Source organism: Pseudopipra pipra, chromosome 5 (genome assembly GCF_036250125.1).
Source record: "Pseudopipra pipra isolate bDixPip1 chromosome 5, bDixPip1.hap1, whole genome shotgun sequence".
In the NCBI taxonomy this organism is placed as follows: Eukaryota; Metazoa; Chordata; class Aves; order Passeriformes; family Pipridae; genus Pseudopipra; species Pseudopipra pipra.
Window position 1 is genome coordinate 45,662,602 of NC_087553.1, and position 144,179 is coordinate 45,806,780.

The window sequence follows — 144,179 nt, forward strand, 5'->3', positions numbered from 1 at the left end:
ATTTGAGAGCTTCCATTTTCTGTGTAGTCAAGAAGACAATTTGGTATTCCCAAGACTCAATATTCTCAAGATTATGCTGGATACCAATATACATTGGAACAATTCAGATATCCCTTCTACAGTCCTGGACTCTGACAGGGGATGTATGACTTTAGTAGTGGAGGTTCTTCCAGTACTACATAGCTTCACTCAGTGATCAGCCCATTCCCTCACTTCAGGAGAAAAGTATGGCCTCCTAACAACCTGGTTTCAGTAAGGCAGATAATCCACAAGCTCCATGCAAAGGATGCCGGGCTACCTGAATGCTGGAACAAGCAGCTTTATGAAGACTTTGCCCAGAGAGAACAACCGAAATGGGGGACCCGGAGTTAAAACAAGTCCCATCTGTCGACACCATGGTGTCAGGCTCTGCCTTGAGATGCCCTTCCTTCGTAGCTGCGTGGGGAAACATCTTCACCCCAGAGCTGAGGGGCAAGGAACGGTGATGGGCGGTGGGTGCGCGTGGGTGACACTGATCCTGTGGGACACTGACACCCCTGGATTTCACCGCGCGGCCTCTGCCGCTCCTGGAGGGAGTTCGGCGTTGCCAGGCTTCTCAAAAGACCACACTTTTGCTGAAGCGACAGCTCTCCGAGCTAGCAGCGCCGGCTGCCCCGCCGGGCGGAGCCGGCTGGATTGGGCCGAGCCCCCCGGGCCGCCCTGCCCACCCCGGGGCGGGCGGGGAGGGGGCGCTACCCCGCCATTGGGCGGCTCGTGCCCCGGGGGCGGGCCGGGCCCGGCCCGCGGTGGAGTGCGGGGATGGCCCCGCCTGAGGGTAGCGGGCACCTCCGCGCCGCCCCGCCGGCCGCGGGGGCAGCGGCACGGGAGGCGGAGGCAGGGACGGGAAGAGAAGGGCCGCCCTCGCCCACCTCGGCGGTGGAGAGGGAGTTGGGGGAGCGGAGGCGAGGGGCGGGAGGAGAGAGAGCGGGAGCGCGGGCGCGGTGCAACTTTCCGCGGGCGTGTGCGGGGACCGCGGGGGCGGCGGGACACGAGGCGGGGCGCGGGCGCATGGAGGAGCGGCGCGGTGCGGGGCCGGCCCGGGCGGGCGGCAGGCACTGAGGCAGCGGCGGCCCGGGGGCTCTGCGGGCACGGCAGCCGCGGAGCGAGCCATGCGGGGTGCGAGGCGGATGGCGGGTCTGCTGTGCCCCCTCTCCCTGCTCCTCACCGCGTCATGGGGAGTCCGCTTCCACCCGGGACAAGGTAAGCGAGCGGCAACAAAGGCGGCGACAGCCCCGGGGGTCTTGGCCTTGCGGCGTGCGCCGTGCCCCGCGGGGCAGCCGCCGTTCCCCGGTCCCCGGCGGGCGGGAGGAGGCAGAGCTGCCTCCCGGTGGCAGCGGGGCGGCCCTGGGGCCGTGGGGCCGGGCGGCCGCCGCGGGGTCTCGCCGGGCGTGCTGGCGGCACCCCCCGCCCCCCGCCTGTCACCGGAGCCCGGGCTGGCGCCACGAGTGCCCTGCCAGGAGCCGTGCGGGTGCCAGCGAGGGGTTGCTGTGCTGCGGCGGCAGGCTGAGCCTCCTGCGCTCTGTTGCAGAGACCTTAGTGAAGCAGCTCTCCTCCTATGAGATCATCACACCTGTCCGAGTGAATGAGTTTGGAGAGGTTTTCCCGCACACGCATCACTTCAGAAGGAGGAAAAGGAGTTTGGAGGCACCGCTGGAGCCTGCTGCTTTCCGAACCCATTACCAGCTCAGTGCATACGGGCAGGTCTTCCAGCTCAACCTGAGTGCTGATGCGGGCTTCGTTTCTGCTGAGTACACGGTGGTGCACGTCGGCGCCCCGCAGAAGCAGTCCTCCCCTGATTTGCGCCACTGTTTCTACCGCGGTCATGTCAATGCCCAGGAGACGCACGTGGCTGTCTTCAGCATCTGCGGTGGCTTGGTAAGCATGTTGGTCACTGCTTCCTGTCTCCATTCATATTCTTCTCCCTGAAAGAAATGTAGTGGGATGCCTTTGCCGGAGAGCTAAGCTGGAAATTCTTGGGCATTGTTCCAAATAGTTGGTCATGAAATGTCTTGGCATCAGCAGTGTGCAGTCACGATGATACTTTTTTGGTGGGATATACAAATGCTGCTTTCAAAAGATCTGTTGCTGGCCAGTAATATAGTTGGTTGATGTAACTCCTAACACCAAGAGCATTATAACAGAGGAAAAAGCATAACTTAGTAACACAGTAAGCTATTGATTTGATAAAATGATGCTGTCAGTCGGCATCAGTTATGTGTTCATAGCTTCACAGATACTGTGATTGTGAGTGAGGAATAATGGTACTTGAGATGATGGGAGGGGAGCTAGCGTTGATCTTTTTTCTTCCTCTGCCTTCAGCAACACTGTAGAGGTATGTGATATTCTAGAAAGTGGGAGCAGTGCTTTCTAGATATGTTTCTGATAAAAGGGAGTGGGAAGCTTCCTGCTAACTTCAGTGGGAGTATGTCTAAGAAAAATGCTTCTTAAGAACTGAATTGAGCAAACAAAACTACAATGATATACATTCTTTACTTATCCCTTCATAAAATTTGTTATGTCTTCCAAACTGATAATGGAGAAATAGTATCACATAACTGTCTATCAAAACAGTTGTATTGTGTTGCTGAATTTTATAATTTTTTGCCTGGAAGTCGTGAAGACTCACATCTAGTGCTCTGCCACATCGCTATTTATTGAAATGCTGAGGGCAAGTCTGTGTGACGCGCACACTGTAAAAATAGGATGTTGTAAATATTACTGAGAATTTAAGTTGAAGTTGTTCCATTTTTTTACAGTCACTCAGGAAAGTAAAGGTGTATTTTTGGAACCTGAAAACATCCAACTTTGTATTCTAGTCACTTTCTACTAGCCTACAGAAAATAGAATGGAGTTCATTGGATGTGTGCAGGAGCATTTAATATGTATTAAAAGAAGATGATACACATGATGAAAGAGAGAATCAGACATAACTTGTACTTGAGAGACACCTCTGTCTTGCGCTTATTCTTGGATATTTGGGTATATACAACCTTGTCTTTGGGTTGAGGTGTGTAGACTTTGTCTAGTCCTTGGAAATTACTGGAGAAGTGAGCATTTGAGAACAGTAAGTTTGTATTCCTCTGAGTTTTGCCTATATATCGTGCTTTACAAACAACTGTCATTAGTTATTGACTGCGTTATCCAAAACCCAGTTCAAACCTATGCTGAACACCCACTGTTGTACTAACAGAGAGAGTAGGAAAGATGAGGGATCACAAATATGGTTGGTTTTGTTTTATTTTTTCCATGTTTCATGTTTTAATAGTTGCTCAAATACCATTGGATTGAGAATAGTATCATACTTTATATGGAATAAATGAGAAGTTTCAAACCTTTCTTTTTTCTTAACCGTTTTTGCCTGTTTGAATTCTATTCCTGTAAACCATTACTCTTCATTACTTGAAGGGACCATGTGCACTGAAAACAATTTTTCTTGAAAACATGTACCTACTGCATCTAAAAGTTGTCTCAACTGCCTATTATTTAGCAATTCTCAAACTCTTCAGCACAAGACCCTCTTCTTCTCTGTACCAATTTGAATGTCTCACTTCTTGTTTTTCTCTCTCTTCCCTCTGTGGTCCCTCACTGGTACATTACAGCCTGCATCATGTATGTGACCACTCAGAAATCCCTGAATGCTTTTAAACTGAGCCTTTGCCTCTTCTAGATGAGCCTTGTGAACTTTCACTGGAGCTTCCAGTTGGACTTTGTGTCCTCAGTCATTGCCTGACAACAAAGTGCCCGGCCTAAGCCACCAGCAAAGGCCTTTCTGTCCTGATGCTCCCAGGACCTTCTCTTACCTCTCGTTTCACCTTTTGCCCAGGCAAGCACAGCCTTTGAGGGCATGCAGCATACCCAGCATTAGGCTCCTTTCTCCTCACATAGAAGCTGGTGAGGTGTTCAGAAGAACCCTGCATGGGTGCTGGTGCACTTTTGTGGGACATGCCTATAGTTTCCCAGGGAGGGGTTGTGTGGGGACAAAGAGGTGGTCATAGCCAGCTGGTTGCCTATAACTACACAGAGTGTCCTCCAACCTGACTCAGAACCTTCAAGCTTATGTTCTTCCTCATCCTCATGGATTCAAAGCAAATGTGACACTCATTGTGTGATTGCCAAGGGAGAAAACTTTTTTGGAGTTTAGAGAAGAATGGATGTGAAAAGAGGGAAATAGAGACCAAGTGGAATTGTCCTGTGAGATCTTGTCATTGTCCCTGAATGCATTCCCCACTCCCAGATGGAGCTACCCTCAAAAATTAGCAAAAGGGTGTTTTTATTCTCAAGGTTTTTAAAATTTCATAGGTGCATTCAACAAATGTACCTGCAAAAATACACCAGTCAGTTACTGCTCTTTTACTGAACAGTGCCATGCTTCATGAATACATCCAAACATTGAAGTCGGATTGCTGCTGAGGTAAGATACTATTTATTGTGAGCGAGACAGTAGAAAACCAGTGACTTGATAGTCTAGCATTATATTTATTTTAAGTAAATCCCTTCTTTTTGTAGATCTGTTTTCCTTGATGCTGAACTTGAGCTTAGTGTAATGGAAGTTAAAAAAATATTGCTTTGAACTATTAGGTGTAATTTTGTCTTCCAACTTTGCATATATAAGGCAATTGCTTATATTTGACCAATGCTGTAAAAGCTAGGGAGGAAAAAATGACCTGAACATAAATATAAAGATATACAAGCAATGTAAGAATGGAATTTTAAAAATTGTTCTGGAGATGCACCTTAATCATCTGAAGTGAAATCAGGTACTTGTGTTCATTTTATCCTGTAGGCATCTATCCCCAAGTTCTGCACTACTTCATTCACAGCTTCACTCCTGCTTCTCAAGTTCCATATTTTCTGTTTTTGCATTCTTATGTTGAGTGTGTTCTCCCCCTCCACTCTGCTTTGCCTTTTCACCCTCAGTTAAGCCTTTTTCTGGTGCGCTACAAGCATGGACAAACCAGAGTACCCATGGAGCATTGCTTAATGGCTCTTGACACCCTGTGTGCAGTTTTGTTGTGTTACGTTTCAGAGCATGCCCTGGGTTCAGGGGTGCAAATGGCACAGGGACGTTAGAAGGTCAGCAGGGAGTCTATAGTAATTGCAAGGAGGGAGTGTGTAATTAAGGAACTTTGGGATCCATCAAAGGCAGAAGGTCATTTGGAGTGATGGCCTGGGTGCCTAGTTGAACATCTGATCATATACAGACATATTTCTTGCATCTGTAGAGTAATTTTTGAGATTTCATGCTTTATTTCACTTTATTTTCTTAAGTTCTGTATATTTTTTACTTTTACTGCATTAGTCAGTTATAGCTTTGTACGAACACAGGAAACAAGATCTGTTGAGGATGTCCCTGGATGCATGTAGAGAGCTTAAGAGAGCTCTCAAATGTTAGCCAGACAGCAAAATCAAAGAGATAAAAACCCAAAAGCTTAAAAATCATTTAACTTTTGAGAACATTATGACTTGCAAGTTTGTTGACAAATACAAGCAAATACCAGTGAATAAAATGTCTTAAAATAAAGGAACTGTCACCATTTATTGCTAGAGTGCACCTTCAATTCCTAGCAGGACCCCATCTACAGAAAGGAGCTTTTTTCTTTTTTTTTTTTTAAATCCTGAATGAATGCTACAAAAACAGTTTATTTAGTCCTTTGAGAAACTTGGTATTCTTTCTTGGGGGTTAGGAATATGTTGACTGATGCTGAGGATAGTTAAAATCAGTTATTGTGAGCTGGAAGGATGTGTCAAAGATGACTACTGTGAGAGGGAAAGGTAAGAAAGAGGGGAAAAATGCATTGTTTTGGGTGTATCATCTGTGGTATGTAGAGCAACTTCACATGTGCACTGACTGGTGGAAGTTAAGAATAGAAAAGTACACATGAATCTCTTCTTGCATGGATTGCTAGCTGTCAGCTTTCTGCAGTCAGGGAGGGCAGGACTGCTTTGTTCTAATGTAGCTTTGAAGTGTAACAAGGTCTGTGTGACAAGTTCCTTAGCAGCTCAAGGAAGCCCCTTGGTAACACTCCTTTACTGCCCATCAGACTTACTTTTGTCTGGAAAATGGCAGGAGTATGAACGTACGTGAGGATCTTCAGAATCCTCAGTAAGAGGTTGTGTTTATTTTTTTGTTAATATGGGTCAGTGAATCACCTTTCTGAGAGGTTTTGAAAACAATTCTGCCTGGTACTATGGATGGATACAGTGGTTCCTTTTAAGGAAAAGTAGGGAGTCCTGGAATTTCTTTTAATGAAATGTGATTTTTTTTAAGTGTTTGGTAAATAAAACCCCAAAAAACAGAGCCCAAGAAGCTAGTGTTAGCATAGCCAGCATCTATTTTCTTGTGAAGAGCTAGTAGAGGTCACAAACTCCAGGTACTTGCTCCCCGGTTTTGTGCTTCTTAGTACTAATAACTTCAATGAGTGGAACAAACTACATTGTTTTTTCCAAGACAGCTTTAACACTTGTAACTGAAAGATATTATTACCTTGATGTAACTTAATGCTTTAACTTAAAAGCTGTCAGTTCAAGAAAGTTACCTTCTAAATCTGAAAGGAATTTTATCATTCAGATCACGTTTATAAATCTATGAGCATACATAAAGCACATGCTAGGTTTTTAGGGTTTTTGTCCTAAAGTACTGATTCCAGCATAAACTAGGAAAAATGTCCTATGAAAACGTCAACTCAAGAAAATCAATTCTTGTTTTAACAAACCAAGTCTTAATGCTAATGACTGGCTGATGTGAGGACTTTCACTTAGTGGCTCTAGTTTCTCTTGTCATATAGGTATACAAGATGAGACTCCAGCCCTGAATCTCTGCAAAACAGGAAAAATTTCCGTGCTTCCATTATAATCCTGTGCATTGTCTCTGATCAGCATGGAGTGGTTTCAAGTAAAAGGCTTTACTTTGCAGGTTAAAAATACAACATTCTTTCTTTTTGGCTGTTGTTTTTATATCTAAACAGAACAAAAAGTGACCAGGAAGTAGATTGAACTCTGTCTTTCTTACTTGGAAAAGGTCTAGATTAAGAATTTTGTCCTTGATTGTTTCATTTGATTTTCCTTTTTCCTGCTTTCTTCTGTTTGTTTATTCTTTTGCTCTTGACTTAATTTCTTCGGCAATTTTCATCTCATTTACTTTGGTTTGTGTTCCTGTTATTTTTTCCCTAGTATGTATTCTCAAAATTAGGACCAGTTTTTAAACATTTCCACTTCTGTGACACTTGATCTAGCATTTTTCGACAAAAGTCCATTTTAATGACTGCAGTTGTCTCCCGTCTTCCCAGTGTTGCCCTGATGGTCACAGAATGAATGAAATACATCTTATAATATTATCTCATCCTTTTTTAGCTTTGTTTTCCCACATATAGTCACTATACATATTTTGCATACATCTGAGAATGGATCATAACACTTGAATTTACTTGAATGATTTCCTGTATCCCAGAGTCAATTTCTGCCTGCCTGCCTGCTTGCCTTGGCAAAATCACTATTAATCACACAGCTTGTTATAAAATAGTGAGACAGCTTAGATCCCCCCCTTCAGCTGTTATAAAAAACCTGAAACCTCTCCAGTGTGTTTTCCCCAGGCTCTACTTTTCCAGAAAGTACTTCCACAGATGCTGTACCTTCTCACATGGGCCAGCACAGATCAGCAAATACAGTTGGTAATTGCAATTGTAAATGGAGGAAATATATGGAGTTGCTGATTGTGCAGCTGAAGATCTGTCACAGAAAACATCATTATTGAAAGCAGTAGGACCTGAGTATGTGTCTTGCTGTTCACCAGCGGTTCTGCATAAATTGTCCTTTAAACAGACTGGGACCTGCTTATGTAATATTTTATGTCAAGGGTGCTCAGCCATCACTGGCCCGACTTTTACCCACATCCTGTGTCTGGTGGCCTTCCTTCCCTATGGCTACTTGGGCACATTCTGTTTGCCAAATAAATGGTTCTGATGGCTGCAACCTGTTCTTAACTACTGCCTTTATAGTTTGGATGTATGTGACACAGGGGAGTTGCTGGAAAGCTGTGGACAGCCACAGGAAGTTTGATTTACTTTTATACATATGTTTACATATACACATGTTCATTAAACTTCCAGGAAGTACACAGAAGGTTATGTGCATGAGTGTGAGTCATAGGAGTGTCAGGGGAGGGCAGAGGGACAACACGTATGGCCCTTTGCTTTCACTAGGTGAGCTAAATTACTGAAATGGTGTGCAAACACTTTTTGGTTGGTTGGGGTTTCTTTGGGTTTTTTTGTTTGTTTGTCTGAAATTAATGCTTCCGTCCCCAGGTGGCAGTCAACAAGTCAATAGTTAGCCATCATGTATCTTGGGAAACTTTGTACTCTTGGAATAGATAGGTTTTCCACATAAGGTAACGTATCTGTGATAGTCTCGGTTCTCATTCTGTTTCAGACGTAGCCTCATGTAGAAAATGGCAAGGTTATGGTAGCAAAGCCAGACCCTGCGAGAACAGGTTATACCTTCTGGGAATGTACATATTGACAGAAGTACTCAAGGTAGCTTGAGCTTGTGTGGCTGACTAAGGTGAAAATCTAACCAGACTTTGTGTGTACTTGAGCAATAACTGCCTGATGGTGCTTGTGAGGTTGAAAGGATTATATAGAACTATTCATCTCCCAGTGAGAGGAAAAGGTGGTTCTGCATGTACTTGAAAACATCAAAACTAGGAAGTACTCTTTAAATGGAGATAAGTTGCAATTGTAAATTTGCTTGACATTATCTGAGATGGTCAAGGCAAGATGATATGATGGAGTTTTCTCCGGATTAAGAGTACGGATTTCCTAGATCTGTGGTCTATTGGAATACTTAGCTTCATGATAGTTTGTGTTAAAACCAACCCCTCTAAAAACCGAAAATCAAAGCCAACAAGCCTCCCACAGAAAACCGCAAACAAACAAAAATATCCTTTTATGTATATGTACGTTTTGTTTTGCCAGTTTCAATAGGTATTGCAGAATAGCTGCCTTTCTATAATGGAATCTCCATGCATATAACTATGAAAAAAACTGTTATGCATATTTTTAGTTGACTTGTCTAGCTTGTCCACTGTGAATTGTATATAAAAGTAAAAATAAATAAGTGGCCTCTTTCTCTTCCTTCCACTCCAATGAATCTTGTTAATTGCTGTGAACCTCTGATCTTTCCAGCTGGCTTTGAGATTGTTATTGTAACATTCTCTCAAGTTCTCTGCTATTTAGCCAGTCCCTTTTTGTTACAAATTGTATTTAGAAACTCCTGAAATACCGTTTTCATTAGGTTTCAGCCAGACTCTCTTGCCTAGAGTAGCTTTACAAAGTGGTGTTCAGGGTACCTGTTGCCAGGTTTTATACTTCCTGCAAGAGTAATCTTTTCTCCTATGCGTTATTTGTTCCTGAGTGAAAGTAACTCAGTAAGGACAGTAAGGACACTGGATCCAATGCTATGGTTATATAACATGTGATGTAAACATAAAAATAGGTAAGATCTCTTTAGGCATTTACATGGAACTTAAATTTCAGTCTGTAAATAGGTAATTTTATTTAAGCAGTGATTAGATGCCTTTGTAGACCTGAATGCTTCCAAGCTTAGGTGAATGCCCCATTAATTCTTTTCGAGGTGTGATTAAGCATGCTAAAGGTGTGATTACTGTCAGCTTATGAAATCTTAACATCACAGAATTTGTAAAGAGATGTAGTTAGATCATAGTTAAACTTACGAGGAAAGGTGTTTTTGCCTATAACAAACTTCTAGCATTTTATTCTCTTTCTAAGAACTTCAAACATAATGTTGTTTTCAATCACTTCTGAAAAGGTGTTAGATATTTCTTCCTGCTACTTAGCTGGTGTATTATTTATGATTGTATTGCTGTTTTCTTATTTCTCTTATGTTAGCTCTGGTCTTAAGAAATTACCTTGCAGCCACTAGCTCTTGTTGTATTTCTAGCTGAATTATCTTCTAGTAGAAATACTTTTTCCGGATGTTGGCAGTGTACCATGATCAGATAGCCTCTAATACTTCTTTCTTTAGTGAACTAATTAAGCTATGCTGCTTAAGTCTTTAATTAGAAAACATAACGGTGAAGCAGGAAGAAAAAGGTGAAGGGCTTCTCACATCATTCAAGAGCTTTGAGTAAACACGAGGGGGAGGGATGGAAGAGAGGAAGAGAATAATATAAAAAGAAGGGATTTTGTAATTTACTTTGACCATTAAAGTGCTCTTGCTGTAAAATACTTGCAGGTTTTTGAGTTGAGTTGAGAAGCCATACCTTGAGTATGTGAAAAATACTTGAGCATGGGAATAGAGCTTACCTGGAGGGGAGTCTGCTGGTTTAGAGTCATGTTTTCCTGAACTTCAGTTGTTCTTTTAGAGTTTTTATGAAACCTTTTCAATTGTGCTGTTGGACATATTAATTCCTCGTTTCTGAAACTTGCTATATATCCCTTATGTTTTCCATGCATTCTATGAAGTTGCTATTATACACAAAGATATAATTTGTATACGGGCATCGTGCATTCTTTAACCGTAACTTCTGCAATATTTATTTCTATTGCTCTTGGAATAGAGCAAATACATTGATTAAGACTATACAGTTTTAAGCCACTTTAAACCACTAAGTCATACCATTTATAGTGAGTAGCTGTGTTGATCCGCTGAACCTTGATTTAATATAAAGTGTTTAACTCATCCATAGTATTTTAAATCCAAAAAATAAATTATCATTCTCGTGTAAGTTTTGTCATAAATTTCCTCAAATCTATGCATATTCATAGTCCTGGGTAGCACTCCTTTTTGGACCACTTATTTATGATGTGCAAGAGACTGTTTTCAATTTTGTACTCCACTTCTGCTGAAGAGGTCTTTTAATTTACTTTTATTTCTTTATCTGAGAACAGAAATAGAATGTTACGGACAGATTTCTTGTTAGATAATTTGAGAGGCTGTAGTGGGTTGACCATGACTAGATACTAGGTACCCACTTAAGCCACTCTCTCACTCCCCTCTGCAACTGGACAGAGGAGAGAAAATATAACAAAGGGTTCATGAGTTGAGATAAGGGCTGGGAGAGATCACTTGCTGATCACTGTCATGGGCAAAACAGACTCAAAGTGGGGTTATTAATTAAATTTATTACTAACAGAACCAGAGCAGGAGAATGAGAAGTAAAATAAATCTTAAAACACCTTCCTCCCACACCTCTCTTCTTCCAACTTCTATCTCCTCCCCCCTAGTGGCTCAAGGAGATGGGGAATGTGGGTTACAGTCTTTTCATCACAGATTGTTCCTGCTGCTGCTCAGGGAGAGGAGTCCTTCCCCTGCTCCATTGTGGGGTCCCTCCCACAGGAGGCAGTCCTCCATGAACTTCTTCAGCGTGAGTCCATCCCATGGGCAACAGTTCTTCACAAACTGCTGCACTGTGGGTCACTTTTCCACGGGATGCAATCCTTCAGAAACAGGCTGCTCCAGCATGGTTCCCCTACAGGACCACAAATCCTAGCAGGAAAACCTGCTCCCGCATGGGCTCCTCTCCCCCCAGGTCAGCGGGTCCCTGCCAGGACCCTTCTCCATCATGGGTCTCCCATGGGGTCACAGCCTCCTTCAGGCATCCACCAGCTCCAGCATGGGCTCCTCCACAGGCTGCAGATGAGTCTCTGCACCCTGGTTATCCTCCATGGACTGCAGGGGCACAGCTGCCTCACCATGGTCTGCACCACGGGCTGCAGGGGAACCTCAGCTCTAGTGGCTGGAGCACCTCCTCCCCCTCCTTCTCCACTGACCTTGGTGTCTGCATTGTTGTTCACGTTCTCTCACTCTGCTCTTCTCAGCCTGCTATTTGCATCTGCCCAACAACTTTTATTTCTCGTTCTTAATTATGTTATCACAGAGGCATTACTGTCATTCCTGATTGGCTTGGCCTTGACCGGCGGTGGGTCTGTCCTGGAGCCGGCTGGCATTGGATATACCAGACATGGGGGAAACTTCTGGCAGCTTCTCACAGAAGCCACCCTTGTAGCCACCCCACTACCAAAACCTGGCCATGCAAACCCAGTACAGAGGCATCTGTAGACGATAAGTAAATCCAGTTAATTTCTGATTTAATTTCCTAAAAATGCTTTGGCTCCTGTTTCAGCACTCTGCCTCTGTTGCTGAGTTACATGTAAATGACTTTTCTTTATTTTGTTTTACTAGAAGTATTTTTCATTTGGATCTCATAGGCCTTTTCCTTGTGCCCCCAAGATGTAATAGCTCTATTGGTGTAATTAGCACCACGTGAAGTATCACTTTCATGAATGGAAGATTATAAACAGACAGTGTAGCTGGTGACTGAATTTTTGTAGACCCATGTGTTAGGAAAATGAGGAGCCAACCATGTATAGCTAATCAAAATCCACTTTTAGTTTTCATAGAGAAGTTAAAGGATTAGAATTGGTGACTTGAAGTTCAATGTCTTCTTGGATTTTTAATGACAAATATCAAATACCTTTCTTAAGATAGAGCACTGCTTATGTTTAACCTTATGTTTAACCTTTGCTCTTTCTCACATACAACGTAATGAGTTCTTCTCAACTTGGATAGTGTTGTGGTCTACTGGTGAGAGGCCTTCCTAACTGCTCAGTAGTAGTAATTACTTCTTTACCTGTACGTTGTTGAAGAGGAGAGAATTCATTGAGGAAAGAATGAAAGCTTGTTGCCTTATATATTTTTCTCAGCTATTTCTTCCATACTTAAACAGGCAGTTGACCCTGGGATACTGTGTGAGAATCAGTGGGCCTGACTGAACAAGTGAGGGGAAGCTTGACTCCATTTTTCTAAAATAGTTATCCCAAGTATTTGTGAGGGTGGACTCTCCAGTCTTGAAGACGTTCTTTTATTGTCTTGTATTAATCTTTTGATTTAAAACAAAAAACTAAGAACAATTGTGAGGTCATGAAGCATAATAAAGGATTCTTCCCTTCCAGCTATCTGTCCTAACTTTTTGATCTGTAAATTTATGGTGTGTTATTGTGAATTTTCAAAGTGAGGAGCCTCAGTCAAAAACATGTGTCCTAGTGTTTGGGGTTTTTACCTCCTTTTTTTTTCTTTTTTTCCAGAGTGAAAGTGTAGAAAAATAATATAACCATGTTCTTGCAGTTCATCTTTTCCAGTGGAAATCTGATATTTTATTCTGGAAGTTGAGTTTAGTTTAAAATGTAGTACAAACTCTTTCCTTTTTAGTTCTGGGCTACTATTCTCATAATCTTTGTGTTTGTTGTAGCTGAAACCCTTTCTTTGTAAAATCCAAAAGTCTGTTTATTGGAAAAGCCATTGAAGAAACAAATTCAGAATATCTGCTCAACCTGTTTGAAAGAATAGGATGGAAGTAAAATGTACGTGTGAAATAAAGCAGTAGCAATAAAGTTCTTACTTAAATCTGAAAGAACGTGCTTTAAATGTGTGTTGTCTAGAAACAGGGTTTATGGTATGTCAGGAGAAAAGAATTAATAACTTGTTAGTGTTGACCAATAATATGGGGTCAAATTTATGATGTTTTGTTTAATGGGACTTTAATAGTATATGTAATAAACACTAGCATGAATCTTAGCAGCAAGAATTGATGCTTTGTCCCTGAGTGGCATGCTCTTGTCTGTCTCTGTCATTTTTCCCCAAGGGTTGCACCTTAGGACTAACTGACAAGCTGTGTCATGTCTGTTTTCCCGATGCCCTTTCCAAGGAGACACATGGTGTTCTCAGTACACTCGGTCTGCTGTCCTCTACAAATTGCATGTCCTGGGAACACTGGATGTGAGAAGGCTAAACTGAATGTAAAAAGGATCTGGCATGAAGACTACTTGCAAAGAATTTAAATGAAGCTGAATGAAAAAAGTGCTTCTATGAGTTAGATTTAAACAGTCTTGAAGGACTGTTAGATTTAGATGTTAGTTATAACTCTATGAGTTAGATTTAAAAAGTCTTGAAAGGAAAATACTATTTAGCTGTGTAGTGCAGAGGATCCATCTGTGCTGCGTTTACAGTATCTTTAATAATGTTATGTATCAGGCAAGATTACAGATATTCTGACACATGCCTGAAGCCTAATAGACTCTTAAACAAAGAAAACTGATAACTTCTTAGAAGGATCCCAGATTCAAGGGATATTACAATTCCAGTATCCTGGACACTAAGGTAGTCTGCAGCAGTTTTTAAAAGACTTAGTAGCTTGTTTTAAAAAAAACCCTTCTCATTTATCCTGCTCTGCCACTCTCTGGAGTTTCAAGGTTAACATGAACACCTCATCTCTTAAAGCATACTACATAGATTATTGCTATTATCTTATTGGTCAACATGCCTAACTGGCAAAACATCTGCCAGGATGCAATACAACTACTCTCTTGAGATGCTTAATTGACTAAAGTGAGAAAGTTGCTAAAACATCTGAAAATAATTTGATGACATTCTTACATGTGTTTTCCTCCTCATGGTCTCCTGAAATGAAGTTCTTAAACCATAGGAAACTATAAATTTGGTTAGAAGTGCAGTGAGAAAGAAGTAATTCTGTTTTAGGATTTCATAATTAAAAGGATTATGGGGCAGGGGGTTGGGGAAAAGGAGCTTAATTTTTGTTCTTTTTCTTTGTGTATGTGTTTTTGTTAGTAATCAAGTTCTTTTGGTTCCCATTACATAGTTAATGTGTGTCTGAGATGGGTGGGGTGTGTGTCTGTGTGTTGGGGGAATCAAGGAGAAAAACCCTTTAATGTCACTGTCATCTTTGCATTCCTGGTACTCGTTTCAAAGTCTTTAAAAAGAATATCAGGTTAACATTGTTTCTAATTTATGAGGAAAATTCAATTTTAGAAGAAAAATATTATATAAATTATGTTAAAGACAGAAGGCAACAAATCAGTCCAGAATTTGGACAGCACTCAAATTCTGAAGTTCTTGATGACCTCTGCTCTCCTTTGCAGCGTTCTCAACTGGTCCTGCTTGGTTATACCTAGTTTTACTTTATTATTGTTATCCCCTTTGTTTCATTAACTCTGTATAGTGATTACCTGTGATCCTTTGTTAATATGCAAGATAGTCTGAGTTACCCTGGTGGGACAAGTCTCTGAAAGCAAAATTCTCTTCCAGCTTCCATCTCCAGTGCCCACTGAGGTTTCCTCTGTCTCACATGTAAATGTATTATCATTAACTTCAAAATATTATCATAAATAATTTTTATTTCAATGAAATTTATTTTTATATCAGTATTTTTAGTGGAAAATAAATCAATTACTTCTCTTACTTTCAGATGGGCATCTTTAAGGCACATGATGGTGAATACATTTTAGAACCTCTGATGAAAGCAGATGGAGGTGAACATGAAGATGAACATAACAAGCCACATCTAATATACAGACATGAAGAACTTAAAAAAAAGTACCAGAAATCTCATAAACCCTGTGAAGTTTCAGGTATAGTCATACTTTAAATTTTGTTGTGACTTTTTCAAATGTAAGATTTTTTTTTAAAAAAGCGGCAAGATTTAATGTTGTAAGTAATATTTCTCCAGATTGTTCCATTTGAACCTGCATATTTTTTTCACATGGGCTTGGCAGGTCTCCCTTTTGTTTTGTGTCAGTGGCTAATTCAAAAGTAGGACAGAATGTGCATATAAAAAAAGGAATCATGATATTGCAAGAACTTCTCTGTGGGTTTGATTTTTCAGTGTTTACATATGGGACAATGTAGGTGTAAGAGTAGATCCATGGAAGTTGTTGCTTATATTCACAAAAGATAATGAACTTATTGTAAGTCTAACAGATAGTACAGGACATCTGTCTTCCTTAATAATGGAAGTATCTAATATTACCCATTAGTGTAGAGTTTTGTCTTTATGAGTATTTTAATAATTTATTCATGCTACATTTTAATAGTATTTAGTTGTATTTAAAATAGAGTGGAGTAATTTACAAGTGAATGGTTGTACTGTCACAGATTCACAGTATATAGGTTAATCATAATCATGGCCCTCTGATTATTACCCGCTTCTGGTTTCCAGGTTGGTAGTGATGAGGTTGAGAAGTCCTAGGGCAATCAAAAATGACTTCAGGGCACTGGGACAACTAGTTGAAGGGACAGGATCCCAGGTGGTGTTTTTCCCCCTCCCTTCGGTGGCAGGGAAGAACTTTGAAAGGAACAGGAGTACCCACCTGATGAACAAGTGGCTCAAAGACTGGTGCCATCCTTGGAATTTTGGCTTTTTCGATCATGGGGTGATTTGCCTGGCACCAGGCTGGAGACAGATAAGGTTCACCTGTCTAAAAGGGGAGAAGGATTCTAGCCCGTGAGTTGGCAGGCCTGACTGAGAGGGATTTAAACTAGGTTTAAAGGGGGAGGGCGGTAAGACCAGGCTCACTAGAGATGAGTCTGGGGATGTCATGCAAGTGCTGGGGGTGGAATCAATAGCCCAGCTGAAGTGCATCTACACCAGTGCACAAAGTATGGGAAACCAATAGGAGGACCTTTGTGCAGCAGGAAAGCTATGTAGTCGCCATCACGGAAACATGGTGAGATGACTTACATAACTGGAGTGTTGCCATGGATGACTACAAGCTCCTCAGAAAAGACAGGTGAGGAAGGAGAAGCAGTGGCCTTGCTCTGTACATTAGGGAGTGTTTTGACTATATAGAGCTCAAGGATAATAATGATAAGGTTGAGTGCCTGAGTAAGAATCAGGGGGAAGACTAACAGGGCAGAAATCCTGGCGAAAGTCTGTTGTAGACCACCCAACCAGGATGAAGAGGCAGATAAAGTACTCTATAAGCTGCTGGCTGACATTTCATGAAACAGAAACTCAACACAGTGGAGAGGAGGCAGTCTAGGATGTTCCTGGAGTGTGTGGAAGATAACTTTCTGACACAGCAGGTAAGTGAGCCCACCAGGGGTGATGTCCTCCTAGACCTGTTGTTTATGAACAGAGAAGGGCTGATGAGAGATGTGGTGGTCAGAGGCTGTCTTGGGCATAGCGACCACGAGATTGAGTTTTTTGATTCTTGGTGAAGTAAGGAATGGAGTCAACAAAACTTCTGCCTTAGATTTCTAGAGGGAGGACTTCAACCTATTCAGGACACTGAGACGTTCTTTGGCAGCTACTTTTTAAGAAGGAAATCTAGCTTCCAGAAAGACAGTGGAGATTTGTTTGGAGGGGGCTAAAGTGTCTAGTTAGCTGTGTGGTTTCTGAAGAGTAGTGAGAATTCAGGTATGCTTCTCAGTTAACTATTTTTATGTGAGCTGTTGCTAAGGTGATTCTGAAAAATGCATGGATTTTGTGTCAGGCATCAGAAGCCTCTGGTGGCTGGACTCTACAGTGTTATTGGAAGTATTACAGTACTTAGTGTGGAGATATCTGGGATTGTATATTTTCTTTAGAACCTGATCCTACATGATGAATATTTACAAAGTTGTCAAGGAAGTCACTGAAGGTTTTTGATGGGTACTTGCTTATGAAGTAAACTCCATATTTTTTTAAATATGTTACATAAATTTAAAAGTCAGTAGGGACTTGAATTCAGGAGTTGGGCCTAGTTTGTTTTGATTTGTTCCATTGGTGCCCCAAGTTTGTGTGTAAAAATATGTTTTGTTTAATTAACTTGCTGCCTTTGTTGTACTGCTTAAGTTGTAGTGCTTTTCTCCTTCCAACCTGCCTGTTTGGATTATACTGCATTCTAGGAACTTCAGAATACTCCTGCCTTATAACTAATTTTTAACAAAGAATCCATTTATTAAAGAGCTGTATGAAAATGTACAAGACATCTAATTTGATGTTCCTGTTAGAGTCTTCTGTGTTTCATATATTTGTTTTTTTTTTTTAGTTCTTGCACTGTTTCTCTTGGAAATAAGATCATAAATATAAGTTTACTTTGTCTATTTTGGGAAGCTCTTTAGGTTTAGAAACTGCATTTAACAACAAATCTTTTTTACTTTGCAGATAAAGAGTTGAAGAAGAGCGCTTTATTGCGTTCAACCTTCAGCAGTTTAAATGAAGAGAGCAGTGTTTTACAGAAGTCTCTCGGTTTAAAGTATGCTTTAAATAACCTCTCTCTAGAGGATGGTGGCAATCCACATTCCAGGAAAAAACGTTTTCTCTCCTATCCAAGATATGTAGAAGTGATGGTTACAGCTGATGTCAAAATGGTTCGTCACCACGGGCAGAATTTACAGCACTACGTACTAACACTGATGTCAATAGTAAGTAAACTCTAGTTCTTAAGTATTAACAATTTCAATTATTTCTGTTCCATTGTTTTCTTTTCTGCAGCTGTCCTGTCTTCCGGTTTGACCAAATTTTGTATCAAAAGAAAGACATTCCATAAACATAAATAAAAAAGTAGGGCCAAAATTTCAGACTGAATCTTTTCGGTCTAATGCAGTGTCTAGGTGAAATGATGTGACTGATTTCCTGATTTTCTGTTGCTTTAGAAGAATTCTTAAGCTTCAGTGAGTTAAATGTATGGATTAATTACAGCAGACAGATGTTAAAAGGCATTGTGAAAAAAATGCTTGTTTATAGTAATCCTAGTTTTTCAAGTTTTCAAGTAATTTCAGATTAATATGGGTCAGACTTTGAGTTGGCATAATTTGTTTGTGATCTTTCTGTAGTAAATTCTTTTTTGAACCAAAAGTCATTACTTGTATTGATTCAGAATATGGTACAATAAGCTCTGTATAATCAAAAAGTTTACCATAACATCTGTTGAACCATGGCAAAAGCCATGCTAACATATTCTGCATTATAATTGTTTCTAGATTTCTGTCTTTACATCTATTCAAGAAGCTTAATTTATATGAAACTGCATCTACCTTGGGGCTTGCAAATTAAAGCACCTGCCATATGGGTGTCTATACAGACATCTGCTTTATAGACAGCTATTCACTTGACCAGTTATAGACATCTACTTTTCAATGGACACAATAGCTCTCTAGTTTTCACTGTGATCAATGAAATTGCTTCATAGAAGTGTCCAGTGCCATTTAAGAAGCCATAGGGCATCTGACTTGGCCTCAGCTGCTTCACAAAGCTCAGAATCACAGAATCATAGAATATACTGAGTTGGAAGGGACCCAAAAGGATCATCTAGTCCAACCCTTAGCCCTGCACAGGACCATCCCCAAGAGTCACATCATGTGCTTGAGAGTATGATCCAATCTTTGTTGCCCTCCTTTGGACACTGTAATAGCTTAATATTTTTCTTATGTTGTGGTGCCAAAACTGAACACAATATCCAAGGTGAGGCCACATCAGTGCAGAGCGAAGTGGAACAATCCCCTCCCTCGACCAGCTGGTGATGCTTTGTCTGATGCCAGCTTCAACTCCAGTTGAGCTTTGGCTGCACAAATGTTCTCCCTACAGCAGCAAGCAGCGTCTCTGAATTCTTACCATGTCACTTGACCTTACTTCCACTGGGCTTACACCTTCCTTTTTGCTGTATTTCCAAAAGAAGATCCCTGCTCAGCCAAGCTGGCCCTCTGTCTTGCCTGCTTGACTTCTGACATTTTGGAATTGCCTGCTCCTGTGTCCTTAGGAGGTGATGTTTGAAAAGTGACCAGCACTGATGGACCCCAGCACCTGGAAAAACGTTTTCCTGGGCGACCTTACTTACTAATTCCCTGAGCAGCCTGAGGTCTGCTCTCCTCATGTCAGAGTTTAGATTTTGCTGACACTTTTCCTCTTGTCAGCAGAGATTTTAAACTCAATGCTTTCATGGTGGCTGTGACCGAGATGGCCACCAATCTCCACTTTGCTCACAAGATCCACTCTGTTGGCAAGCAGCAGATCAAGGAGGGCATGTTTCCAAGTTGGCTCTCTTAGGACCTGTTCCATAAAGTTGTCATTCAGGTTTTTTAGGAATCTTCTGGCCTGGGTTGTACCAGCTGTGTGATGCTCCCAGTTAATTTCTGGCAAGTTGAAGTCCCCCATAAGGACAAGGACAGTTGACTTGGAAGTGTCTCTTCGTTCCTCAAAGAATAATTTGTTGGTGTCATTGTCCTGGCTAGGAGGTCTGTAGCAGACTCCCACAATGACATGTTGCATTATTTGTTTGCCCCTTGATTCTTACCCAGAGGCTCTCAACAGTGCCATTGCCAGCTGTGAGCTCCATACATTCTAACCCTTCTATTACATACAGTGCCACCCTTCTGCCTCTTCTGCCCTGCCTATCCCTCCTGAAGAGCCTGTAACTGTCCATCAGGGCACTCCAGTCACAAATCTCATCCCACCGTGTTCCACTTATGCCAGTGATGTCAAATCTCTGCAAGTGTCCTGTAAATGACGAGTCATAACTGCCAGTTGTGTGTAGGTGTCTGATAACCTATATCACGTGAAGGGATGCTAGATAATATGCAGTTAGACAACTCAGCTGAATTCTGCTCGCTCTAATATCTGCATATCCAGCTGATGGCAGTAGAGGTGCTGTCATCTATTACACAGATGATGTAGGCACCTAAATGTAGAAGATGGAGTTTCATTTTATTGGTTTATAAGAAAAATAATTATACTTTAAGGGAGATTAGCATACTTTAATTTTATTAAGTCTTCTGAATTTTTCTACTTCCAGTGGTGTGAAAGTCTGAAAGTTCATGTATTACCAAAAAAAATCAGTACTGAAAGTGGTTTTTTCTCTTTAACTTATAGTGCAGATCCAATTTGGAGTTCTTTTAGAAACAAGTGATCCCAAAGATGCCATTTTTTATAGGGACTTTTTTAATAAAGAGCTGTTCCAAGAAACAAAGCAAAGTGGTCAAAACATTATTTTAAAGTGGAAGTTGTTTTTTACAATAAGATGAAATAGAACATTTATGATATCATTTTCATAAGGTGTTATTGTGGTTATAGGTAATGTAATTCCTGGATGTGTTTTTTTAAGAACAAAACATTGTTCCTGCATCTGTAGCTGTTGTACATTCCACTACAATTCCTTACAGTGCAATGTTTCTAAAGTCTCTTTACTTACGTAATTGGACTTCTAGGTAAATAAGAGAAGCATTGTATAATTGCTGCTATAGAGAATCAATATATGAACTGTTTTTAATATCTAGTATTTAACATATATTGTATGACTGAAAGAATACCAGCTCTTTGCTAAAAAACTTACAATTTAATTCTTATGGTTACCTATCCGTACTGTAAAACTAGGGTTTTACACTTGCTGCTGACTTTGAGGTAATAGCAAATGATAAAACACTACCTCTTTAGCATGAATGTAATATCTTTGACTACCACTCCAGGTGGTAAGATGTATAGCTTGCATCTTCTGACAGCTCTTATTAACATGTATATCTGCTACTTCTGAGTGTAATCTTCAAACAAAAATTTCTTAAGATGTTTTTTATAGCAATGTTGAGCTCCTACAAACGCAGATTTAAAAAAAATATAAAATCAGATCTTAATTCTCAAAGATTTTCTTTACAGTTCAGTGAATTCTACCCCCCTCCCTCTGCCCCAAAGAATACGTATCCCAGCTGATCTCCCTTCTCCTTGAAGCATTTCAGCAATGTCTTGGAATCAGAATAATTGGAAGTCATTGGGTCCAGCCCTCACCTCACATATATATTGTTTTTTCAAACAAATCAAATAATGCATATACAAATCAAATAATGAATATACAGTCTTCAGTCTCTTCTCATCCTTCTCCTTTCCATAATAATTATTTTTCAGTAAACTAGTAAAAAAATGTGAAGGATAGGAAAACAAATGACTACCATTCTTTACTATGGAATCTGTATTAGAATTTATCAGTATGCAGGTGGGTCATTTCTTAACCCACAGCCTCTTAGTGTTTGAAATAAAAGCATTATTAGTCTTATTCAATAACCCCTAAAGGAAAGAAATGAAACTATTAAATTTTATCATTTCTACCATTATACAGATAGCTTTGATTATTGAATTTAACTGGTATTTGTGTCTGGTCAAGCAACTTCTCGTGTTATGGGAAATTGTCAGGTTGCTGGCATTTTAAGTGAAACAAGCATTATACTCTAGTCTTGTAATAATTCTGAAACTTTTAAGGTTATTCAGTTTTGGCTTGGATTTTAAAGAAACCTAAAAACTTTAAGCATATAAATCCCATTAAATTTTAATGAAACTTAGACATCTAGCTCTCAGAAGAACCTTTGAAATCCTGGCCCATTTTTCTTTTATTTTCTTTGAGGTTTTTTTTTATCAGTAACAAAGCCACCAAAGTAAACTTGCTGCTCTTTTGTGAGTGGAAAATAAGAACTGAAATATACTGCTAAATATTTTTAGGGTTTTAAGTGTCTTGTCACTCATCCAATTCAACCTGAAAAGGCTTAACTCTCAGCATTCGAGTAATCCCATTGAACTGGAACTGGAATGCATTTTCTAATTTCTTTAAAGCTGCATAAATGTTGGCAATATGAGTATTCACATTATTTACATTATGTCTTGGAAATACTTACTGGTTCTGATTGAAATATTCCATGTATTTTGAATTACATACCTTTGCTGTAGGAATTTATAAAAAATTTTGTATTGAAATACAATAGAGTGGCATTATTTAATGTCAAATTATAAATAAAATAATAAAGAATTCCGTGATTGCTTAACTTGCATTTTTTTTTTTATTGTTCCTCCAAGTGTTGTATCAGCAGAACAGGCAGTAGGCACTGCCCTCATAGATTTAGTATCTGGAAGACTTTATCTTAGACACACTGTGTTCTGGAAGTTCAAGGCCCCTAACATGAAGCCTTGATCTTAGCAACTGAAGTAATTAATTAAGACACTGGAGTTTACTATAAAAGCACCAAAACCACCTCCAGCCTGGTTTCATGAGACATTCAGAGGTACTATCCTCTTTTTCTGTATCAAGTACCTGATTATTTAAGTATTGTACTGCTTATATAGTTAGTTTGGTAGTAGAAAACTACTTGGTCTGTTCTGAGTCTGCTTGCAGCAAAAACTTTGTAATCTTTCCTTTTTGAAAAGAAATCATGATATACAAAACCACCTGTGGTGGGGCTGTGATGGCCAGCTCAGATCATGAACTTGGCTGACTGCCTAGTCATGTGAGTGCTAAAATTGGAGTGTGGGTGGGGGGCGGCCATGCATTCAAGGAGAGGACTGAGACAGCATCACTTTAGATCATCTAATATGCAGTGAGACTGTGGAATCATGAAAAGGTGTAATATCATGGTAAAATAGTACTGTTATGATATGGTGTTATAAGCTGGTGGGTTTGATTTTCATCAAGACAGATTCCTGACTTAAACTGCACGTAAATGGCTTTGACTGTCCATTGTTTTGTTCACTGTGTAGTCTTTCAGATCTGTGCAAATGAAGCTGCCACTGAAGGACCTTGAAATAGTTACTGTTGTTTTAGTAATGTCAGATTAGTGTATTAGTACTAATGCTACAGGAATGTTCTGTGCTTTTCATCTCTCATATAGTAAAATCTAGAAAGCCAACACAAGGCATTTATTTCTTGGCTTAGGCTCTATACCTTATGTTTCTTCTGTGTATATAAAACCACATGATCTTGTGTATTTGATATGGTTAAAATGAAAGTGGGTATTTGTTTATGCACTAATGACTATACATAACTGAAAGCAATTATTTTCAAAGTATTTTTCATATAGGATTCTCTGAGCTAGACTTCTTTGGCATATAGGTATCTATGTGAATATAAAAAATGCCTACTATTTTTTAAATTGTGACTGTCCTTGTATTCCAACTCCAGGGTGCCTGTATATTAAATGTCAAAATGATACATGGCTACATCTTGAGGTCCATCAGATAATACAGAGGTGATACTGTGCCCAGGTAGCTAAGAAGGCCAATGGCATCCTGTCTGGTATTAGAAATAATGTTGCCAGCAGGACGAGGGAAGTGATTGTCCCCTTGTACTTGGCACTGGTGAGGCTGCACCTCAAGCATTGTGTTCAGACATTAAAGTGCTGGAGTGTGTCCAGGGAAGGACAACGAGGCTGGTGAAGGAGCTGGAGCACAAGTCTTATGAGAAACAGCTGAGGGAGGTGGGGTGCTTTTTTTCCCGTGTAAAAAAGAAGACTCAGAGAGACCTTATCACTTTCTATAACTACCTAAAAGGAGGTTATATTGAGCTGGGGGTCAATACTTTCTCCCAAGTAACAAGCAACAGGACCAGAGAAAATGCTCTCAGACTACACCAGGGAAGGCTTAGGAAAAATTTCTCTATGGAAAGGGTTGTAAAGCATTGGAACAGGCTGCCCAGGAAAGCAGTGGAGTCACCATACCTGGTAGTAGCTTAGGGACAGGGTTTCCTGGTGGACTTGGCAGTATTAGGTTAACGATTGAACTCAATGATCTTAAGGATCTTTTCCTACCTAAGTGATTCTATGAAATTTTGCAGTATGTAGGGAGGCACATACTTGCCCATCTTTACACTTCACTGCTGTTAGTACTATTTACTGTGGTTTTAACCTAGGTACTGGTGGTAGTTGTTGATTAGATATTTGATGATTAGCAAGTACTTGTCTCAATGACTTTCTCCTAAGTAGTACAGAGTTCAAGGGCTGTTCCTAAGGCAAAGCCTTGGTACTTTTTAATTATTACAAAGGTCTTGCTCTGAGCTATTTGGGACCCATCTCGTGAATAATGAGCCAAGCAACACTCATGTCTTTCTCTGAGTAGCTTCTAGTGGCTAGAGATGCTTGACTATGGTTATATCTTGTGAAATGATCTTTTGAGGTAGTCTGTTTCAGATACTGAAAGGAAGGATACATTGATATCTGAGCTGTGCATGATGGCATTTGATATGATCTGGTTATAGCTGTGGTGCATATTTTCATCAAACAGTTGTAGATGGTAATGATCATATCTAAGTCATCGTTTGCTGAGTTATTGCAATATTAAAGGGATATCTTTGCACCCATCTGAGTCACAAGAAAGAGCATAGGCATTCCTGATAAGTTGTGGCTTCAGCCCAGCCAGCAACCAATCCCCACACAGCCGCTCGCTCATGCCCCCACCAGGATCAGGGAGAGAATTGGAAGGGTAAAAGCCAGAAAACTCATGGGCTGAGATAAAGACGGTTTAATAGGGAAAGCAAAAGCCACACATACAAGCAAAGCAAGACAAGGAATTAATTCACTGCTTCCCATGGGCAGGCAGGTCTTCAGCCATCTCCAGGAGAGCAGGGTCCCGTCAGACTTAACAGTGACTTGGGAAGACAAACACCATCAATCCAAACCTCTTCTTTCTCCTTTCCCCCAGCTTTATATACTGAGCATGATGTCAAATGGTATGGAATATTACTTTGCTCAGTTTGGATCACCTGTCCCAGCACCTCCAAATTCCTTGCCACCTTGGCAGTGTGAAAAATGGAAAAGGCCTTGGCTCTGTGTAAGCCCTGCTCAGCAATAACAAAAACATCTGTATGTTATCAACCCTGTGTTCAGCACAAATCCAAAACACAGCCCCATACCAGTCACTGTGAAGAAAATTAGTTCTACCCCAGCCAAGACCAGCACACAGGGTGACTCAGCCTTTAAAAGGAATGTATTCTTTCTTTCTGCCTTCACTAAAGCATTCTACTAGGTGTCATGTGGAGTGTCTACCTGGTTAACTCAAGGGATAGTATATTGAGGATGACTTGGATGAGGGGACAGGAGATGATCTAAAACTCATAGTGGAAAAAATGGTAACCCTGAGACATATAGGTATACTTGTGCAAATTTGCATGAGAAGTCTCTTCTGGCATTAGATTCCACTGGTGGAAGCCAGTTTAGTTCAGAAATGTGCACAGAACTGAGTAAGAGCAACACCAGCAGAAATAACACAGCAGAAATAACATTCAGTGAAGCGATGATTGTTCATATCTCATAACTTCAGACAATTTTGGGGTCTTATGAAATATATGACAGAATAAGGGTATGACAGTAGAGGAAGTGAAGGAGAAATCTCCCAGATCCTGGAGAAATCTCCTGGATCCTGGATATCTTACATCCTTTCATCACTACAGTGATAAATAAGAGATTATTGGAGCCTGCAAAAGACATGCGACCTATGAAGCGATACCTGTTTCTTTCAAGGAATATGAAAGTTTGTATTCTCCTGGTATCATGGTTGTGTGTAACAGACAAGAGGAAAAAAAAAAAAAGAGGCCTCATGATACAATATTTAGGGAAAAAATAAAGGAAAAAAAGAGCTGAAGAAGTCCAATTGGATTTGGATATATCATTTATTTATCTTCCAGCCTTTTAGGCGTACTTGCTTGTTTATTAGTCCCTTTTCTAAATAGGGTGTTTTTCCATTATTCACAGTCACACTTTAATGGACAGTTACAACAGGGATATCAAGAGAACCTTAACTTTGTGACCAGCTTACTTCCAGTCAACTGACAACCACAGCTGTGGTGATGACAAGGTCTGACTTAATGTTTGAGAATTCCATGAAAGTAAAAGCTGTGATCCTTCCACCAAAGGGTAACTTGTTTCATTTATATATTTTTTTCCCTTTGTTACTGTGCAATCAGAACTCTTCTGTGGTGTGTATGCTGGTTTTAAGAGTCTGAAAAATCTTTTGAAACTAATTTCACTTTGTCTTGGCTATTACCTCCTACTTCTGTGAAGCCTGTATTTAAATCAGTGTAAGCCAAGTAGTTCTGGAAATTGTAAAGAAATGGTGTATTCTATTAAATTCCTGTCGCATTTCATCGTCCTTTTTCATGACTACTTCCAATAAGAGATGATGGAGAGAGGTATCTTTAGAATACAGGAGCAGGGAGTACTTATCCCTTAATTTTTTCACCAAAATTAAGAATCTCATATTCCAGATCTTTGATAGTTCCCTGCATTGGTCTATCATTTCAAGTCTCAGTTGATTACTTTAGTCTGCACAGCTCCCTAGGTGAATCTTCAAATTTGGTTTGTGGTTATCAACTGTCAGGATTTTTCTCTTCACACGTGTTCAGCCAGCCTGAGAATATACCTTTGCTGTTAAGGGCAACTTGTTATCAGCAGAGTCTTGCTCTTCAGTCTTTCAAAAGTAGTGGTAATGACTAAATGTTTTGAGGTCATGAAAGTGCCCATGAGGCAAAGGATCCATACTTTGACTCAAATGTAGGATTAATGAAAGCAGTGTTACTTTTACATTTAGCTTGAACTTGTCTCCAATATGCGAGAAAGTATGCTTCAGAATTTGGTGAGAGCCTCTGGCACCTACATGACATTATTTCAGTCCTCATCTCATCTCCAGGGATAACCAGTAGATAATTCAGATGGCGTGTGTAGATATGGCGTTGAAAGTCCTGCAACAGATTCTCTTCAGATGTGCAATGAGATATTCTTTTCTTACATGCTTATTCCATCTATACATCTCCTCTGAGTTATGGGTAACTGGTACTGGGTTTTGAAGATATACTTTTGCTCCAATATTTTAAATGGACATCGTGTCAACAGGCAGGAAGAAGGATTATTAACTCTGTGTTTTGTGTTGGTTTCTTCGCCTCCTCTGCGTTTTCAGATTTTGTCAGCAGGATAACCTCATCAGACAGCACAGCAGTAACAGATTTTTTTCAAGGGACTATTAATGTACATGAGGGAACATCCATCAACTGCTGTACAACTGCTACTACAGCCATGAACTCGAACTGCTAAGTTTTAATCACAAGAAGGCTCCAGCTTGGACTCCTTGCCTGGATCATTCTAATCACCCAGGATCAGAAATGAGTCGTCTTCTCACATACTATATATGGTACAGGAGGCCTTTAAGAAACTGAGAGCTGATGTTGCACTGAAGGTTGATAGTCACAGTGTAGGCACTCAGGTATTGTTTGGTGTTAGCTGAACCTAGTTAACTCCCCCATTCAGTTCTCAGTCCCTTTGGCTGTTCTACATGATATATACCTTTGTAGTACTGGACAAATCCTGTATTGGTTTTTGTTGACTGTGTCACTACCTCAGATGACCTGCATGCTCTTTACTTGACAGCCAGTGAAATGCATCTGTTTCCTGAGTTTGAGAGCTTTCTGTTCCAGTGTTAACTAGATTGATTTACTAGTTAATTGAAAGATGTTTCTGACTAATCTAATGGCATTCTCTAATGGAGTGATTGCATCAGTGAGCAAGGGAGGAGCTACAGATGTCATCCACCTGGATGTGTGTAAGGCTTTTGATACAGTCCCCACATCATTCTGGCCAGTAAATTGGAAAGTTATGGGTTTGATGTGTGGACTGTTAGATGGATAAGAAATTGACTGGATGGCCGTGTCCTAAGAGTTACTGTCAATGGCTCAGTGTCCAAATGGAAACCAGTAGTGAGTGGTGTCCCTCAAGGGTCCATATTGGCATCAATACTTTTAATATCTTTGTCAATGACACAGACAGTGGAATTGTGTGCACCCGCAGCAAGTTTCTAGATGACACCAAGATCAGTGATTCAATTGAGCTGTTTGAGGGAAGGGGTACCACCCAATGTGACCTTGACAGGCTTGAGGATTGGGCCCATGTGAACCTCATGAAGATCTACAAGGCCAAATGCAACAACCAGGTCTAGTGAATTATGTCTCTGTTAATGCTATACACATGTAATCTTCTTGTATAGGTTTCTGTTGTAACAAATTCTCAGTTGTAAGTAGCTCTTATATCAGTTTAAATAGTATGAGAGTCAATCCTTGGAACAAGCATCTTCATGTTACAAGCCAAAGATCCTCACAGATCTCATTTCAGATTCCTCTCTGACATGATTTTGGAATGCCATATGAACCTGTCTTCTGTTTCTTTGCTAAATATAAATAAAACTTGAAAGATTTGGGCTGGAATTAATCTCCCTCAGCCTCATACATCTGAAAATCTTATCTTTTTCCATAGTAAAGGGATGAAGAAATGAAATAGCTTATTTTACAGTCTTGTATGAAAATACGTATGTCTAAATACATATCTTTAGATAGTCATACCTACAGAACAGTTCATCTCTTTTCCTTCTCCATTGACTATTCAAGAAATTTAGACAACTTGCTTACTGTTATTTACATAAGCTGAGGTGAATGTGATAATTGTGTTATGTTATTTCTAAGACAACAGTTCATATAGGAACATGGTTTTTGGGGAAGATAAATATCCTTTCTAAGTTTATCGAAGTGGATCTCAAGGTAGAAGAACACATTAGGAGCTTGGTTGTGGTAAAGGCATTTTGGTAGTAGAAAAATGGTAGTTTTTTCTAATCAAGCTCTGCCTAAATAGTACTTGAGCATTTCAGACACCTTTTCTTTGATAAAGGATTCTGAATTTGTCTGTGCCCAATGGATTCAACTCTTCAGTGAGTATTTGAGACATGTTCCTTTTTCCCACCTCAGAATAACTGGATGCTTGCTGGTTAGTAACCAAGAAAGGAGTCTGTATGGGAAGAAGCAAACAATTGCTGTACTACTTTGAAATGTGTTCTCCACATGGATTCTGAAACTCTGGCTCCTTCCCCACTCTCATTGAATCGTCTGTTTCCAGCTTGTATATCAACAAATGAATGAAGGACAATGCTGTGCATTGTACTCTCTCCAGTTTAGAGAAAGATGGGGCATGAGCCAGTGCTCTGTCAGTTCCAGGTTTTAGCAGGATTACTTGATCTCAGGTAAATAGAATTCATATACTACAAGGCTGTAGTCTCACAAGCAACTTGAGCCAGTTCGAGTATAGGTGACTTTTGAGAAGTCTGTTCTTCTTCATCTCTCCCTCTGTGGGCACCTGTGTTGGAGGAATTGCACCAGGAATGAGATCATGCTGATCAGTATAACAGGATTTAAAAAAAATAATAATAATTTTGCAGCTGAATCAGTTCCTTGATCACTTTTGTAGCCTGGCAGCCTTAGCACAAGCTCAAAGGGAGGAAAGTCAGTACTTCTGTGTACAGTGGCAACTCTTGTTTACATAAGGCTGTCATTCGACAACTGCTTTAAGCCAAATTGTAGAATCCATATGGATGAGATATCTGAAGCTGTTATTGAGAAGGTATAAACTTTTTTACTGATTTTATGAAGAATAACTTTCAAAGTGGTTTACTTTGGTGTATGGAATGGACTCATGATTTTTACTATCTGTCTGCAAGACTTATGTATAAAAATGCTTATTGGGTATGTAAATACAAAATTTATGGATGAGAAAAGAAACTCGTGTATGTGTCTTGCATATTTGCAATACAGATTTACAACTCAGTCCAGCTTCCACTAAAAGCAAGGGCAGAAATTTACTTGTTCAAATTTGCTTTCTAAAACTCTCTTTTATGTTAGGTGTTGATTGCACAAATAATCCACATAAACCAGCTTATGCCTGATAGTTGCAGAAATATTACTTTTTTTTTCCTTTGATATTTTATCAATAAACTACAGGTTTTACAGCGTATAATAAATGTACTTTTTGCATTAACATTTCAACATGGTGTCTAAGTATTTGGAAGTGAATATAAAATTGTCGTTATTTGGGTGTTAAAACCTGGGCAACACTTTTGATTTGTCACCATATACTTGGGTAAAAGGTACAGAAGGATGCATGATATATCTCTTGTGTAGTGACTTGTTTTTCTTTGGTTTTTTTTTCTTGATTAAAAGACATATGGTTTACCAGATGAATTAAATATTCTAATCTTCTGACTTTTTTTTCTCTTTAGGTTGCAGCAATCTATAAAGATTCAAGTATTGGAAATCTTATAAATATAGTTATTGTCAAATTAATTGTAATTCACAATGAACAGGTAAGGAAAATAAATATTTAAAAGATTTCTTTCTGATATAAGAAACAAAATGCATGAATTTTCATTGTAATTACAAAGTTTAATTTGTTTTAGTTTTAAATACAAAATATTTTCTTTAACTATAAAATTTTGTTTTAGAATAGGAGACTAAATGTCAAATGTGAGGTTAACTTTAGGGTGTGTATTTAATACCTCTATTTCCCTGTCTCTCTATTAGCACCTCCAGTTGACCTATATTGACATAAATCAGATAGTATATGAAAGCTTATGGCATAACAACCTAAAGTGTGGTTATACATGTGAAAGTCTGACAGGGAAATGACATCTTTTATAGAGTGCTTTGATGGAGTGTTTTCAGCCCTAGGAGTTGTAATATTTTAAGACTGTAAGAAGTATATGCTTATCTAATATATGGGGTTTATATTTATTTATCATAAATGTCACTTTTAAAAAAATATTTAACACATGATAAATGCTCACATTGCATTATTTAAAATAATGGGTTCTCATGACTGATGACTTGTGGCTTAATTCAGATCTGATCCTAAGGGAACTCTTACATGACTTTCCATGCACAGTCATTATTTTACAGATTAGCAGCACAAATGACAACACAGTAAGTGCAAGTGCATGAATATTAAACCAGTTATTTGATATTTTTTACCATTTCTTGCTTAGGAAGGACCAGCTATCACTTTTAATGCAGCTACTACACTTCGTAATTTTTGCTTATGGCAGCAATCACAAAACACTTTGGATGACACTCACCCTTCTCATCATGATACTGCTGTTCTCATCACTAGGTACAGTATCTAAAATAACCACAACTACTCAACTAGGTAAGACAAATGCTTCAGGGTTTTTTTACAACATCAGCTTTTAACCATTCCCCTGACATTGTTCATAGATAGCTGAAGAGAATGAAGACTATCTTCTGCTTCCCAAACCACTGATTATCAATACATGAGCAATTATTCTGACTATGTTGATAGATAAGCATCTGATGATCCTTTCATTAAAGATGATAGAAATTACTTAGACCTGAAATTGTGACAAGGAAATGAAGTCTTTAGCTATTGTACATTTATGTGATAGAGGCAGTGTTGTACTTAATGGAATCAGTGAAGGATGCAATGATGATCAGCTCCTGATAGCCCAGGCGTAATCAGAACAATCAAAAGCTTAAAATGGAAAATATTTAAATATTAGTATGTATTCTTCCTGTGCACCAATAACCTTAGTGAAGGTTCTGATGTTCATTCATTGAAATAGAATCTCTCTTTTGCTCTTCTTTTTCACTAATATTTCCCCCCAGTGTGCAAGTTGGACACACTCCAGCACATCACACTGTTTGATGTTAGTCCTGAATTTTACATTGTTAATTTGGCAGATGGTCCACAACATAAGGTGGTTTCAAGTATATTGCAATCTGCATGTTTTTCAGCAGCATATCATAATTGTCTACTGTCTGCATTGTAGAGAAATAGCATAGTATTTTAAGTTTTATTCTTTTCACACTAGATAGAAAACAGTACTGTGACCTTAGTCTGGTGAATTTAAATTATTTCTTTCATTAGAATACAAATTGTTTGAATGGACTGTGAGATTAAAAATTGAGAATCAGATTTGCAATTACTTTAGTATAGCGACAGTGAATTACTTTAAAAATATTCTTTTACATGCTGTAATAATTTTAAATAAATATTTTTCTTCAAGGGAAGATATCTGCAGAGCTAGAGAGAAGTGTGATACTCTTGGTGAGTTATTCTTTTTTAATCAGCATGGTTATATTACAAAATACATGAGAATTTCACTGTACAGAGAAAAATCAATTAGGAATAAATCAGAAAATAGAACCAAAATTCAAGTCACACAGACATTGTTTCTCGCTTCTTACTGCTGTTGTCTCCTGGCATGTAGTTTGGTGCCAGGGGGTTGTATAAATTTGCTGCATACTTGAGGAATGACTTTCAACCATAGTATTTGTTGCACTACATAGCACTACATGAAAATTCGTTCTGTTAAGCATTTATTTAAGGATTCAATTTTGCAGGTTTAGCAGAGCTAGGTACAATGTGTGATCCACTACGCAGCTGTTCTGTAAGTGAAGAAAATGGATTGAGTGCTGCTTTCACTATAGCACATGAGCTTGGACATGTGTAAGTACCTATTTCCCAGCAGGTAATTTTTTTTATTTCCTTTTGGATACAACCAATTTCCAGTGATGGGCTCTACATTTCTAAGAGAGCGCAGTCTGACATGTCCTTTTAGAAGAGTCATTATTTTTGCCTCTTCCAGTGAGCCAGCTCTGCCCGTCACCTAGAGGTAAAGAAGTTGTGAATTTTATAACCTGGTTGGTATCCTGAATTATAGGAAAGACTGGCCAAACAACTAGATTCTGTCCTTTTGTCATAGGAACTGGTTGAGACACTGGGACATATCCTAGGCGTACAACATAGTTCTGCTAAGTTCAACTGCATTCTAGCCCTGCTAGGAATTTACCTTTAAGAAAAGCCAATTGTTAATATAACACAGAAATATTCTTCCTTGTGTTTGATCCTTTCAGAATACAGTAGAGTAAGACAAAGAAATACTTTACACAGAAAAATAAGAGGAGATGACAGCATTTTATTTTATGAAGCATACCTCATCAGTGATGGCAGAAAGGTGCTATACTCTAGCTCCATGAGGCATGCTACTGTGTAGGTAACAATGAAGTTACAGAGCTCAGTAGCTAGCTTGTTGATTTTCATGTTTCTGCAAGTTCCTTTAGACACGTGTTATTTGTCGTGATATTTAAGCTGAGATGTAAAATAAGATGATGTGTTAGTTGCATGAAGTATAATATTAATGTGCTCTGTAGTTTTTGTTACTGAATAGTAAGAATTACGATGTGAGTATTGGAGTAATATTTTGTGGACAGTCTAGCCATGACCTGTATATACAGTTGAGGAGAATGTACAGTGGCATAATCCTAAAACACTGGAATTTTTCTGGTGAGTTGAAAAATTATGTGATTGTAAAATTCTTCCTGTACCCAGTAAGGTATTTGGATAAGGAGAGAATTATATAAGGCGTTTTAAAGATACCTATTGCCATAATATCAGATAGATATATTGAGTTCCATTAAATTTTAAGGCATTTTCAAGCTCGTTTGAATTGAAAACACGTTTGCTGTTATAGCAAAGAGAGTTTCAGTTAATTATTGCTGAACTTGTTTTGGAGTTTGTCTGTTTTGCTTTTTAGATTTAATGTGCCTCATGATGACAGTTTTAAATGTAAAGAAGCTGGAATTAAACATCAGTATCACGTAATGGCTCCAACTTTAAATTATCATACAAGTCCATGGACCTGGTCAAAATGCAGTCAAAAATATATCACTGAATTTCTCGAGTGAGTGTCAATATAATGCTGTGGTTTAGAGTGTTATTTTTCTTTTTTTTTTCCTCCAATTTCTTGTATTTCTGAGAAGCATTTTAAAGGTATTGCTTAAATACAGTTTTCACACTGCTCTTTTGTTTAACCTGAGAGGGTTTAACTTGTAGGGCCTTAGTCCTCCAGAAAAATACATGATTCATGACTTTGTTAAAGTTGCACCTGAACATACAAAGCTAAAGGATTTTTTATTTTTTTAAATGTAGGGGCATAGTTTATTGAAAAAATCTTCAGTATGATTTTAATAGGTTAGAATAGGAACTGTTTATTTTCTGAAGTTTTTATGTAAAAATAAATGATAAGTATAATTTAAGCAGTACCATCTTCTTTTTCTTTCCTTTTTTTTTTTTTTTTAATGAGCAATGTCAGCCAGAAAAAAAACCAACTTCATTTTGTTTGGTGGATCTAAATGCAAAATGCAAAAAAGGAAAACCAAGCAACCTGGTTTAATTATTCATGAATTTTAATTAAAGTTATTATATAGGCAAGTAGGCATGCAAACCCATAACTCCACTGAGATATGCATTTGTAAGTGTTGGATGAGTAGTGAGAAGGTTTCCAGTGAATTAAGAGTGATTTATTCACATTTTGTTCCTGTTTTACAACAGTACTGGCTATGGTGAATGCCTCCTAGACAAACCTAGTGAAAGAATATATGATCTTTCCTCTCAGCTGCCTGGGTCAATGTATGATGTCAACAAGCAGTGTGAACTTACTTTTGGTAGTGGATCACAAGTGTGCCCATATCTGGTGAGTGAAAACCAGACAAAGTTGTGCTCAATCTATACTAAAAAGTTACTGAAAATTACTGGTTTGGGAATAATTTTATCCTGAAGTAAGTAAAAGTTCAGGTTATATTCTTCTGAATGGGGAAGCATTCAGTGCACAGCACTGCAATTTCATATGCAAGAAATATATAAAAATAAAAAGTAGGATGCATTCATTTTGATTTCCACATCTGTGATTGTGATAATTCCTTTCAAAGATCTAAAACTGCATAAATTAAGGTTTCCTGCAACACTTTCTGCAAATGTTTTCATATTATTGGTCATATCTTACATTAACAGGTCTTGCTTCTCTGCTTCTTTTAAAAATTTATAACTTAAAAGCTAATATATTATCTCAAACATTTGTTCTAAATGGTCCAAAATGACTCCCTACTTTCTCAGAGAGTGAAAAAATATTTTTGAGCTTGATAGAGTGTACATTTTGTACACAAAATTGAGATATGGAAAGAAAACTTGACTAGGTTAATATTGAAACTTAAGTTGTATTGTGAAAACTTAATATGGCCACTTCAATATAAACATAAATAAAACATTATGACTTTATGCGTTACTGTCAGAATGTCAGTGTTAGATTTTGTACTAAGTTGTAAAATACCTCTACCAATATTGTATGGCTTGTTGGAGCTGTTCGAAGGAGAGAATTTAAGATCAGATTCAGACTGAATTAAGTGGAGGTGAGGCAAATTGTTGTTTTGGAGGAGTCACACTTTATGGGAATATTATAGAAAAGGAAAGGAAAGGGTACTTCAAAGACTGAAGAAGGTGTTTCTGAAGACTGCTTTTTAAATCCTATAATCCATAAGGGTTATTTGTCTGTTAAGAGTCTTTTAACTATTTGAAAAGGAGGCTTTCTTCTTAATTTTATAGGCAGTATATTTAATTCTTGTTGAACTCAGAGCCTTTTTGTGGGGAATTATGTGGAAACTGTGCTGCATAGTATTAACCATAAGCTCTTGCATATTTTTAAATTAATTTTCCAACTGAAATAGAAAATGAAGTTATCTATTACTCTCATGGGATCACTTTCAAATATTCCACTTTGCTGTTTGGCCTTAGTCAAGGTCTGTTTTAGTTTTGTGGTGTTTTATCTGTGGAAAATGGTAGTACTAATAGCAAACACTAAGCCCACACAGTATGAGAAAATACAAATATCACAACTACTGTCTAAAATGGTGTTAAAGGTACAAAAAAGTAATCTGTTTTTCTTTTCAGAAACAATGCAAACGCTTATGGTGCACAAGCACAGAAGGTGTTCACAAAGGTTGTCGTACTCAGCACATGCCTTTGGCCGATGGAACGGTTTGTGGTGTGGGAATGGTAAGCCTTGATTTGTTTCTCAGTGCTTGCAATTTTTGATGTAGATAAGAAAGATCAGTGCTTGCTGTGTGGCAATACTGTGCCTGTAGTACACTGATTGTGTGAAGAGTGTCTACCTGGCTTCACCTGCAATTCTGTAATGTTATGTTATAAAAAAATATAATTGTCTGTTCAGAGTAATTATTAAAGTTTACAGATGCCACATTGGTTAAAAATAGGTGAGAGAACTCGGGGAAATGGCCATCTTTCCTTCTGTTTGAAAAGTTCAGGTCATGCATAATAACTTATTTTTTTTCCTGATCAGTAATGCTCCAAAGTAGAATTATCTGAAATATGACATCCCAAAACTGTTTTTTTCCCCCAGTTTCTCTTATTGAGGCTGTTTCACTGAACCAAAACAAATTAAGTATGAGTCACTTAGATAACAGGTGTGCAACTTTTTGGAAAGAGAGAGTCTCTGGATTAGCACCTGGTTTCAGTAGTTATTTGCACTTTGTATCTGTTTCAGACAAAATATGAAAGTATGTGTCAGTACCTCTTCAACTGGTCCAGGAAGTGCCTTAACCACACATAACTTGTGTTCATTTTCTGTCTTGCCTATTGTAACATAATTCAGGATACTTGGATCTGTTCAGTGCTAAAAACCGGAGCTGTCTTCTCACTTATACCCTAATGTGTAGGATGTCCTGGCTGTCTGAAGTATGGATTGAATGCTTTGACAGATGAAAAAAAAGAAGTGGAAGCTGTGTTTCCTATACCCTGCTCATTGTTTTATTTGGTAAAGAGTGTTTGGATGATGAGAGTGCTTCCTCATTTGGCAGTTTGTTTTCGAATGCAGATCTTGATCTGTATCCTTGGATGACATAACCTTTCTTGACCTGTCCATAAGGGTCATGAATATCTAATTAGTAGACAAGGCACTTTCAGAACCTTGATAAAAACAGAAGTAGTGGGGGAGGCTAGTTGAATCCAGTTACCAGTGGAGACTTGAGCTTTTAGTTTTGGATTTGTATGTAGTTTGGGAAGTGAACAGAAATTAGGTGCTTGAGTGCTTTATTGGTCTAGTCTTTGGCTTTTTCATGTCTCACTTCACCACTGGCAAACAGAGCATTGTGAGAAGAAATATTTTTCAGATTTTTTATATGTTCAGGTGTGACAGTGATTATCTAAGTAGGGATGTTTTATTATGCTGAGCTGCTTTTAACAGTAGTGTGCTTTGGCAGCTTCAGGGGCTGTGCGAACAATGTTAAATTTTTTTTTAAATAGTTTTATATGTTCAAAGGATTAAAAAATCTAATTTAATTTCTATGTATAATAAGCTGATACATTTCACTCCGTTATTTCTACATTTCCCCCAATAACTTTTAATCTCTACGACTCTGTGTTTAACAAGACAATATTGATGAGAAGTTTGAAAACAGTGTCTTAATGGATAACAATTTAGGCATTAAACTGTCTCAAATGGTTTCTTTCTGTGTTGCAAGATTATAAAAAGTTACTTGCAGGTTGCAGTGGAAACTTTGCTTGATTATAGTCTATGTATGCAGCTGGTGTTACAGTGTTTAACCCGTTTTTCAGTCAGTCACTGATCAGAAAGGAAGTTCATCTTTTATGTAAACTTCATGTGTAATCTTCAGTTAAATTGACTCTACTTTGGCAGCATCAGAGGATTTCTTTTATATAAGAATACAAAAACCTGTTTTATGTAATTAGTGCTGTGAAACCATTTTTCTCTAGGAAGTGAAGAGCTAATTACAGTCATTACCTCTGAAAGATGTAAGAAAGAACAGCAATTAATTAATCTGACAAATTGTCGTCTGTTTCTGTCTGACAGCTCTTTTCAAGTTCAGTCCACAAGCTGCTGTTGATGTTAATGGCTATAAGACATTAATATTTAACAGCAAGCTAAATCAATTTATCTTTGGCATTTGTGACATTATTGCAGTGATGAATACAGAAAAGGTCCATTAAAGGAATTTGTTATTTTAGTATCAACTTTCTAAGCCTAACTTTCACAGGTTGTGTGTCTGATTAATGGATCTTGCTCTGTGGACTACTCTAACAGTTCTTGTGTTTTCCTTCCCAAAATTTACAAGAAGATAGAAATCTAATAATTTCAGAGACTCTTAAGCATATGAGCAAACAGCTTTTCCTGAATGCCTGCACTTCCTAATGGAATATTTTCTTGCCATATGCAATCTATCAACATGCACACATTTTGAATACATTTGTTTTGTATGTCTCATGGTGCACACGTCTGTAGAGCTCAGTGACTTCTTAATATATATATAATATCCGCAGTAGGTATGGGTAGCATTTTCTTAAAACATTAAAGGGATAATGCAGCCTAATTCTTCAGAGTCTTATAGACAATAAAGAAAATATTTTCTTGAGTATCTGAACATTGCCTGTATTAATTCTACAGGGTTAATATTATTATCTATAATTATTATTTCTAAAAAAGAAAACTTTCAATTTTACTTCAATTTACTGACTCGTTAAATTTCTTTGAGCTGATCAAACTGTACTTTGCTTGTCCTAGAATTGCCTGTAAAAATTAATTATATTTGCTTGTTGGACTTCTGCTGAAATATCTGAAAATTTCTCTTCAGCTCCTGTTATGCATTCTGAGCGCTAAGGGTTGACAGTAGCCTATAAGTAGCTATTCTGCCATGTCTGAGTAAAGTTTCTCACTTCATCACTACTCACATTGTGTCTCATCACTTCTGGTGCTGTTTGTCTATTTGGTTTCACAGAGATTTGTAGGAACTCTAAGTTTCTTCCAGCTCTTTTAACATCAAATAGACCTTCCTTGAAGCAGGGAGTGCAGCCTATTCAGTACTTCAGAGACAAAATGGTAGCAAATATAACTAGACATGCTGTATGTAAACACTTATTAGTTTTGCAGGGGTGAATTTCTACACGCCATAGGACTACATTAGTCATTACTTGAAAGTGTTTCTGGTGTTCTTTTATGAGAGATATTATTAAACACAAAGGTATATATTCCTGAGTCGTCTTCCTAAATAGAATTATATATCATAACTACAAAATAAAGTTTGTATTAAAATTTTTTTTATCATGAAATGGGGCACAATACCATGAAAATATTAGATGTTTAGTGCTTTTTTGTGTTTTGTTTCTGTCATCAAAGCTACTGTGGGAGTTTTTTTGAAATTAAGAGCAGTGCTGTATGATTACACAGATGTACCCTGCACAGTGGATGCCACAGTGAATTTTGTAGATACAGTTGCAATTGTTGTTGTCAAGGTATAAACTATATATAAATTAAAAGTATAAATCCAAATAAGAACAGTATTTATATGCTGCATTGAGGACCAAGATAGCAGAGGATGCTCCTATGCATTACAAGATATATGAGAGAATTGTTTTCCATTAGGAAAGAAACCGAACTGCTTTAATTGGCCTAGTTTTCTTCTCTTAAATGTCATGTTCCAGATAGGTGCTAATTTGATGGATGTTTAGGAAATGTGAATAACTTAGAGCAGAACTTCTAGCCCTGCTTCCTCTTAGGTTTTCTTGTTGCATTCTAGTCAAAAATTTCATTGTGCTTTGAAATTTCTGTAGACCAGCAGACTCTTGTTCGGATTCTGTTTTCAATTGTTTTTTTATTTTGTTATCTGCTTCTTTTATTTTTTGGATTTCTGTAGTGAGGTATTGACTTGCATTTGTCCTCTTGGGATAGTATAAATGATTTTTCCACACCTTAAACATGAGAAGTTTTGAGGTGTTTTATTAACCTTCTTTCTAAAATTCCAAAGGAGTGAGTTTGAAGAGTGATTCAGGTTTTGGTATTTTGAATGTCTTTGCTTATGTTTAAAAAAAACCCAAACAAAATTCTAAATCTCCGGGTACCAGTTTTCACAGTGTGGTTGATGACATTCAGAGAAAATACTTAATCCCATTTCATGGTGGATCTAATTAAAGGGAGTAGGAAGCTAGAAGTGTTATGGAAAATAAATATCTACACTATTATATGTAACCAAATTAGCTACAAGCCAACTGATATACAAACTCTCCTTACACATCCATCTCCAGCTTACACCTGGCTCGGAATCATGGCTTCTGTATAATGAAGTTGATGCAGTTTTTAGCAGTGTAATTTATATGATATTCATTCCGATAATGGTAACTCATCTGTTGGAGTTAGTGATACACATCTGAGCCCCCCCAAAAAAAAATCTCCAAAGAAAAATAGTTGTTGAAACCATCTATTTTCTAGGAGTGGCATTCTCAGAACAAGTTGTTTTTGCTATGAAAATAACAGCAAAAATACCTAATAAAGTGGGGGGGGTGTTATAATTATATTTTGAGACGCTTGAAAGGGTTGCACTCTGGTCCTTCCTGGATTCCTGAGGAATATAGAAATATGCCCATATTCCATTGATTCCTTGGACATTGGAATGGAGAGGTAGGAGGTAGCTATGTGATTCTGACCTAAACTTTTCCATGTCCTGGAAACTACATAATGGTAGTTTGCTACTTAAACACTGAAAAAAGCGAATGTCATAGAAGCCTGGAAAAAAACTGTTTAACAGCAAGAAGGAATTCACATGATACAAGTAACAGTTTCATTGGAAAGCGTGTACCTTTGTCTGTTTTAGAGAAATGTTTACCACTTCTATTCACTGTAGATATATAGTGTATATTGAACTAGCATCTAAAAATATCTAGAATAAGTATCAAATGAACTAAGATTTCATCACTTTAACATAGAAGATAGGGTTATAGGAACAATTGAGAATAGGGAAGCAGAGCAACAAAGAATTGCTTGGAACAGTAAAAGAAATACCAGCCTGATTCTGAAGTGTGTTTGGTGTTCTTCAGTTGTAGGTTACTGCTCATGTATTGATTTCTATTAAAAATCATTGCATAGCTTGACTACCTCATGAATGTAATGCATTAAGAGTTTTAATCTGAAAGAATAAATCATTTTATGTGTATATGTGTAAAGTAAGTATAAAAAATTCAGATGGATTTTATCAGAGTTGAGTGATAGGGGGATATGTTCACCATCTGGAAAGCAGCAGCAGATCTTTTGAACTGTAAGAACAGAGTAAAGTATGGGCTCAAACCAAGAATTTTTTCTATGAACTGGGATTTCACAGAAATACTTTTCTGATGAGATATAATTATAGAAAAAGCAAAAGTTTCAAGGGAAAAAATAAAATATGCAGATTTTTTGTAAGAATAAATTGAAAATGTTGAAAAAAATAACATTTTGTGGGATTCGTTGATAATGCATTTGAGTTATAAATTTAGACTCGTCTGAGAATCCGTGCTACAGAGAGAGACCTGAGATGCCGTGGTTACAACTTCAGTTAGATACCTTTCCAAGCTCCATTTCTTCTGTCTTGTATACTCGTTTTGTTAACTGCTCTGGTTTTGCTCCTTTTTTATGCTCTATGGTCCTATTCTCATCTTAGTTCTTAGAGCAGTGTGCTTTCTGGACTATGTGTATTATAGGACGGAGAGGAGGCATAGGTTTAGTGTACAGCAAAAGGTTTTGTTACATCCACTTGCAGTTAAGACCGAGGCCTGTAGCAGTACATTCATTCAAGGGAACGAATGGGAACACTGCACAGACATGGACACAGGCAGCACCAACAGGAGTTTGGCATTCGAGTGAGTGTTTATCTTCACTCCCTGCTCTTGGGATTTTCTGCTGAATCTGTGTAACTTCGAAGATTCATACTCCTTTCCCAGCTCTGTGTGATTGCAATCTTCTTTGAGACAGTTCATGCTCATAATTCAGCTACAGGCCAAATGCATCATAGTGAACTGATCTGCTGCAGCACTGTTTAGGATTTTTCTGTTTCATGGCTACCAGCTATGCCTGTTTTCCTTTCCTGCATTTAATCCACTATAACTTTCTCTTCCTGTGCTATTCACAGGCATTCTCAGGGTGCTGTTTGGATTGTATTTTATAAGGAAAAAAAAAGAGTCAGAACAAAAAAACCTGGATATTTGGCAGGCAAAATACAGACCTTCATGGCCACTTCTGCAATGCTTTGTCCATTTCACTTTCTCTGCATACTTGTCTTTGGTGTTCAGTCATCTTATTTCCCTTTAGAAGCACCAGCAGCTACCAGTATCATCCATGGAAACATGTTTGTATCCGGAAATAAGCTCAAGAAAACGTATTCATCTCTTTTTCTGCAAGGCTATGTGGGGCTCCAGTGCATGGAATGATGTCCTCACACACTGAGCATCAGTGTGTCAGTCTTTGTCTTAAGGTCTTCAAAAACCATGTGTATATCTGTGATCAGCCTGGAAAATGTAGGCAGTAAGAGTGAACTTGGAGTTCTTTTCCTGCTGTGAGTCATAAAAGGCTGTGTAGGAAGGGCTTGATTTCAGAGGAGCTCTAGTCCTGTTCCGCATGCATCTGTCACTCTCCTCGATTCAGTCGAAATCAAGCATAGCCTGGCAAGTAATGCTTTAATAATTTCTTTCAAAGTTGCTTTCCTGGAAATTTGGCAAATTCAGTAAGAGATAAGTTGGAAGCACTCAAAGTCAATTTATCAAATCATAGGGTAATCCATAGGTAAGATTCAAACTGTTTATTATAAGCAGGTTATTAAAAAATACAAACCAAATTTGAATCATTAACCCTCCTCTCATCTCTGAAGATATAATAATTAGATGCAACTTTGAGTCAGAATTTCTGTCTTTTTGACAGAAAACCAACTGCTGATCTTGGCTAGAGCAGCATTGTCACTTACTGCAGTCAGTATGTTTGGAATTAAGTGTGATACCCACTTTACATGATGCATACGTTATATTTGCCATAAAGAATGCAGGAAAAAATTGTTTAGGAATTATATTTAAGTTTATGGAAGTTTTGTATATCCTAGTATTCTCAGTGAAGCAGTGATTCAATCAAGCACAGAGGAACATCTGGAACGTGTCTGGTGCCAGAGTTTTCTACCGTGACTTCATCATGTTGCTTCAGTAGGAATGCAGTGGAATAATAGCTGAGACAAGTTTGTTGAATAAGCTATTAAAATCCCAGATGTGAACATATGCTTTGCATTTTTATGGATCAAAATAATGCTGTTGTGGGTATAAAATTTCATTTTACAACTCTCTCTTTTCCTGAAAGTTCCCTTCAAGTTACTGTGAATGGAAGAAAAACCTAAATGCTAGGTCACATATTAGAATGCAGTATTTGTTTTGTGAAGGAGGATTTAAAATCTTCAGCCTATAGACTAAAAAATTAATTCCTAAGATGCTAATGACAGTTCTTGGAAAGGCAAGATTTTAATATTTCCTCATTTACCTTATGGCTGCATTATCTTTTATGGTACTTGACGTTAAATACTAGAAGATTTGTATGTAAAGGTACCAGTACCCTAAGGGCATCTTGAAAAAAATAATAAAAACTAACAGTAAGCACTCCTGTGAGACTTCATATGCACATATGTAGTTTTCTTGGTGTTAAGTTAAAGCATTAGTCTTAACATCAAGCAAGTGATGATCTGGCCAATTGACTGGATCATTTAAATGGTTATATGAAAAGATAGATCTAGATTTTTTCTGTGATTGCTTTGGGCATTACAATCACCTGGAATGGTCATATTCTTAGAGGAAGGCATCCAGGACTTAAAAGATATGGCCTATGTCCAAGAGTTGGTGTGATGAAGAATTATACAAGCAGGCAGTTTTGTCATCAGGTTGAATTAGGAACTCAGCCAGAACCCTGAAAAGAGAATCAGATTCTGGAACAAATTCCTGTTTTGAGAGCAAAATGATCAGTAGCAAAGAACATAAGTATCAATAAAATAAAAGCATATACTAATTAGGAAATAAAAAATAAATTTGTAAAATGCTGTAGTTGTAAAAAAAGGGGTGTAATCCTTGAATTATTTTATCTTTTGTGTATCAGAGATTCTGAAATTGTTTTATGTGCCAGAGATTTTAGTTACCCAAATCCTTCTAGACTTTAAGATAATACAAGGATGTTTTGTGTTGTAGAGAGGCAAATCCTAAGCTTCAGAAATAAGAAACAGTTGAGTAGACATAATCTTCTCTTGATGATTCCAGTGACTGATCCATGTATATACTGCAGGGAAAGATGGAATAAGCCACTCCCTGTCAATATGAGTAGGAGAATCCCTCCTGACTACGAACCTAATTGATGATCAGTCTAATCCTGAGTCTGCAAACAGGCATCTAAAATAAAGAATTCTCTCTATTATATATGAGCACTGACCCCATGTATTCAGCCTTACCCAGTGTCTTGTCTCCAGATACAGGCAGTCTTTGATGCCTCGGGTGGTGTTTGGAGTCAAGGACAAAGTTGACACATTATTCAAATAGAAGTCAGCAGGATACATTGTGCTGATGTTATAGTATCTTGTAAATATTCTATATTAGTATGTAAACTATTCCACTATGTTGTGATCAAATATACCACTTGGGATTTTCTAAAGCATACAAGTGAATTAGAATTCCAACTGCCATAAGTCATCAGTAGGATTAGTGCTGGTAATTCCTGTGGGTTCTTTGGAAAAAGTCACACATGCACCAATCATAAGATTCTCATTTAGACTTTTTAGTCATGTACTGTCCAGTCAGATACTAGACAGTAAATATTTAGAAGCAAGAGATAGATCACTTTATGCTTCTGGGAAAAAAAACTGTCTATAAATAATAACCATTTACAGTTCAGTGTGTTGAGGTCTCATAAGTGGCACGACTACAAAAAAAGAGTTTTGCAATCTTTGTCTTCTTAATAATGTAAATCCCAGCAAAGGAAATAAAAATTACTCCTTTATGTAAATTTTTAGTTGGAAATAGGTAGTTCTTCACCAGGAAAAAAATCTGAAGTAACAGAATAGACATTGTAAAGTAGTATCTTGCTCTAAGAATTATTATTTCTCTAACTATTAATTCCATTTTAATTGTAATAACAATTTTTTTAATTAGTAGTAAATAAAAAAGGTTTTTTAAAATATAAATAAAATATTTCACACCTTTTGTTATAGGCATGAAAGTCTGAGTTCAAACACGAATCTATAGCATCACTTTGCTTTACCATAACCAAGGTCTTAAATGCTTGGCTGCTTTTTCCAAACAATCCCACTAGATAGTTAGCTTTTGAGATGTTCAAAACACCCTGATTTGCTTGGTGGTTTGTTACGAGTTTTCACTCTTTGTATCAGCATGAATTCTAAATTAAACTGGAAAATCTCAAACATAAAAGACAGTTTTAAATCTATTTTTGAAGTTTGTGCGAGAAAACATATTGGGAATCCAAGACTGTAAGAGTCTTGTAGAGGCGTTTGGACAAAGTGAGAAGACTTAAATATGTATTCAGCATCCAGTAGCTTTCATAGTGAGCAAAGAAATCTAGACAGCATTTTTAAAAATATGAGTACTGGATAAGTTATCTCAAAGGAAATCGAACATTTTAGAAAATATCTGGATCCAGATAAGCATAGTGAGCTCTTAAACTTTGTTCTTTCTGTGGCTAAAATATGCAGTAAACTTTTGCTTGGAATTAAAAATTTTATTTTGTTTGTCAACTGTGCAGCACTGCCGCCATGGAATTTGTGTGAGCAGAGAAATGGAGATGCGTCCTGTAGATGGAGAATGGGGGCCATGGGGACCTTACAGCTCATGTTCAAGAACTTGTGGAGGTGGAATCAAGAGCACCACCAGGCTGTGTAATCGACCAGAGTATGTTTTTTATTGTGTTTTACATTAGTGCATAATGAAGATATTAAGAAAGAATGGATTGGTTCAAATCAAAATGAAGGTATTGTGAGCTGCACAAATTAGTTTGAAGCACCAGTAAAAACATGCTTGTTTCAGCTGTGTTTGGAAAGAGATATAGGCCTACAGACTCTGATATGCAGAGGACTTTTAGATCGCCCTTGTCTTTAAATAATATAATTTATACTTATAGATGTTTCCGAAGACTTACATTGGCAGGGTCTTTTTTTTTCAAGATAAACTGTTGAGGTTTCTTTAAACATTGAGATGCTTTCTTTCGAGTAGGAGCTGAAAAAAGAAGTATATGTATTCCCTACTAATCTGTTTAGTGAAACACTTGATTTGCTTTAAGGCTTTTCCACAACATCGCCACCAGTAATGCCCCACAAGGAACACTGGTTATAGCAGGGTCATTTACAGCTTACCTTTGTAATGAGAAACTTCCATTGAACAAATAATTCCATGTGAGTTTCATTCTCTGTAATAAAAATCAAAGAGAACTTTACCCTTAACTTGTCCAGAACCAGAACCACAGCTGCTCCCTGGGTTGTTTCAGGGTTTTTCTAGGAAGTCATGCCCACTTGATATTATCAGTGGGATAAATTAACTTCTATCAGATGGCCCCAGGTTATTTTATTTTCTCTGATGAGCAAGAAGCAGTAGACTAGATTGCCATTAGATATCCTCTGTCAATCTGTAGTAATTGATAGTATCAATATGCCATTGATTTATTCTTGTTTTCCCCAAGAACATACTAATACTGAATTATTTTGTGTCAGGGTTTATGACTGTTAGGAAATGTATTTTAGACTTTACAGTAAATGGGGTGTTTTCCACAATTTTCCCTTTTTATTTCTTTTGATCCCCAAACTGAAACCAATATTAGGACTATAGAAAAGAGTGTGTCAGCTCCTAATTGTCTTCTTTCTTTGTCATTCTGTAAAATAGTAATTTCAAATTACTGAGGAGATGCTGCTTCTGTAAAAATAAGGTTATAATCTTAGCTCAATGAATAAAAGCATTAAATAATGCTTTTTCCCAGGCAAAATAGTTATAACTCTAAGAGAAGTAAAAGTGTAATAGGCATTAATAAACATCAGTAGCTTGATTACCACCTACCTCAGCAGTAATGTTTTACAAGTATTGTTTCATTTTCTTCTCTTGGGTATAAATGAATGCACAGTGCAATAGAAGTTAAGTGTGTGTGTGTAAGTCAGTAACAGCTGACAGAATGCTGTGTGAGATTTTGCCTTTTATATCAGTGGCTTGAGCCACTTTTAATGGAAAACAGCAATTTTAGAAAATGAGTGTGTTTTACATTTACCCTTTTGTGTTAGGCCAAGAAATGGAGGAAAGTACTGTGTTGGTCGCAGGATGAAATTTCGGTCATGTAATACGGATTCATGTCCAAAAGGCAAAAAAGATTTCCGGGAGCAACAGTGCTCTGAATTTGATGGCAGACACTTCAACATCAATGGTCTTACATCTGCGGTTCGCTGGCTTCCAAAATACAGTGGTAGTAAGTAATTATGCATTTTTTAAACTAACAAAATAAAAATGTTACTTTAATTAAAGTTTTAAAACAGACAAGAAACCTGTTGGATTTTCTTTCCAGTTTCTATGAAAGATCGCTGTAAACTTTTTTGCCGAGTTTCTGGAACAACTTCCTACTATCAGCTGAAGGACAGAGTTGCTGATGGTACTCCCTGTGGAGCAGAAACCAATGACCTTTGTGTTCAAGGCTTATGCAGGGTATTTAAATCTAAACTTATTAATTATTAAAATCAATTTTAGCAGATGGTAGATATTAAATATTAATCCAAATAAACATTAATGAAAATACGATGTTCTGAGTTTGCTTAAGCTGATTTTATTCCCTATCAAATTAGAGATCTAGAAATTGAGGCAATTAAGTGAAGAACATATAATTGAATCTGAAGACCCGGAGTCTTGCCTCATTAAACCTCATATGTGAGAGAGTTAATATTGTTCGAGTAAGTAGAGAGAAACTGATCCAAAATTGAAATAAAGAGAAGAAAGGAACATGCTGTGTGTTTATTATTGTTGTATTTCTGGTACCAGAGAAGTAAAAAAGTAGAAAATCCAACGGTAGATAGATTACATAATTATTATTTCATTGTAAAATCAGGAGGAACTGACTCCTGAAAGGGATCAATTCAGCATTCTTTGCTTAATAGCACGTATGGCATTGCCACAAGATTTTGCTGGGAGAAGCAAGATGCTATGTTATAACAATTCAAGACTTTTTTGTCGAGCCCAGGTTGTTCTGCTGATTGCAGTGAAACAGTAAATTCAGGATGAGGAGAATATGTAGCTTTTTTTATAGTGTTGAATCAAGAGAAAAGAGGAAATGCCAGAGAACTGTTCTTTTTATCATAGTTCAATAAAAAGGGAAGTTTAAGTAAAGATATGTAAACAAAAATTGTACTCGTGTTAGTTTAACCAGCATAGTCTACACATATTCCTTTGCTTATTTTGCAGTAATGACAGACGTTAAAAGAATTGATGACCATGTACACGCACATACTGCTTTTAGGATTCCAAGAATTTTAATATAAATATAACTTAAAATTTATACACTATGTTGATTTTTTAATGCAAAATCTTTATGTACTGTTATGTATTCTTATACAGTTCTTTACATATTAAGTCTTCTATTTGGATTGTACATTCTTAATACAACAGCACCACTGTGTTTTGCCCTTACATCTCAGCACCAAAAAACTTAAAAGGCTTTTAATGAATTTCAAGGAACATTAGATATATACAATGAAGAAGAATATTTTGGGGTAGTGGGAAGCTTACATTGTTTGTTTTCACTGTTTTCCATTGGGCTGACTGACACAGGGCTTTTTTATTATTTTTATTTTTTGTAGCAAGCAGGCTGTGATCACGTTTTGAATTCCAAGGCAAGGATAGACAAATGTGGAATCTGTGGTGGTGATAATTCTTCGTGTAAGACACTTGCAGGTACTTTCAACAGTGCTCGTTATGGTATGTTTGTTTTGGTTTTGGTTTTTTTTTAATCTTAATGCACATTTCAGTATGGCTTTGATATTATGCTTTACATTTAAGGAAGTAGGATATCAGTGTATGTTCTTTAGGACTTCTATCAACAAAAAATATTTCTGATTTTCAGTCACGTTCCCTCTTAAGGATGCAGAGGCAAGCATTGTGACATAGTAACCCATTCAAGTGGCAAGAAAAGTCAGTCTGCCCTAAGGTCAAAGCAAAAGACATGAGTAAAAGATATGCTGAGAATAAAAGTATTTTAAAAGGAAGAATGCTTCCTGCTTTGTACTTTGCATTCTCTTGTCTGAAACTATGCAGCTGAAGGACATATTCCAGTGTCTCCTTTTGGTTGTGTAAAGAAATAGCAAGAAGTCTGTTGTGAGCAGCTAATGAGGTTCCTTTTCTCCTATAGTGAAGAAAATAGCCTGTGAAATGTAAGCCTTATCTTTACAGAGAACAGGGATAGCAATATTTATGTTCTTTCCTCTTCATTGGCAGGTACTGAATGAGAATCTTCTGAATAACACTGGTATTTCCTATTTATTTGATTTAGTTTCTCTAACAGAGCTGCTGATAAGTCTTCTATATATAGTCTGTTTTGGGAAGTATGGAGAGACTATTGTACATGTGTAGCAGTGCAATTAAGTAGTTAGAGCACAGAACATAAGGAGAGAAGTCTCCAGGCTAGTATCAGCCTAAAGGCTCCTTCATGCCACTTCACTGGTTGGAAGAGACCACAGGTGAAGTGAAAATGATACCTGGAGAGCTGCCAAATAGGATCTTCATAGAACAAAGGAGTTGCTGGTGAAGAGAAAAGTATGCCAAGTGTCCTGTTGGATTTTCTCTTCCCTGGCAGAGGGCTTGCACCAATTGAAAATTACCAAAAATCCTGAAGGTGGGATATAGGTACCTTTCCCATACAAATACGTGTATTTTTTCTTGTGTCTGTCCTGAGAAGCTGCTTATAGGTAGTACACAAATTTTGTCACAAATACATTTGTTACAAATCAAGTGACCATTATGTGAAACTACGATTTATGCAAATATGGTTGTGACTGTCACTCTCTTGCTGTTCATCAACTTTCCGTTGTCACAGACTTATTTGCTTCAAATTGAAGTTGGAAGGGAAAAAAAAGCCCCATGTTTTGGGATGAGGAAAGCCTTGATTTCCTATTTGGCTTTATACTTAGTTGAATGTTTAAATTATGTTCAAGTTCTTGGAATTATGGCATATAAAAGATGATACTGAGTTGTACTACTAGACAGTATGCTAAACATTCGGAATTATCATTTAGACGTGCTCAACTGGGAGTACAGCAATGCAAACAAGAGGTTGTAGTTAGCTGACCATTAAAACTCCAATGTCCATGACAGGTCTAAGACATCCCTAGGCTGATAACTGAAGACATTGTCTGAGGAAATATTCTTTTCCAAAACCTTCTTAATTAGGATAATAAAATAAGTATGCCAAAGTCTGTGCACTTGATCTTTTTCTTATAACTTCAATTGGTTCCATTTCATACTGAAATAAGTCATTTTACTTGTAAGGCAGAATTTGGAATTGGCAGTAGCAGCCTGTAGTATGTGCTTGTATTCATGCAGTTATAATGTTGTCAGTAATTGTTTAAACAGTAGTGAAACAATCATCAAAAATTCATTACAGCAAAACACTAATTTACTTGGCTACTATTTTAGGAAATGGTAATCTAATTATGTACACATTATTATTATGTTGGCTATTATTATTGCATCACATTAGAGTATCTGAGGATTTCCTGGACAATGGTCATTCTCATTGCCCTAGTATGTGATCTGTTCTCTTTGTGTATCCTTGACAATGTGCTGTGCAGTTTTGTTTATAATTTCCCCCCATATTTTGTCTTCTTTCATTCTATTGTCACAAGGTCTTTAATGTATGAGATGAGGGGCTTTTTTGAGTGTGTTTTGGTTTTTTGTCCCAGTATGCTGGAAGATTGACCAAGCCATATTTATCCAGAGCTTGTCGTGTCAATTTGCAATTGCACTGCTGCCCCCAGGTGGTAAATGTGATAGACCTGTAATTAGAAATCATTTAAATGTGTGGCATAGTTTTAATAGGTTAAAAGCACTGGAAAGTTAGTGAGTTATGAGATTTGTCATGGTTTAACCCCAGCTGGAACCACACAGCCACTCATTCACTGCCTCCCAGTGGGATGGGGGAGAGAATTGGAAGAGTAAAAGTGAGTAAACTCATGGATTCAAAGACAGTTTAGTTTAATAGGGAAAGCAAAAGCCACAAAGCCTCGAAGTAGAGCAAGGAATTCATTCATCGCTTCCCATAGACAGACAGGTTTTCAGCCCCAGGAAAGCAGGTCTCCATCACAGATAACAGAGACTTGGGAAAACAAATGCCATTACTCCGACCATCCCCCTTTCCTTCTTTCCCTAGCTTTACATGCTGAGCATGACACTCTGTGGTCTGAGATATTCCTGTGGTCAGTTGTCCAGGACACAGCTGTCCTGGCTGTGTCCCTTCCCAGTTCTTGTGCATCCCCAGTCTCCTCACTGGTGGGGTGGTATGAGAGGAAGAAGAGGCCTTGACTCTGTGTAAGCTCTGCACAGCAATAACAAGAACATTCCTGAATTATCAACATTTTCCAACACAAGTCCAAAACATAGCCCCATACCAGCTACTGTGAAGAAAATTGACTCTATCCCAACCAAACCCAATACAAAAGGAAAAGAATATTGTCATTTAAATTTTTATCCACAGACGTGAGTCAATTAAAGTTAAATCCCAGCAAGATTGTTAAACACAGTGAAATAGATGGAAAAGTTATCAAAGCTTATATGAATACTTCAGATTACGTTTGTGTTTATTATTTGTTTCCAATGTTTGCCTTCCTCAGTTTTTCTCAGCCATAAGAATCCTTTAGAATTTGTGATTAACATCTGTGAGAAACAGGTTTGGTTTTTTTAACCTATGTTTATGTGCAGAGTGACTGTTTTAAGAAGTAGATCTTGATGCACCTTATTTTGTTACCTCATGTAGTAATTGGAGATACTACAAGAAATGATGGCTCATTTGTGAAGCATTTGTATTTTAAAGGGAGTGCAGTCAACCTTTAAGCAGGAGAATGTGGATTAAGCATGGCTAATTTAACTGAAACATCTACCTGTGCATATGGCCTGAAACACTGCAATATTTTAGACTCCTTCTTTTTATTATTATTTTATTATATTCTTATTATTTAAGACTCATTCTTTAAAGTGCTGTCATGAAATACTCTTGTGAGAGAAAAACTACCTCAATTGTATAAACAGGGAATTGAGATATTTCATGTTAAGTGACTTATTCAGATTTCTATAAAAGTTTTGTGGTTAAATTTTGAGGAGTCACAGTGTTTCCTGAGTCCCACTTGATATACTTGACTTCTTTCTAGAGGAGTGCTGCTCTCTAGGGATTTTTCTGAGTAGGTTGAACTCAAGTTAGTGGTAAAGGGCTGAATTTACTTTTCTGAACACAGAACCTAACACTTCCTAGAACATGAGGGCATTCAGCATTGGTTGTCTCTGTTGCACTGTAGGGTTTTGTGAATAAAACTGGTTAAATCTATGTTCATATTTACTAGTATTTGACTATTTTTCTATATAATTAATTTGTGAATAATTACATTGCAGGTTACAATGTTGTAGTAAATATTCCCAAAGGAGCAACAAACATTGATATTCGACAGTACAGCTACTCAGGGAAACCAGAAGACGACAACTACCTTGGTAAAAGCCTCCTGTGTCCAACGTTGGTGGATAGGTTTTGTGCTCGTACCAGGGATCTGTCCTAGACATGTGTATTATCAGAAGTCTGATAAAGATTTTAGATGAAATATCTAATTACTTTGTATATTTATTTGCCTGAGTCTCTCAGTAGATATTAGTTTCCGTAAAAATGAGTGAGATATTGTTAGGTTTCTGATTCTTAAAGGAGTGCATTATTTGTCAGATAAGAGGAATTATAGCATGTGGCATCATTTTGTCAATTTTTTACTTTGTTGTCACAGTGTTCATTAAAGTGAACTCGAGAATAATGCAGGTATTTGTTGTTTTAAATCTTGGAAGCATACACTTTGTTTACAAACAAAGCAGTCTGACCATCAGGAAGCTTATCAGTTATCTCATATTTCTCTTTTTCTATCATGTCTGAGTATAAAGGTGGTTGATATATTTGCATGTGTGCAGGTAACAGAGAATTCACAAGCACATTGTACCAAAAATCTTGGTTGTTCTATTTCACAGTAGTTACATTGTATCTGAAGTACCTGAAAAAATACTGATGCATATTTACTTTCTGTCTCTTCTTCCGTTTTCATCCTAGTCAACAAACTTCAGAGTTCTCAAAATGTTTTCCTTGTCAGCTGTTGCCCACATGCAGCTCGCAGGACACAAAAACAACCCTACCCCCGATATTAGCTACCATTTCAAATGTAGTATCGCCTGAATAGCATGCCTGTACTACAAATTCTACCTGATTTTAAAAAGTTTAACTTGTCATTCATCTTCATTATTGTAGATTGGTCATTGTATTAAATGACTATTATAAATGCTTAATAATTTATTTTTACTTTCAAGTTTACTTTTGAAAGCCACTTCACTAGAAGTAGCTCTAGCAAATACAAGGATGTGGGCTATAGAATAGGGCAGAAATACAGATAATTATTGTTTCCTTCTACATAGCAGAACCTAACCAAATTTAGAAGTCATGACTGCAGTCAGCCCTTCAGCAGAACAAATATTATTATATTAGTATAATGCAGAGAAAATCCATGACAACTGCTTAGGTGAAAGTTACTGATGATTAGGATTGAATTTACTCATTAGAAACTATTTGATTCAACTTTATACATGGACTAAAATAAAGCTAAGTGTTGATAAGAAGTTATATTATTAAGAGTTTTTATTGATAGAACCTTTTAATTAAATAGATACTTTATTTCCAATATTTTATTTCACTTATAGCTTTATCTGATGTTCATGGAAATTTTATCTTGAATGGAAATTTTGTTGTAAGCATGTCAAAAAAAGAAGTCAATATACAAGGAGCCATTTTTGAGTACAGTGGGTCAAACAATACGATAGAACGAATTAACAGCACTGATAGAGTTGAAGAAGAGCTAACCTTACAGGTGCATGTTTACTTTTTTCATAAGTTTGAAAATTTCCTACATGAACATTATGTTCATAGTTTTATGTTCATATTCACTGAAAAACAGCTATCATTTTATCTCATCAAGGTTTTGTGTGTAGGGAATTTACACAACCCTGATGTGCGTTATTCATTCAATATCCCAATAGAAGACAGAAGTGATTTATTTACGTGGGATCCTTATGGACCCTGGCAAGACTGCAGCAGGATGTGCCAAGGTACTGTGAATTATTTTTTCACCAGAACCAAAAACCTGATGGCATTTAGGATGAGACTAGTCCTAAGTACTCTGATTTTTCACCCCTATTTGTAAGGAAGAAATTTATTACTCTCAGTAAACTTTAAGTGCACAGAGCCCTTAAGGGCAGAATAGCTTCTAATTTTTGTTTTTACTGTTTTCAGTACTTATGCAATGCAATTTTATACTCAAACCTACCTTTGTAGACATAGGAGTGGTTTGTTAAAACAAAAGTTGAATCAAGTCTAATGCATCCTTAGAAAGCGGTATTGTATATCTACTAATATGCGTTAGATTCCATTATCCTATTTCTAGATGGTCACCGATTTGTCTAGTATTTTTCTTATACATTTACTTGTCTTTTTTTGTTATCTGCTACAGGGGATGAAGCTCTTTAAAAATATATTTTACTATTTTAAACTTATTCTATAGGCCATTCCAGTGTTAAAAATAAAGGCACAATATTTATGAAATGAGTATATAAAAGTGTATGTACAGAGCTTTTTGACAGTGGGTACTAGAAAAGCCTGAAGTCACGTGATGATGAGTTTCTTCTGGTTTTGAGTCTGGCTGTAGACATGATCATGTGCTAGAGAAGCAGTGCATCTGTCAACTGTCAACTGTGCTACTTCTCCCAGCACTCAGGGTATCTTTTAGGTACCCTGTGATCAAATTTTCTGCTTCCTTAAAGGAAAGGATCACAACCTCTTAGTTGACATGGTGGTTTGAAAATATGTTAATTAGCGAAGGACAGACATGATACATTTGGAATACTTAGCCTGATGAGTGAACGGACTGTTGCACTTTTGTAGTTGTCAGGAAGCTGATATCCTGTAAGACCACTGTAGGACAGCTGGGAGATGGCAAAGATCACAAGATCACTGGGACAAGGTTGTTCTCCACCTGGAATGTAGTCAGCATATTTGGGCAGAATCTGCTGTATACAGTGATTAGCGTTAATGGGGTATCTCAGTTAAATTCCTAAACGATGAGAGGAATCCATAAGGCACTCTTATTTTAGCCCCTTATTTCCTTTTTTGGTACTTTTTCAAGGTATTCGAAGAAGGAGAATGGCATGTATACGTAAAAGTGATCATGTAGTAGTGTCTGATCAAAGATGTGAACTTATACCCACTGTACCAAGTGTCTTTGAGGAGTGTAATACAGAGTGTGAATTAAGGTAAACAGAGGTTCCTAACTGATTGAGCTATTATGGTCTTATATGTTTTTTTTGATTGAGATTGAAACAAAGTAATTCAGATTGCTTTATCCTCTGTCCCTCCATCCCTCTCTACCTCCCTCATCCTTCCCATCTCTCCTGCTTCTCCTCAAATCTGTTGGCATAATGGGTACATTATAATTACACTTCTGAATCTAAGTAGAGCTAGGGTATTTTTCTAATTTTTATTGGTAAAGTACAAAGTCTTTTGTCAGGATTGTGAATCAGTTCTATATATTCTGGCACAAAAACTTGTATTGCCGTGTGGAAAACATTTTCCATCAGAATTGTACCCACAACTGGAACTAATTTGAAGCAGACTTGTGTTTTTGCACTCCAAGAAAGCCCATGCTGAAGTATTCAGAGGATGAAGAGTTAGAATTATAGCTTACATTTTTCAAAGTCACCTAGGAGACTGAGACAAAAGATCCTTTAAGTTTAAAAAGTTGTTTTAAGCCTGTAAGTCAAATCCTTTTATATTGCTTTGAAAATTCCAATCATGAGAGAGACTTTACAGTTCTGTCTGTTCCCTAAAATGTACATCTATATTTACATTATAATCCTTGGTTCATTCTCTGAGTGCTTTATTTGCCATGTTCGTATTTTTTAAAACATAGTTAGCTTTCTACAACAGTTTGTCCTTGTAGGTGGCACAACGTTGGCAAAAGTGACTGCACATCAAGGTGTGGTCCAGGTTATCGGTCTATTGAGATCCGCTGCATGAAGTACTCTAGTTCAAAAGGACTCAGTGCTCCAGTTGATGATAGGTACTGTGCTGATCAGCAGAGACCACCAGCCAGAGAGCCCTGCCATGGTGACTGTATGTTAGCAAACTGGCACTACACAGAATGGTCAGAGGTACAAATTACAAACTTTATAAGTGTACCATTATAGTTCTGGTTAGCATTCATACCAAATTTTTATTTCTTTTTTATTTTTTTAGTTTAACTAAAAAGAAATAATGTTTGATGAATACAGATTTATTGAAACAGCTAATACCAACCTTTATATTTCAGCAACTTTCTCATACTTTTGTAAGAAACTGTAGCTTGTTTGCAGCTTGGTTTTGGAAGTTAGCAGAGATCTGGGAGTTAAAGATGTGTGTTTTATTTACAGTCTTAATAATTTAGTTCTGAGAGTATTTTGAAGAAAAAAAGTGAGTACAAATTCAATTTTATTCTTCATTCAAGAGTTGTATCTTGGAACTACTAAACAAAGTGCTAAATTTGTCTCAAATGGGCATATTATCAGTCTGTGCATTATAGGCAGGACACGTTTTTCTAGCACAATCATTAATGTCTTACACCTTTAAGATTAATAATGTATTTTTACCTGGTTTTATTGTGTTCTGTTTCCTGTTTTGTAATATTTTCTATACACTGCAGTGTTCCAGGAGCTGTGCAAGAGGTGTCAGAACCAGAGAAGCTTTTTGTATGAATAACTTGGGTCGTCGTCTTCCTGACAGAGAATGCCAGGAACTTCCAAAAGTTGTAACACAGAGTTGCAATGAATTCTTATGTCCAAGCTGGTCAGTTACTGACTGGAGTGAGGTAATGAAACCATGGAAAACTTAAGGCACATTTGGTCATGGTCATCAATATTAAAATAAGCTTTATTAAGTGTTTAGGGTTTTTTATTCTATTTTGGGGCACACAGCAGTAAAAATTCTGAAGTCTTATGATTTAGCTGATATACATCCCAGATCTATGAGAAAAAAATTACATGAGAACTTCTGTAAAACACTCCTAGAATTTATTTTTTCTCCGACATTTTGTTACATTAATATGAGGTATTGAAGCTACTTAAAGTAAATCTATTTACAGTAATATTATGCATGCCTTCCCTTTTTATGAAGCAATGAGAACTATACAGCCAACTGAAGAATAGAATTATATTTATTTTATTACAGATTGAATGGATATAAAAGAATTATGGTTAGTTTAAACATTTTTCCAGTGAAAGCTGTGTTATATGTACTCATATTTTAAACAAGTATTCCTTATTCTAATAGAAATTAATGATCTGTACATAGTTCTCATATTTTGTATCTTTAGAATGTTAATAGTGATTCCTTTGTATTAGCACTTGAGTTACTACTTACAGGAAATGGAGAGTTCATAAGAGAACTAGGGTTTTTTTGACTACTTACATTCATGGAATATTTTTGTAATGTATGTGATCTTTAAAATCTGACAAATTACTAGAAGAAATTGAAGCCATTAATGTAGATTCATGTCTTTACAAACTGATGATTCTAATAATGTTACAGTGTCCTGTGACATGTGGCAAAGGAATAAAGCATCGCCAAGTCTGGTGCCAACTTCATGATGAACAAATGAGAGATGACTTCTGTAATCCAAATGACAGACCAGAAACAGTGACGCCGTGTGAACTTCATGAATGTGCATCTTGGCAAGTAGGGCCTTGGGGATCAGTGAGTACATAAGGATTTCTAACTTCTTGTTTTATAGTTCAGACTATGAGTGATCACAAAACAATACCTTTTAAACATTTTAGTTGAATCTTTAAGCAGTTATTTCAGTTGAATTGATTAACATGTTTGTTTGCAGGATCCTATTGGCTATCTAATGTGTAATTTAGGAACACCCACATGTAAGTTAAATGCCTAATAGTCATTGATCCTGAGCCTTAATATCAAAGACGCTTTTGCACATCAATGCGTTACATCACCAGAATAATGAAAATGTGGATACCAAACTGTTCGGGTGAATAAGACAGGTAAAAGACCAAATGTTTATAGGGGAGTGGACATATTCAAGTGATAGCTACAGTTAAGATCATAGAAGTGTATATGCTAATAATAGTAGGCAAAACGACTTAGTATTTTGTTGTTTTGTTTTTATCTTCAGTGATAAAAGATCTGCTATCTCTTTATGTGAAAATGCTGTTGAAATATATGTTCCTGTGTGTAATGATGCTCATCTAATGTATACCAGAGTGACTTCAAAATTCTAGAACAAAGTGAATTAATTTATGAAAGAACCTTTTGTCCCCAAATGAGAATTAGTTAAAAAAAAATAAGGTACTCAATTTCATGTAGCTTTTATAGATCACTTTATTCAAACCAACAGAAGTGTTGGATTATTCAGTGTTTCTCGTATGTTAGTGAGAATTCATAACTGAAGAGCAGCTGATATTTATTTTTTTATGTATCTGTTAGTAAAATACAGAATAATTATACCTTTGGAAATTAAATACATTTTTCAATAGAATTTGGTTTATTTTTTTGCTATTTTTACCTTAGAGACAACCATCCTGCTGAATGTTGAATTCCTTTTGTGTAACCTTTTGATCACAAGGTGATGGCTTTCCATTCCTACAAACTAAATTAAAAGATTACATAAAAAATTAATTCAGTCCCATGATAGAATTCTTCTGGATTAAAAATAGCATGCTGGAATAGCCTGTACAAGCAATTTACCAACCCATGTCACTGGAGCAGAGCTTTTCATTGCAGTTTTTCTACTGTACCATCTGGTAGTACCTATTCACAGCCAAGTTTTTACAAGTATTTGTGCTTGAACTACAACATTTATAGGATAGGATTTATGTCAAGTTCTTTTCAGCCATCTAATGTTTTAGTTGCCTTAAGTGTGCTCTTGTCAAACTATAATGGAGAGACATTAACAGCTGCAGCTAGCGATTCATTTGGAAGCCACTCCTTACTCCCACTTTCCTCCACCTCCACTTTCTCTACACCAGATTTTATTGTTGAACATGACATTATGTAGCATTGATTGTCCCTTTGACAGGGTCAAGTCAGCTGTTCTAACAGTGTTCTTCCCAGTTTCCTGCCCACCTCCAGCCTACTCACTGCAGGGGATACAAGGTGTTAAAGAGAGAAAGCTTTTATCCTGCACAAGCACTGTTCAGCAATAGCCAAAACACTGGTGTGTTATGGACACTGTTTAAGTACCTTATGGTCTGCCACAAAGAAAGTTAACACCATCTCAGTAGTCATTCCTATTCATTCTGGAAAGAGTTTTAAAATAGAAAATTTAACAGAAGTGAAATTTGGTTATAAGTGGTGCTATTTCAAGTGTGTGAAATTATTGACTTTAACAGTGTTCTGCAACATGTGGACGTGGATACCAGATGCGTGCAGTCAAATGTGTTACTGGGACTTACCGTGTTATTTTGAGTGATGACAGGGAGTGCAATGCTGCTACTCGTCCTAGAGATAACCAAGTAAGTTAAAAAATACCTCTCTACTTCTTAGTTGAAAGCATCTAAATACAAGTGTTGTCTACTGACTCTTTGAGGGAATTTGGTAGAAATAAGTTCTAAAATGAGGAAAGAAATTGTTGGAACTGTCTGCTTTTTCTCACAAATGTCAAATTCAGCATCAGGAATAAAGCAAAAGAAGATTAATTTGGACATTGAAGGTTTTAAAATTTGGTATGTGATTGAAGGGTGAGGGTATATGATTTGAAGGCATCCAAAGGCCTGTGATTATTTGGGAAAGCTCCAACCTGTAGAATGGGCACTGCTTTCCATCGTGCTTCAGAAACAATAGTACCTAACTGGCTTGGTATTCCCTAAAATTCTACTTGTATATAGTTCTTAAAAGAACAACATGGTTACTTGAAGAAAGATTCAGTAGCTGGAATAATACTAATTAAAAACTTTGTAGAAATGGATTACAATTCAATATAGTTCCTTATCTTTTCTTACCTTGGTTTATTTATTTCATCACTTTGCTTAATTTAAATCTGTCATTTTTCAGAAGAAATGGTTTTAATACAGTCAGTGGGTTTATCTTTACCTGAAAGCAACTGATGTCTTAGGTGCTATTAATTAATATGTCAATGTGGCAACCACATTGATACATCTCATGGAAGCCCAGCTAAGCTGGAAACCATGTATCTTGTGAAGCACGTATTCTGCCTCTTCTCTCAAGGAGAAGAGGGCAAGAAAAGCATTATATGGTTCAGAGTAAACCAGTCACAAGTTACCAGCCATCTGGTACATGGCTTCTTGAATAAGATTTCTGAATATAAAAGCCAGTTAATTGGTATAAATTTATTTCCACTTACATGTGAAAACACTGAGTTTGAGTATGCTTTGTATTTTCAATTGTGGGACCTGTTTGGCTACTGACTGAAACTGGGCAAATTTGTGTTCTCAATAGGTAAAGGTATAAAGTACAGGACAGCACAGCCACTGTCTTTGCTGACTTCTGTACTGCCTGTGGCTATGAAGTAGGACACTGTAACATCTATGTCCCTTGTCTCCAGCAAGTTGCCCAAAACTGTTCTTTCTCCAAGTGCCAATATTATTAGTTATTACTAATGCAGTTTTAACTTCAAATAAATTTTCTTTGATTCTTGATTTGAAACAAAACAAAACAATCTCTGAATAACTCCAGGGAGAAGTTAGCAGATGGTATTTTCTTATTAATTAACACTGACTTATTGTAATGGTAGGATCTATGTCTGCAGAGCCTTTTGCTTTACATTTGGCTCCTCCAAAATGTATATTTTGAAAGTTTTTTTTTCCTCACCCCCACAGGAATGTGAATTGCCCTCTTGTCCAGAAAATACAAAATTATGGACTACATCACTTCCTCTAGTTCATGGGGGGAAAGTGACCCAATGGAGATATGGATCATGGACACCAGTATGTAATGTAGCAGTCACATCTTGCAGAGCAGTGCTCCAATCATTGACCTATCTTTCCATAAAGCTCTCATTAATATATTTTTCAGACTTAAATTTACTTGGGATAAATTAAAAAGGAATTCTAATATTTTTTTAAGAGAAGGACCTGTTTCTTAAGGAGGAGATAGACACTCCCAGCAAACCATGTGCTTCAAATCTAATCAGGGAAAAAGAGAGGAAAAAATCAGGATTCTAGGAGAGGGAATTGAGCAAAATAGTTTTCATATGATTGAGAGTGTGATAGGAAGTGTTTTTAAAAGTAATTGATCAGTCTCTGACTATGGAGAACATCTTTGATTTTAAAATATCATTTAAATCTTTAATGTGAATAGTAATTAAACAGTTTGGGTCTTTAAAGGTCTAATTTGCCATTTTTTGTAAAATCAGCATTATGATAATGGTTCCTACACTAACTTTCTTCAGTGGAAGAGTTTTTTATTTTGATAATGTGGAAAATTAGATTTACTTAATAGCAATGTGAAATTTTAAAATTATCTATAAAAATGTGTGTGTGTCAGTTATATCTTATATCTTTGCACAACTATTTTAACTAAATAGCAGTAAAGAGTGCATGGACTGAGGCTACTCAGCAACTCTTCGCTAAATCCACCTTGAACTCCTCAGACATAAAGGCATCAGAAGGGGCTCAATGGAATATGCTAATACAAACTATAATAGCAAGTGGATTGTGAATATCAGTTTTTATTTTAATAGTTGATGTAAATATTGCATCACTTTGTAATAACTAAAATGTTCTGGAAGTTACTGATGTTTCTATTGTTAATAAATAAAAAAATTGCCTTTGCAACTGTGTAATTATTCCATGTTATTGTTTAAATGCTGCCTGTTTATATACGCTGAATTGCTTCATGAGAATTAAGGCCGTGCAATTCAGTTCCAAGCCAACAGGATTCTTAAGTCCCATACTATCCAGCAGTATTTCACTTTCCTTTCTGGATGCATGGTTCTATTATTGTGAAACGGAGATCTGATTTAATTCTGAAGCCAAGTTGATACTAAGCTATGTTAGTATTTTAGATGTTTGCATGATCTTGGTTTGTTCTCCTGAAGTGTGATGAGCTTGGATTGTTCTCTGACAGTGCTCTGCAACCTGTGGGAAGGGTGATCGTGCTCGCTATGTGAGTTGTAGAGATGCTCATGGAGATATAGCAGATGAATCTTTCTGTGCTCATTTACCACGACCAGCTGAAACTGCAAGCTGCTTTAGCCCATGTGGAGAGTGGCAAGCTGGAAATTGGTCCCCTGTAAGTATTAATGGTAAAATTTTTTGGTGTCTATTTAGATTATTGGCCAAAGCCTCTGTTTAGAAATTGGGAGTTCATATTTTGTGCAAGTGTGATTGAAATTGATTATATTGCAAATAATTAATTATCCCATGAAAAAAAAACCTATATGTTTCTTCTTGTCGAAAGTAAATGTAAATGTCTCTGTTATTAATTATCAATTTCCTGTTTCAAACACTGTTAATTTTTTGGTCAGTGCACAGTTACATGTGATAGTGGAATAGCAACAAGACAAGTTTTCTGTGTCAACTATAATCAACAAATCAACGAGAATTACTGTGATCCTGAAGGCCGACCATCTAAGGAACAAGAATGTAACATGCCACCATGTCCACGGGTTTATCATCATATGCCTAAAATGCATGACCCTCCAAGCCATTTTCCAGAAATAGGTTACCTCCCAATACATCATCCACAAGACAATTTAAACCAGTGGAACCATCCCTCTGTGGGAGGATATCAATGGAGAACTGGACCCTGGGGAGCAGTAAGAAATTTTTTTAGAATATATTAATCTGTTCTCTCACGTGTGTTAACATTTCCAGAAATGTTATTGCAGTACAGATCTGGTTGAAAGAGAAGCACATTAATTTTAAAAATCATTATTATTGTAGTTGTTATTGTTATTCAGAATATATTAAATTCTAAATGTAAGCTTTCAGTGATTTCAAATTTGAAATACTTCTACATAGTAGTCATTTTTATTTGCAAATTTCAGTTTTGAAAGTTAACGTTTAAAACCAAGTTGTTTTAACCAATATATTTTACATTTTTCTCATCATGGAATGGCGATACATATGTTTACATGTTTTGGTAGTGCTCTAGTACTTGTGCAGGTGGATTTCACCGTCGAGTTGTAGTATGTCAAGATAAGGAAGGAAGAAGTGCTAGTTATTGTGATGAGGCAACAAAACCTCCAGAGTCGAGACACTGTGATTCTGGACCCTGCCCGCGGTGGAACTTTGGGAACTGGGGAGAAGTAAGAGCATTTCATTTCCAAAGGGAAACATTGTTTACCACATAAGCTTAGAAATAGCAACATAATTATTTGACTGTGCATGGAACTGAACAGCTTTTTTTTACTTATTTCAAAAGAATGAGTTTCAACCTGTTTATCTAAACTTTGTAATATATGTATAGTGTCATATAAACTTTGTAAATATAAATCCAGAACTGTAGTGGAAATATGAGTGGTGTAAACAAAAGAAGAAAGTATTGTGTGAGGCTAAGAATAGTGTTGCAGTAGCATCTTGAATCTTGAGACATACAAAATTATATTCTGTTACAAAAAGATGAATTGTATGCAGGAAAACCTCAGTGCAATAGCTAGTCTAAGAAAAAAATGAGCACAAGAAGCTGTAGAGAAACTTTATTACATCTAATTTCATAGGTACTGACTAGAGTAACTGCAAGTAGTAGTAGCTACTGGCTTGTAGTCACAAATTAGAAGTATGAAGATAGGATCAGGCATCTAAAAGGTGTGCCTGGGTTAGAATGTTTTGATTAAGCATTTTATGTTGTTGGACAGTTTCTCCATGCCATGTGAAGTCATATCTCAACCATGCATTCTTGCTCAAACACTACAGAAAGAGCTAAAACTGATTAGTTTTGCATTTATTCTAATCTAACCTCATAGGATTGCTGCCCACTTTTCTTATTCATGATAAATCAATGTGTTGAGTTGAAAAAAGAAGAAAAATTGGTTGAGTACCTTTTTTATTTTACTTTTTTTGCCCTCGTTTTGTTCAGATTTAGCCATTCAGTTTTCAAGGTCAGTCTGAGTGTCATTTTATTTCTGTCTATAGCCATACACTTGATATACAGTTACTGCAGATGCTGTAGTTTTTGTCTAATTTAGAATCCTTTGGAATACAGTAAAATGCTATAAACTATTATAGGTTGTTTTTATTAGCTCATTAGGAATGAGAATTAGTATTTTTGTCTGGTATTGCAGAATTACAAGCAAACTGAAACCCAGAAAACACATCCTATAAGTATTTTACACTTAGTCACTGTAAATTAAACTATGTAAAAGTATACCCAGTATCTGAGTCTTTTCTAAGTTTTCTGCCCAGTGTCTGGCAGTGAAAACTAGTTTTAAGACAAATTTCCATATTTTCCTCTTAGTAAAGAAAGAGATACATACGCATTTATTCTCACAAATGTTTACTTCTTCCTGACAGAGTAGAGTCTTGCTAACTGAGACTTTCTGCAGAATCACTTGATAAACCATAAAAGTGTAGTTTGGTAAATGTTTTGGTGAGAGAATTTTTTTTCGTTACATAAGATTAGACTTTTAAGTCCTTATTCATCAACAGGATGTCAGGGGAATATGGAAATAAACATAGTAAATAATAACATGTACTGATTATTGCTGTATATTTTGGTTTAATGGTATGTGATGACTCTCTTAAGAAAATTATTGCATATAAAATTCTGTATTTCAGTGTACTCAGACTTGTGGAGATGGAATAAAAACAAGACTGGTGATTTGTCAGCTTCCTACTGGCCAAATGTTGGGTGATCAAAACTGTGAAATTCTAGACAAGCCACCTAATATGGCACAATGTAATGTGCATTCTTGCCCTGGTGATGTTTCATGGCATCGGGGACCGTGGAAATCGGTACGATAGCATTCACTAATATTTTTTGCTTTCTACTTCTTTGTGTCACTCTATTTCCCCTTGTCTTTTAAATGTTCTATTATTATTTGGTTTGATAACAGTGAAATAATAATGCATGTGGAATATAGGCTATGTATTTTTATCAAGAAATTGTTCCTGCAGTCATTGAATTAAATGAGAAGCAGCCATTTCCTTCAGTGGGAACACTATCATGCTCTGTAAAAGATTATAGGGAATATTTTGAAAATTACCGGAAATCATCAGTTATTCTATTTTGAAGGGTTATGATTTGATCTGTGTTTAAATTTAAAAGGATATGCTGTAATTTATGCTCTAGTATTATCTACATGTTTATATTTGTAAAAAAATCCCAAACTTTTTAGCATATAACTCTTTTCTTACAGTATATTTAAGCATAAGATAACATACACACATGTATATTACACTCTGTCATCAAACATTTTACTCCATATTACCTGTACATTTGTGTATAAAAGTTTATATTAGTAGTTTTAAAATAGGGACTAATTAAAGCTATCTATGTATAATTATATATGTAACTGTAATATGTTATTGTCTACATGTCACTGTCTATTAATGTATAAAAATGCCTACTGTAATCACCATTAATCTTTAAAATTGCCACTAGCATATTATTAACATACTGAAGTAATCATAGCAAGCTCTGCAATATAGAATACATTATATTTCCCAAGCTGTGAATTTGATAACAATATTGATTACTGTGCTAAATTCTAAGGAGAATAATGGCAATCAAAGGAGGTTGGATCCAATTCTGGTTCCATCAAAATGAGCAAAAAACCTGTCATTAACATCCCTGGGAGATGGGCTGGGATAACAGTTGTGTGGTTTTTCTATTAAGATAAATATGTAATTTAGTTCTATGAATTAATATGGGAACATTTTAAAAGTATTGTCCAATTTCAAATATAATAATTTACTAGTGTTTATATAATCTATTCTAATTTATTGCAAATAGACTGTAAAATGAAACTTTGAATTAATGGTTTACCACAGTTATCTTTCTTCCACTATGCAAAACAGAGTTTTGGTTTGTGTTTAGCAGGCACTAGATTATCTTATTTAGCCATTAGCCAAATAATTAATGGTGATTTGCTAATGCTTAATAAATGTGTGTACTTCAAGTGCTGAGAAGATAAGCAGACTTCAGCACAGAGTTGCTTTGAACTCAATGTTTGTTTTCCTTTTAGAGCAAGAATTATTCACAGCCTGTTCATTCCTTCAGTGATGCAGTTTGTCCTGCATTAATGTTACCTGTAAGCTCTTATATTGTAAACGTTACATATGGCTTAGTTTTATAAAGATTTTCATGTTGGTTTATATCTCAATTGATATGAAAAGCCATTTCAATCCTTCAAAAACTAAGTTTAGAGTTGATTCTATTTATCAGAGAGAGTTTGTGGCTCTGTGGTTAATCTGTAAAAGATTTAATTTCATTACACTATCAAATGGTGTTGTGCAGAAACAAATGTAGCAGATTCAGGAAATAAAAACAGGCTCACATATTGAATATGCTGTCACATTTTAGATAGTCTGAATGCTGCCAACACACAATCTTTAGTTATTTTTTGCTGCTGTTTAAACAGAGCAAAATATATTCTTTGAGGATGACTATTATAAAGGAGAAATAAAAGCTTTAGTCACAGGAACACTGTTGTAGCCTAGCACAAACAGCTTTTTTTAGCCATGATTGACTAGTGATATGTTAGTTTGGCCCTGACTATCTTATGCATTTTTGACCTAATAGATGCTCTAATATAGGAAACCGTTAATGGCTGGAGACTGAAGTCCTCAAGCCTGCCATATCTATGCTTACTCCCTTCTCTATAAAGACAGCAAGAACCAGATAAAACACTGCTTATATTTTTCATAAAGGTATCGAGTAATATTTATGTGTCAGGACAGCAATGCAGTGCACTTTTGTGTCTACTAGTGAGATTCCAATGTTAAAACTTAAGCAGAAACTGAGATGCAAGAATTCCCACTTGTAGCTTAATTTTGTGTGATAGATTCTGCCACCTTTTCCTTCTGACATGCATGGCAAAGATAATATGTGGAGAAGGTGAGTAGAAAGAAGGGAATTTCTACAACTGGAACAACTCCTTGACATGCTTGAATATGAGCTCTTCTCTGGCCCAGCCAGTTCAGAAATGTGTATCAAAATTGCTTAAAACTTTTCCTTATTCTGATGTAACTTTGTCTAAACCATGTCTGAACTAAAAGCTTCACTCATGGATTATTCCAACTTTTTCATAGCAAGATAATTTCCTGTTGTATTTTAGGTACCAGCAGAAATAGATTCAGAAAAGGTCAAATTAGCTAAGACTAATTCAGAACCCTGAGTCAAGAACCTGATCCACCATGCAGAAGGATTGTTTTGGTCTAGCAGTTGTCAAAGTCTTTTGTGCTTTCTTCGATATTGGGACATTCTAGCCTCTTTCTAGCCAAGAATTCTAGCAAGAAACAACTGAATGTGGCACTCAGTGCCAAGGTCTAGTTGACAAGGTGGTGATTGATCAGAGGTTGGACTAGATGATCTTGGAAGTCTTCCAACCTTAGTGATTCTATGAATCTAACTTCTTCCAATAGCTATCGTTATATATTTGAGAATGGGAGACTTTTAGCCAAGTATATATCTTTCAGTTATTGATTAATTTTACACAGTGTAATTAAAATAAAACATTGTTACGACCCGCCCCAGGAAAAGAGGGGGGGGTAACCCAGGTTTTATCAAAAATTCCTTTGGGGTGGATTAAAGTGAAACGACACTAAATAATCGGTGTATGAAAACATATATTGATAAGATTTATTTTAACAATTTTGAATCAATTGTTAAGTTAACATTTTTGGGTGCTGTCATAATCAATAGGTAAGCTAACATTTTTGGGTGCTGTCATAACCTTTCTGGGGAGGAGAAAAATGCATAGGGGAGAGAAAGGCAGGATAAGAGCAAGGGAGAGTAAGGGAAAGAAAAGCTGAGAGTGGACAGATGTCCATAGTCACCGCCCACGGGGTCCAGCGATGAAACTTGATAGTTGCAGCTTCCATGTCTGTCACTTGAAGTGGTGGTCTTGATCTGCTGGGGGTGAAGGAGGGAAGCCCCCACACTCCAAGAAGTTATGAATTATCATATCCATGGTCAGTGTCACGGGCCATGCCTCGAGCCTCCAACCTCTCCCTGGGCCCTGCGCAAGAGCTGCTGTGTCTGGCCTGGCTCCCGCCTTTCAAGTTTGGCAGAGGGAGGGCGGGTCCTGATTGCTCGTCAGATGTATCAATAGTCAAAAGCCTGCAAGGTCAGCTCTTATCTTTCAGGACTTCACACCTCCAGCACTGGAGGGAGGGAGGGTCCTGATTGCTCGTCAGATGTATCAATAGTCAAAAGCCTGCAAGCTCAGCTCTTGCCTTTTCAGGACTTCACACCTTCAGCACTGGAGGGAGGGAGGGGCCCGACTGCTTATCAGAGGTATCATGCAAGTCAAAAGCCTGCAAAAGTCTCCTAGAATGCATAAATCATTAACAATTTCAGTCTCTGACAAACATATCTTGTAAATGCACAATAGGGCAGTTGCAAGGAAGGCTCTGTTTATGATTTGAAGCCAGAATTTCGGCTGATGCTTTCTGCAGTTTAGCAACTATGGGCTGTTACACTTTGTAATGTCTGTCTGTGGCTGCTGGAGCTGATCATCACAAGCTTAAAGGCTCTGTGCTCCTCTCTTGCTGGTTTCTGCATTTGTCCAAATGGATGTGAGTCAAGTACATCTCAAATTCTGAAGGCTCATACCAGTCCAGGAAGCTTTATCAGAAATATCATGCATATGCAGAAACTTTGATTTTTTGGTAATCTGTGAATCTTTAATTCAGTCCAGTATTTTCATATAATGATATTGAAATCAGAAAGACTCTCTGAAGTTTTACAGGGAGGATGGTTAGGAAACACATCCTTATGCCTGTAAGTTAAATTCATTTGATCTGATGGTCATTGAGAGACTCTGACAATGATCTTTTTGGAATGTGGCTTATGTCTTCTGCCCCCTTAGTTTTGTTCAAGTTTCTAAGTGAATTTTCTTTAGTAAGAACTGAATCATGTTCATTCGTTTTCCTCTTTTGTTTTCTTGATTGCCTTTTTACCAAAATTCAGAGGAAATGGAGTGGATTTGCACCCAGTCCATTCATCTTGAAGGACTTTGCCTTTTTTTTTAAAGAATATTGGTGTCAATTTTTAATGTAATTGAGCTTGATAAATATTATACAAGCATTCCTAAATTCAAGTGTTTCGAAATTTGAAACATTTGATTTCAATTTCATTGCCAAATTGTTATGTGCTTAAGTACACTAGCTCTTTTTTGATATATAGAAATGACAATACAGATGTATATATTTTGATATACAAATATATGTAATGTATTTATGAGTTAAATAATACTTGAGGTAAATATAGCTGCTTATTTTAATGTAGTTGCACCACCGCTACTCTAATTTCATTGGTGAAGGGATTGAGGCAATGTTCCAAAACTTCATGAAAGAATGAAGAAAGTACAAGCTAAAAAGTATGGAAAACATATGTCACATTATCTAATGTCAAGAAAAATTGCATAGCATTCTGACAGCTGGCTAAGAATACTTTGTTCTAGTATAGATTTTTATTGTATCCCTTCTTTCCAGAGTGCATTGTTGGATTTCTGTGTTTAGTCCATGCAGTAAGACTTCTGGTTTATTGTATTAATTTTCATCAGAGTAGTTCTGGTTTTCTGAACTTAATGATAACCAGTTGTGTTTTACTTAAAGCATGAAAAGAGAGAGTATTAGAGAGTATTACAAATTTGCAAAGACACCATAAGGTTTTTAAACTCAACCATAATTAGTAGATTTAACAATTTTGTACTAGAAGAGTTGTAGAATAATCTATCTTGAGTTCAAGAATGATGCTTTGTTACTTTCAATACTAAGTTTTTTTTCCTTTGAGTAGTATTTCCTGTATCCACATGCTTTAGTATTCTTAGCCGAACAATTGTCTGTAACCTGACAAAAAGTTATGTGGGAATACAATCAAATCAAATGTTGGTTGGATCAATGGTTATGTTTAGGCACAACAAATCTGCAGATACATAGTGCACATATAGTCTTGAAAAGCCTTCAAGTATAGCATGCTAGAGAATAAAATATTATTTTTAGTAGTACTTGGCTGGGAAATAATTTGATATAATTTGTAGCAAGCTAGGAGATTTCTTGTGCCAAAACCCTTGCCTGGTACCTGGGCAAAATGTGTAATGTGAACATACGTTTTGTTTTACTCTTCCCTCTGCTGTTCAGCAAGTGATAACTTCTACACATCTAGTATGCATTTCCTAGTGGAGGTTTTTTATGGTGCCTTCACGTCAAGGATTGTATTTGAATACTAAGTGAAGCATCACCTTTTTATTTTAGTTTTCTTTAGGGTTTTGGTATTTATCTCTTGGTTTAAATGATCATATCTTCCTTACTAGTCTCTTTTTTTCTATGCCACCTAGTTTGTTGCCTGCAAAATAGAAAACAGTGTAACTTTCTCAAAATTCCTGATATATATCTACTTTTATTGTGCTGTGTACCTTCAATTTTTATATATTTTTCTAAAAATCTTAGGGAATGTGGGCAGGTATTACACTGGGGGAATAGAAAAAGCTATTCATATATGGGAAGACAATACCCTGAGGCTTCACATAGTGAGGAAAGTTTGTTCACATTTTTGGATGACAAGAATTTTAATATATTTAGGAGCTTGACTTTATTTTTGGCCCCCTGTGGTTTTTCAGTGCTTACAAAAACCCTTGAAGGTCCAGGTAGTGAAACAGCAAGGTTTCTGCTTAGGCAGTTGGTAGTAGCAGTTCATGTTACCTTGAAAGCTTTGTATTTCCTTTGGGCATTAATTCTTATATGAGTGTGGATAGCTACCTAAATTTTATCATAAACATTTTAACCTGAATTATTTTAACTTGAAATTTATGTTTGCTTTTCATCCTTTCTCATTCCTTTAGAAAGAATACATAGCTCTTTAAAAAAGATAGTTATATTTTTTTGTCTGAAATGTTCATAAAATATAGATTTAAATTCTTTTAAATCTTTTTCTCACTCTTAGGAATTGTATGTAATTCATAATTATTACCTGTGATTCAGAGAAAATAGGCATAAAAAGAGTGGATCATCTTCAAAGTTATCTTTAAGTGTTACTGCTATTACTTCAGACACATAATGTAATATTGTTTAAAGTGTTTAAAGTGGCTGCTTTTCTAGTTCTTCAATTTTCTACTTACTTGCTTCAGAATAATGTCGATGTAATTCTGTCTTTGCAGTAGTGGAAGAAATCTATTATTACTTTTAATGAATATGAATCTATTTTTTTTAAATAATCCCAGTATCCTTCCAGTGTTGTTACTGCCAGGCATCCCATTGACTTCTGCAGGAGCAGAAACAGCCCAGATTTGCATAAGTAAAATATTTATTTGTTTTTATTGTAATGCAAAAAATCTTTCTATGTATGATAAGTGCCTTCATTCACTTTTTCTAATGTGTAAAAAGTATTTATATCTTTAAAAATAATCTTTTATATTAAAAGGGAATTCAGAATCAGTGAACTTGGTTTTCAAAACCAACTTCAGTCTTTACCTCTACTTCTGCTGCTGCCTAATGTCAAACTTCAAAATACCTCACTGCCAATACAGCACATTAAATTAATATCCCACGGCCTGAAATCTTAATGTTAGCATCTGCTATTCATTTTTTAAAACTTTGGAAATTGATAGTGGGAGGCCTTTTCAGAGATAACTGATGACATATGTCACTGCCCAAATAATGTCATAAAACAGACTTGGGATAGTGCATTTCATTTAGGGTCATTCTGATAAAAATGAAAGAAAATACTTGTTTCCAAAATTCAAAAGCAAATATTTGTGTAATGTTAATCAAGTTTAAAGGAAATTTCTCCTTTTTGGTGCTATGTTACCTGTATAGCTTGAAATAATAAATAATTTATAATGTATGTGTGATAATTTAATGACTGTGACTTGTGTCTGTGAAATACAGTTGCATTTTAACCCTTCTTTTTCATGCATGTTGTGTGGCTTTGTGTTTATATTTATTGTGCTCTTTATTAAGGAATGTTAATGTTTAAGTCTTTAAAAAATAAATAAAAGGGTGGGACAGGAACTAACCACTTTGCTGAAAGTGAGGGTTTTTTTACTCTAGAGTAACCTTTGTGTTGAAATTACCTACATATGATATTTTAGTGACATTATTTTCATGGGGAGAGCTCTTAAACAGAAAAAAAATACTGTTACTGAAATAGGTAGTTGGCACATGATCTTTGATGACAAAGCTTAAAGATCCTAGCTGTTTCTTTTTTTGCTGGAACTTCAGTTTTGCTGGAGCTTCAATTTTACAGCCCAGTCCTGCTCCCACTTAGTCAGTGACAAAAGACATAGAAAACTGAGGATCATAACATGATGCTCAGTTCTTAATCTCAAAGATGTAACATGGGTTTTTACATTCTCCAAACACTTTTACAGGAAGAGGTTTGCAGAACTTTCAGACCATGCTTTTAGAAAGAGGACAAGTAGAGGGTAACATAGTCAAAACAAAACTAATAATAATAATTAAAAACCCCACAAAACCCCAACAACCAGAATATTGTGGAAGGGGAAAAGAAGCAGGTGGTCTGTGCCTAAATACATACAACCATTTAATGAGAATGAAAGGAATATGAAGTTACTGATGTATTTATTAGAACTTTCAGAAAAGCTGAAGTGTTCTCGGTGGTCAGATCAGTGTGAAAATCATTGTGAGATGTGGCAGTTTCAAAAACCACAGTCAGAACTCATAAATGTTGGTTCGAAGTGTTTTTGAGACCCACATTTAGAAGTTGTCAAACATATGAAAGTATAAGCATTTCCAAGCATTTATGAGGGTCAGTACACAAATATTTTTATTACCTGGCATGGTTTGGAAAATGAACAATATGTTCCCTAGTTCTGTGTTGCAGGAGTTCCTAGTCCTTTCTTTGAAAACCAGTAAGTGTGGGAGACTGGTGACTCCACTAAAACAGCCTGATATTCATATCAGTATATGTTCTAGCATGTATCTACCTGGCCCTTTCACTTCAGTGAGAGCAGGATTGGGCACTTAGATTTCCCACTGAATCAATCATTTGGAAGCTTTCATGCGTGCTCATATTTTGCACATGAAACATCATGTTGGAAACCTTGATTGTTAGTAAATTGAAAATATACAGAAGAGTGGCTTAGGTTAAAAGCAAATTGGATTTCAACACATGAAGGTAGGTAAAATGTTTCATTTCTCATCTAAAATATATTTTCATGCCAAATTAATATTTAATATAAATTTGAGGGGAAAGCATAATTCTTTAGGTGATATTTAGTTCAGTGACATAGAAAGAGTTATATTTTTTATACATCTAAAAAAGTTTGAAAAAATTCTGACAATGCTATATTGTTCCAGTATATATTGCTTTGACTTTTCAGTTTTTTAAAGTTCGAATACAAAATCTTAGATTTTAATGAAATGAAAAAAGTGAAGTGATATGAAGTGATACTTTTTATAGAGCAGAAAAACACAGAAGAGATCATGTATTTGTCAGTCTTTTAATTTCTGAGCTACTGTTTTGCTGTTGCTAACATGAATAAAAATGATAAATCAGGGATCGCACTTGCTGGCGTCCAGGATTTCTTCTGCTCATATTTAGGTTTTTGCAAACTCGGATGAAACTAATTTGTCTGCTGTTGTAAAACTGCATTATGTCTAGTTACTTTTGTAATTGGTTAATTGAAAAGACCCTATCTCTAAAGATAATAAAACGAAATTTTAAATTGTGAAAATATTATAAACTAATGCTTTTTAACTGTCTGACCCCTTTGTGCAAATGTAACTTCCATAGCAGAGATCCTCCATCATGTTAAAAATGTGGTCCAACTTGCATTATGAAGACCTATGAACAAAATGTTCCTCTCAAGGGGCCAAAATTACTTTCCAGTGAGTGCAGATTGTGTCATTCCTGTGCATTTGTTCAGTTTTCCCCAGCTTCACAGGAGGCAGGAGTCTAACCTCCCCGTGATACAGTCTGTTAAACTGTGTCCAGTTTTTGGAAGCAACAAATGGATTCACTTTGGGTTTTCGTGCGGGTTTGTGAACACAACTGCCGGATGGACACAGACACACCTGTTGTTCTCTATTTGGAAAGTGTGTCCTGAAATTTACCCATTTATTAGAAACAGGGAGGAAAACCCCATGTTTCTTTTGCTCACAGTGGATTTCCCTAAGCTCTCCTAGCTCCGTTTCTGCCACCCTTCTTTGGTGATGCTTGCACTTTACTCACTGTCTTCAGTGCTGCTGCCTTCATGTAATCACTTAAATGTATTACTAGTGTTACATGACTGTGGGTAAAGAAAGGTGAGACTTGCTGAAGTCTGGACAAGTCAGCAATTTGATGTCTGCAATGCTGTAATGGTGAAAGTGCCTGTAGGAAGCTCTTACAGAACATATCGAAGGCAAAGAGCAGGACTGCTTTTCAATTTTGTAAATGGGACACAAATTTTTACTTGTAGATTAGATTAGCAGAAAGAGCTAGTGAGTGTCTAGCTCTTTTCCCAATTGCCACTGATTTTAGAAGGAAAGGTAAGGCAGAATTGTTTGTTGGGGATGTTGTTTCTTTGTTGTTTTTTTTTTAATTTACTAATGTTTCTGTATTTTTAATTGTGATTTACCTCAGCCATCTGCCTGTTGTATGTATCATTCAACTGTCAGATGATAAAGTTAGGTACATGTACCAGATGTGCTGCAGGAATGCTGGCTGAGCAATGCAGTTTATCTGTTCCCTCCCTCTCAGCAATTAATAATCTGATCATACTTTTCATCATTTTAATATATACTGTCATGAATGACAGTGATAATGTTGCTTGAATAATGGCTGATGGTGGAGTTCCTACCAGAGGTACATACAGACCCTTCAGTGGCATTTAAGACATGCACAGAAAGTAGCTGAGCCTGCCAAATGGCTGCTGAAAGGAGGCAGAAATACCTACTGGTTTCCTGGTGCTCAGGTGGTAACCAGACAGAGTGGATTCAAATTAAGAGCAAGTAAGGCAGGAAGAATAACTATACAATTAAATTTTTACTGTAGTTGAGAGATGAAATGGAACATATAAAGGAAGAGTTAAATGAGATACCAAGTATGATATGTCATTATTATTGAGAACGTATTAATCATCAACTCATAATTATGGTTATTAGTTTTAAATCCACACCCAGAGATATATCTCCATAATCCATTTTTCTTGTGTTATTGTGATAGCTAAAAGCTTGTTTGAAAGTCTAATTGTGTTATGTGTATCATGTAGGTAAAACAAAGAGAAGGTTGCTGACTGGAAAAGCTTAGTCTCATTTATGAGATATATGTAGACAGAGTGGGAATACATGGCACAGTGAAGCCTCTGAGTATCACAGTAGGTAGGGAGCTGAGTATGGTAACAGTCTACTCTTCAAATGCTCTATTGTTGTCATCAAGAAGTATGTCGGGCTTCAGGCAGTGATGGGAAGAATAGTGGTGTTCATCCTTAGGGGGAAAGATGTGATAGGGCTTTCATATAAGGACCTCATCATCTGTTTCATTTGTGCTGAACTCAAGGTAATGGACAGTGCTTTGAGATGTCAAAGAGGCAGGCCTAAAAAAGACTTACAAATCTAACTGGAATGAATAAAAGAAATTTTGTAGATGATCATTAAGTGAAATTTCAAGAGTTCTGGTTCTGATTTTTCCAACAGCTGCAAAGAGTATGGTTGCTCATCTGCCATCCAGGCAGATTGCTGTTTTCCCTCATTAAGGCTACTGCTAGCTGCAGTGGATAAAAAAATTCAGACCATGTGGTGTCAACTTTAAAATATTGTAAAATTTCTCTGTAGCATCATCGGTAGAGTTTGGCTTCTGCAGACGTGAAATCATTTTACCTTCAATATATGTGCTAATGGTTCTGACTTAGTTCTAATCAGGATGTCTTTATTTTTAAGAGGAATACATTAGCACATTCCTAGTAGATGCCAGATATATCCTCTCATAGCAGTTTTTCCTTCTGGTTATCCACATCAACCCTAAAATCTGTCCTTAATCCTCTTTATCCTCCATCATTCCTACTTTTTCTATGCTTATATATATATGTACGTAGTTTCTCATTTATGTCTACTATTAAATAGATACACTTCAGCATGCTTGGAAAATAGTTATTCAGGAGGTTTTTGTTACCCTTCGGATGAAAGTTGAAACAAAAATTGTCTTAAAAACAGTCTGAAAAAAAGCTACTGTTTAATGAAGTGTATGGTACTCAGTCCTGACAGAAGAGGTATGACTAGGGATGGTGGACAGGTTAGATGACCTCAAACAGTCACTACAGTCTCTGTTCTCAGCTGTGACATGCAGACTGGCTGTTAGGTCGTATTGCAGCGCACTCCAGAGTCTCCTACTCCCACACTGGCATTGGTTTGGAGAGTACTGGTGTTAACATCCACAGCATGCACCTGGAAGCCCTGGAAACCAGTGTGGGTGTGTGCCTGCTTCTCAACCTGTTACACAGCCAGAATATGTAGCTAGGCTAAAAGGAGAAAAAAGGTCTCTCTTGGGCTGACTAGAGAAAATGATTACTGCCTTCTTTTGTTGCTGAGTTAAAAAATTACAATATTTGATGATAACACTTGGGGCAGAGAACACTTGTTCTCTGGCTTCCATTCCAGTGATGGAACGGCAGTAGGTAATAGCAGTTACGGCTGTCCTTCCTGAGCTGCTGTGTTGAAGAGATGTGTGGTTTGGTTTTCAGATGCACTACAGTACCTCATGGCATGCTTTGCAAAAGTTTTTGACAAGTCCAGCAGTAGGAATATGGAGATTTACCTTGTGTTACTGTGTTACTGACCTTGGAAGACCATCTGTCAGTGTCACAGGAGCTGCATCTGTGCTGTGGGACTGAACTTCGCAAAGTGTTTTCAGGTTTCAGTGCTGGTTTCTCACCTTTAGCATTTTGATATACAAGTGGTCAAATTCAATTTAGAAATATAGTCTTTTTTGACTTAAACAGAAAAAATTATGTTACCGAGCTTAGAAATCCAGTCAAATTGTGTAGTAGGAACATCATTTAGGTAGTGATTGAATCAGAGCGTAGTCTTGAAGTATTGCAGCCCTCGTGGGAATACGATTCGTACTTACAAGAGGGAAGTGTGTTTATTATGCATTTACATCAAAGATCGCATGACATTAGCTGTGGGATTGAAAATATTACTGCAGAAACTTTTCACTCTAGATCTTATCTTCCAAATGCCATCTAGAACTCTGCAAAGTGAGAGGGCCCCAAAGAACTGGAATGAAGGAGAATAATACTGGGTATATGCTTTTTGGGTATATGCTTTTTGTCATAGCATATTTTAATTCTAGTGCTTTAGTTGATATACAGCATACAGTCTTGGATAACTCTTCGTAAAAAGCCACACAGATATTTGGAGAGTATGGAGGACAGCCACTTAAATGGTAAGAGACTTGGAGGGAAGGCTGGGGTAGCTTGTGTTTCTCAAGACTGAGACTGTGGAAGAATGGACTGAATGGGGTATTCTTGCAACACAATCAGTGGTTATAAAGAGGTGAGTGTTTCTAAGTCTGCTAAGGGTAGTCTCTTTAATGGTAAGAGAGACTGTCATTAAATCATAAAGTACTTTTTCTAACTGTAAGGATGGTTATACAGTGGAAAAATACAGCAAGGGAGGCTGTAGCATCCCTGTCATTGAAGACAAGACTGACAAACTGCTTTCAGGAATGATCCAGATACAGCTGATTCAAACTCTTAAGCAGCATGATGGATTGGATGAAGTCTTTAAGTCCTACTTGGCCTAGCCTTCCTCCTTTCCATTGCTATAGCTGCAAAAGCACATTCAGAAAAGTGGCAAAGCAGACTTGCAGACTGCAGATGAAAGGAGGATTAATCAAATCAAAACATTTTCTGAGCATCATTAACATTAAAGTTTTGAAATCAAGCTGTACTCAAATGAGAAAACAAAAGCATCTTCAGTGTAACTTCCATAGTTGACATATAATTGGGATGTAACAGTTGGAGTTCAATCCGCTCCTTCTCAGGAGTGATGGAATGTTTGGTCCTTTGTAAGCAGGTCTTTTCTGAATGCTTGAGCTAATGGCACAAGTGTTTATACTTGCTTTAGTGAAGAATTGCTAACTCGGAAACAAAGAATTCAGTAGGACCAAATTACAGAGTCTGTGTTGTTTCTTCATAGTAGTCAACATACTTAAAGGAAAGAAGAACTTTTGGAATGCTTTTAGCTAAAAAATGTGTATCTTGTGCTCAAGCATCACAATAAACCCTGGGGAAATGCAGCTAGCAGAGGAGGCAGGCACAAGAACTACTTCTAATAAAGCAAATGAAAAGTTAAAAGTAACTCTCAACTAAGCAATGCTCAACATTTTGTTTTATTAGTGTCTTGTGTAGTAGTGATCCTAGTGTACTAGAAGAATAGTTTTACAAGAGTCCAAACAGACTTTTGGGACAACTAGGGATCATCAAAATGCAGTTTGCCAGACAACTCAAGCAACTACCATGTTTAATCCTGTAGGTTTTAAACTGATATTCATGTCCAGTCACAGAAGTTATGATCAAAAAAGACAGAGAGGAAGAAAATACCTTTAAACATTTGGAATATATTTTATACTTTTTCATTTCTACTGTTGTAACTGCACCCCAGTAGGCAGTTGAACCCCTCACAGTCATTCTCTCCCTCCCCCTGATGGGATGGGGAAGAGAATTGAAAGGGTAAAAGTGAGAAAACTCATGGGTTAAGAAAAAGTAATTTTCATAGGTAAAGCAAAAGCTGCATCAACAAGCAAAGCAAAACAAGGAATTCATTCACCACTTCCCATAGACAGGCAGGTGTTCAGCCATCCCCAGGAAAGCAGAGGATCACACGTGATATTTGCTTGGGAACACAAATGCATCACTCCACATGCCCCTTCTTCCTACTTGTTTCCCACAGTTTTTAGTGCTGATAACTTGTTCTGAGATAACCCTTGGGGTTGGCTGTCCCAGCTGTGTCCCCTCCAAACCACTTGTTCAGTCCTAGCCTCCTCACTGGCCTTGATGATGTGTGAGTACTGTTCAGCAATAACTAAAATATCCATGTGTTTTCAACACTATTTTAATCACACTTGCCCTACAGTAGCTACTGTGAAGAAAATTAACTCTATCCCAGCCAAATCCAGTAAAGTTACAGTACTGCTTCTAGTCACTCATTTATATTTTAAGTCTTTATCTATCTAATATGAATATAAAGAGAAACTATTGCATGCTTTGCATTTTCCTGACCTTTTTTTTCAGTATCCAGAAGCCCACTGAACCACCAGCTAAAAACACTTCCTTTAAAGAAAAGGTTAAGGAAATTTGATATGCATCCAAACTCTTGGAGTTCAATCCACCAAACAATACAAGGTCTTTAATTTTTCAATTAAATAATAATAGCAAAAGAATCAAAAAGCTTTTGGCATGTCTGCTGCAGAAAGAGCCTCAATTTTGTAGGAATTGATGATGGCATGCCTGTATGAGAGTCCATCTGTGCCACAGAAAGCACCAGGAGTTCTGTCAGGCTGATCCTCACAGAACTTTATTGCTATGAAGAAAATACAAACAGATGAATCCTAGTTACCAGTGTTATGGAATGACTTTGAACAATGGTAATGAAGGCCAGCTTTTACTGCAGATTTATGTATTTAAAAGAACATGACATATGGGAAATATGACGTTTGCCAATACTGAGACAGTGCTAGAATTTCTGTGTAAAATGGTTACAGGATGGGTTTTTTTCAATTTGCAATTTTTAAAGAAATGTTGAAATTTCTTGTTAGATTTAAAGATTTTATGGATTTTTTTTCCCCTACATGTGCAAAAAATATATGAAAAATTGTACTCTCCATAAACCTCCAATTGTGTGGAATGTCGTACAAGTGGAACCACATTACAGAAAAATTGAGCAGTAAAGACTACGCTATTCTTGACCATAGTTACGTGCAGTTGTACTTTCCCCAGTCTTTCCACACAGACCGCATAATAACACGTTGGGAGCTTCAAGAAGAAACACAAGCTTATGAAGGGCAAAGTTTAGCCTTGTAAGAAATGTTCTATAGGCTGGATGCATTAAAAGTGGCTTCCAGAGCACAGAACGAGGCTTTACTCCTGTACCAGTGAGAATTCGACACTTCTTACTGTTGTTACAGAGCTGAGGGGAAGCTGATCAGGCAGGTGTCTTAGGTCGAAGTTGAGTATGCAGCTCTCTAAAGAAAATACTGACAGTGGGGATAGAGGTGGGCAAGACATCTCCTTGTAAGTGTAGAGACCTTTAGGCACTTGGGAGTCCCACTCAGGGATCTTCTGTGGATTCTATATTTTCATTCTGAGGACTGAGCGGGATCTATGCTCTGCCCTTACAGAAATGTTGAGTCATCCCCACTTTATTTTATTGATTAAAGCTTTTGATTCAGCATTTGAGTGACTTGGTTTGCTATCTTTGCTATTCATTCTCTGTAATGGAGGGTAGGCAACACCTACTTGTCAGGAGCCTCCCATGAGAAGCTGTATGGGACAGGAATAGTCCTCATTTCTCTTGCTAAAGGTGAGTCACTATCCAGTAAAGAACACAGCTGCACCTGCCTGCATCTGATGCCAAGGCACTTGGGGAGGAAACGATCCTTTTAAGAATTTGGTTTTTTTATAGTTTATCTAAGGAATGAAGCCAGAATATGCCCAATTTCAGGAGAATACTGTAAATACAGAGTAACATATCCTCTTGAACTTTCCATTGATGATCCTGGATCTGCTATATCCAGAGCAAGTGTATTAGGTTTTTCATGTGTTAAAAAAAAATAAAAATTAGGAGAATTTTTCTTTCTTTAATTGCACTAAATATCACTTATCGCTGTGTTTTGTAATGTGCCTCATTCAGCTGCTGTGTGCTCAGTATACACTCAGAGCAATTGCTTTCTTTTTTTAACTTGTTAGTAGAAATAGAGGAAAATCTCTTTTCAGAATGCTGGTGATCCTTATGGGCATGTAAAGCAATGAGCTGGTAGTCTGTTAAAAAGATTGTGCATGCCTGTACTTTTTAAGTGAAGATTTTTAAGGTCCTTGACTGTTTTGTAATGTGCCTCATTCAGCTGCTGTGTGCTCAGTATACACTCAGAGCAATTGCTTTCTTTTTTTAACTTGTTAGTAGAAATAGAGGAAAATCTCTTTTCAGAATGCTGGTGATCCTTATGGGCATGTAAAGCAATGAGCTGGTAGTCTGTTAAAAAGATTGTGCATGCCTGTACTTTTTAAGTGAAGATTTTTAAGGTCCTTGACTGTGGCTCAGGGCAACCTAGGTGCTTCTGTAACTGATACGTATGCAAGGCTTTAAGAATAACAATCCTTGAGTTAGTTGCCTAAATTTTATTAAGGTCTAATTGAAATCGTAAAGGATCTGGTCCTTAGAGATAATTAGGCTTCTATTCCTCACGCTGCTGTTGGTGGGAGACGGTCACTGCAGCAGCTGTAAGAATCTGGCCCTGTGGAACCACGCTGAAGCAGGTAGGAGCTGCTCCATGAAATTCCAGGAGTTGAAGTACTCCAAGCACTTGGTTCTAGCAAAACTGCTTGGAGGCACATCCTAGTTTGGTCTTTTATTTGTTTTTAAGTTTTGGCAATTGTATGTAAGCAGAAGTTTACAAATGCTTAATGTCTGGTGGTGTCTTTTAGCTTTTAAAAGTATCAGGAGCTTTCATTCCTTCAGAGCAACAACATGTTAACATAATGAATTAAACAACAATGTTCTTACATGAATTAAGCTAAAAAAATGCAACTAAAACACAAAACAACAACAAAAAAACAAATCGAAAAGCTCTTAATTTGAAACCCATAATATTAGGATATTGTTGAATCACCTCTTGCACTGTGAAGGTCCTTTTTTTCAGTGTAAGGTCTATTCAACAGGAGGTTTGGATGTATGGAAACAGAAAATCAGATCTGTATCTTGATGAATATGTGAAAGAATAAGATAGCAAATCTATATGAAGAAATGCTGCCTCCATATTTCTGGAAAACTTACAATTTTTAAGGATTTGATGCATTTAAGATTTTTTTATATAATCCCAACCTCTCGAACGTGTCTTTTTAAGTTTTTAACATAACATTAAATTAACATAGAGTGAAAAAACTCCCTCAAAAAAGATATTTAAATGTGAATATTTTCGTGGTATGATTTGGCAATGTTCTGTAACTTACCGTCTCTTACAGCAAAGAAAAAAAATAAATCAGATGACTTATACAAAATTATATTACTGGAAAGATAAACTATATTCCTTATAATTGATTTAATTTTTTTTTAAATACAAACATTTTTAAAAATAATTGAAAATTATTTTCTACCTACAGATTTTAGGTATCTTCCATTTTTGTTCCAGCATTTTACATTAAGATAACTAGATTTCAGCTAGCTTTAGTCATCAGAGCTGAACAGTATTTGGGTGAAATATTTGACATAACTGTTCATAAATCTTCTGTTATTTTTAACATCTAAACTGGCATTTTCCTTTCTGAACTCCCTCTTCAGGTTCCAATCTAATAGAATTAAAGCCAAATGTGGATTCTCTTAATTCCTCTATAATTCTATTGTAATTACAAAATTTAGTAGAACATCTTTATGAAAGAGAAGCAGGCATTGCTCTGGAACTGCTAACATTATCTTAAATAAACTAACTTAACACACAAACCTTTGGTTTCTTTCTTTAGAAGAAGGAATAGCACAAATTATAAAGACGAAATTAGTCCATTCAAATATAACAGAGATAACTCGGTTGAATTTGGACCAATGAAGGGAAAAACAACCCAACTGAAAAAATTGAGATCCAGTTTTAACCTGTGCAGAAGTAAACATGTAATGTTATATCTAGTGGGAAGAGATATGGGAAGATCTTTCTAAGACTGAGATGCAGGATAAGAGATTTCTTTGTACAGTCTATTGCTGTTAGCAGCCATTAGCCCTGTACAATAAATGTATCTGCACAAGATGTATAAACAAACATGTTTATCTTAGTACTTAATATTGAGTGCAATGAGAAATTAAAGAGTGAGATTATGCTGTGCTGGGAGATAATTCTGTGCTGTGGTAGTCTCAGCTCCTAAAGTGAGGACTTCTTGGGATAGCTTCTTTGGTTGCAGCTCTCAGTCTGGAATGATGTCCCCACGAGGGCTATAAGGCCTCTCAAGGGAGCACTCTGGAACCTGATTTATTCTGCAGAGGGAAAAGCCATTGAGGAAGGAGGGACATGTAGTATTTTCCTAACACGTCATAGGCGAAGGTTAAGTAACTCTGTGCTGCACTTCACTTCCTACTAAAGAATTAAAAGGAAGAATCTTTAGAGTTTATGTCTACAATTTATGTTTGAAATTCCTGAAAAAAAACTTTAAGGGAGAGTAAATTATCAGATGACAATAGTATTTTGGTTTTCATGCATACAAGTTATCTTACTTGCTTTGATAAATAAATCCTTTTAATTCAGATCTGAGTTTTCTGAGAGGCTTTTATAATGATATGGTTTGGAGAGTTTTAAGTTTTCTGACCTACATTATTAAAATTTCAGGTAATTTGGTTATCTACCTAGCTTAAAGACATTTCCAAATTAATAAAACATAAATTGTAAAACTACATGAACAGTATTTTAAAAAGATAAATTGAAAGGTTTTGTGGAGAGCAAAATGATTTAATGTAGAAACAAACATTCTTATTTACTGAGATTTTAGAACAGACGTGTAAAAGGCAAATTGTGGCCAAATCAGTGCTCTTATCTTTTTATAAATACAGTTGCATAAGAGAAACATGCTACCTATTGCATTGTGTGATAAATGTATTGCTTTATTGTGCAGAGATTTAATTTTAAACAGAGTGGCAGTTTTAATTAAAGCTTTAAGATAACATATAGAAATGTTTAAGGACACATAGGAATCGCTGCAGTATTGAGGACAACTGAGTCAGCTGAGATTCTGTTTAACAAACTGTTGTTATTGTGAAAAATATTTCTTTCCTTGCAGATTAATTTATTATAGGTGCTTGTTCTATATTTTTAAAACTGTCACTCAGCTATTGTTCTCAGGCAAATATTGGCCAGGTTTTATACTGAAAGCAAGCAGGTGCAGGTAGTGCAGGTGCATAGTACAGCCCTGATGTGAAAAGTTAAAATCAAGCCTCACTAAAGTCTGACAGCAGTCCGGCAGTTTAGCAGAGGAATGGCCATTTCTCCGGAAGAGTCTGGTCTGCCAGACACACTCTAGTCACAGCTAGGGCGTACTACCAAGGTGGGTTTCACAGAATATGTCTGCAGCCCCATCAGTTTAACCTTGGAGGAAGCAAAGATGATCCTAGAGCCAGTTGTATACACTGTAGCAGCTTCCTGGAGGAAACAGAATACTGGGGTAGCAGGGTAAGTCCATGCCTCCAAGGACTGGACCTTAACTGATGGTGTCTACTTTATACCTGTTCTCTTGCCTCTTTGCCACATACAGCAAGATACCCAAAGCTCATGGAAGGGAGATGCCAAGCAAACATGACTTTGTAGCCTAATAGCTGGAAAGACACATAGCCATGATTTTGCCTTTTCCTTTCTTTAATGCTTGTGATAAGCATTATGCTTACATGAAATAGCAGTATGCTGGAAACAGGAGGGCACTAGAGTATGTTCTTGTGAGATCATAGTATAAAACTGTCTCCTGCATGGATACAGATGGCTGAGCTCAGGTATTTGTCAATAATGACATCAATGAATGAATAAGATGTGAGAAATATTTGGCACCTGATCAGTAATGCTCAGTACAAGAGAGCTTACACAGAAATTTCAGATATGTACAGTAGATGTTGTGTCATAATACAGAAACTTATTCCTATAGGCACAGAGTCTGTTTTGGGTGACGCCACAACTTCTTCGAGTTTTCTTACTTCTCTGAGACTTTTAGTAAAGTAATGAAATAACACTCTTCTTTTCAGTGTTCTGTTTCCTGTGGAAAAGGTTTGAAGTTTCGTGATGTGCATTGTTTTAATAGCTTCCACTCTAAAATAGAAGAAGAAAACTGCAAACATTTGAAAAAACCACGAACACATAAAATATGTAGAGCTGGAAGATGTCCTGCTTGGAAAACCAGCAAATGGAAAGAAGTAAGTAGAATCTGACATAACTATCTTCTTCGTGAGAGTACAAGGCAAGATCATATTTGTGACATGCTGCTTCAATGGAAATAATTGTCAGGAAGTTTTTTTTATATGCGTATCACAATGAAATCTATAAATTAGCAAGTAGTTAATTGTATTTTCTTTCTTTTAAGAGTAATGAAAAATAAAAGTCTGTAGAAACTAAGTATTTGATAAGCTGAATTTTTTACTGAATAGATACTTAGGACTTTCCTAAACTTACTGTTAATTCAAATTAACAGTAAATTTTTAAAGTTTATTTCTTACCTTCTGTGATGGATTCAGTAGTATCACTGTATTTGCTATCTTAATCTAAATATTGAAATGAAGCCAGGTTTGTGGGAGAAGGACAAGAAAAAGGGCTTGTGGGCACAAATATTGGCCTTTTTGTTGGTTTGGTCTCTTGAAACATCTCTCACCTTGTAAAATTGTGTGTAACTGAGCACATTGCAATATTTTGCATTTCACTCACTCTTTCAACATATAAATCCCCACATTGGTAAAGACATACTATCACTCTCCACATTTTGGCCACACTTGATAAAACAATATGAACTTTATGATTAGGCTCGAGAGTCTTTAGGTAGGCTTTGGGACCTAGTCCTGCTTCTGACTGGTGTAAAAGGGGTCTGTCTATCTCAGTAAGCATTAGTGGTATAGTGAAATGCCTTTGGCCAGGAAGAACAAAAAGAGGCATTTGACATTTAAGTTCCTCGGGTTTCAAAATCCTTAGTACTACCTGCAAAAGAAAGAAATGTCTTCAAAATACTACACTATTTGTGGGATTTTCTAACATGAAATGATGAGATTTTTTCTTTCATTGTGATATTTGCATTTTAAAACAACAGACATGACTGTCAGTCTCTAATAGAGGCAAGATGTAAACCCTCAGCTGCAAATGTTTGATCTTGCAAAAATGTAAACTTTTGCTTTGCATATGCCTATAGTGATTGTCCATACTGTGAAATAAAAGAAGCAGAGAGCTCAGATAGGTAACTCAGATGCACTTGTTTTCTGTCTCTCTTAAAAATTTTTATTTTAATTGTAGTTTTGCATTTTCAACATCAGTTTCTTTAGCTATAATGAAACACTCATAAGGGCTGTGAAGTATATTTTAAATAATATCCTAAGGACTCACAATAATGACAACTGTATCCCCTTCTGGGGACTGTTTCATTTCACACTGACATAACTAATTTTGATCCATTTTAGTGTTCTGTATCCTGTGGAGTGGGGATTCAGCAAAGGGACATCTATTGTCAGCTGACAGGCCTGGGACAAGTGAGCGAAGCAATGTGTAGCCGTGAGACCCGCCCTGCTAGCAAGAGGCATTGCTGGCTGCCTGCCTGCATGGCCTACCAGTGGTTGGCAGATGAATGGGAAGATGTAAGTAAGGCTTTCAACTTGTATGAAGTAAAGGGGTGATGTCATATGTCATACTGTTTTCTTTTTTCTTTTTTTTTTTCACATTTGGATGCATTTTTAATAGCTGTTATGCTGCTGAATAACAAGTGACAATGCTGTATATTTTGAAGGTCAAGCTTGCAAAACTTAAAAACTGACAAAAAATGTCTAAGACTTTCTTTACTCTCTTATACAGGATTTGCTTATCTATTGTTGTAGAGAAAAGCTCTGGTGGAGATCTGAGCAGGTACCTATTGATAGGACTGTCTCTACATAGTTCTCTACATAGTGCATAAGATGTTTAATAAATCCTCATTATGAAATATCGTTTTAAAAAGGAGTCTTCAAGAATAGAAATACAAAAGAAATGTCATGTGGAAATAAACAACTTGGAGGTAAAATCTTTGGCCAGCAGTGTTTTCAAAAAGTTCTGTATGGAAGACTTAAAGCATCTTAAAAACTTAAAACATCTTTTCTTCTTAAAGAAAAGATAAGAAGCAAAATAAAAGTCACCATTCTCCTACCAACTATGAAGCAAGTTAAGAAAATAAAACTCAGCATTCTCCTACCAAATATGGTTTTTCATATTTAAGAAAATCTACTGTTACCTTCAGGAAAGAACTGTCATTTCTCAAGAAGTGATGACTATTTTCTGCATGCTAAATATTTAATAACTTTTGTTATTTATGTGAACATACAACCATATAAAGATAAGGGAGAGAGGAAAAACAAAAATTATGTATAATTCCTGAAATGGTTTACAAAAGAACCTGTCTCTTGCTGTAACATTAAACAAAACCCCAATTTGTACACTTGTGGCATCTTACAAATCTGCACTGCTAAAGTTCATAGGGCAACCCCCCCTGAAACCTTGAAAATGAAGACTCAAAAGACACAATTCTGTAGAAGCAACAACTGTTAATATAAAAAACATTTTCTGGTGCTCTGCATAACCTGGATTATAGTAATGCAGTTTAGACATACATATTCCTCTGTTAAGCTTTATTGAGAGAAGGGGGAAAAATATATGTTTCTTCCAAGTATTCTCTTCTCCTATGTTGCTGTTAAAATCAGAGATTAGTGAAAGTGGCTCAGAATGTCCTTTTAGCACAAATATACACTTTCAAAGAATGATGGTGAATTCTCCTTTCCCAGCAAACATTTGTATATTCTAGCTGGGTATTTGGAGCTCTCCACTACAAATGTATTGTGTTTCACTACATCCTCCAGCTATTTCATGACTTAGTCCACATGGATATTGCTGTTTGCTTGAAATTCCTGTGTTCTGTTCCCTTCTCTCACTACATTCATATGTACATGTCGTGTTAGTACAGTAGTGGAATCAGACCCAGCCAGCATGAGTTTAGGAAGGACAGGTCCTGTCTGACCAACCTGATCTCCTTTTATGATCCTCAGCCTGGTGGATGAGGGGAAGGCTGTGGACATGGTCTATCCGGACTTCAGCAAAGCCTTTGACACCATCTCCCATAGCATTCTCCTGAAAAAGCTGGCAGCCCATGGCTTAGACAGGGGCACTCTGTGCTGGGTTAGGAACTGGTGGGAGAGCCGGGCCCAGAGAGTGGTGGTGAGTGGTGCTGCATCCAGTTGGCGACCGGTCACTGGTGGTGTCCCCCAGGGATCAGTGTTGGGACCAGTTCTGTTTAATATCTTTACTGATGATTTGGATGAGGGGATTGGGTGTACCATTAGCAAATTTGCAGATGACACCAAGTTGGGGGGGCATGTTGATCTACTGGTAGGCAGGAGAGCTCTTCTGAGGGACCTGGACAAGCTGGAGAGATGGTCTGATTCCAACGGGATGAAGTTCAACAAGGCCAAGTGCCGGGTCCTCCACTTTGGCCACAACAACCCCATGCAGCACTACAGGCTGGAGAGCAGCCAGGCAGAAGGGGACCTGGGAGTTTGGATTGACAGGAAGCTGAAAATGAGCCAGCAGTGTGCCCAGGGGGCCAAGAAGGCCAATGGTATCCTGGCCTGGATCAGGAACAGTGTGGCCAGCAGGACCAGAGAAGTTATTCTTCCTTGTTGGTACAGGGAAGTGATTCTTCCTCTGTACTCAGCGCTGGTGAGGCCACACCTGGAGTACTGTGTCCAGTTCTGGGCCCCTCAGTTCAGGAAGGATATTGAGGTGCTGGAGCAGGTCCAGAGAAGAGCAACAAGGCTGGTGAAGGGACTTGATCACAAGTCCTATGAGGAGAAGCTGAGGGAGCTGGGGTTGTTCAGCTTGGAGAAGAGAAGGCTCAGGGGAGACCTCATCACTCTCTACAACTCCCTGAGAGGAGGTTGTAACCAGGTGGGAGTTGGTCTCTTCTCCTAGGCAGCTATCAGCAAGACAAGAGGGCATGGTCTCAAGCTGTGCCAGGGGAAGTTTAGGTTGTATTTTAGGAAGAAATTTTTTACAGAGAAGGTAATCAGACATTGGAATGGGCTGCCCAGGGAAGTGGTGCATTCATCGTCCCTGGAAGTTTTTAAGCTGAGACTGGATGTGGCACTTAGTGCCATGGTCTAGTAACCATGGTGGTGTTGGATTAAGGGTGGTCTTGGTTGATGATCCCGGAGGTCTTTTCCAACCTGATTGACTCTATGATTCTATGATTCTAATACTAGTTCAAGTGCTTATCCATCTGTATTCCACTGCTGGTGCACTACGTTGTCCACCAAACTCACAATGTTTTGCCAAACTGTCTTAGTTCTGAGTGCTCGTGTGTCATTTCCTTGCCTCACCAGTCACAGCACAGCAGAGGTATTTCTAGATTTAGTGTTTCTCAAGCTTGTGGCTGGTGGACCAGCTGAAGCATTTTTATCCTAAGGAGAAGAATGTCTACAAGGCTAAGGTATAAAGCGACATGAAAAATATTCTTCTGCCTGTCCTCATTACCTCATGAGTGGGTTATTCTTTATGTGCCTAATAATCTGAGCTGCTCCATGCCATTAAAAGAACAGGTATTTCTGTAAGTCAAACCATCCAACTGTATCCACACTCCATCCCCTGACAGAAGTCCACACAACATTTTCATTCTGTGAGTGACTAGGTTTCTTAAAGGCTTAATGCCTGTAAGGCTTCCATTGCTGGGCCACAGTATCTTGCGGGTCTTCTGAACAGGTAGGTAAGCCTCTCACTGATTTACTTACACTGCTTTCTCTGATTTCCTGCCATCCTCACTGTCACCTCACCTTTTCAAGAAAGAAGGTTATCACACAGCAAGACTTGGAGATTATAAACACTTAATACCTTAGTCATGAGTCAATGCTTAAATTTCTCCTTCAGTCTTAGAATCTTGCTTCTATCTAATGTAAGTGGATTTTTGCCAGATTTTTTTTCCTCAAACTCTACCCCCCTTATCTGGGGCTGTGCATGTTAACAGCTTTCAGATTAAATGGAGTTTGTAAGCCTAAGTGTGTATTTTGCATCTTCTTTCATTAGTGTACTTAGGTCAGTGAATTTTGTGGAGCAGCTCCTTTGGGCTTAGTACTTGCTCATCAGGTTTGCAGATGGTGCCAAACTGGGGAGACTGTTTGGTTTGCTGGAGGACAGGGCTGCCATACAGGGGACCTGGACATGCTACAGGAATAGGACTACAGGAACTTCATGAGATGCAACAAGGACAAATGCAAAGCGCTACCCCTGGAAAGGAAGCACTCCTGCAGCAACCCAGACTGGGAATGAGTGACCTTGGGATCCTGATGGAGAGCTGAGAGTGGGCCAGCTGTGCATCCTGTCAGCAAGGATGGCCAGCAGCCTATTGGTGCTATTGATTATTGCCTCTGCTGAGACTGGCGAGTTTTTCTTCTTTATCACAGCAAGTCCAAACACCTTAGTTGAGGCACCCATAGCTGGGGACATGATGTACCTGTACAAGTGCAGCCTGTACCTGCGCTTTTTCTGGATTCTGGTGGCAGCAAGGCTCTCATCATGTCCTGGCCGAGCTGTGATGACTCTCCATTCCAACAGCTTGCCATGGGGAGAGGTCTGAGGACCCTGAGGGCAAAGGCACAGGCTCAACAGGTACTGCTACACAAAGCTGGCACTGTCTTGATTAATAGGCAGTTTTCTTTTCATTTTATTTATCAGTTGCCCACACAGAAGCAGCTCTGCAGCATTTAACATCCTGCTTTGCAGACGCTGCTGAGCTCTTTGGGCTGGAACTCAGCTTAAAGAAGGCAGAAGTTGTCTATCAACCTGCACCTCAGGAAGTCTTCCATCATCCCCATATCACCATTGGCCAATCAGAGCTCAAATCAGTCCAGCAGTTTAATTACTTAGGTAGCCTCATCTCCTCGGATGGTAAGATTGACGGGGAAATAAACAACAGGTTAGCAAAGGCATACAGTGCTTTCGGGAAACTCCATAAAAGAGTATGGCGTAATAAACACTTGAAGAAAAGTACAAAGATCAGTGTTTACAAAGCCATTGTGCTGTCTACTTTCTTATACGGTTCCAAATCATGGGTCATCCACCGCCACCACCTGCGACTCCTAGAACGCTTCCATCAACACTGTCTCCGTACAATCCTAAACATCCACTGGTCAGATTATGTGACCAATACATCTGTTCTAGAACAAGCAGCAGTCACGAGTATTGAGGCCATGCTGCTGAGAACACAGCTGCGCTGGGCAGGACATGTCTCCAGGATGAAGGACCACCGCCTCCCTAAGATCTTGCTTTATGGTGAACTTGCCACCGGCTGCTGCAAGAGAGGAGCCCCAAAGAAAAGATACAAGGACTCCCTGAAGCAACATCTCAGCCTTGGCCATATTGATCATCATAACTGGTCTACTCTGGCCTCCAATCGGGAGGCCTGGAGACACACCATCTATAACACTGCTGCTTCCTTTGAGAACGCACGCAGGATCACTCTCGAGGAGAAAAGACAATGCAGAAAGAACCGTGTCTTGCAGAATACACCACCTAAGGAGTCTTTCTGCTGTGCCTTTTACAATCGGACATGTCTATCTCGTATTGGCCTTATTAGCCAACAGCATGCTTGTAACAAATGTGGATAGAGCCTTCCCAAATCTTTGTTCGTGAAGCCTAGCCATGAAAACGAATGTACATGCTTGGAGGGATACTTTTTGTTTTGTTTTCAAGACCAACTTATTCCTTTCATATTTTGCTGAAATCCTTTTTTGACTCTTCCCTTTTCATACAAAAGAGCTTTTACACTCACCCTATCATCTTGGCTTGACATTTTCATTTTCTCCTAACCCAACATTTACAGTGTTGTTATTATACACTGTTGTTTTTTGTCAGCTGATTAGAGGTAACTGAACTTTGAAAACAATGTAAAGGATTCTGATTCAGTGAGTAATTCAGTCTGATACTGATAGCAGATGTCATAAAAGGGATTGCTGTCTGGGTTTTAATGGTGTGTGGCAATCAGTAAAAAACTTCATTCTGTAAATGTCTAGTTAAAGTACAAAAACTGATTGATTTTCTCACTCTTAGTGCTCAGCATCATTTAGAAGAAAGAAAATATACCGGATCATTAAGTGTGTGAATGGAAACCAGCTCCAAGTGGATGAAAGCTTCTGTGATCCTGCCACAAAGCCTCCATCATCCAAAACCTGCAGAGTGGCTCCCTCTAAATATGTTGTGTTCACAGGAGACCTGTCACAGGTACAATAATTATACTGCTCACGCATCTTCTATATAACTTTACATTTTAAAATATTATACTTCTGTAAAATGTACTTTATGTGTGTAGCAAAAAAAAAAAAAAAGGTATGTTTTCATTTGAACATGGCTGTCTAAACTTTCTCCACATTGACCCTCCCAATCAGCCATGACTTATTGTAGCAGCTGTTATCAGCCCTCTGTTAACCCACCAGGACCTGTGATCACCAGCTATAGGAGAGCTGCCCCTACCACAGGATTGCTTTGCTGGTTCCCAGGAAACTGTCTTGCAAGCTGACATCACTCAAGTAACCAAAAATCTTTTCCTTGATGTCAGTGAAGTGATTGATTGGTGCTTTGTTTCCCTTGCACATCTGCACTACCTGTGTGTGCCTGTCTGTGCACGCGTCGCAGCTGTAAGGGAATGGCTCTGGAACCTCTGTGAGCTGTGAAAAAAGAGCAGCATTGACCTTTCCAGCTCCTTGCATGTGTAACTCTTGTAGACCTTCACTTCTGCATACTGATATGCCAGTCCAAGGTGGCATGCATCGGATCACAGGCTTTTACCAGAGCAAGGATCAGAGCTGACTTATCTGTAATGGCAATTCTGCAGAAAGGTTCAGTTTCACAGAATTAATGTCTGTGCTTGGGAATTTTGTTTTAGTGCTCAACCAGCTGTGGGTTTGGTTACCAGCAGAGGATCACGTACTGTGTTGGAATCCATTCTGTTCAAAATCAGCATACCCATGGCCTTCAAACTGTAGCGTACCGAGAATGCCCAGTAGAGCCATCCCCATACATTTATAAATGTAATATCAATGGATGTTCACAAGCAGCTACCTGGAGAGTGGGGAAGTGGACCAAAGTGAGTAGAGATCTGCAAGCTCATTTTTGATAGCTGTCTCTAACATAAAAAAGACTAATTTGCTGACAAAATGATGTTAATTATGTACTACTTTCTAAACTAACTCTTGATGACTATCCATGTCTAGTGCTCAGTATCTTGTGGAGTGGGGATAAAGGAGAGAACTGTAGAGTGTATGGCTCAAAACGGCCTATCCAGTGACTTGTGCCTGCCACATTTAAAACCAAATGCCAGAAGGATCTGCCATGAGGAAGAATGTAAGTGACAGCCGTAATTTTCTACTGAACTTAATGTTTTCCCAGGCTATGTATATTAAAGCTATAAATATATTCAGAACACAATTATGCAAAATAAAGTTCTAAAAGTAAGCTCTATTCCTGAAATATTAATATGATTTAATCATTCATTTTGAAGGTGAAATTCTTACCACCTGCAAAGATATGCAGATTAAAAAAGGGATTAGAAAGGATGGTGAATACCTACTTAACATTAAGGGAAGGATGATAAAGGTACTTTTAATATTTATGAGCTTTTATGAACACCTATGTTTATGAAATAACACTTTTCTAATAAAGATTTTGCTAAAGGGTTGTATGTTCTCTTCCAGATCTATTGCTCAGGTATGCACTTGGAGAATCCCAAAGAATATTTGACACTGGTAAAAGGTGAAGCAGACAACTTTTCTGAAGTATATGGATTAAGGTACATAACCAGTTTTATAATTTTATGAAGTGCATTTGTTCCTTCCAAAATAAAATAATAAATTAATACTTTCTCTGAGAAATATGAGATTTGTCCTTGATTTTCTGTTTTAAATATCCAGGCATGTGAACACACATGCAGAAATGTGGGTACTTGCAGGCTGAAATAATGTTACTTACACTAAATGATTATATTTGTTTTCTGTCTTGACTTTAGTAGGAACGGCTTCAATCGACATTAATGTTTCAGTTGAGCTAAGATTAAAAGCTGAACTTTTTGTTCAGTAATTGTTGTTTACTATTTTTTATGTGGCATATACACTTATTTTTCACTATGATATTATGTTATGGAAAAATGTCAAAAGGAAAACTAAATCTTTGCTATTCTGTAGGTTGCAGAATCCATATGAATGTCCTTTCAATGGAAGCAGAAGGCAAGACTGTGCCTGTCGAAATGATTACCTTGCAGCTGGCTTCACGGTTTTTAGCAAGATAAGATTTGATGTAGCTTCCATGCAAATTAAAAGTAAGCATTTTGTCAGTTTTAGTCAACGTGAGCATTCTATTGACATTGTACATGGTTATAATTACCAAATTACCATTTCGATCCACTTATAGATCCAGTTGTGCCATTTTGGGGCAAAGAAAATTCTTATTTAATTTAGGAGTTCAATGGGAATTTCAAAGGTAAAAAAAAAAAAAGAAAAACCACTACTACTTCCCATGTTAATTTCTCCCAGGAGGTCAAGTGGCATGAATCTCACAGATTCCTATTTTATATGTGAACTATCTTCATTTTATAAATTTTTTCTGTTTTAGTCCACGCCTTATTTTTCCTGTGGAAATCTTCCTGTGCTGTGCTTAGTTCCTTCTCAGAGCTTGGCACACACTAAATAAATGGACAGGGAATCTTGCAGCGCTTTCAAGCCCCTGCCTGAAGCTGGCAAGTTGGCCCATAACCAGCACACTTGGCACAGTCTGTCTTCCTCCTAGCCCCTTTGTATGTCAAAAAGAAATCTGGGCTTGTAGGTTGGACTAGTGTTGCAATAACTAAAATTTAAATAAATTGTAGTTCCTCAAATCAGAACACACATCCTCCCCCTCCAAATAAACAACAAAAAACAAAAAAAAACCCACACAAATAAAAAATTAAAACACCCTGTAAGGACTTTTCATACTGTTTTCACCTGAACTTCAGATGCAACATTTTGTATTGAGTAATTTTCTGTTTTCTAGCCACAGATTTTCTTTTTGCTCGGACTATACTTGGGAGAGCAGTACCATTCGCTACAGCTGGAGATTGCTACAGTGCTGCCAGATGTCCACAGGTATTCAGTGATGCAATTATTTCTTATCTCCTTCAAATATTTACATAAGAGGGAAGAAAAAAATATTTGTGTGACTTATTTAGAGATGTAAGGTTCTAAACCAATCTCCTATTCTGTGTTGTCAGTGTACAACATTAATAAGTACTTTTTTCTTACTCTCTTCTCTCCTGTTCCACTATCCCCCGCTCTCACAGTTTCTCCCTCAGATTGTTTACTCTTTCCCTGTAGGCTCCATATATGAATATCCAGCTTTCTATGTGTTTCATGTACTACTCTCCCTCCCTCCCTCTGGATGTGATGCATCCTTTGTTTCCTCTTCTGAAGGGCCATTTTGAAAGACATGAACAGGATGCCTTCTGAATGAAGCTAAATCAAATAATGAGCTCAGGGGAAGGATGTTATTACGCTCTTATTACACTCTAATGAGGATTCAGTCTGTGGAACTAGAAGAGAGTTAGTCCAAGGGAAGACCCCGATTTGTACACTGTCTATAGATGTTGGGCTCTCTGAGTCAACATTTTTGCTCTACAGGTCTGCTCATACTCTGTGTCCTTCTCAATAAGATAGATGTAGCCCTAGTCTGAATTAGTCAACCTAGGCTGACTTTGGAGCTCTGTAGCAGAAATAGAATTCCCTAGAAAACACTTCAGCTAATCTTACCCTATTAGACAATTTAGTATGAGGTCAATCGTCCCCTGGAAGTGAATTTCTTTTCACTGATTATAAAGGAGTTAAGACCAACTGGCTCAGACTTGCACGGACATCTATCTACGTTGTCTATCTATCCTGGGTGCCTAAACTTAAGCTCTGTGGGTGGAGGTAACCAAGGGCAGCTAGAGACAATTTATGTGCAATTTACGTACAAATGAAGGGCCTAGGTTCAGCAAACTTTAGCCCTGACAAGAAAACTGTTGGAATTCATGACAGTATTGGACACCTTCCACCTGCAAACTCTGCTGGTGCAGTCCAATACAAATCTGTTTGCAATCTGTAACTTCTGTTGTGAGGTCATTCTGCTTATGTGGTTTGGCACCGACACATTTCCATCTATAATATCCGCACTGAATCTTACACTTTTGATGCAGTCAAAAGGCCTCCATTCCTGTACTCTCCATCCATGAAATCTGTTCCTGGCGTTGAGCATGCTGCATGATATATCAGACAGCTGATAAGCTATCATTATAATTGTGCATAGCACTTCTCATTTATTTTTGCAAAGTGTCACTGTGAAAGAAGTTACTTTGGGACTGTTAACTGTGGAAAGCATTCCACACCATTTGTAGGAATTTCCTCCTTCATTAAATGGAAGTCTTCCACTTTGTGGGCACTTGAAGAACAACCTACCCCATCCATAAAAGTTTGCGTTAGCTCTTCCTGAGTTAAATGCTGTAAGCACAGCAACTTTACACAGAAGTGCTCTCAGAACAGATCTGCCATGCTGAACAATGGAAGACTGAATTTTTGCAAAGGAATTTTGGTGAATCACAAGAATAAAAGCTGAACACTGTAATTTTATACATGCACACATACATATACCCACAGAATTTTATATACATATATATGACATTATTAAGCAATAAAATACAGAAGCTACCATTTATAATAAAAATTTTACCTTTGCTAAAGCTTTGATCTTGTAGTTTATGCAATTTGACTAGGTCTGAATGCAGAAATTCCAGCCTTCATTGAATAGTGTGGAGGTGTGCAGTTTTCTGACTGTAATGCAGCCTAAACTAATCATTAGGCTTTGTGGAGGTAGTATTTCTTTCCAGCATATTGCACTTCTGTAGGAATGCAATTTAATAATTTTCTGTATCCCAGTTTGTTTACCAAGGTAGTGCAGTTTGTTGCTTTTAATATATTTCTTATTCTCATATGAAGTGACTATTTTAAAGCTAGTTTTCAAGGTGTTTGCACAGGCAAATATTTTAGAAAAAATAGCTTCTATATCTGTTTCGAATGGCTTACATTGGAAAACATTCCATTTAGCAATACATTTATTTATTTTAACCTCCACTTATGTTCATATTCAATTATCTTATTGGTTATACTGAAAAAGAAATAGAAGATGATAAAATGATGATGCTTAGACAGTGTGCTTGCAAAAATTTGAGAATTAGATGGCTAAGAAGTGATTTGTCTGTAATTTTCAGACAGCAGTATGTTTTGACCATGTTGTTTCCAGAAAGTTTGGACACTTTAAAAAACAAAAAAACTCTTTCAAGAAAACCAACCTCATTCTTGCCTTTTTCAAGTCTGTACTTTTTGTAAATTAAAATATCTTATGTAGAAAAGGCAAAAATAATTTGAATTGTCTGATGTTAGTTTTGTCTTCAGACTCTGCAGACAGATGCTACAGATCAGCTGATGCACAGGTGGTGCTTACTGCAATAAGCAATAAGAATAACTTGGGTTTTGTGTATATGTCCTGGGAGTCCATAGAGAGGGTATATTGCAGTGTAACTAACCCATATTATTTTTACACCTTTGAGTACTTAATATTTAGATATATCATAAGTGATATGTGCAGATATGCCAATGTAAAGTGCTTTAGTGGTTTGGACTCTTGTTTATCAGCTCTGTATTTTCTTTTTCTTTTCCTTGTCTTTTTCTCTTTTTTTTTTTTCTAGGGACAGTTCAGCATTAATTTAACTGGTACAGGTCTGAGACTATCCAGTACAGTTAGGTGGATTGCTCAGGGCAACTATGTGACTGCTGACATACACAAATCCCATGTAAGTCAGTGGTGTTTTCCTTTATCTGCTCTTATGGCTCGGAATATTATGCCTGAAAAGGTACAGTTGACTGTAGTGAAAGCTAGTTGTGAATCAAAAATAGCACTCAAGGTCTCTGACCCATTTAAGTCTTCTTTCAGATGTAATGGAGAAAACCATGTTTAATCACACTGTCCAGTATCTAATTTAGACCAACACTGTCTGCCTACCCTTCTCTTAACTGATTTTAAGATTGTTGTTATATTAATTAGGTCCATAAGAAGTTTTGCTATGCCTTTTAAAAGGGATCTTCAAGTATCTTCTTAAGATACTTTTTAAAAAAAAAAACAAACACAACACTCAAACCCCCACATTTTTTTAGAGATATCATAGTACAGATGATCCTTATAGATTGCTTACCTCCAAATTGATTCTCATGGGAAACCAAGACCAGTTGAACAAGAACAGCAAGTATGTGCAGTTTAAGGCAACATCGGATGATAAGCCAGGAAACAAGGTATAAAGTGATAGTGATAAAGGATCTCTGTGCCTGTTTTTCTAATTTGATGCTGTTGCTTGGTTTAGTATTTGCAGGTACAATTTGTCAAAAGGCCTGTTGTGGGCAAACTTCAAGAAGATTTTTGTACAACTGTGATTTCAATTGCTTTTCTTGATTGACTGTTCTCTTTGTCTAATTCCCAGGATGGTATTAAAATATATGGAAGATGCGGAGGATTTTGTGGAAAATGTATTCCTAGCACAATTACTGGTCTCCAGCTTCAAATACAATGAGCACTCTGATGTACTAAGAGCATCAAAGCAGGGACATCTGCCATTTAGGCACAAATTGTAGATGCTATGTATATATATTTTAATTCTTTCATCTCTGTAATGCTCATTACTGTAACAGTAACTACTAAAAATTCCTGTTTTCTTCAGGATTTACTTGGGGTTGTGTTGTGTGTATGTGGGCTAGCAAGTGCATAAATCACAGCCATAAACCTTCTGGTTAGTGGGGGGCATTAATTCAATATACAGCATATATTAGCAAGTAAATTGCACTGAAGTTACTACCATGGGTAACACTTTAAATTTTACCATAATTGTAATTCTTTACCTGCAACTGATCAGTGTGAGTCCTTATGTGGTATTCAGTAAAATTTACACTCTACTGATCTTCTTGGTTGACTGTACTAGAATATAGAAAGGAAAGCTTTATTGCTCTATAGAGAAGAAAGGTAATAATTTCAAGTGTTTACAATTTTGTGCAAACTTTTAGGGATTATCTGTCAATAACTTACAGCAGAAAAGTACATAACCAAAATACTTGAGATAGTTTTATAGATCTGTGTGTTTCGCTGTCAGTATAAGCATTTTTCTCCATCCCTTTCATTATATTCTTCATGGTGCTCAAATCCTAGCAGTAATCCTGAGAAGTGTGGTTTAGCCTCTGTAGTCTCTATGGCACATTTTAAACATCTGGGCTTAGGTTTGTTGTGGGTACAGGAAAAGAAAATAAGAAAACAAATTGCTTTGAAAACTGATTTTAAATCCCTGCCTCTCATCCAAGTATACTGTAAAAGCAGTGTATTCTGTTTACCATACCAGCTTGTATGTGGTTGTACAACTATGTATTTGCTTAAGCACTTTCCATATACACCTTACTCCTTTACCCTGGAAAATAGCATATTAGTAAAGGCTGAAGTATATGTCCTTCATGTTCCAATTCAACATAATTTTCAATAACCTTAGTCAAAAAACTTGACAGAGGCAACATCAAGCCCCACAGTGGTTTTGGTGTCCATCTTTGACTCAGTTTGATTTTTAGACGTTTGCAAATACAGTTCTAACATCTGCTATTTAAAATTATTTCTTCGAGAAAAGTAAGTGTATGAAAAAGTTACAAGGTTTAAAAAATTATTTCGCTCTTTGATTTGTTGTTTTGTATTACTTTACAGTCCAGAACTGTAGAAATATATGCATATACAGATAATACATTTCAGGGCCAACTCTCAGGTATTCAGAATAAAATTTTCTACCTGCATAATAACATATATTATGTACCAGATAACTATACATGCTTTTTCTGAAAATATGCATTCTGTATACCAAATATTTATTTTGCATGCTAGTAAAATTAGTAGGTTAAATGGCAGCTATATCATATTTTTACCCACAAAGAGTTAGTCATGAATTAGCAACATGTATTAATTAAAAACAATATTGTACCACAGAATTGTATGCAGTTCCTGTTTTAGATAACACATGTATGTAATTATTTTGTGATCTCTGCATCAGAAATGTATTTTTGCACTATGTGCCTTGTAATAGCTGTAAACATTAATAAGAATATAAAACATTATTTTCCTAGAACTGTTTACATTTACAATTAAAATCTTGTAATTTATAAAATATTTATATAATAAATATGTTTGTGTGAATGATACCAGAGTACTTTTGTTTGGAATTTTTTTTTTATCGTGTGCTTAGTACAAATGTTGTAAAAACGTTTAAACTTCTTTATGCACAGAATAACAGCATTCTTAATACTTCTTCGCAGTGGTATATGTTGACTTATACTCGACTAACTGCCACACAAGCAGGTTATAGTCATAGGAATATTTTCTATGGAAGCAAATTCTGCTTCAGAGGGATGAACTTCATGTCTATGTGCTCTTTGCTGTTGTCCACCCATATTGCCCTATACCTTTCTTGGGGGGTTGCCCTGTAAATCATTAACTGAAATAATTTAGAAATCTGAAATTATCTTCCTTCTCCTTGTGCTAACTCAAACCAATTCCTTTACAGCATCGTCCCTTGACAGCTGCTTTGACAGAAGGGAAACTGCAGTTCGCCCCTATCCCCAGGAGGACCTTTTTCTTTTCAGTCCATATAAAGGCTAGAAAGCACTCAGCTCTGCTGCCTCAAAGGCACTCTGAAAATCCACTACCAAGTAAAATGACAATGCAATATTCAACACAGCGTGTTTTTCTTGGGTAATAGAAATGATTTTTGAGTAAAAATGTATTTTCCATGATTCTAGCAAACCCTGTGGCCCACTTCAACTTCTGCATAGAACAGCACTGTACTTTATTGTAGTTTTTTGTGTATTTTCTTTCTTTTATCCTGGATTTGGAGTTTCAGCCTAGTGTAGGGAAAAAGTAATTCCATGTTCTGGCATTTTGTGATTTCCCTGTGTTAGAATTTTGATTTTGTTGAGGAAAAAGGGCTTTATCAATCACCTTATTTCAACTTTCTAACTTTTTATCCCAAAGGCAATTTAAGGAAAACATAAGCCTGATGATCAGCTCTGAAGAATTTGGAGACTTGATGATGCTGACCTGTTAGAAGGTCCATGCAAAAAAAATGAGAATCATGGGTTGTACTTGCAACATTTAATTGAAGTTGCTGTGAATTTCCTTCACAATGGGCAGCCAAGATGCCTGACAGAGTAGCAGGGTGCCCCATGAGGGTGCTGTGAGCTCCACCTCATGGGTCTGCATGTGCTGAGCTGCTAATGGCTGGTCACAGTCACACAGCTTGGGTTTATGCTTAGCTGTCTCATCACTATTCTATACAGAAAAAAACCAACAAACTAATGGTAGTAGCTAATGATTGTTACATAGCTTATAGGATCTTTTCAATCCCGTCAATAACAGCATATTAGGTGACACAAGTGTACTTAACTTGCTTGTGTGTATGCACACACACATTTAATGTTTATCTGAATATTGAGTGCCAAAGATGGACTAGAGGTAAAAAACCTTGTTTCTCACATTTATCTAACAAAATGTCATTTGATGTGCTAGGAAATGGTGTACTGCCATGTGACAGTACCTGTGACTTCTATTGATAAAGTCATCATTTACATGTCTTCTGCTTGTATTTCCCCAAGGGTTATTATATGTTGTAGGTAGCAGAACAGATGGAAACTGTGGCTCTGGGTACAAAAACAGATCTCTGTTCTGGCAGAATTCATCTTGGTGTAGTCTCCCTCTACAGAGAAGCAGGATGTGCCCGAGCACATCCTGGAATATAGGTGTTACACAATCAGTCAACCCTGCATTCATGGGAAGAGCTGTGACTGTGTAACTTCAGCATGTATATGTGTCTATGCTGGTTTCTGGTGGATGGTCATGTATTTTTCATATCTAACTGAAAGGCTGTAATGTTTAAGACATGCTTGAAAAGATGAGGGAAAGATTTGGGCTTTTCTTCCACTCCTGTAACCTGGAATATGTTCAGCATAACTTCTCTATTTTGTTGACTATTTGAAATGAAAGTTACATGTAACAGGAAGCTGGTTTGTCTTTGCAGTTTTATTGCAGTAACACATGAGATCCCTAAGAAATTCAGAATCTAAATAAAATATTACTGTCTTACAAGTGCTTTCTACATCTTGCAGGGCTTTAAATAAGATTAGGGAGGAAGGTGAGGAGTTGGTTTTATTACTTCCACAAAGAAACATAGATTTATGAAAATTGACGTCCTGTGGCTAGTGGATCAGAAATACGCTGTAGTATTTTAACTTGAACTAAAAAAAAAAAAAAGGAGCAAAGCTATTTACAAAAATAGTTTTCGAGTGAGATAACTGAATATTTAAATAGGGAACAATAAAATGAGCATCACATATAAACATCACAGCCGAGATTTCATAGTAATCCATGCTGGCAGTTAATCCATGGTGGCTTTATTTATAAATTGAAACCATTTTTCAAAATTTAACTTTCATGATACAATATACTTCCATATTTCTACTTTTGTAGAAATTGAACCATGAAATACTAAAGACTGCACTTAAATACCTTGAAGAGTTACATGGTGTCTTACTTAATGTAGGTAAAGTATGACTGGTGGTCACCGTGGCAGAACCAATAAGAGAAAATTTCCTCCAGGCTACGGAGTAGCAACTCTGGGAAGTATTTCTATCCTATGGACCAGCTTATGGTCTCTCTTGTACGACCTCTTTTGCTCTCCTGTAATACTTGGCCATCATTTCCTGAGCCTTTACGATTTTTTAGGATGGTCTCATTGTATCTAAGCATCAAAAACAACAATGAGAGGGGCCTCAGCCTTTCTCTCTCTCTGGTGTGCTTTGCAAATAGACTGAATAGATCATGAAAAAAAAAAGTTATTGCTTTTAAAGGACGTTCCTTCTTCACAATACTGGCTTTCCTTCAGACAGAGCAGAACTGTGACAATACAAGGGGAAAATCAGCTGCATTTTGTTTAAACAGAAGTACAAGCTGTCTGACTCAGAGTTAGATCTGTCATTTAACCTTCCTATCCACAGAAGGTGATTTGCTTTTGTACAATTAAGTTTATTTTGCAATACCATAGCTTGAGAGGCGTTTCTGGGCTTTGTTTTTCCTGGCTTTAGAGATGCAATCTGTGCTCTGCTCCTGATAAATTTCTCCTTGTGTTCAGTTATGACAGATATTCCTTTGAATTGACTGTATAAAAATACTGTAGCAGCAGAGCAGAGCAAAAATCTAACTATATTTATGTCTATATTCTACCTTTAAACATGAACAGCTGTGCATGCATTCGTCTGTCTCGTGTCTGACTCTGTGCTGCCATCCAGAACCTTTTCCTTTTTAATAAACAAATGTTTTCTTCTTTAATCTGTGTGTGTGTGTGTGTTTTATCTCTATTCCTGAAACAAAACTTTCTTTTCCACATACATTTTTCAAATCTTATTTGTATAATTAAATGAAGTATGCGACAGGAAGAGTCCAAGCCAAGTAAATGGTAGTAAATGGCTCTCTTGGAGGAGCTGAAATAAAACAAGCTATTTCTGTGTTGCACATCATTACTATTTTGTTTGGTTAAGTGAAACCCCTCATTTATGAATACTGAAAGACTTTTTTTGAAATCACTATATGATCTTATTTTACAGTCTAATTTACAGAAGCAAGAAACGTTCAAGGAGAGCTCATGAATTTTCTATATGCAGAAGACTAGAGTGATTCATAGCAGAAGCATATATTTATGCCTTATGAGATGAAATCCTTTCTTGCACTTCAGTTGTCTCTGGCAGTCATTCATTGATCGTGATAATGACATTCATGGTCAGTTCATCATTTTCCATGAGTTTTTTGATGTTCCTCTGGAAGCTACAATAATTAAAAATGTGGTTGCACGGAACACAAATGGAAAATGGTACTTGTAAAATCAGGGAGCAGAAAGTTTCTTTTTAGTGCTTTGTATTTAAAGGATCTTGCAGAAAAGGCTTGTTGTAAAACATTTATTTAACACTTCAGTAAAAAAATACGAGCATCCCTGCTCATATTTGTATTCCTGGAAGCTCTGCAACTCAGACAGGGCTAGGAAGGCAACCACCAGTAGCCCCTTTCATCAGGATTTACAAGGTATTTAACTAAGAATACTTTTGCCCTTCAATTATTGTTTTCTGTCTTGGGTTTATTACTACTCTTGCCAGAAAAGTAACACTGTCTCCAGTTCTTTAACTAAATCCCTGCTTCTAACTTCTGAGAGAGCAGGAAAACAGAGGAGTAAATTCATAGGTGCTACCTCAAAGGGAAACCACACAACCTGTGCGCTGACATAAAAGCAGGACCAGAAAGTGCATGGTAAATAATGACAGTATTTTGCTTCTAGAGGCTTCTTTTCCATGCCAGGATTAGAGATCCATTGCTGCTTTTTCTTTTGTGGCCAGGTGTATTTTTGGTATCATGCTGCCAAATATTTACTCAGAGGAATTATTTTCAGACAGATCTATGGAGAATGCAGATAGGCAGGCATAAAAAAGGGAGATAATCTTTGGGCTGGAAGTGCACTTCTTGCAATGTGTTTGCCTGACCAGCTGTCGACAGCATTGCTTCATATGAAATTCAATGTTCAGAATATTTTCCAAGCAGCAAAGGAAGCGAACTGTGGAATGCTGTTTCCAGCAGTAACTTATACCCTGTTTAAGCAAAGGGAGAGGGAGGGTTTTATCTCTAATATGGAAACATGCTCCTGGCTACCTGAAAAGCTTACCTAGCTGATAAGCAAACAAACCTCTCATCGTTGTTACCGGTGTTGTGTTGTTACTGCCATGTTAAATTATATATAAGCTGTAAGAATCATAAAATTTTAATTAAAAAAATGTATCTACAGGCAATGCTGTGCTGTGCAGGGGCTTTTTCTCACTGTTTTATTCTGTGTACCAAAACATTATTTCATACCCTTTGGATGAGTTTGGCTTTTCTAACTAAAAAAGTCTTAGTCTGAAGAAATTAGTTCTTAAAAAAATTTTTTTCTGCTTTACTCACTGAAAAAAGTGAGCTGTTATATTTTAATGGTATTCCTCTAGAAAAGCACATTGAAGCAATCGGGTATTTTAATATTTAAGTATTTCTACCCACCCTCACATTTACATTCCTCATCAAGCTAGTGGCATTTTCCATGTCAGAAGGCAGAAACTAGTATAAGCATGAGAAGCAACTTTGTAGTGTGGTACATTACAAAAATTTCCGTGAATTAGTGTGACCACTCTTCAGTACAATAAAAGACTTCTGGCTCTGATTCCACAAGTCACCATACCAAGACACCCCTTCAGTGAATCCCAGTAATACGCATGTAATTCTGCACTGTTGCACAGATCTTGTGTGGGGATCCAGTTCCCCATGATTGAGACCTTAGGCTGTGAGGTTTTTTCGATGTTCATTCTTGGCCATGTGCCTTCCTCTAGCATTTTGTTCAGGACAAAGCATGTGATTATTTTTCAAAGTTTACTATTGCTAGTAGAAATACAGGAAAAATGGTATAACACAGTAACTCTTGTGGTATTTTTGTGGTATAGGAGTTGCTATTCAAAACTTCTGTATTATTTGAAAGGTTGCCAATTAAATTCCCCATAGATACACAAGAATCACTTTCTCTGAAAGCAGAAATTTCATGCAAATCTGAGGGCATATTTTACTTTAAAGATCTATCTGACTGTATATTGTGCTGCTAATTCACACTGCCTTTATCATATGAGCCAAAGCTAAATGATGTGTTCAGTACCATGCCAAGTATGTGCTAAAAATATCAGAAAATTAAATATAAGGACATCCAAATGACCTCTTGGCAAGGAGGAGACAGGTTGTCATCCCTACATAGCTTCAAGTAGCAGATGATAGTCTCAAATCTAGATCTCCTTCCTGAAAAAGAAGCATGCTCCCAATTGCTGAATTACAGAGTATGTCCAAGAATCTCCCTTGCATATATACAATCCCTGCTTGTTCATCTGGGAAGCGATCCTTACTCATCTCATTGACCCTGTCTTTTCTCCAGTGACAGATAGTGTGCTGATCCTTTGTCATCATGAAGGGGTTCGTCTGTGAGGTGGGAGGGAGGGAGCTACTTCCTTCCAGTGTAGGCTTCCGTGGTCAGTATGGAGCTCATGCCTTCACATCACCAAGAGGCAGTGTAGTAGCTGGTTCCCCAGGATCACAGGCCACCCATCAGTCTCATATCTAAGCCCTGGTTCTTCCTGCAGGTGCTGTCAAGGAGACTAGGTGTCCTGTGTGCAGCTTCAAGGCTTGGCACTGGGCTCTATGCTGTGTCCTGCTCAGGACAGACCTTCTTCTGCCCTGCTTATGTTCAGGAGCCACATGGTTTAGGATTCTTGACTGTTCTTAGCATTTATTACGTGTAACGAATTTCATAAGGTCGTTACAGCAATAATAAGATGCTCCAGCTGACATCAGTGGTCTATTTTACACAACCAGAGGCCTCAGGACAGGAAGACTGTAAAACACCGAGCAGTTAAAGACATAAGGTAACATATGATGTTAAAAACCAGGAAATAATCTGATGATTTCCCATCCAGTTCCCCACACACCTGCACTAGAGGCAAAGGTACTCCTTAACAAGAAAATGTGACTATTAATACAGACAAGAGATATTTAACAGGTCTCACCAGGCATCAGTGTAATTCTTGCCTTCATGCCCTACTAAGTAGTGGCACAACATCGTTCATCTCTGTATGTCTATAGGTATAAATTCCCTCTCCGAGGCAGGGTCCCTGCTTGCTGCAGGGAGTCTCTGGCATATGCTGCTCCAAAATGTGCCCACACACTGTCTGGAGAGCAGTACAGGCCAAATAGCACCAAGAAATGTGATGACAATTTAATGCCAGAGCCAACAAGGCAGAAGTCACCCCCTGTCTCAGACCTGTTTAGTTTACTGGCCCCAGAGCAGCCCTGAGGCTGAGAGCATACAGTTCCTCTTGCATACAGCTTATACCCATCACCTTGGCTGCAGAGCATCATTCCTAGACACATTTGCTGCAAAAGGCAGGACAGATGCAGGGCTGAAACTCTTGCTAACATCTTCTCAATCCATGGGGTTGTGCTGGGTCAGTATCACCACTCCCTCTCCTCATAAACAGCAATGTTAAAGTGTATCACTAATTTTCCCTGGATGAATTTCAAAGGAGGGTCATGCTTACTTGAAAATATCTTGTATTTTTAAGAAGTTGCGACAGAGTCTGTAATTCTGACAGATTGCAGGAGGGGGGGAATTTGTGATTTTGAATAACACAAAATGGCACCAACTCCTCTACTTTTATTCCAAGGGAAGTTTTATTAATAGTTGGGAAACACAATCCAGATTTCTCTCTCACAGACCTCTTGCGTTCAATATCCTCAGCTATCACAGCAGCAGCGGGAGGGCTGGCTGTGAAGTGACGTCCATGGGCAGAGCTGGCACAGAGGGATTGCCATAATGAGCCTGTGCAGGCTTGGTGCCTTGTATCTGTTCACTATAAATCTGTTTTGCTGTGCTGGGTGCTCTGGAGCGGCCCTGGAAAGAGGGAGCTTTGCATTTTGCTGGCCAAACCCAGAAAGAGGAGTGCTGTGACAGTGAACGGGTGTCTAGAGCAGCACACTTAGACAGCCCTTCACTGCTGCACAGCTCTCTTGCACTGACTCAGGGTAGAAACCTGGGACAGAAGTTTACAAATTAGGATTGGGGAACATCTGGTTCACATTTACCCAGAAAAGTCTGCATCAGACTGCTTGGACCGATGGAGAGAGGGAGCATATTTCTTAAGCATCTTCAGACTAGGCACAGTTTCTGAATTTGAAGTAATAAATTAGGGCTTAAGGAAACCATTTGAAATCAGATGGCTGAAACAGAGACATTCTCTGAGAAGACATAACTGTTTATGTTAGCAATCTGATTTCTCTTCCCCCTTTATTGTGCCAACTTTTATAAGAATCTGCATACACACTTTGGGAGAAATATTTGGCCAGCAAATGGGAAAGTTTGCTCAGCAGCACTGTAAAACTGCAGGAGCCTTAAAATGCTCTAAAAACAATCTGAAATTTTACAGTATGCTGTGCACTGGCACTAGTGTAATATTAGAGCTATCACTTTCTCACCGTTTCCTTCAGCACATATCGAACTCACAAGCTGAAATCAGAAGCATGCCAGATGTTACCCTAATGTCCCACAAGATGGTGACAAAATAATTCTAATTACACAACACTTTGATTTGTGCTGTGTACAGACTTAGCGACTCCAAGTATTTTCTTACCATGCAGTTACATTAAACTCTACTTATATAACATACTTTGGGCATACTTTAATGTCTCACTCACTTGACAGAAGTTCATTCTTTTTAAGTATTTTGTTGATTTTATTTTAAATTAACTTCCGGACTACACAGCAAGTTTCAGTCCTCCCACATTAGAAGTCACAAATTCCCTAGCTGCTGGAGAAGGAAAAGCACTTTTATTGCTTCTGATCCATCCCTTTGCCAGCCTGTTTCTTCTCCCTCCTTCTGTGATTTTTATTTTGTGTGAGGTCTTACAGTCCATAAATGCCTTACTTTCTGAATTAAGCATGAAAAAGGTGGCATGGTACATTAGGCATGAGAAAGGTGGCCACTGTAGAGCAGACACTTGCTGTCTAGAGGCAAGGCTAGGAACAAGTGTGGTGGGGAAGAAGTGAGGCTCTAGAAGCACAGGAGGGCTGGAAACCCTCTCCCCTACCCTTAGTCCCCAAATAGTTTATTAGACTTCCTTTTTATTTTTAACTATGATCAATTTGGGCTAGTTTCTTCTTTGGGCAATCAAGTGGAGAAACCTGAATGGGGCCTAAACTGTAGAATTTGCCTCTTGGAATTTGTGCCCTCAACCTGGGCACTGGAGATGGAGTAGGCATTCCACATTATAAGCTGCTGGTCTTTGAAGAGTAAATATATTGTCCAATATTAGAAACAGTTGTTTTCCTGGATCGTGTTGTTTTAGAAACAATAAAGGCAACATAGCCTTTTTTCAGCCTTTCAAGGGACAATGAATATCCTGTAAATACTAGCTCTTCAGTTTGGTGAGGGCAGGAGATGATTTTCATACACTGAATGGCTCTGACCTTTCAGATGTCTGAAAAAGATTGTAAAAAAAATACATTCCCAGCTGTAGTCATGAGTTTCTATCAACAGATGGCAAGATCAGATTAGTTCTTTGGCTAAAACTTACAGATGTGACTTGAAAGCCACAGGATCAGATTTTCAAAGGTGTTCTGCCATCTAATTCTCTGTGATTTAAATACAAATTTGGTGTCTAAATATATTCCATTTCTGGCCAGAAGTACCACTTAAAAATTATTTATTCATTCAGGACCCAAAAGCTTTGTGATAAAACAAGGATGTGCAGAGATGCCCAGCTTGTTCCAAGCAAGCTTGTTTGACTATGAGATGTGACGCGTCAGCCCATGCAAGAAAATCAGCCCTGCTGAGATGTACTTAGATCATCTTCAAAATCTCACCTCCCACCCTCTGCACTGCAAAGACATTTGCTGCGAATTTCTTTCCTATGGATTTTGGTCATAACCAACACAGGCTGATTTTGATGTGCTTATGACTTTTAACACTATATATGAATTTCAGTTGGATTTCTTTGTAGCAATATGCAGCTCCTAGACAGGGAGATGGAATGTAGCCAGCTGGAAAAGCATGCTTTGATGGCAGTATAAGTGGCAGCAAGTGAGATGGCTTGAACATGGGGACAGCTCTGTCCTCAGCAGCAGTAGCTTTGTAGAACTTGGCAGGACTTATAATTTTCCCACTTTAAATCTAATTTTAAGGGTTATTCTCCCTCTCTCTCCCTCCCCCTCCATCTCAGTGTCTTTCTTCAAATGCCATGTAATCTCCATCCCATACCTGTTCCATGGCAAATTCCCACGCAGGTGCATCTTCATTTGTATGTTGTTCCACACCTCTGTTGTTGTTTGATGCTGCATTTGACACCTGACACTGGAGGAAATCCTGCCCTTCCATACTGGCACAGTTGTGCTGTATGAGTTCCTGCTGTCTACACCCACTTTTAGCATGTTTTTACATATAAGCAAGTGGATGATCACAAGCATAACCACGCTTGTCTGGAAGTGGGCTATTCACACTTGTATAATTTTCATATAAGAACCTAGATGCCCAAACCCATGTTCAATATATAAATAAACATGCCCTAATTTTAAGCATCTGCCATTCCCATGGCCTTTGCAGACATTATTTAAATGTGCAGTCTTTGGCACCCAACTAGGAAAGATTTGGCTGATGTTTCCAGAGGCCTGTAAAAAAGCTCATTTGTGTGCCATTATTTTAAAGGCATAAATACGGTGATCTGAAAGCAGGCTTCTGGGCTTGCCATCAATCCTGGGCAAAACATCAGAGTTACTGATGAACACTTCTCTTTGCAGCACTGTGCTATCAGCCATGCCAGTTCATATGGTTTTATGGAAAACAGTTCATCAAACTCACGTAATATCATTTTTCAAGCTATTTTAACACAGAAGTTTTAGCAAAATAAGGTTGGTTGATAAAGATTTTAAGATGATAAAATTATTTAGGCTTCTGCAGGGCATTTAACACAATCATTATGAGTTTTTTCATTAGGAGAAGCAACAAAGATGTAACTGTAGAAAACATCCTCAGATGACAGTTTTTTGAGTCTAGCTCTTTCCCCCCTATACAATGAGGGGAAAATCATCAAGCTGTGCATGAAAATACCACATAAAATGTAGAGTCCTACCCCTCCATTCCTAGTTGGCTTCCCAACTAGAACGCTGACTAAATCAGGTTGCTCAGGATCTCATCAGATATTTGAGTTTTGAACATCTCCAACAATGGAGATTCCACAATCTCTGGGAACCCTCTTCCAGTGTTTGACTATCCTCATAGTGAGGAAAAAAAATAGTTGCAATTTTCTGTGTTGCAATTTGTCTGCTGCCTTACACACTTCCAAAAAGAGTATGTTTTCTTCTTCTCTATGCCCCCATTTAATTTCAAGTGTCTCTTGAAAGATATCTCTTCTCTGGATTGAACAAGCCCAGCACTCCCAGTGTCTTCTTATATGCCTTGTGCTCCAGCCCCTGACCAGCTTGGCAGCCCTCTGCTGCACTTGCTCTACTTTATCAACGTCCTTCTTGTACTGGAGCTGACCAAAATTGGACAAAGTGCACCAAATATAGTTTCACAACTGCTGAATATAAGCGAATTTGGTATCTGCAAAATCACTGAGAGTGTACCTCACCCTATTGTCTATATTTTTAATAAAGGCACTTCCCAGCCTGGTGAAAAGGTCACTGGCTGACAGGCTGGATGTGAAATGCAACCTGCTCATTGCCATGGCATTCTATGTACTGGGGTGGGGATTTCTGGCAGAGCAAGTGAATATAGGGAGGCAGAGAGTGGCCAAGCTGTGACCCCTCTAACTACCTTGGAAGGATCTGGCAGTGCTCTGCTGACAGAGTCCTTCAGCATGGCAGAGGGGCTGTCATGGTGCTGCATTGCCATTTTCTCCATATCTTCCAAACTGAATTCTGTCATCCCTGCTGCTGCTTCCCTTGCCTCTCAACTAAAGAAAAAAAGCTCCTTTCTGAAATTTCTGGAGCAAGATGTTCTCTGAAAGCTGCCTTTTGCTGATTCCACTTTGAAAACACATAATGTTAAGCACTTCAGAACATGATTGAAGAAGAAAAGCTCAGTGCTGGATTAAAGCCACTTTTGGCAAGAAATAAAAGTCTCTCTCTCCCTCTCCCTCTCTCCCTCATGCACACATACACACACAGACAAACAGGAAGAAAAGCTCTCAGGGGCACAATCAATTACAGTTCATATCTCTTCTGAGCTGTCAGAGATAGTCTCTGGCACAGGCCCTGCTGGAGTGTAAACCCAAAAGGGGTTTCAAAAACAAATCCTCAGCGGGTGTATACCTTGTATACCAGTATAGCCCAGAGCAATTTGTGGAACAGGAGGAAGACGACTAATACATAAGCGCAAGGAATATTTTTCTCTCAACTGAATTTCCTCTGGCCTTCTGTAGCGAACTGACTGAAACAAAGGCTCTGCTGTTTCAGGCTGTTCATGAAAAGTTTAAGGTTTTTGGAAATTTGTCTCGATCCCAACCAGGACAGACATATCTTTACACATACACATACGCACAAATACAGATACAAATAGGAAATTCTAAAAATATCTGAAATGGAAAATCCAACTTCCAATATGAAACACAGACCTGCTGCTGGTGTATGGGCTTGTCCATTCTGCTGCTGCTTAAAATGGCTGTAAAACTGACCAGCGTATGGATAGCAAACTCAGAGGGATATCCTGCTGGAAGATATCATGAAAAAGCCACCAGAACTTCCTCGACAGAAACAGCAACATGTTTTAACAGTTACAACTGAGAAGCGCAACTTGAGTGCAAATATTTGCCACCAACCCAGACCTAAATATTTGTTCTCTTATCAGGGGATCAGTGCTAGGTCATCATGACAGCCCTGTAAATCCAGACTAACACGGCTAACATGAACAATAGGGAGCTTAGCTGCAGTCATGTAAGAAAATGCTGTGTCAGCCTGATTTGGTTATACTAAACATTGGGACAAGTGGTGGTGATTTTTCTGTAGGGATATGTGTGTTTAATGTTAAAGGACTGAAAACAAGCTGGGCTGAAAAGTGATGAATCAAGAGCCATCCTCATCTAGCGCATACTTCGGGGTTTTTAGGAGATGAACACTGACTGTAAAAGTCCCATCCCTCAGACTCCTTTCAGGTTCCCAAACCTTCTCTGGCAATGACAGATTTAAAGGACTGCAAATACTTAATAGGTGCCCCAAGTCCACCGGGACCATTGTTGAGGGGATGCGGGTCTTGGCATCCCCTGTATGCTGCCCTACTGGGAGGCATGCATCACCCCTTGATGGTGCCAGTGGGGACATGTGAGGGATCTTGGATCAGGGATGTGACCTGGGCCAGGTCTTAGACCAGACCTGCCACTGACAGGGATGTCTAAGCAATCCTAGCCACAAAGACACCTCAGGGAAAGGCTGATGTTTTGTAAAATACAGAGGAACAGATATGTCAAAGTGACATAAAAAATTGTTGAAATCTTCTGGATAAGTGTTACCATCAATTTTCTGCTTCAGCTTTTGGGTCAATGTCTGAGGGCAGGCACAGTATTTCAGTCACTTTTCTGAACGTTTGCACCAGAGAAATCACAAAGGCCATGCAAGTTATGCAAACTTGTTAGACTTTTATACCATAGACACCAAATTGCTCTGCAGCTGCTTGTGAAGGTTCTCATAAAGGATGCTCTTTGGGTGTCTTTGGGGCCTCTACAGCTGCAAGGTGTCATATTCTGATGCTAAATTCAGTTGGGGGCTGTACAAGGGTCTGTACACAGAATCATAGAATCAACTGGGTTGGAAAGGACCTCGGATATCATCAAGTCCAACCCTTGATCCACTACCACCATGGTTACTAGACCATGGCACTAAGTGCCACATCCAGTCTCAGCTTAAAAACCTCCAGGGACGGAGAATCCACCACTTCCCTGGGCAGCCCATTCCAATGCCTGATTACCCTCTCTGTAAAGAATTTCTTCCTAATATCTAACCTAAACCTCCCCTGGCAGAGCTTAAGACCATGCCCTCTTGTCTTGCTGATAGCTGCCTGGGAGAAGAGACCAACCCCCACCTGGCTACAACCTCCTTTCAGGGAGTTGTAGAGAATGATGAGGTCTCCCCTGAGCCTCCTCTTCTCCAGACTGAACAGCCCCAGCTCCCTCAGCTTCTCCTCATAGGACTTGTGATCGAGTCCCTTCACCAGCCTTGTTGCTCTTCTCCGGACCTGCTCCAGTACCTCAATATCCTTCCTGAACTGAGGGGCCCAGAACTGGACACAGCACTCCAGGTGTGGCCTCACCAGCGCTGAGTACAGGGGAAGAATCACTTCCCTGGACCTGCTGGCCACACTGTTCCTGATCCAGGCCAGGATGCCATTGGCCTTCTTGGCCACCTGGGCACACTGCTGGCTCATGTTCAGCTTCCTGTCAATCCAAACTCCCAGGTCCCTTTCTGCCTGGCTGCTCTCCAGCCACTCTGTGCCCAGCCTGTAGCGCTGCACGGGGTTGTTGTGGCCAAAGTGGAGGACCCGGCACTTGGCCTTGTTGAACTTCATCCCATTAGAATCAGCCCAACTCTCCAGCCTGTCCAGGCCCCTCTGCAGAGCCCTCCTGCCTTCCAGCTGTTCGACACTCCCCCTCGACTTAGTGTCATCTGCAAATTTGCTGATGATGGACTCAATCCCCTCATCCAGATCATCAATAAAGATATTAAACAGAACTGGGCCCAACACTGATCCCTGGGGGACACCACTAGTGACCAGCCGCCAACTGGATGCAGCACCACTCACCACCACTCTCTGGGCCCGGCCCTCCAGCCAGTTCCTAACCCAGCACAGCGTGTCCCTGTCCAAGCTGTGGGCTGCCAGCTTTTTCAGGAGTATGCTGTGGGAGATGGTGTCAGAGGCTTTGCTGAAGTCCAGATAGACCACATCCACAGCCTTCTCCTCATCCATCAGACTGAGGATCATAAAAGGAGATCAGGTTGGTCAGACAGGACCTGCCCTTCCTAAACCTGTGCTGGCTGGGTCTGATCCCTTTTCCATCCTGTAGGTGCTGTGTGATTGCACTTAGAATGATCTGCCCTAGAACCTTGCCAGGCACTGAGGTCAGGCTGACAGGCCTGTAGTTTCCTGTGTCCTCCTTCCGGACCTTTTTGTGGATTGGTGTGACATTCGCCAACTTCCAATTATCTGGGACCTCCTCAGTGAGCCAAGACTGTTGGTAAATGATGGAGAGTGGCTTGGCAAGCTCTTCTGCCAGCTCCCTCATCACTCTTGGGTGGATCCCATCTGGTCCCATAGACTTGTGGGGATCCAAGTGGCTCAGCAGGACACTAACTGTTTCCTCCTGGATTACAGGGGGCTATTCAGATTCTTATCTCTTTCTACAAGCTCCAGAAGCCAGCTGTCCTCAGGACAACCTGTCTTACTGTTGAAAACTGAGGTAAAGAAGGTGTTAAATGCCTGAGCCTTTTCCTCATCTTTGGTAACTATATTCCCGCCCATGTCCAGTAAAGAATGGAGGTTTTCCTTGCCCTTCATTTTGCTACTGATGTATCTGTAAAATACATGTTTGAGCAGATCAGGAGAGCACTAATGTGCTGCTCATGGCTCCTTTTGCTCTCCCTCTAAGGCTTTCCCGACACTTTGGGCTGTGGCCAGCAGGTAGTGCAGGGCTGTGTGATGTTGCTCTCTTGACTCCAGGAAGCTCCCTCTTGCTTTCCATGCACCCACCCCCTTCTCAAGCCTGATGCTAATGTGTTGCTTTTTCATTTTGATGTTACATTCAGTTTATCTTACACCCTTCTCAAATATTCCTTTCTGGGCTCCGTGTAGAGTTTTGCAATCTGAGGGCAGAGGTGCTGTGCATGGCTGTAGGGAGGGAAGTGGCAAAAATTAAGAGCCCAGCTCAGGGAACAGAAGGGACAAGTCTCACCCAAGGGGGTCTGGAGAGACCCTTTGGTTTTTAGGAGCCTAGGAAGCCTTGACCAGGATGGTAGAATTGCAGTAATAAATAAGAAAAGATCAGTTTTAAGTGGCAACAAATACAAGCTAAAAGCATAAATTAGAAGTCTAAATCCTACTCAACAGCTCTTTAGATCCCTGCATTACAAGCCTGGGCAGCTAGCATGGGCAGAGGAGCTCAAGGGTGGTGTTGGTCTGGAGAACAGAGTCAGGATCTGACCTTTTGGTTCTGGGCTGCGGCTGAATATTTCTGCAGTTATAGGAGTAGAGAGAGCTGCTAGAGCAATTAACAGCCCTGTTTCTAATGATCAGACCTTTCTAAGGGCTGGGAAGAGGTGCCTGAGCAACCATTTCGAAAGCAGCCCAAGACATGCAATTCTTGGTGGATCCTGTCACCAGTGTCACCCCTGCTTCTTAGGGCAGGGCTGATTTACTCAGCCTGAATCTGGATGCCAGGACTCTGTTTGTGGCTATGGACTTGCATCTGTCCCAAGGAAGAGCTTGCAGAATTTTATTCATTCAAATTTTCACTAATTGTTACTGATGGTTAATATACACATGCTTCAAACTCTGTTGGGCATGGCATCTTTGTGCATCACTTTTCATGAGATCACCATAGAGCATGGCAGGAGTTGTTGAATTCAGAGAGGGAGGAGCTCAGGTTTGCTTTTTTAAATTATATTTTTAACCGTTTTTCTAAATATTGTGGGGCACGTTGTGGAAAAAAATTTAGCCATCTGTCCAACAGATATTAGTAAAGCAGCGACTGTGTTAAAAATAAAGTCCCAGGTTGTCCTCTGCAGAAAATTAATAAAAAGAAGGAAGTGAAAGACTGCTCATTATTTTTAATGACTTTGCTTCCAGCAGAGTGCCTATATCTCCCTGCCTTTACATTCTGCCTTACTTCAGTTCATTACAGCACATTCAACTGCCCTGGAGAATGATGGCTTTGTTCTAAAAGACTGAATATATTAAGAGGCCCCTGGCCCAGCCTGACCAGGCTGTTAATCACAGCCCCAGTGCCAGAAGAAGGATGTTGAGAAGAGACTGATGCACAGCAAATCCAGCCTGGATGGCTGGGAGCTCTTTGGCAGGGAAAGCCGCGACCAGCACTAGTGCTGCTGAACGCTGTGTGCAAAGCTGTCATCAGAATTGATTAAGAGATGCTTGGTGACTACCTCGATGTTTTCCGCGTGCACATCTCTACATTAGTCTCTCTTACTGGCTCCACCTGACGTTAACCTTTCATTCCCTGTCAGCGGATATTTGCTTTATTAACTTTAAAATATAGGATGTGTTTTGCAGTTCAGAAGATGAAGATTCATGAATGTGTGATTCAGAGCATAGCCCCAAGCAAAGCACCCAGAGCATCCAGCTGCATCTGCAGGCTCCTAGCAGCCAGCTGGTAGAAAAGATGAAAGCAGAAGCTGTATTTCCAGATTTGAAAAAAATGAGCTTTTCTCAACAGCTTTGCTTGAAAAAATCCATGCTGTGATTCACTTAATCTGAATTTTTCTGATACGCTCTTGATAAATCAAGGCCCATGTTACAACCAGACTACAGTTACAGTGATCTATTTGCAAACAAGATGTTTATTTTCTAGTACTCAGAGGAATCAACTAAAAGGGGTCCACAGCCAGGCTGCAGGACTTTTGCAGATTTTTTTCTTAGCAGCTTCTCAAAAACCCATTTGCCAGAAGATTTTGTTGTCATGCTCTGCCTCCTCTTCTTGCTTACTGATGGTTGAGGCCCTGCAGCAAAACCTGCATCTCGCATCTCATACATAACACGAGTGCAAAAATTCCAAACACCATGGAGAAGCTGCTGCATGGCTTGAGCAGCAGCAGGGGATGCAGAGAGACCTCACACAGCTGTGCTCACAGCTGGAGTGCCTCCTTGGCTATTTCCATGCCTTTCCTGTAGCTGCCATTCATGATCTCAGCTGCTGCTCCTGGAGTGTGCTGGTTTCAGCTGGGGTAGAGTTGACTTTCTTTACAGTGACTGATATGGGGCTTTGTTTTGGATTTGTGCTGAACACGAGGTTGATAATATAGAGATGTTTTTGTTATTGCTGAGCAGGGCTTACACAGAGCCAAGGCCTTTTCTGCTTTCCATACTGCCAAGCTGATAAGAAATTGGGAGCGCATGGGAGGTTGGGAGGAGACACAGTGAGGACAGGTGACCCAAACTGAGCAAAGGGATAGTCCATACCATATGGCATTATGCTCAGTATATAAAGCTGCGGGGAAGAAGGAGGAAGGAGAGTTTTGGATTGATGGGTGTTTGTCTTCCCAAGTCACTGTTAAGTCTGATGGGGCCCTGCTCTCCTGGGGATGACTGAAGACCTGCCTGCCCATGGGAAACAGTGAATGAATTCCTAGTCTTGCTTTGCTTGTGTGTGTGGCTTTTGCTTTCCCTATTAAACCGTCTTTATCTCAACCTGTGAGTTTTCTGGCTCTTACTCTTCCAATTCTCTCACCAATCCTGCTGGTGGAGGAGTGAGTGAGTGGCTTCGTGGAGCTTGGCTGCTGGTTGGGGTTAAACATGGGGATGCAGAGGCTCATGGGAAACTGCAGTGGGGAAATTCATAACCCTAAGGATCATCCAGAACAAATGATACTCCATTGCGACAACTGCCCTCGTGACCAGCCTGGCCAACAGGAGAAGGATTAGGTTTTCCTGAGGTTGCAGCAAGGGTCAGATGTGATGATGAGCCAGTGCTGATCCTTTAAATTCTAGGCACAGAAAACCAGCTGATATTTTGGATTTGCTTACTTTTTAACACAGAACAAGGCCAAAACTCATTTATATTGGCTAACCACATTTTTTCTGCCTGTCTTAATCCAGGAAATGAAAAACATGACCAGAAGTGTAGTCCCCTTGTCTAAACATTGGCATGCTGGTGTTTATAAAAGAGGACTCCACCGTGATTTTTCCCAACTGCTAGAGGAGTGAAATGAGAGCATCAGCCAGGGAGGAAAATGAGCTTGTTCCTGCATGAAAACATAGCACAGAGTCAGGCAGAGCTTTTTTGGGAGTCGGATGGATTGGTTATTTTTTTCCAGCTCCACCAAACAACAAACTTGGCTGTAACTTGATAAGATGTTACAAAGCACTCTTCTGTCTGTAAGTTAATGAGAGAAACATTTGATAGATGGCTACTGGCAAGCTAATTAGAAGAGAAGGGATTCACTGGTTTGAAGAAAAAAACAAAAGGAAGGGAATCAAAATGTTCAAGCAGATCGTTTAAGGTCCTCATTCTGAGAGAGAGGGAGTAACTGGTTTCACTTCCCAGAGGCTAATCCTGCTCTAATTGACTTATTATTCAAGTCTGAAGGAAAACAATCCATGTGGCTGTGACAGCAGAACCAGGGAAAGCATGATTATGGCTGCTGAGGGGAACATGGGGAGACGATATGTTGCAGTGTGTGAAGTGACACAGGATAGCATGTGCAGATTTCAATGGCATAAAACCCTAACTGGGCACACTACTTAGTGTTACACTGTGGATGGGGAGCATTGAGAAGAGGCTCATGATTCATTTTGACTCAGTGGTTTCAAACATTTTCTTCTGTTAAAAAAAGCTCAACCTCTTCCCAAACATAGACCAGACAACCAGAGATCACATGTTACAAAAAAAGACAATGTGGGAGCCATAGCTTACTCACGAACTACAAAAAACAAATTACACATTTACAAACCAAACTTGGGACAGCAAGATCCTGATTTTGTGAGGGGTACATGGAGTTTTAAGGTGCATGAAAATATAGTAAGTCTGGGAGCCAAGCAAAGGCTGAGAAGATTTACATTTTTTGGCATTGGGAAAATTTGTTGTGTTCTCTGTTAACATGGCAAAACTGTTTTGAGTCCCTAGTTTGCATAATTAAAATACATAGCTAGAAAGGAATTCAAATTTGGGCTAAATCACACCGAGGAAAATACATTCCATTTTGATCGCTTTGCAGATCCTCTTCAGATAAACTTTAATCTAAGAAGTATTTTCCTGACTGAAATGGGTGGAAATGCCTTCTCTCCAAAATTACTTGAAAGGAATGAGCAAGTGTTGATGATCCCATCAGATATTTGATTAGTTGCTGTGGTTTGGAAAGGAGGGTATAAAAATCTGTTATCTTCTATTGGACCAGGTTTTCTGAGACTTTGGGTTAGGCTTTTCAAGCAGAGTTAAAAAGGGAATACAGCTGGCCAGAAGTATTTTTCATTGTTGGAATATGTGTATATGCAGGCAACGGGCACTGCTAAGTAAGGGAAAGACTTATTGGAAAGCAAGGAGCCAAGAGACATCACTCAAGTTTGCAATTTCACTGGGATACAGCTATGGGGAGAAAAAAATGAGAAAATGAGAAAATGAGAAATGCTCCTCTCTGAACACAGCATGTGTTACAACCCACCATTGAAGGTAGGGTAACTGAGGTTCTTGTTAATACTAGATCCCTTGGGATGGATTAGAGTGAAATGACAAGAAATGATTGGCCATATGTAAATATATATATATGGCTGGTTTACTTCAGAACAATGTGGTTACAATAAAAAGGAGGTATGTTTGGTTATGTTTTGGTTATTATCTGTGGAAATCTAGCAACACAAAAGCATAAAAATAACACAAAAATATGTATATACAGATATAAGATTTATTTATATAGTATATAAAATATATGTATATATTTATATTTATAAGATATAAATTAATAAGTGAAAGGGAGACAGAGAGAGAGAAAGAAAGAACAAAAAAAAGAAAGAAAGAAAGAAGAAAGAAAGAAAGAAAGAAAAAGAAGGAAAGAAAGAAGAAAGAAACAGAGTAGAAAGATATCATCGTGGATCCAGCGATGAGATGATTGCTGCAATTTTAATGTCTGTTAGTCGAAGTGATGGTCACAGTCTTGATCCATCAGAGGTGGGGAAACCCTGTGAAACACAAAGTTCAGTGGGTTAATATATGCTTATGTGGGAATGCCCAGGTACCTTCGGTGAAGGGGGGGGAGGGGGATGGCACTGGGGAGTTTTACAGTGATGTAACACTGTGGACTACATGCAGTCCTCTGGTGGAAAGCCCTTTCACTCCACTGATTCAAAGTGGGAACACTTCTGCCAGCATCTGGGACTCTGCTTAATGGGTCAAGTGTTCCATCTGTAGTTTATGAGGGAGGGCTTGTAATTCTAACATCTGCTCCAGAACCATGTTTTCTGTCTGTACAGACTAAGAAATACACCTGCAAATTTTAGTAAAGGATTATGAAGCTAGAAAATTTCATAAATTCTAAAAATCCTCTCAAACTTTGGCCTTCCTGCAGACTTCTTCATGTGAAAGAACCATCTGCTGTACCATACAGTAAAATAAAAAGAACTCCAAAAATAAACACAGGTGGTAGGGCAGGGAAAAAAGCTCTCAGAGAAATTGGTGCATTTCTCACTTATTAGGACATTTCCTTGATTTTAAGCATAATTTATTCTGTTTCAGTCTCATGGTTTCTGCACATTTCCTTTGAAACATCTGTAGTTCTTTCTGGCAGAGATCCAAGGCAATATAGTGCAGTCTCAACTGGGAACAGTATCCTAGGAAAGCAAAAATATCCTGAAGCTGTAAAGAAAATAAAAATAATATGTTAGCATTGAAGGGCTTGGAAAAAACCTGGACTAGATTAGATATTAGTGAAATCACCTCACTGGGTGACTTGGGCAAGGAGGAGGAGTAGGAGGAGACTGGTGTCAGCCCACCCTGTGGGCCTGGGAGAGGTGTCCTTTCTCAAGCCTCTGGAACTCATCAAATCCCATTTCTGGTAGAATTGCCATTCATAGATGACTGAATTTTAAGTCAATTATAATAAGGATGAGACATGAACTCAATCCTCTGGGGAATCCATCCAGGAGACAGAAACTGTGATGGAGGAGTCAGGTTTTTTGAGATTACTAAGACAAAGCCCTGAAATGTGCTTTGGTCCTGTCGGTGGCTACAGGGTCATTCATTTCCCCAAGAGAGGACTCCAGCTTGAACAAAGCATATCAGCTGCTCAGTCAGACCAACTCTGGTGGTTCAGCAAGGGCTGAGCATCAAACAAACACCAGGACTACACTGTCTGTGTCCCTCACAGCATGGGGGGGCCTCTCAAATCTCTTCAAGCTGACAGGTCTGTGCAGTGCAGAGATGTCCAAAGTCCCAAAGCAGCATAGCCATATCAGCATAGCATCCTGGCTGGCCTAATTAAGGAAGTGGAGCTGATTAGGCCAGGCACAGCATCATATTGATTAGATGGTGGAGTCACAGCCCTGACACCTGGATGTACTAGTGGGATAACATAGCGTTGGGCTTGCATGTTACCCAGGTAAATCAGAGCCTCTATTCCCTGTCACTGTCAGTGTGGCTCTGCTTGAAAGCACTGCCTTCACATGAACTTCAGTGGTGCATTGTGTTTTGTTTTTCTTTAATATTATCCAGAACTCAACATTCATCTCCCTGTTTTGTGGGCACAGTTCCTGAAATAAGATTGACTTTGTCTCCAGGGGTCACTTTCCAGTCAGCAAACCAAAAACTGTGCAGAAGAATGAAAACAAGGCAAAGAGAGAACAAAAATCAGACTGTGTTGCAGACTTTCAATTTATGATATGAAAACATTTCATGGCTTTTTATAGGAAATATTTAAACCCACAGATTAGGATTTTCATGTTCAAGCCCTCTATGTTCATCTAACTGCAAGGAGCTTATAGTTTCCCAGCCAGAGACTGTCCCCAAGAATACTGATTGCACGGGTCCACTTCCCAATGGATCCTACCCCACAACCTCCTCTGTCCAAACCCATTCTGCAGCACAGCAACCTGACAGAGCCCTGCTAGCTCTGCAGACTTGGCTCTCAAGATGACAGCTCAACTACAGTAACCACGGGGGATCAGTCCTCCTGGTAATTCTTTGTGTGGCTTCCATTTGCCACTTCCATTCTCATCACCTAGGACATTTCAAAAGGATAGACATATTTTCTTTTTCTATATTATTCTAGAGGGGCTGTGAGAATGTTAATATTTATGAGTCTGACTAGCTGGGGAATCAAACTACTTCATATCACAGTGTAACCATTTCAAAGATATAGTTTCACAAAAAAGTGAATCCCAAGATTCAAGCAAGGCTGAGAAAAAAGGGAATATTTTATCATCTGTAGTCTCTCTGATCAAAGCAATACCAAAAGCATTTCTCTGTCTGCAGAGAAAAAAAATGAGGAATGTGGAGTAGACAGAAAAACTATTACTACTTGTGTCTGTACTTCTGAATCTCCTCCCCACTGAAAAAGGACAGCTCAACCTTTCAGTCTGCAAGCATGTGCAGGCATCTACATTTATCATGCTGTGAGTGTCTCTATTTTATTCCATTTCAGTCTGTAAAGAAATGCACAGGGACTGATTAAGCAAAATTACTGTATTCTCCTCTTCCTCCATGGAAAAGACGCCAGAGATGTTTTACTGGAGAGCAGACGAGAGGGGGCACTCATGGATTTCTTACATCAGGGCTTTGCTTTGTGCTGTGTTACTAGGAAATGTATCCGAGAGAATCCTTGTTGGAAAGGGTTCCAGGAAAAATACCAAATCAAAATAATACCATAAAGAAGCAGAAAAATTGTCAGAAAGGGAAAGAAGAAAAATGAAGGTGCTTGGGTAACACTGGAAGACACCCTAGCGCGCTGCACTGGGAGCCCTGCTTGGGTGGGAGGACAGGGTGCTGCAGAGAATGGGGCTGGAAGCAAAGATCCTGTGGCAGTGAGAAAAAGGCTGGGTTCGAAGAGTCATTCAAGCAATGAGCTAAAGCTGGCCTTCGGCCCCTTGCAAGCTTTTAAATGTTCATAGTAGTAAAAAAGTGCAGGATAGGGGCTGAGAGAAGCTGTAAGAGATACAGCTCGTAGGGCAGTCCTCATTTCACTAATTAAGCGGTTTTGCTTGCCTACACAGGGTCACTCAGGAAAGTTAAATAAATCAATCAGCTAAAGGTGTGAAGTCAATTTATGCAAGTAATAGCATATTTAAGCTGCTCTTGAATGGTTTCATTCAGGGTAAATAGCCTTAGATTACTACAGTTTAATTTTCTAGATTAGCAGAAAGAAAATATGTTTTGATAGCAAAGTAAAACAAGATGGAGGGAGAATAAACATCCAGTTTGTAAATTAGTCCTGCATCTATGGTCCATCTTTTTTTCTAGCAGCAGAAAATCCAAAGTTACCTGGATAGACAAATGAAGTTTGCATTATAAATACTGTCTAACAACCTTAGCTGCTAAAGGTTGTAAGAAGCAGAAAGTGTGTTACAACAGCTGAGTACAAACCTCACAGCATTTGCTGTGCCATTGCCAGTCACTTTTGCTGCCTGTATTACTCCATTGGCACCCCGACTGGCACTGAACCATAAACCTGCTGCAAACAGAGGAATCAATTAACTGTGAATTCATGTCTAACTAACACAATTTAACTAAATTACCAGACAGTGATATCAGAAACATAACTAACTCTTTTATTAAACACTACATTCATTTGCTCGGTTAAGCAAAACATCAGTCAGTCAAAAACTCTGCCTTGTTTCGTAAGCTTCTCCTCTCTGCCTTTCACTTATCATTAGGCTCTTCTCAACCTCTTCTGTTTGAACCAGTAAGATGAGCCATGCTTGTGTCTCTTTTACCTTTTGTAGGCTTCCCCAAGTGGTCTTACCGTCGTCCTGGGCTCTTCAAGAGTTTTACTCTGCTGTAAAAATGAAGAACTTTTGATAGTACAGCTAAATAAATGAAACTAAAATAAGGTGTGTGCTTGTGGACACCAGTTTGTGAAGTGTACCTCCTTCACAAGGAAACCTGAATTGTAAGTGATGTCTGAAAATCATCGGTTTCCTGCTACAACTTTGTACACTGCTCGTTAAAACCAAGACTGGGATTTTCTAAGTAAGTGAGTTTCACTGGTCACTTCAGACCTTGCATCAAATCACTACTTGAGGATGAAATTGGATTAGGAAAGAAAATATTGTACAATGTAGATGCGATAGTATTAGGTAGTATTATAGCTCTTACTTTTTTTAACTACTGGCCAAATGTAATTGGATTTTTCATTGGACTCCTCTAATGTTGAAAATAAAGTCCTAAAACATTCTAGCAGCAACTGCATTAACGTCCTCAAGAGTCACATTTTCCCTTTGGAAAGGGGAAAAATATCAGGCTTGATTTAGCAAATTTCTGACCTATTTTAACAAGATGGGTTTGGAAACGTATTGCTAAATTGAGTATTACACAATTTCCATGACTCTTAGGAGAAACTCCACAGGAATGTGAAAGTGGAGGAGCAAATCAATGAGAAAATGAGAACATTGTAGTAATGCTGAGATGTTTAGGGTGTTCACTTTAAAAAAGAAGTAAACTCCTGTTTGGGGAGAAAAGTCAGGCTGAAATTTTATTACTGAAAGTTAGAAATTACAAATGTGGCCTAAATTGTTACAGAACCTCAAGCTATGATCCTGTTCTCTAGTTTAGAGGCAATGTCTATTCTCTTTATAACACATTCGCTGTGTGAGACTGATCAGATACCCTGCATAAACCTAAGATATTACTAACTTCATGGATCACTTAAGGAAATGATAAATAGTATTTAAAACAAGAATCTTGTGATGGTTGTGCATAGCCCTTTCGGTAATCTAAGAACAAAACTGTTTGTTCCTTAATTCATGCTTTTCCTGTAATAAACTGGTAGAAGTGTTATGCAATATATAGTATTTATACAGTAGAAGACAATGGGGTTGAGGTGTATAGGTCCTATCATGCCACATAATTAAAAATTAGGCTGTTTCTCCAACCTTTTTATATAACAGTTTGGTACTAATTTCATTGCCTTGAAACCAGAGTAAACAATAGCAGAAATATAATTTACTACAAGGAAATGACAGTTGAAATGTATGTGTGAATGAATTTTTTTCAAGGCTTTTTAACAGTGAACTTGTTCCTGGACTCAGACAAAATTAACTCAATCCAGGAGCCAACTAGCTTTCAAACCATCTTCTCAAGGTCTGGGCAGAACGCTTCAAAAGGCTTTTTATGGGAGAACAAGGTCATGCCATACTAAGCAATCAGGAAGCTTTCTGGAGAAGAGAATTTGCATTTGGTGAAACATATCTAAGGGATGAGGTTAAGAAATCAAAACAGGACCACACCAGAAGCCTTAAACCTTCAGAATTAAATTACTTTCCTTATCCCTATAATTACCTGCAGGAAATCAACAAAATAACTACATATTTTATTTATTTGGGGTTTTTTTTAAGACAGTTAGTTGCCATTTAAAAAAAAGGTATTTCAGAAATTATCATAACCTATGGATAGGAATCATTTAGGATTTCTGTCCCAACTTCCAGGCAACTATTTTCTGAGATCTTTTCTTCAGCACTTGCAAAGAATTTTTCATTCAGCCACAGCCCTGCTGGTCTTCAAGGCACCATTCTCTGCTCTTCGAACCCTGTAACACTGGAGGTATGTTCTTGGTGTCACAAACCCTCTGGTTTGCCCAGAGTCTATCAGTGTATGCTCGAAAACTACCAAAAAGCAGATGCCACACAGTACTCACCAGCCTCCCCTGGGAGACAGTGACCCCCCAAACACAGCTGTGCTCTCATCTCATGGCTCTCTGCCTCTGGCAACCTCTCACCTGTGCTGTGTCCCTCTTGTGCCATTCAACACCTTTTCCTTCAAGAATAAGAGGAGGAGGTTTGCAGAACATCTTGGATGTGCCCAAGCTCAAGCCCCAGGAGGTCGTAGCCCTGTGACCACAATTCCTCAGGCTTGGTTTGAACTGCAGCAACAAACAGAACCACAGCAATTTCCAAGAGACAGATCAAATCTGTTCAGCAGGGAAGTAACACAAAAAGAAGTCTGAATCCTTTACAGGATAGCTAAATGATTATACGGGGAAGGAGACATCCTTTCCTCTAAGAATTGTTTCATGTTTAATCCCTGAAAATTCACTGTCAACCAGATGGGTTAGGAACAATGGGAAGTCCTGCAGGGTACTGTGAGTGACCCGCTTTCAGGTAGAGCTTAGCGTTACTCAGCCCTTTCCAGGATTCTGTATGTAACAGTCCCCTCAGAGCTCAAATTTATTCCCATGCATTTTTGTCCTGTCCTACAAATTAGACACATTTTAAGAAATTAAAAGATGGGGAAGAAGAAAGAAATGATTAAGACCCTGAGAATAAGACAAATACCTCCAATAGGAATAAATTTATGCATATATTTGCCCATAAACAACAAAAAGAAATTCATAACACTGCACATAATGTTTTAAATGCTGTGAAAGCAGGCCAAGCCAGCAAAATGTTCAATCTCCTTAATCAGCAGTTGAAACGGGCTCTAAATTAATCAGGATTCTTAGAAACTCTAATAAGAAGGGGCTGATGAAAAACAGCTGCACCCAATCCCTATAAAAACCTTCAAAAAGAAGGGAATTAAGTGATAATGCTGGTGGAAGGACATATCATCATAGGATGGTCTCCTGCTGCTACAAAATGCCAGAGCAAGACCAAGTATTTTTTCAAGAAGAGATAATTAGGATGAGTCTCAACCCTGTTTTGAGGGGCTTGATTTCTGCTCTATGGTGTGGTGATAGAGCTCTCATTTGGGCAGTCTTTAAATTATACTGAACACTGAGAGTAAGAGCATCCAGTTCTAATGCTTATTAAAAGTGGTATTCAAAACATCTCTGCATCCAGTATAATGATGTGTGTGAGAACAATGTGTTTCCAAAGTATGGCTCTGTAAAGGAGGGAAATAGAAATGAAAAATAAAATATATGCTCACCATTAAGTGTTGAAGCTCTTCAGAACTGCAGACTCAATAAAGTTAAATTACAGCCCAGCATTGGTGAAAAAGAAAGTATCCCACAGAGAGGCAGGATGTAAGTCTGGTCTCAGGAAACCGGTTGTCTGCACAAAGAATCCCTTGAGGAAAAGTAAGAGATGATACTAACAGGTTTTAGTAGTATTTCAGCAAAAAAATTATAGTTTGGCAAGATTAATGGTTCAACAAGGTAGTATTATACAAAACCAGTAGTTTATAGGAAGAAAGAGAGAAAAATTAATTTTTGCAGGATTCTCAAAAAAATGTTAATTGATTTATTTATTTTTTTTTTTTTTACAGAAAAGCAGTCAGTTCTCAATAACTCTTCTTGCTTTGTGTGATGCCACTTCTGAGTGTCCCTCCGGATAGACAGGCATACAGCCCACATTGGAACTGTGGTATACACACACATGGTTCCTGGTCTCCACAAGACAGGAAGTTTCCCTAAAACTCTGTAGGATTTATGCAGTGCTGATGACCTGCAACTGCAAAATCTCCCTTACTGAAAAGACACAACGTCCACTCTAGAGATTGAATCACCCGGATAATGAGGTCCGTGTTTTGCCTTAAAAAGGAGGTTTGATGACTGTATGAAAATGTTTGCGTGTGAGACTTTTCATCTCATTTTTTTTGCCCTGGAACAAGTTGTTTAATTTTTGTTGTCTACAGTTTCTGTGGTTTTAAGACTGTCTTAATGCTCACAGTAACACTGGAGACTCTGTGAAGGAAGATTTCAGGACTCCCATGTGGAAACACTCTACTGCATCAGAGCAGCTACTTCTCCTGTAACCCAAGTCATCATGAGAGGAGATTACTAGGAGACTACATATAGACACTCATCTAACATTCCTACCAAAGCCCAGTTATTTCTCTCTGATCTAATTATATGACAAAGGCCGATCTCACTATCAGTTATCTGCACAACAAAAGGAGGTTAAAGCAGTAAGATTTTTGCTTGCATAGACAGTGTGGAGAGGCAAAAAGAGGTACAAGCACTACAGAGGGGCCATCAAACAGGCACTCATCCCCATGGGGCGGCTGCTATAACTGCCTCAGCTTAAGGCCTCAGTTTTCTCCATTCCCTGCATTCTGCAATCCCCATGTCTGTCATTTCCCAGCATAGACAGAAGTTGTACCCTGAAAAAAAGGGTTTGATAATGCAAATATATTTAGCAATGACAAGCCATAATGAGGACCCTGTAAGAGTCATAAACATGTTTGTTTTAATTAAGGTGGGATAGGGTTTGTAGTGTAATAGAGCAATGAAAACAGCCCCAAAAAACAACTCCTCTCATCTCCTGCTCTGACAACCCCATTCTCAAAGCACCAATATTACCCACTTAGAAAATGGATTTATGCCAAGTTTAAAGCACTTCTTTTTCTTTCAGCACACCAGATGGTACTAAAAATTCAAAATATTTCCTACAACAGCTGTATCTTTGACAACAAAATTAATAGAAGCCGAAATACCACTGTTGTATGTAGGCCGCAATGACCACTGTTCTCAGTTTTATGTCTAATGTAACAAGGCATTTAATAATCAAAAAATAAATCTGATCAACTCAGTATTGGGTCAGTCTTGTGACTCTGGGTTTTCAAAGCCAGTTTCAAAATTTAGTGCCTTTATACTTTAACAGCAGGTCTGATAAGAATGTAAAATACACCTTTCCCTAGAGCTATAATAAATGTGTTAACACTTTCTTACAACCTACCCTTTCCTACAACTCATCATTTTCTTGCCCCAAGATTCCTCTTTATGTATTTGATGACATAAATCTTTTAAGCAGGTTTTGACCAGAAGCTAACTTCCCTTACTCTCTGATATTGGAAATTTTGAGGAATACAATGAGATGTGCTTTATCTTCAGTGTTTAAAGAGAAGGAGGGAGGAGGGGGAACACTTTTAGTTCAGACAAAACAAAAAATGCAAATGATGGTGCTTGCAATTTCCATCTCCTTAATGCAAATATGTACCGTGAGGTTTTTTAATGGTCTATTTGTTAGATCATTAGCTAGATCATTAGATATAAGACATGCAGCTCTCAAAGTTTTAGTATTTTAATCAATGTGTGGCTTTGGCATGCCCTGAAGAGTGAGCAATAAGGGCAGGAAACATGAAAATAAAATTCAAACCAATTAGTTTGCCCATCAAAATATTGCAGTATCCAAACAATGCAATGAGCACAATTCTGCTATCTGTATATATTTCTACACGTATATTAACATTCTTGATGCTAGCATGTGGACATCTGCTACAAAATTCAATTACTTCAGGTGCTGTTGCAGAGAGGTGTGGTGATTATTCATGCTGAATGAAGCCTAATCTTGTCTTGTGGGACACTAAGCCACTTCAACAGAGAGTTTTACATCCCAGAGTTGTCTAAGGCCTGAGGCACATGGGGGATCTATCATGGGAACAGACAGTAAAAACCCAGCACCTGAGCTTTGGTCATCCTTTTCCCAGCTAGACTTTGTCTGTGGTAGGTGAGCTCTGCCCTTCTCACCTCTTCATGGCTGTCTTTACTCTCTGCCAGTTGCTGATCTCTGCTTTTCCACTGGCACCCTCCCTGCACAAATCCCTCCTCTTAACTTCTGGCAGTGCAATTCCCACCCTCATCTGAGGGATTCCCTCCTGGGCTCTATTCCTTATTCAGCACAAGTGTGTGCTTGCACAAGGCATTTGGCACTGAAATGATGCTGTTGAACTGGCACAGTCATGCTGGACACGGAGGTGATGAGTAAATGGTTGTTATTAGCAGATATGGGATTAGAGCTATTTTTAACCATCTTCCTTTTGCATGGCTGCAATGCTGTCATATTAGTTCAGCATACTTGAAAATTAACATTCAAAATATTACTCAATCGAAGCGCTCCCATTTAAAAATTTTAAGTAAGTTATTAATTCTTCAATTAAGTGTGGCTAGTTCTAAATGAAATTTTTAGTGTTCCCTTTCAAAATAAATATACTGTCCAAATTGATGAGGCTTATGTGTGTGACCTTAGCAGACATGAGCATATGGTTTTACTCTAGATATATCTCTAGATTATTTTATCTAGAAATCCAAATTATTTATCTAGATATTTAAATTTATCTAGAGGGCTCTAAATACCACAAGGGTGATGGCTTTCTGCCTCTCTTCAAATACAGTGCATCCCCACAGTCAGTTCAATTTCAAGATGAAAAATGTGGGTGACTTCTATGCCCTGGTCATCATCTCAATAGGATCAGGAGGAGAACAGACTTCTCTCATCTATACTGAAGACGGAGGTGATATTGGACGCTTAGAGTCTTCCTTGTTTTTCTTCTCTTTCCCAGCCCATCAGAGCCACACAGCCCACTGATTGTCAGTCAGCCAAAAACTCGCCCACTGTACAGCTACAGACCCCTTTTAACTCAGGTAAAGTAATTTTAAAGCTACCTTTAGGAAAGAATTCTCTAAAGGACCCATTGCATCTCCTTTAATTTTTGAGGGAAGGAAACAATCAAACAGATGATCTCTAAGCAGGGTTTTCTGATCTCTGTTGGGTAATTTTGCATTTGGCCATAATTTACTTAGAGTTATTTATTTCCATTTCTATTTGCAAGAGCCCAGTTCATTCTCACACAAATCCTTGTTGATGACACACATCCGCAGAACACTGGAAGCTAAAGGTAAGGCCACAGCTGTTGATTTGAAGCCAAACAAACTCCTCAGCCTCTGAACTCCAACTCTGTTACCTGCTTTCATGGTACCTGCTAAGCAAGCAGGAGCCAATAATGAGCAAAATGCCAGCCTGTGCAGGAAAACTTCCTGTGTGCAGCGTGGACAGCCAGGTGTGCAGCAATAGTAGCCACAAGACAGAAATTTCCTCTGAAAACTCTTTTCCATTGTATCTATTTCAGTCCAGTGAAAAGTTGAGGAGGTTAATACGAAAAGTACCACCACTTTATGCTAATCCATTTTGTTTTGCACAAGAATGAAGGATAACTGAAAGATGTTGAAATAATCATTTTAAAGTAATTTTTTGCCATTCTTCTTGGTAAGACTTCATTCCCAACTGTGTACTCAATTGGACAAAACCATAGTAAATCAAGTGATGTATTGGGGCAAGGCTCTGAACCCATGATTTGATCAGCCTCGGAAGCCAAAGCCTTCATTAAAATGACTTCCTTCTTCAACACTATCTCTACTACCCAAAACAAAATGCTGCACATTTAAGCAATTCCTAGAAGACTGTCTGTGCTCCCCAAAGTCTCTTCCTGTAAGGCCCTTTCCCAGCTGCAGCACATACTTAATCACCATGGCTAACTGATTATTCCAAGAGCGTGTGTGATTCCCAGACTGTCAGATTTTCCTGGTTTGAGATGCTGACATACAGCTCCAAGCTGAACACACTGAGCTCTAAGATAAAGCACATAAATGAAAACAGGGTGAGTTCAGTACACCTGTTCTCCATCCATCCACCAAGAACACTGTCTTTAAAGACTCAAGACAAATTCACCATAGACACCCAGAGGTGAAAGACAATGAATTAAGTCACTCTGCAGTATTTTATTTTACTGCTAAGATACCATAAGGTTGAAGGAAACCTGACACTGGGAAAGGCTATCCAGGCATCCCGGGAAAGAGCTCAGGAAGCAGTGAACATGCCCATACACTTTAAGTGCATTTCTAGTTAAGCTCCACGTATCTAATATTTTGCCCTTCATCAAAAAGATTTATGATGCTTGTTTTAATCATGATTATCTTGAGATCTTTTTCATATGAGGCAATCTCTGAAAAAATCCATGAGCCTCATGCCTCAATAGTCACAGTACTATCTTTCAAGTCACCTTTTAGTTCTTCACAGTGCCCTTGAGGTGTCCTTAGCCTTGCTAAGGTTACTGTACAAGTGATGGTTATCTGCAGGTCAGTCTGTGAGAATTTGAAAGGCAGAGTCTATTCTTATGTCTGTCACTTCTCTTAGTGGGTCACCCTGGAGGAGTTTGTTCCTTGTTCTTTGCTTCAGTCTCCCAATACGTAAGAAGAGATATTAAATATTTCTTGATGAAAAGAATTTAGCTAAGCTGTAACACAATTTCCCTTCCTAGTTATCTGTCAAGTTGCTGTCTTCTGAGAGAATGCTTGAGCTGTGTGCAGTCAGGCTTGCAGATGCGCTGAGATACTATTTATTTTTTTTCACTTAGCTTCTCTCTTATACTTCTTGGGCACAGTCAGTGTTCTTACTCCTCACAAAAATGGACCAGAATTCTCTGTTCATCCTAAGTCACATCATAGAACCCTTGACAGGCAAACACACTCATCGACAAAAAATAACATTAGAGTTTTAATTTATAGTTTAGCTTCTGATTTGATATTTAAAGCAATATGATATTTGAAGTAATTTTAAGTAAATGATGGCAACCAGGATCTGTGAAGGACTCTGGTACAATCATACTTGACTGTAAACTGCAGAGGAGAAACAGATCTCAACACCTGAAATTCTGCACCTTTCTGGAGCATCCTTTGGAATAGCCTCCAAACATCTGCCAGGACAATATAAATGATACCTCCACACTCTGGAGTGTGACTTGTTCTGGTGCTGACTCCATGCGCAGAGTAGCCATACAGAGCCTATTTGCAAAGTCCAGTCTGTCTGGGATACCCCAATGTCATGTTTTATGTGCTACATAATCAATCTGCCAGGTGTGATGGTCATATGTCTGGGACTTACAGAAATCTGGTGACTCCATTAGTATTATTTATCCTTGCTCCTCTCTTTACACGTTTAATAGGCCAAAAAGCTCTTTGTTTCTCCTGACAAAGTTTCTGGGTAGAGAGTGAAAGTGGACATATCTGGAAAAATCTAGAGATGTTTTGGTTGAAAACTAGGCCAGAACCCTCATCTCCCTTTAACTTACCCCTTCTCCCCAACCTTCACATGAATTTTTCCCTGAAACACATTGAAAATCTCCTCCTGCCCTCTCTCTGGACTCTCCTGCCCTCCAGCTAGTTCTCTGTTTCTTTGGCTGATGGTGGAGGGGAGAAAAGTCCCCTCCATGAAGATATCTGCCTTTGTTCCTCCTTTTTGACCAAAGCCGCCTTGCTCTTCAAGCCTCTGCTCTATCACCTCTGCCCCTTTGTTCTTCTGCTTGGGGATTTTCCACTCCTCACCTTCCTGCTGATAAAGTTAATCAAACTAATTTTCCCACTCACTCACCTCCCTTATCACAGTCAGTGTTTGGCCAGAGCCCAATGGATATGCTTTATGAGCACTGTTGTTTGTTCTGCAGCTTTTTATGGCCGGGGTGAGTGATGTGTCCCAGGGTCTGTGTCAGCTCCTGGCTGATTCACAGTATCTTGAAACAAATAACAAATACATTTTGAACCATTTCGTGAAATAACTGGAATTCATAAATTCAAATAATTTCATCATCAGGAAAAGATACAGGATCTTTTTGTTTTGCTTTGAAAGTCTCTGTGTTTAACTAGTACTTAGTCCAAGGGATGATTGCAACTTGATTTGGCTTCTGTGTCAATGACTGCAAAAGGAAGAAAGGATAATTTGTTCTACCTTGTATTGCAGTTGAACATACTTTGAAGATACGGAATGGGAATGCATGTGAGAATCAGCTAGAAATGTCCCTTCCCTTTGGCACCTCTGGCAGATTGCTAGTCTGATTGGCCTCCCAAAGCCCCCTCAGCAGTTAGTGCAAAAGCCCATGGTCCTGCAGCACCCAGTGACCAGAGGAGTTGGTCAGTTTGGTGCATACTGGGTGCTTAACCCTAGATGGGCTCAAATTAGGGTGAGTGGCGAGTCTTACCCGATGAGTCGGAAAGACATGTGATCACTCTTCCTATTGCTATTACTGCTCCAGCATCACTTGTGTTAATAACACCAAGGACAGCATGTAAGAGGGGCAACAGAAGCATTTTGAGCAATTTGTCAGCTGATCAGGGAGAGCTACAAGTGGGTAGGTAGATCCTTATGCTCGGGGTTGCTACTCATCCCTATCATCTGATTAATGCCACTGAGTTTGCCTATGCATTCCCATTGACACTGCTCCCCACAATTTGTCTGTCAGTGTTGGAGACCTCTGAGAAGGTTCTATCAGCTCAGTGGCAAGAAAATTCCTGACTACACAAGACTTACACTCCAAAAGGGATTCCTCTTTGCACATCTCTCTTAGTGCAGGGTGACATCTCAACATTTCACAGGTTATCCTGCTCAGGTGAAAAAAATAAAACAAGTTTTGTTCTGCTACACTAGAAACTGTTTTAAAAAGCCTTCTAGGTTTGTAAAACAGGTGCAAAGAATCAAAGGGCAGATCCTACTCTGATGTCACACACCTCATTTACATGCCATCCTGTGGCTACTCATCTGTGTGTCTCTTGGACCAGTTCTGGGCCTTGCTGAAGCCTTTCATGAGCTGATTTAACTCACTGAAACAGCAGAAAACTAATCCCAGAAGGAGGAAAGGGAGTAAACAGTTGTCTGAAGTTTCAGTGAGGTCATTTGGCTCATCAGGATGTCCGGTGGATACCATTGGGGCAGAAGGGAGTGGAGAGGAGATGGTGGACACAGGATGGAGGGTGTCAAAATCTGTCTTCCTCTGTGCAGCGGGCTGGGCACCAGCCCAGAGGCAAATGCAACCACACTCCCAAACAGCCTAATCCCTCTATGACAAGTGCAATATGCACCTGTACTCAAAGCTTGTGAACCAATGTTTTCCATGTGAATTCAACTGAGTCTAAATACCACTGGGAATTTCCTGTAGCCCAAAGACCTGATAATTGGTTTAATTAGGCTATCAATTTATGATCTTCTTGCTAGTGAAAAGCTACTTGATACAATGTTAGCTTTTGATATGCAAAAAGGCTTTTGAAACTCTACCTCACCCTGGGTGGCCCAGAAAGTGTTATAATTTCCCTGACAATAGATAATTCATTCATAATACACACGTGTCCCTGCTTGACAAATGCCGATAGAGAGTGTTGAATAATCTCTGAGGCTATGGATTCATAGGAGGTTTTCTCTGGTGACAGTTCCAGAGTGATAAGCTTTTCAGACTCCTCCCAACCCAAAAGCATCAGTTTGCTTCAGTGACCTTCTTGTGGACCTGCAAACATTTCAGTCAACCTAGTGAGGGTACGTAAAGACAGGGACAGGGGCAGTGACAGGGAGGAAATATTCTCCTCACGGTAGCACTAGTATGAAAATAAAGCTTCAGTTTAAATACACAAGTCTCAACAACTAAACTTTCTACAACATATAACCACAGACATGCCTAATGAACAGGCATTATAGTGGTAGAATTTTATATTGATGCTAATTATGATCACTAGCAAGAGAACTGGGAGACTTTCAATTCTGAGTTACAGAAGATGCCAGTATAACAAAAAAGGGAAGACTCCCTTCACCAAGGCACATTGTGGTATTGTCAGCATCATTCTATGGTTCAAAGGCCTCAGCACTTCATTGAATAGTATTTTACTAATATGATAAAGAGAATGACAGTATTTCAGAGGGATTTCCACTGATCTCATGTAATTTTAAATAATACTCGATCTGCCCCTTCACCATTTGTTTCAGTATTTCCAGCTATTCCAAATTATGGAAACCAAAACCACTGGGGCCTAAAGACTGGGATAACAGTTGGTGGGATATGCGGATATGCAATGCAGAATGACAGAAAATGTTGTGAGCTACTGCCACAACATAGAATACTGCTATAGGATAGAATCATAAGAATGTTAAGGTTGGACCTTAAGGATCATCTGGTCCCAACCCCAACTGCCTTGTGCAGGGACACCTCCCATTCTACCAGGTTGATCCACACTTTATCCAACCTGGCTTTGAACACTGCCAGGGTTGGGGCATCCACAACCTCCCTGGGCAACCTGTTCCAGTGTCTAATCACCCTCACAGTAAAAAATTGCTTCCTAATATCTAACATAAATTTCCTCTCTTTCAATTTGTACCCATAGTATGATACATAGCATGTAGTGAGGAGTGATAAGGCATTTTAAGGGATAGATAGAACTGAGAGATAGTTTCTCTCTCTCAGGTCATGGGTAAACCTCATGTGTTATTGCTAAGCGCTCCCGACCCCATCTTTATGTCATCCTTATCTGATCTGAAAGCCTTCTGAACCCTCAAACCTTTGCTTCCTTCTCTCTGTTCACAGCATTTCCAAATGCTCAGGCCAGGATGAAGGTGTGGGAATGGATACTTTTCTACTTCTGGGAATGTCTCGCTGCCAGAGTAAAGTGTTGTTTCCAAACTGTTCGTCACAGCTAATGGCTTTATGAACTCCCTCAGAATTAAGGGCTTTCCAGGTGGCAGTGGAGACTTATGCCATGTAAGGAAAGAGGAGAAAACCAGATATCTAAGATGATGGGAGAAAGGCAATGAAAAAAAATTGTTCTGCAATCATACAAAACAGGCATTTTAGACAGCTAGAGACATTTCTGCACATTAGTCTGGATGGTGGCCAGTTTACACATGAAGCTTGTGCCAGTGAGGAAATGAATGGTTTTCTTAATTCTCCTTGTATAGCTACTTCTGGGGAGATGAAGGCAGGTTTTCCTGCACAGTGTAAGAGAGAAACTGGTCTAAATCAAAGTCTCCCTTTCTACTCAGTGATCTTCAGCTGTGAACATGCAACGTGAAAGGTGCAACAAAGCAGAACTCAAAGAAAACCTAAGAAAAGGAAAAGGAGCACTTCAAAAGCAATCCAAAGGGGGAGCTACTTCAAAAGGGAACCCCGAAGTAAGAGGCACTTCAAAGGGGAAAACTTCCCTAGGGAGCTTGTTGCAAATTATTTTAAAGTAGGTCCTACCATCAAACAGTTGTAATTAGTTTTATTCTGATTGCTACTGTCATGAAATCTTCTTCATTCAAAACCAGCCTGAACATTTCATATGGTAGAGGAGCACTTGCCAAAGGATACACCAGTGTATCCTTTGTAGTGTAGTTGGCATCCTATCATTGTGGACAACAGGCTGCATGAAGTAGCTCTCACCAAGGGTTGCCAAAGCTCAGAAAGGTCTCTCAGAGCAGATCTGTCCAGTGTTATTCAGCTTGGATTCATTTAGTTCCCATCTTTTCACAGCTGACTTGAACATTGTAAATTAAGTTTGTTCCTACAGTAAAAAAACAGAGAAAGTTTCTGGCCTCTCATGTATTTTCAGGTACTTTGTGTAGTCGTATTTAAGCACTCTAAAACTGCATATACCTTTTTCTTTCTCTGCTTCAATGTCTCTAGGCATAAGACAATCTCAACTCCATGCAGAACTGCATGTACTGCCAATTAATTTTACTGTTACAGTAGACAGTATAATTAAAATAATGACAGCATGGTCTGACCCTCCTGTTTCTCCTCTTTATATCTTTTTTTTCCCTTCTCATCACTTTTATCCCTTTGTCTTCCATATATCCTTTTCCATGTGCTTGTTCTCACGACAGGGGAACAGACTCTTCCCAGATCTCCTGGCTCCCTGCACCCTCCCTTGGCCAGAATCCATATTGGCTGCCTGGCCCTGCCACTAGCACAAATGTTAATTTTTAAATGTCTGCTTTCTTTTAGAAGTTCAGATTCAATACTCTGTGAAGAAGGTAACAAAGTGAAATGGCTTGTGTCTGCAATTTAGGTCAAACATGAACAACAACTTCCAAAAAGAACCGAGACATATTGGGATTGCTAAGTTTCAAAGTGCCCACAGCCTGATTTCAGGAAACCTCCCTCAGTTCTCAGCACTCTGCTTCCTCAATCCCCTCCTCAATCCTTGTTGATAAGTTAATTTTGTATTCTCTTGAGAACCAACTACCACCTTGGGATTAATTAAAATTAGTGTCTTGTGAAACCATGCCCATGTCAATTCAGTAACTGCTAAGGTACATTATTCCATTATACTTAAATAGATACATGAAAAAGCATGAATATGTATTATAATGGCATTAGATAAAACACATATCACCTGAAGACTCTCACACAGACACCTAGAAAGCTTACTCATCTTTTTTTTCTCTTTCCTATCAGAGTGTGTCTCTTACTCACCATGCATCTCATTCAATAGTTAAAGCTTGTTTGTTTCTTCCTGAATAGCATCTACGTTGTTACCCTAAGGCAGGCAAAGCTGTCTCCTTATTCCCTACCCAAGTCAGGCAAAGTTGCATACATGCTGGAAAAGGAGGAAGGATTAAAATGAGGGAATATTTATTGGGTTTAGATTGTTTACCAAAAAGCAACATAAAATGCCCCCAGCTTTAAGTTATAGTGCCATTTTTCTCCTTCCAACAGAAACAGACTTACATTGTATTTTCAGTGCCTAATTCCAATACTTCATGTTAAACAACCATATTTCAGCAAATCATCCCCTGGATTAGCAGTGAGATCAATGTTGTCTTTTAAAGACAAAGTGATTTTTATGTGTAAAAAAAAATCCTCCACAAGACCTCTCAAATGTGCCAGTTTTCTGGATTTCAGCAGCCTGCTCTGCTAGGCATACGGAGGAACAGCTACTGGGAGTGTAGGGATTCCCCAAGTGTGTGCGACAGGTACAGTATGGAATATGTCAGACCTATTGCCCTCTGACCTGCCAGTGTTGGCAAGTCTGCTTGTCCTCCCCCCAGAAAAGTTACTTGGCCTTATCAAAGGATGTTAAAGTGTGTTCTGCACAACATGAATATCTATTTAAGATTTTTAATATTAACACTGTTGTAGCTGAGACTTGTTTTGAAAGTTGTCTCTTAGCAACATCAGAGTTATTTACAGTAAATCACATCTGAATTAAGATGAAAGAACTTCACCTGACTTCAGCAAGTAAAATACACGCAACTTGTGTTTACGAGGCAACCCATTGCAGACGATTGCTTTGGTGATAGCAGCTTATGGAACATCCATATGCGCTGTTGGCATTTGTAAGCTGATGAAACAGAATGCAATTTCTGGTATCTGAGCTGCTTTTACTGTGGTATTTGCAAAAATATGGATACCAAACAAAACTAAACTTAGAATTTATAACAGCTGATTTATGTGAGAAATAGTAGCCAAACCATATTATTAAAATAAAGATCAAGCTCTAACATAATTTAAAAAATAATTGTGTGTGTTTTAGTGTTTAGACTGCTGTGGAACAGTCTGACAAAGTAGTGGAGCCTGAGGCTCTTGTTCTGAGCTAGAAAGAAAATAAAGTAAGGTTGTTCTTATTTTAAACCAGAAAGGAAATAAGCTTGTAGAGAATAGCTGATCTAATTCTCTTAATTTCTTTACCACATTCTGAAGAGAGAGAAAGACAATAATGCAGTTGAAGAAAACAGAAAAAAAATTGGCTTAGGAACAGATGACCTGTGATAACAAATACTACAATACTGTGCACATTTTGCTACTCCTTTGCATAGGGATTGAATCTTGCTGTTGACTGCTCAGTTTTGTAGGACCGGATTAGCTGTAATTTAGATAGTTAGAGAAAAGGAAAAATTCATGCTGGAGACATGACCTTAAACTAATTTAGAAAATTAAACTATATCAACATCACTAGTTCAAAACACAAGTTCAACATTGCAGCTATGAATCTTTTGTATTGGAAAACTAGACATTCTTATAGAAAAAATTAACAAAATTGTGTTTTGGGGTAGCTTCTCAAAAAGATTTCAGCCTTGTTATTTGAAGCACAACAGAACCTTCCCGTTAAATACACTGCTTGTGGTGTAATCTACAGACTGAGTTAGACCCACAGGCTATTACAGTGTGCAGGAGGATTTAGCAACAAAGATATGCACAAACTTTTGCAAGCTACCCAGGGAAGGGACATCTTCCTTCGACACTCCAGGGGGAAGAACTGTGGAGGACAGAGTGGCTCTGGAGTCACATCTCATGAGTACAGACTTCCACCAGAGCACAATTTTCAGATGTGCACCTCTCCTAGGTTAGACCTCTTGCCAAGGCCTTCTTATAAAGTGCAGACAGAAAAGATCTTCTCTATAATCATCTTCTGTTACAAAAATTTGGGTTCCTGTCCTTTCCTTAGCAGAACTCAAGTTCAGATCCCCCTTTTCTTTCAATCTTCCTTATAGTCTTTCTTTGCTACCTTCTAACCTCTGGTCTGTAGCTATGAAAGTTGTAGTCCCTCTTTCATTTTACATGGATTAGTTATGTATTCATTATAAGCGTCTTGGGTCAAAGCCCATAAGAATCTATAGATGGGAGGACAGCTCTTATCTGAGATGTGAGAGGCCTGGATATTAAAGGATGTTCCATTTAGTATTTATCTCTTTACCACAAAGTAATAAAACTTTGTGTCTCCTATGGCTCCTTTTAGTGCTCTAAGCCTTCAAATGTAGGGTGTTAAGTTGCTCAGAGATGTGGTGGATGCCCCATCCCTGAAACATTCAAGGTCAGGCTGGACAGAGCCCTGAGCCACCAGATCTAGTTCAAGATGTCCTTACTCATTACCAGGAGATTGGACTAGGTGATCTCTAAATGTCCCTTCCTACCCAAATTCCTCTATGATTTTATGATTCTATTCTCTTATGTAGGAGGGAAGGAAAGCAGTCTACCACCCTGAAAGACCAGTCCAGACTTTGCAGAGTTTCCTAGTGCAGGAAGGATGAGCATGGTATATCTCAAATAGGCATCAGGCTGAGATGGCCACCCATATTGATGCTGTCACACATTCGGGAGATTTATTTGTGTTCAGCATCAGGAAATTCAGGCTCTCTGGACTTTCCAGGTTAAACTCAAACAATTCCACACTGACGGCACCAGAGAAGAGGTTAGCAGCCAACAGGGCACTTGGGGGAAAACTATTTTTAGATTTGAAAGTTCCTAAATTACTGGCAGTGAGGTGTTAACATCTGGATGGCATCCTACCATCAGGCAGTGTCTCCTTCCATGAGACTTCCCCCAGGATAGTCTCCTAGAATAAGGAGGCAATATCACACTCCAAGAAATAACAGCCTTTCTTTCCAAAATATTTGAGAATGTTTTCTAATCCTCCAAACTGAAAGCAGCAAATGTTTCTTATTTCCTTCAGAAGTCAAAGACTGACATCTTTATTTTTGTGTCTATCCTTGGCATTCAGCTGTCATTGTAGTTAATTATCTTATCAGAGGCAACTGCAATTTGGAGACTATTGCTGAAATATTTTCCTCCCATTTTCCACCCAGTTTGCATCCCATGGTAACATATTCTGATGAGCAGCGGGAAACAGAAATAGGATGGAGCGGCAGAAGGACAAAAAGATGGCCAAGTTTGGCAATAAACTCAGATAAGGCCATAATGCAACAAGTTTAATTGCTACAAATCAGAGACTATAATGAACACAAGAGCACAAGAATGAATGTACACCTTGAATGAATGGCAGAGAACAACTCTACTTACCTTTGATGTCCAGAATCTTATAGTAATTTTTAAGTTTACTTGTTATATACAGTTTTTTGTACTTGCATGATGGTGTACCATTGCAATGACATATCTATTGAGCATAAGCCATTCAATCTGAATGGTTTTATCAGTCCCAGTTTTTATAGAGGTGTTCAGGAATCAACATGCAAGGTATGCATCCGCTGGCCAGGGCTAAGGTATGGGGATATGCATCCTCCGGCTACTGACTATCTTTCTCAAGATGAGGCTGCCTGGAAAGGGGTTGGAAAGAGATAGACTTAGCTATGGAGAGGGTGGCAGGAACGCTGGCCTAGAGAAACCTGCACATGCTATATCTTTTCCAGGACTGACAGGACAGACCTAGCAGGTATAGCATCTGTGTAATTTAGTGATGTTCTAGGGTTAAGAGGACTCCTAGACACACAATGCCTCCTGGGCCTCCCATCTGGGTGAGGGAGTATCTATTATGCTGGAGTAGGCCATAAACCACAGCCTGACACATAGATTAATGATGATTACCAAGTCTGGACCTTGCTGTATCTCTAAATATACAGCTTTCGTGTAGGATGACACTGTCTCAAACATCTGCCAGAGGGGAACAGGTAGTAAATTTCTCACATACAAAAGGGAATAAGTGTTAGATTATGTTCAACAAATAAACAAACCAAGAAAACCTGTTCCACCTCATTCAGAGAGCAACAATTGTCTAGATTGTCCCTGTCAGCACTTGAGTAGATTTATTGCTTCTTATCAACAGCTAGTTAAAAAAGAACTATGACAAGACATTAAGAAAATGGGGAGGAAAATCCTCCAGACCATAGTTTGCTGTTGATGTCTACCAGTTAACCTCTCTTGCTTGGAAATCATGCCATGGCTGTCAATAGCAATGAGCTATGCCATTTAATACAACTATAACTGTTACAGGTGTGAAGGTCAGCTCCTTGCAAAAGATTTTAAAAGATAAGTTTGTAATGAATACGTGGAAATATGTAGCTACTAATGTATCATGACTGAAGTCAAATGGATTAGCCAAACACTAAAAAAAAGGCTGTTTTGTGCACTTTAAAATAAGGAATGAGGTCTTTTTTATGAAAACAGCAGGCAGGGGGCAAAAGTCGTTCCCTTCTGATCTAAGATACAGGAACTGTAAGCAAGCCCAGATTCTATCCAAGGCAGCCAAATGTTTTAATGGAGGCAACATTATTATATTACTACTTGGAGCAATGGATGAAACAGCAAAGGGAGATATCAGTGGTAAGATCTAACATGTAATGCTTACCAATCCTTGATTTTTTAGTTCATCTTCTTCTGTTTTCCTGTACCGAAATCACCTCAGATCTATTGCCTACTTATAATTAGATATTCAGAAATGTGGATGCCACATTTGGAGTTGTTGGTTATTAAGAACATGAGTTTTATATATCTGTATATCAATCCAAAAAACAAGTGATTTTGTAAAGCACAAGTTATAACTAAAGAACACACTTGTATATTCCATAGTTTCTTCCCTAATTATATGGGCAGAAGGAGTATAATTGTCCATATTTCCACTTTATTAAGTTTCATGTACAAAGTACGCTATCGTAGCTTTATAAATATAAATTCTAACTTTTATGACACAGATGAAGAGGAACCTAAATGTGGATGTGGTTTTAAAATGAAATGAAACAAATTTTATACCTCAAAAGAATGAAATGCTTATCTGTGTTATCTCCGATTTTAATGGAGATATTCTCTTCCTATTACCACTCACATCAGATCTTATGGGTAAAATACACAAATAAGTGAGATGTCAGTATAAGAGTGACAGTGCACAGATGGTTTAAAATTCTATGCT

General features: G+C 38.4%; 1 protein-coding gene across 1 annotated transcript; it reads left to right on the forward strand.

Moving 5' to 3' along the window:
- The first annotated feature begins 755 nt into the window (after positions 1-755).
- Positions 756-103,903, forward strand: ADAMTS20 (ADAM metallopeptidase with thrombospondin type 1 motif 20). The gene is made up of 39 exons (XM_064655877.1): positions 756-1,239; positions 1,568-1,914; positions 15,317-15,479; positions 17,996-18,255; positions 30,659-30,742; positions 31,421-31,545; positions 32,459-32,499; positions 32,796-32,901; positions 33,989-34,135; positions 34,786-34,927; positions 36,178-36,282; positions 45,839-45,984; positions 47,358-47,539; positions 47,636-47,772; positions 48,918-49,035; positions 52,714-52,809; positions 54,046-54,212; positions 54,321-54,450; positions 55,524-55,650; positions 56,337-56,547; positions 57,075-57,239; positions 57,959-58,123; positions 59,776-59,898; positions 61,222-61,329; positions 62,471-62,635; positions 62,871-63,161; positions 63,492-63,653; positions 65,122-65,298; positions 85,432-85,599; positions 86,845-87,018; positions 92,504-92,674; positions 93,336-93,536; positions 93,664-93,793; positions 93,951-94,045; positions 94,144-94,238; positions 94,630-94,763; positions 95,474-95,565; positions 98,196-98,300; positions 98,982-103,903. The coding sequence occupies exons 1-39, from the start codon at positions 1,149-1,151 to the stop codon at positions 99,069-99,071; spliced, it is 5,736 nt and encodes a 1,911-aa protein (XP_064511947.1). The 5' UTR covers positions 756-1,148; the 3' UTR covers positions 99,072-103,903.
- The last annotated feature ends 40,276 nt before the right edge of the window (positions 103,904-144,179 follow it).

Bases quoted from the DNA above. Each gene is read 5' to 3' on its own strand.
- ADAMTS20 (XM_064655877.1), top strand. From the start codon at position 1,149: ATGCGGGGTGCGAGGCGGATGGCGGGTCTGCTGTGCCCCCTCTCCCTG. The intron at 15,480-17,995 runs GTATAGTCATAC...TTTACTTTGCAG, and splicing joins TAAACCCTGTGAAGTTTCAG to ATAAAGAGTTGAAGAAGAGC. The intron at 34,136-34,785 runs GTGAGTGTCAAT...GTTTTACAACAG, and splicing joins TATATCACTGAATTTCTCGA to TACTGGCTATGGTGAATGCC.